At 40.8% G+C, this 144,179-nt stretch overlaps 1 protein-coding gene across 1 annotated transcript; it reads left to right on the forward strand.

Moving 5' to 3' along the window:
- Nucleotides 1-386: 386 nt before the first annotated feature.
- Nucleotides 387-82,640, forward strand: LOC132406036 (guanine nucleotide-binding protein subunit alpha-11-like). The gene is made up of 7 exons (XM_059991195.1): nt 387-923; nt 54,501-54,685; nt 69,564-69,718; nt 73,381-73,509; nt 74,357-74,486; nt 76,821-76,974; nt 78,040-82,640. The coding sequence occupies exons 1-7, from the start codon at nt 770-772 to the stop codon at nt 78,225-78,227; spliced, it is 1,095 nt and encodes a 364-aa protein (XP_059847178.1). The 5' UTR covers nt 387-769; the 3' UTR covers nt 78,228-82,640.
- Nucleotides 82,641-144,179: the final 61,539 nt, after the last annotated feature.

Consider the following 144,179-nt stretch of genomic DNA (forward strand, 5'->3'; position numbering starts at 1 on the left):
GCAAGTCCTTCTTTTCCATACCCCCCCCCCCACACCTGTATTTATTAGGACGCCTTCCCCCTTCCTTTCCAGTCCTGAGAAAGGACCTCAGCCCATAACATGGACTGTTTATTCATTTCCATAGATGCTGCCTGACCTGCTGAGTTCCTCCACCATTTTGTGTTTTGCCTTAGACCCCATCTCCCTTCTCCTTCCCCACCTCTCCCGTTGTTTCCCGACCCAATCCCTCTCCTTTGGGCTCTGTATTATCTCATCTTCGCTCCTCACTCTCCCCTCCCCCATCTCCTCAACAATTGTTGACTCCTCACCACCATTTTTGTGACCGATTCCACGTAAGCCCCGTATCTCGGGCACCCCCACCTCCACTGTTCGCCCATCTGTGAGGGAGTCTGCCATCGGCAGGAGTTTCCCCAGTCTGTCGCGAGGCCCTTCATGATGAATTTGAAGCTCCCAATTATTTGTAGATGCAGACAGCAATGAGCTCGCTGCCTTCTCATAGGCAACCACAGAATTTCATTGTGGGCGTGCCACAGATTCTTGGCACTCGAGCGCTCTGAAACTCCGGGTTCTTCCGATCCGCGAGTTTTAAAGCAGATTCTTTCTCTACCACTCAGTCACACTCAACTCGCGTCGGCAGGAGTCTGGTCCTCGTTGCCGGTAAACGTGACTCAGTGCTGAGCAAAGCGTCTCCCCTCCGTGTACTTGTTGCACTTGAGGGAAGTTTTACGATCTTTGAGCGGTTGAGCGACTGAGGGGGTTTCCACCGCACATGGCGACGTGCAGCCGATTTCTGCCTTGCTGCCGCTGTTCGTGCTGCCTTACGGAGGATGAGAGGGTGGCGTTCGATATCAACAAACAGATTAACCAGGCGCTGCAGCAGCAGAAGAGGAGGTGGAAGAGAGAACTGAAGCTGCTGCTCTTGGGTAAGGAACCGCTCCGGTTGAATTCATTAACCAATTGACCAGAAAATGGCAGGTGAAATGTCTGTTTAATGATACAGAGGAAGTCGTTTGCCAAAGTTTTAATGAATCTTTAAAAAGCAACTTCAAGAGTACTGTGTTCAAAGAAGGCCTGATATTGTTTTTTAAAATTGTTATTACAGTTTTATTGGGAGTTTTTGTTGTGATTGGCGCTCTGGCGATCCTTCGACACATGTATCCCCTAACAGCATGTAGAAACTCCATAGGTGAAATTATTAACGCCACCCCAATGAAGTTGATGCGGAATTCAAACTTTGGTTTATTCGAGCACGGTTCACCATCTGTCAACGTCCCAACGCATTCAGTTGCTATTGCAATGCAGGAATGCTACCCTACGATAATTTACACGGGGACTATATACAGGCTGCGTGGGAGGAGGTGGAAGCTGATACGATTGCACTGTTTAAAAGGCATTTAGACAGGCGTGTGAACAGGTATGAAGGGAGGCAACACAGACAAAAATGCTGGAGGAACTCAGCAGGCCGGGCAGCATCAATGGAATAAAGTACAGTCGACGTTTCGGCCCGTATTTTGTTTCTGTTCCTCCAGCACTCTGTGTGTGTGAGTGTGTCTTGGATTTATAGCATCGGGATATTTTCTCTTGTTTATGAAGGGGGAGATACTTACCATGAGCTGGCAGATGGGATTGGCTAGATTGGCATCATATTTGACAGGGACCATGCGGGCAAAGGGCCTGCTCCTGTGTTGTACTAGTCTTGTGGCAGATAATCTTCAGGATTGAGATTATCAACAGAAACAGTGATAAACTGATGCCACAAAGGTTGAAAGTGTTATGGATAGTGTAGAGTGCTGTCAGCTGTTACAGTGAGACATTGATAGGATGCAAAACTGGGCTGAGAAGTGGTAGATGGAGTTCAACCCAGATAAGTGTGAAGTGGTTCATTTTGGTAGGTCAAATATGATGGCAGAATATAGTATTAATGGTAAGACTCTTTACAGTGTGGAGGATCAGAGGGATCTTGGGGTCTGAGTCCATAGGACGCTCAAAGCATCTGTGCAGATTATCTCGCTGGTTAAGAAGGTGTACGGTGTATTGGCCTTCATCAATTGTGGAATTGAATTTCAGAGCCGAGAGGTAATGTTGCAGCTATATAGGACACTGGCCAGACCCCATTTGGAGTACTGTGCTCAGTTCTGGTTGCCTCACTACAGGAAGGATGTGCAAGCCATAGAAAGGGTGCAGAGGAGATTTACAAGGATGTTGCCTGGATTGGGGAACATGCCTTATGAAAATAGGTTGAGTGAACTCGGACTTTTCTCCTTGGAGCGACGGAGGATGAGAGATGTCCTGATAGAGGAGTACAAGATGATGAAAGGCATTGATCGTGTGGCTAGTCAGAGGCTTTTTCCCCAGGGCTGAAATGGTTGCCATAAGAGCACACAGATTCAAGGTGCTGGGGAGTAGGTACAGAGGAGATGTCAGGGGTAAATTTTTTTATGCGGAGAGTGGTGAGCACCTGGAATGGGCTGCCGGCAATGGTGGTGGCGATGGGTATGATAGGGTCTTTTAAGAGGCTTTTAGATAGGTACATGGAGCTTAGAAAAATAGATGGCTATAGGTAAGCCTAATAATTTCTAAGGTAGGGACATGTTTGGCACAAATTTGTGGGCCGAAGGGCCTGTATTGTGCTGTAGATTTTCTATGTTTCTATTATAGGTTTATTCATCTGCACTGTGATTGTTGTGGGGGGGGAGGGGAGAGAGAGAGAGAGAGAGAGAGAGAGAGAGCGCGCACGCAGATGGGTAGATGGGTCTTTGGTTTAACTTTAAGAAAGGCACCTCTGACAGTACCACACCAACCCTGCCCTGAATTCATCACTGTAGTCTTGATGAAGGGTCTTGGCTCTTTACTGCTCTGCACGGATGCTGACTGACCTTCTGAGTCCCTCCAGCACCGTGTGTGTTACTCTGGATCTCCAGCATCTGCAGAATCTCTTTTGTTCACTCTAGGCCAGATGTTCACAAAGTTTGCTTCATGAAGCACCCCTTCCAGATTTGTTAACTACCCACCTATTTCTATCACTATTAATCTCATAGTTTAACTCTTAAATAGCAATTTGTTATTCATACCCATCATATATCTGTTTCCTGCAGTTCTCAAAGTAAATTTATTGTCAAAGTAGATATATTCCACTATACCCTGAGATTTATTTTACAGTAGATACAAGGAAACACAATAGAATTAATGAAAAACTACACACAAAATAAGGGGTAGGCCATTTAGAATGGAGTTCAGGAAAAACTCTTTCACCCAGAGAGTTGTGGATCTATGGAATGCTCTGCCTCAGAAGGCAGTGGAGGCCAATTCTCTGGATGCTTTCAAGAAAGAGTTAGATAGAGCCCTTAAAGATAGAGGAGTCAAAGGATTTGGGGAGAAGGCAGGAATGGGGTACTGATTGTGGATGATTAGCCATAATTACATTGAATGGCGGTGCTGACTTGAAGGGCTGAATGGCCTGTTTCTGCACCTATTGTCTATTGTAAAACGGACAACCAACCAATGCGCAGAAGACAAGCTGTACAAATACCAAAAAACGTATTTATTTGTTGAGACACAGCGCGGGATAGGCTGTTTCGCCCAGCAACCCCTGATTTAACCCTAGCCTAATCATGGGACAATTTACAATGACCAATTAACCTAGCAATTGGTACTTTTTTGGACTATGGGAGGAAACCAGAGCACCCGGAGGATACCCACGTGGTCACAGGGAGAACATGCAAACTCCTTACAGACAGCATCAGGAATTGAACTTGGGTCACCTGTACAATAAAACTTGTTCTAACCACTATGCTCCCGTGCCGCACTGTAAATAAGTAATACCATGAATGTGATTTGCAGAGTTCCTGAATGTGAATCCATAGGTTGTGGAATTGGTTCTCTTCCTCCGTCCAGATACAGGGTTTAGATCTGAAATATGGGCAGCCTATTTTGCACCAAGGGTGATGCCACTGGGTTCCTCCAGCAATTCACCTTTGCTTCAGGTTTCAGCATCTGCAGTCTCTTTTGTCTCCGTCAGTTTTCTGCCTCGCAGCTGCTGTCCCTTAGCATAAATAACGAGCGCTTTACTTTACAAAACTATCATTGCATCTGATGCATCATTCCAGAGATACGTATAACACTGTGTGCGAAGTCTCGAACATTTTGTCTCCATGGCTTTGGACTGAACCCTGAAGCCACAGTTGTCTGAGTCAGAGGCAGGTATGCTCTTTGCTGAGCCACACCTCAATACTTAACCGTAAGGGTTTCTGGTAATGATCTGGAACACAAACTTACTAAAAGTCATTCCGTAAAAGGGTGCCTCATTCCAATCTGATTCAGTTGGCTACACCCTAACCTCAGCATATCAGGAAGTCACATTATAAAGGATTCATTGGTTAAACAGTGATAAACATTGCACGATCATTAATGTTTTATTCACTCATTATTCTTGTCCAATGACAAAAAGTGCGCCACTGAGGATAGGAAACTGATTGTATTTTGAGATGTTCTGTGTTCATTAGACTAAAGATCTTTTCCCTGCTTGATGAGTCTCTTTTACAAGACTCCTGGACAGCTACATGGAGATTAGAAAAATAGAGGGCTATGAGTAATCCTTGGTAATTTCTAAGGTAAGGACATGTTCGGCACAGCTTTCTGGGCCAAAGGGCCTGTATTGTGCTGTAGGTTCTTTATGTCTCTTACGAATATTCCCAGATGAAAGATGATGCTTCTTTGCCTCGTCACTACAATGGACCAGAATGGGGTTATGAGCTTCCTCTAGGATAAAATCTGACACCTCCCCTCGTGCACTGTAGATTAGTAGCGAAATGCTGCATTGGTGTGAGTAGAAATTGTTGGTGAGTTACCATATGGGCGCATGCAGAAGTGGGCAGAGAAGGAGATATCACGTGGGAGTAAAGATGGGGACTGAAGTATCAGACAGACATGTAAACATGGGCAGTGAAGATAGGTGTGTAAAAAAAGGGCACTGAGGTACCACAATATCCAGTGCCTACCTGTGTGGTATCTCCGTCCCCGTCTCTACAGTCACCTGTGTGATATTTCAGTGCCCATCTCTACACTCACCTACGTGGTATCTCAGTGCCCGTCTCTGCACTCACCTATGTGGTATCTCAGTGCCCGTCTCTGCACTCACCTATGTGGTATCTCAGTGCCCGTCTCTACACTCACCTACGTGGTATTTCAGTGCCCGTCTCTACACTCACCTACGTGGTATCTCAGTGCCCGTCTCTGCACTCACCTATGTGGTATCTCAGTGCCCGTCTCTACACTCACCTATGTGGTATCTCAGTGCCCGTCTCTACACTCACCTACGTGGTATCTTAGTGCCCGTCTCTACACTCACCTGTGTGATATCTCAGTGCCTGTCTCTACATCCACTTGTGTGGTATTTCAGTGCCTGGCTGTACAGTCACCTGTGTGATATCTCAGTGTCCATCTACACTCACCTTTGTGGTATTTCAGTGCCCGTCTCTACACTCACCTGTGTGATATCTCAGTGCCCGTCTCTACACTCACCTGTGTGATATCTCAGTGCCCGTTTCAAAATTATATAATTGGCAGAATATACTAGGAAATGCAGCAAAGTAAGTAATAATTTAAAAAATTTATAAGCACGTTCTGATTCTTTCTACCCTCTTCAATGGCTTTTAATTCAATTGCTTGGCTGAGGTAAAATGAAGATACACCCACCCTTCATGTGTTAGCTTGGGAAGTGGATCTTGGCAACGGCTCAGCTGTAGGGAGGGATTCATAATACGTAACTATGGTACACAGTGTCCCTCAGCAGGGTGGTACAACTGTGGATAACAATAAAAAATAAGGCCCAGTGTTTCTATCTCCCAATCTTAGCTCCAGCACCTTTGCATCCTCGAAGAACTGCACTGGTTAATATTAACTAACATATTACAAATACAAAGCAAGTTTTGCTGATATTTAATGACTTAATGGAGCAGAAGGCTGGATTCTTTGGGGTATTATGAAACAAAGGATTATTTTCCCGTATATGGCTGTGAGGAAGTAGATATCGCAGTGTTTCTAGATCAGAATTAGAAATAGTGCAATTATTAAAATACATTACTGGATTGTGCTTGCTTTTGGCTGACACTTCTATCGAGAACCACCAGAGCATGGGACGATATGGCAGATGAGTGCAAGACTGAGGAAATGGTGCAGGGGGCAGGGCTTCAGATTTCTGGATCATTGGTTTCTCTTCTGGAGAAGGTATGACTTGTACAAAAAGGATGGGTTACACCTGAACCCCAGTGGTACCAATATCCATGTGGGCAGGTTTGCTAGAACTGTTGGGGAGCGTTTAAACTAATATGGCAGAGGGCAGGGAACCAGAGTGATTTGGCTAAGGTTGGGGCAGTTGGTGTGTATTGAGACTGAGAGGAAGGATTGGCAGATGATAGGGCAACATTGCAGTAAAGTGGGATAAGTTAAAGTGCAGCAGGGGGGTGAGAATTGAAAAGTGATGAATACAGGACTGGAAGTGATTTATCTGAATGTATGCAATATATGGTATAAGGTAAATGATCTTGTAGAGATTGGCAGGTATGATGTTGTGGGCATCACTGAACCATGGCTGAAAGAAGATCATAGTTGGGAGCTTATTGTCTAAGGATACACATTGTATTAAAAGGATAAGCAGGTAGGCAGAGGGGCTGGGGTGGCTCTGTTGGTAAAAAATGAAATCAAAGCCTTAGGAAGAGGTGAAGTAGGATCGGAAGGTGTAGAATCCTTGTGGGGTAGAGTAAAGAAACTACAAAAGACCCTGATGGGAGTTTATACAGGCCTCCAAACAGTAGACAGGATGTGGGCCACAAATTACAACAGCATAGAGAAAAAACATGTAAAAAGGTCAACATTGAGATAGTCATGGAGGATTTCATTATGCAGGTAGATTGAGAAAATCGGATTGGTACTACGTTCATCCCAAAAGAGAGAATTTGTACAAGATGGCTTTTTAGAATAGCTTGTGGTTGAGCCCACTAAGGGAAAGGTGATTCTGGACTGGGTGTTGTGTATGACTCAGATTTGATTAGGGACCTTAAGGTAAAGAAACCCTTTGGAGACAATGATTATAATATCATATAATTCACTCTGCAGTTTGAGAAGGAAAAGCTGAAATTAGATGTATCAGTATTACAGTGGAGTAAAGAGAATATTAGAGAAAGGAGAGAGAAGCTGGTCAAAGTTGATTGGAAGGGGATACTAGCAGGTATGATGACACAGCAGCAATAGCTGGAGATTCTGGGAACAATTTAGATGACACAGGAAAGTTGCATCCCAAAGAAGAAGTATTTTAAAGGGAGGATGAGGTAACTGTGGCTGACTAGGGAAGTCAATCACAAGAAGCAAAAAGAGAGGGCATATAATACTGCGAACATTAGTGGGAAGATAGAGGATTGGGAACCTTTTAAAAACCAAAAGAAGGCAATTAAAAATGCCATAAAGAGAGAAAAGATGAAATAAGAAGGTAACTTGGTCAATAATATAAAACGGGAAACCAAAGGTTTTGTCAGACATATGAACAGTAAAAAAAGAGGCAAGAGTGGACATCGGACTGCAGGAGAATGTCACTGGAGAAGTAGTAATGGGTGACAAAGCAATGGTGGATGAACTTGCAACGAGTATTTTGCATCAGTCTTCACAGTGGAAGACACTAGCAGTAAGCCAGGAATGCGAGAGTGTCTGGGGGGGGGTGGTGGGGGCAGAAGATAATGTCATTGCTATTACCGGGGAGAAGGTGCTTGGGAAGCTGAAAAGTGATGGTAGATAAATCACCTGGTTCAGATGGACTGCACCCAGAGGTGGCTGAAGAGATTGTGGAGGCAATAGTAATGATCTTTCAAGGATCACTAGAGTCTGGAAGTTTCTGGAGGACTACAAAATGTCACTCCACTCTTTAAGAAGGGAGAGAGGCAGAAGAAAGGAAATTATAGGCCAGTTAGCCTGACTTCAGTGGTTGGAAAGATGTTAGAGTCTATTATTACAGAAAAGGTTTCCAGGTACTTGGAGGCACGTGACCAAATAGGCAAAAGTTGAATGGTTTTCTCGAGGGGAAAATCTAGCCTGACAAATCTGTTGGAATTCATTGAGGAAATAGCAAGCAGGATAGACAAAGGAGTCATTGAGCACTGATTATTTGGCTTCTCAGAAGGCCTTTGACAAGGTGCCACATATGAGACTACTAACAAGATAAGAGCCCATGGTATTACAGAAAAGATACTCGTATGGATAGAAGATTAGCTGACTGACACAAGGCAAAGATTGGGAATAAAGGGGGCCTTGTTCCACAAGGGCGGTGTTGATGGCTGCATCTTTTTATATGAATAATTTAGATGAAGGAATTGGTGCCTTTGTGGCCAAGTTTGCAGGTGAAAAAAAGATAGGGGCAGGGGCAGGTAGAGTTGAGGAAGCAGGATGCCTGCAGATGGACTTGGATATTTTGGGGGAATGTACAAAGAGCTGGCAGATGGAAAATAATGTAGGAAGGTGCATGGTCATGCACTTTGGTAGCAGGAATAAAGGCATGGACTATTTTCTAAATGGGGTGAGAATTCAAAAATCAGAGGTGCAAAGAGCCTTGGGAGTCCTTGTGCAGGATTTCCTAAAAGGTTAACATGCAGATTGAGTTGATGTAAAGCAAGGCAAATGCAATATCAGCATTTATTTTGAGAGGACTAGAATACAAAATCAAGGGTGTAATTATTAGTCATTGGCCAGATTGCACTTGGAGCATTGTTATCAGTTTGAGGCCCCTTGTCTAAGAAAAGCTGTGCTGGCATTTGACACCTCAGGGTCTGTACTCGCTGTAGTTTAGAAGAATGAGGGGCCATCTCATTAAAACCTATCAAATTTTGAAAAGCTGAGATTGAGTGGATGTGGAGGGGATGTTTCCTATAGTGGGGGAGTCTAGGACCAGAGGGTACAGCCTTAGAATAGAGGGACATCCATTTATACCAAAGATGAGATTAGCCAGAGGGTGGTGTATGTGTGGAATTCATTGTCACAGATGGCTGTGCAGGCCAAGTCATTGGGTGTATTTAAGGCAGAGGTTGATGTGTTCTTGATTAGTGAGTGCGTCAAAGGTTATTGGGAGAAGGCAGGTGAATGGAGTTGAGAGGGATATTAAATCAGCCATAATGGAGCAGGCTCGATGGGCCAAATAGCTTAATTCTGCTCCTTTGCCTTATGGTCTAACATAGCATGCTCTTAATTTTGGGATGAGCATTTCCATCTGCCCAGAAGCAAGCTGGAGTTTATATTTCAGTTGGGCATGGACTGATTGTCTGAGAGGCCTGTTTCTGTGCTGAAGTGCTCCATAACTCAAATCTCTGTTTACTTTGCCTGTCTTAACAGCAATCATTCTTAGAGTGGGTGTACTGGAAAAGTCCACACTTAATGCTCATTCTAATTGATAATGAACCTCCTTCTTCATCTACTGTAATCTCACTGTAGAAAACTCTCCGTCGGTGCACTTAGAGAGGGAGCTGCAGGATTGTTGCTAGAATTATTTTGCTAGTCAAGACAATAAATGACTTGGACAAGCTCTGCTGACTCTAACATGTATCTGCTGCCTTTATTCTTCTGGGTGGTAAAGATTGGAGCTTGGAAAGAACTGTCCTAGAAGATGATTTTCTTCAGTGAATAGCTTCCATGCATAGCACAGGTGATAAACTCTGTTATCACTTTGTAGCCATGATAGACATTGTGCTGGTCAAGTGTACTGCTTTGGTTTGGTTGATGTTGACCTTCATCAGTTAGTTCAGTTAGTCTCCTCCAAGCAAGGGCAGTTATGTGTAATCTATGACTGAGCCTTTTGTCTTTGGTCTGAGATCCCACTACAGAAATTGGAATCTATGCTGCCACTTTGGCGCATCAAGGCTGCTCTGTTGAAAATTCATCTTTAGCTGAGAAATTGGACCATGGTAGATTTTTATTTGAGGAAATTATGTCCTGGTATTCAGGCCATTGTTAATCAAATGTACTAAATTAACTTACCTACTGATGTTTTTTTATTACTCTTTCTGTGTGATTAACTCTTCTCCCACATTTCATTGCAGAGCTGACTGTGAAACTCTTTTGGATATCCTAAATCATAAAGTAAACTATAATAACCCAAGGTTGATTTTTATGGATAAGATAACATTATCAGTGTTGGCATGATTACCGTTGAGTGAAAGTCAGCAATCATAGTCCTACATGAACATTTGTGCCCATTACTTCCTTGTCCATAATGACATATTATGCAAGAAACTTCAAACACAAAGTGCTGGAGGAACTTAGCAGGCCAGGCAGCATCTGTAGAAAAGTCCTTCAGCAGGACTTGACGTGAAACGTGGGCTGTACTCTCTTCCATAGATGCTGCCTGGCCTGCTGAGTTCCTCCAGCATTTTGTGTGTGTGTGTGTGTGTGTATGTGTGTTGCTTGGATTTCCACCATCTGCAGATTTTCTCTTGTTTGAGATGAGAAACTTCATGTCAGTCTCAAAGACAAGTATGAAGTAAATTTATTATAAAAGTACATATATGTCACCCAATGCAACCCTGAGATTAATTTCCTTGCAGGCATTTAGAGCAAATATAAAGAAACCAAAAAGAAAGCAATATCGAGAGCATGAGATGAAGAATCCTAGAAAGTGAGTCCATAGAATCCTGCCAAAGGGTTTTGGCCCAAAACGTCGAATATACTCTCTTCCATAGATGCTGCCTGGCCTGATGAGTTCCTCCAGCATTTTGTGTGCGTGTGTTGCTTGGATTTCCAGCAGCTGCAGATTTTCTCTTGTTTGCCATTGGTTAAAGGAGCAGTTCAGTGTTGGGGTGAGTAAAGTTGAGTGATGTCATCCTCTCTGTTTCAAGAGTCTGATGGCTGATGGATAATAACTGTTCCTGAACATGATGGTGTGGGACCTGGGACTCCAGTACTTCCTTCTTGATGGCAGCAGTGAAAAGAGAGCATGTCCTGGGTGATGGGGGTCTCTGATGAGGGATGCCGTTTTTCCGTGCCCGTGCTCCACATGGACGTGCTCAGTGGTGAGGAGGACTTTACCGATAATGGACTGGGCTACCTCCACTACTTCTCAAGGGCATTGGTGTTTTCACATCGCAGAGTTCAGTGGCATGGAAGAAAGGGACCCCTACTGTACCAAAGGCTGTTCCTAAGTGAGGGGATATCTGTCAGGTATTGTGACACTGTGTTGAGTGACTTTGAATTGGGAGTTGGAAACTATTCCTGATAGTGAATGCTAGAGTGTAAACTGGCAGAGAAAGAATCATGTTCTAAAGCCAATAAGAAAAGACAAAGATGCATAATACAATTGTGGGGTGAAAAAAGATGGAAAGATTTTCATCTGGAGAGATAATGTTAATAAGAAATGGTGATTCTGAAAGCATTTAACAATTGGGAGGAATATTTATAGAAACAGCAGATCCACCAATGAATTGTTTTGGTCTTGCAAAGTGCATATAGCAGGTTAACTTGGTAGAGAAACAACTTGAGTTCTGGTCCATTGGTCCAAAGACATGGGTTCGAATCTCACCACGGCCATTTATAACTCAATAAATCTGAACTGAAAAAAAATAGAGCTGGGTTGATGATCACCATGAAATCAAGTTGACTTTATTGTCAGGTGTACAATGACAGTGAGGTACAGGTGTAATGAAAAAGTTGCTTGCTGCAGGATGACAGGCATATAGATTCAAACACCACTCAGAATATAAATGACATGTGTTATGCAAGACAGTGACGGCAAAAGATTGTGCAAACATGAAACTAATTCCAAACAAGACACAATCAGATACAAGTCCAGGGTATTGCATGAGCTTTGGATTAAGATTTTGCAGGTTGGTACAAGAAACTGACAATTGTACAAAAGAAGCTGTTCCTCAACTGGTGGTATGTAGATTCAGGTTACTATACCTCCTGATGAGGTGGAAATACGTCTCCTCCAAAGCAGGCGTAAAGGTGCTCCTTCCCTCTGTTAGCCTGCGGGTCACCCTTGGGCAAGGTGTAGCACCTGCTAGCTCCCTGATCAGGGTCACATGGGAGCAGGTGGTGGATGGCTGTACGAGCAGCTGGTGCACATCACAAGCCCGAGTTATGTGACACTGACGCCAGACAATCCCTGAAGACTATTGGTGATGGCTGGGGTCGCTCGTCTTGTAAAGACACTGCCCAGAAGACAATGGTAAACCACCTCTGCAGAAAATTTTACCAAGAACAATCATGGTCATTGAAAATAATTGCATATGTCATACGGCACGGCACATAGTGATGATTATGTACCTCCTGACCGACGGTAGCAGCGCAAAAAGGTAATGACACATATGGTGGGTATCCTTGGTGACAGGGGCTATCTTCTTGAGGCATTGTCTCTTGTGGATGCTTTCAAAGGTGGGGAGAGTTGTGAGTGTGATGGACTGGGTTGTGCCCAGTACATTCTGCAGCCTCATGTCATTCTATGCATTGGATTTTCTGTACCAGGACGTAATACCACCAGTCAGGATATTTTCCATAGCAGATCAGAGTATTTTGTGTTTTGCTAATTCTCCTTTGGCATCTAAGAAAGTTGAGACACTGGTGTACCTTCTTAGTAATTGCACATGATATCTAGGAAGTTAAAGCCGAGGAATTGAAGCTGCTAACTCTGTCCATCTTTAACTCACTAATAATAACTGGCATGTGTAAAACAGATCTGCTTCACTAATATCCTTTGAGGGAAGAACTCTGACATCTTTATCCAGTTTGACTTATTTGTGACTGCAGAACTACCAAGGTGGTTGAAACTCAAGTACTCAGTTCGGGGGTAATAATGATGGACAATATAACCCAACATTGTGAATGATGTTAGGATTCTGTGAAAGAATACATTAAAATGATTGGAGAACTTTTTCTGAGTATCAATGTCTTTACAGCCAAGCATGGCAGGATCTGGGCGAGGGAAGAGTTTGAATTCACTTGAAAAAGATACCTTGTATTTGCAGCAAACCTACTTAGACCAGGCCAGATTAGACATTAGCATATTTTAAGATTGCACTATGGTTCCTCTGTTGTTAGAAGTTCCTTTGTGTTTAGCCGGAGAAACTGAGGCAAGAGTGAGTCATTTGATGAGTTGCATTTACCATAGCACAGATGGACTTATTAGACAGGTTGATGATGTGACTACTATAAGCAGTGCTGAGATCCTGATTAGTAATTTTTGGTAGATGATAACAAGCTCAAAATTCTCATTCTGTAGAGAAGTGCATTTATTTCAAGTTGACAGACTAGAGCAATTTGAACATAATATCTTGTCAGTTTTCTTTTCACTGTTCATTGCTATGAGGTAAAATGTGTGTTATGCTGATGACCATTTCAACAACTAGTCTGTGAACAATCCTGGGAAAAGTGGCTTCCTTTGAATGGTTAGTTCACGTCCCTGACTGAGGCCCTGCCTCTGCCGCACCTGATAGCTTATTTTGGGGAATGACACGTTCTCCTTTCCTGACCACCATAACATTATGCCTTAGATTGTTCTTTTAAGGTAAAATTCCATTGCCACGGTCAATGGAAGTTGAATCTTTCCCCTTTGATTTAATACTGTGTATGTACTCACCCCCACCACACCACCCACCTTAGCTGTCATCTAGTCAGCTGTTTGATGTCGTTTACAATGTTCCAATATCACAATTTCTCAACTACATTTCAGATAAGTAAATACAGTTGTTATTAAGGGGAATATTTTAGGTGAATAAATAAATTATTTAAAATCTGCTTTCTGCTGGGCCACATGTACATAACAACTTCAGTATGTCAGTATTTCCAAAAGCTTTTTAGGACAAAACTCAGATGTGAGAAGTATCTTTCTCTACGGGGTGCTGAGACTAACTGGGCCGCTGTGCTTCAAGTCTGCGAGCTTTGCGGCCTTTTGTCCCGCAGATATGATGAACTGAGACCAAGGCTTTGGGCCTAATCTGGGCTGCCCTGGGGATTTGAATCTAAGGACTCAATTTGGTTGGGAATGCTGTTGCTCGCTTCCATTGTTAGCATGATTTTTGATTGTTTTTTTTTCTCCTTCTCTGCACATTGGGTGTTGGTCTCTATTTTCTTAATTGGGTTCTTTCAGGTTTCTTGCTTTGTGGCTACCTGTAAGCAGACAAACATCATGGTTGTGTAACTTGTACTTTCTTTGATAATAAGTTACTTTGAATGTTACAAAACTATTGCAGTGGCCAGCTTCTTGGAGATACAGATGCCCGTCCTCCTGTTGACTTGGCCAGTCTTGTCTCCCTACTATCAAATTGCTATACTGAGTGAGGCACAAAGCCTTCTGAAGCAATTCCCTCAAAGCATGATAAAAAGTATAATTTTTCAGCCAATTCCTAGAATATTTCACAAACTGTACAATGCTGACTGAATCTTCCAGCCCCAATAATGACAGCGCAGTCACCTGACTTCCCAGCAAGTGTTGCTACAAAGTCAACTTTGAAGACTGGTTTTTCTTTCAATGACCAAGTCAGACAGCATTATGTTCCAATGAACTTAAGGCTATGAATATTTGAGCCAATCTTATTTCTCTAAAAGATATATTTCACCTGAACCATATCAATTGTTACAGCTACATCAAAATATAGATACATGGAGCTTAGAAAAATAGAGGGCTATGGGTAACCCTAGGTAATTTCTAAAGTAAGTCACTGTTTGGCACAGCATTGTGGGCTGGAGGGCCTGTATTCTGAGGTTGTATAAGGCATTGGTGAGGCCGAATTTGGAGTATTGTGTGCAGTTTTGGTCACCGAATTACAGGAAGGATATTAATAAGGTTGAAAGATTGCAGAGAAGGTTTACAAGGATGTTGCTGGGACTTGAGAAACTGAGTTACAGAGAAAGGTTGAATAGATTAGGACTTTATTCCCTGGAGCGTAGAAGAACGAGGGGAGATTTGATAGAGGTATAGGAAATTATGATGGGTTTAGATAGAGTGAATACAAGCAGACTTTCTCCACTGAGGTTAGGGGAGTAAAAAAAAACCAGAGGACATGGGTTAAAGGTGAAGGGGGAAAAGTTTAAAGGGAACATTGGGAGGGGGGCTTCTTCACACAGAGAGTGGTGGGAGTGTGGAATGAGCTGCCAGATGAAGTGGTAAATGTAAGCTCACTTTTAACATTTAAGAAAAACTTGACAGGTACATGGATGAGAGGTGTATGGAGGGATATGGGCCAGGTGCAGGTTAGTTGGACTAGGCAGAAAAATGGTTCAGCACAGCCAAGAAGGGCCAAAAGGACTGTTTCTGTGCTGTAATGTTCTATGGTTCATAAAGGAAAATGCATCGTTAACATCAAATCAAATTAGTGAGGATTATACTAGGGGCAGCCCACAAGTGTCGCAGTTTAGCATGCCCACAACTTATTAACCCTAACCCCAACTATACATTTTTGAAATGTGGGTAGAAACAGAGCACCTGGGGAAACCCATGTGGTCAAGGTGAGAACATACAAACTCCTTACAGACAGTGACAGGAATTGAAGCACTATAAAGTGTGCTAATTGCTATGCTACTCTGCTGACCAGATGTAAAGATGTTAATACAAATACAATATACTGGATGAATGGGTTCCTAGTGGTTGTTATGTTCTAAAGGGAATGTGGACTGTAAATGATATAAAATATTGTTTATTTGCATGTCCCAACTGAAGAAGCAGACATCAGTTTAAAATCTCCCCACACACTATTCCCAAATTGCGAGCACACAGAGTATCTGAAAATTCTTCTATTTGGTAAAAATAATATTTCCTCTAGGATTTAAAAGGCTTAGCCTGTCATCACTTAACATTCAGAATCAGAATCAGAATCTTTATTTGTTTCTTAAAACACACAAAAAATTGCAGGAATGCATTTTGGCCTAACGTGTTTATATTCCTTGCTGAGATTACTTAATCTAAATAAACCATTTCTAAATTGGCAGTTAATGTTGAAGATAAATTTAAATAAATAGCTTTAACAACATTCTTTATGTTGATCTCTCGAACTGATACTTGTCATTGAAGTTTCAAAGAGCCATATGAATTGTGTGTATCGAATCTCTCAGAAATATCTCCAAAAATTTTATGCACTATTGATTACTTTTAAGTTCAGCAATGTACTTGGACACTCAAGCAGCAATGTTTAAAAACTGCTGATTGGTTTTGCGGGGTGTTAGTTGAGGGAGGAATGTTGAACTTGATATAATGAAACCTCTTCCTCAAAGCTTACCTTAGATTAAAAGTGTCACCTGAACCACGGGGGAGAAAAGGTGAGGCCTTGGCGTAAATATTTGCTTACGATAATGCAGAATTAAGGCAGTTGGCCCATGATATTTGGTGGCTCCCAGCAGTTCAGTGCTATTGGTCTCATTCTTCTCCTTATTTCTTTGTACCCCTGCAACTTGTTTTCTTTCACTTGAAAGAGTGAAGTTGTGGAAAGCTATTAACTTCTCTGCATTAGATTGGAGTACTGTTGGAATTTTATGTGTTCAAATGATGGTTACGGAAAGCTCGAATGATACAGTTTTTTTGACTTAAAGCCCAACTGTTCCAACCAGGCACCCACACAAGAAATCTGGGCTATGCAGTTGCATTGCTGCCTCAGCAATGATGCTCTGGATTCAACCTCTGTGAAGATTACAGATTCTCTTATGACCATTAATGTTTCTCCCATATCGTAAAGAGTTAATGGGAATGTGAAGTGAATAAGTGTAGTATAAATGGATGCTTGTTGGTTGACTTGGACTTGGTGGACAGGAAGGCCTGTTTTCTTGCATTACATTATGACTCTATACAAAACAGCAGTAGAAATAGAATATTTAGACCTTTCTACCTATTATGCCATTCACTAAAATCATGACAAACCCAACCTTGATCTCAGCATCACCTTCCAACTCCCTCTCTATTGTTCCCTCTGCAATTCCTTTTTCCATTCGCCAATCCACACCAATCTCCCACCCGGCACATATCCCTACAGGTGGCTTTACTGCTGCACCTGCCCATAAATCTCCTCACTCACCTCCATTCAGGGCCCCAAACATTCCTTCTGGAGAGGCAACACTTCACCTGCAAATCTGCTGGGGTTGCCTATTGTGTCCGGTGCTCCCAATGTGGTCTCCTCTACATTGGTGAAACCCGTTGTAAACCGGGGGACCACTTCGTCAACCACCTCCGCACCATATGCCACAAGCGGGACTTCCCAACTAAACATTTTTATTCCCAGTTCCATATCTATTCTGACATGTCAGTCCATGACCTCCTCTTGTGCTGAGATGAGGCCACCCTCAGGGTGGAGGAGCAGCACCTTATATTTTGTATGGGTACCCTCCAACCTGATGGTATGAATGTAGACTTCTCTTTCTGGTAAACAGACCTACCCCTGCCCCCCTGCATTACCCCATTCTGATCTTTTACCTCTTCTCTCCTGCCTATTCCTTCCCCCTAGGTCTCTTCCTCCTTCTCTTTCTCCCATCATCCACTCTCCTCCCTTATCAGATTCCTTCTTCTCCAGCTCTTCTCCTTTCCCACCCACCTGGCTTTACCTATCACCTTCCAGCAAGCCTTCTTCACCGACTTCAGGTGTTCAGGCACCTTTTCAGTCCTGAGGAAGGATCTCGGCCCGCAGCATTGACTATCTATTCATTTCCATAGCTGCTGCTTGACCTGCTGAGTTCCTCCAGCATTTTGTCTGTGGTCCTTCTACTGTTCTTGTCTCCTTTCCAGTTTCAATGTCTGTCATTCTCAGCTTTTGATGTAGGGTACAGAATGCCAAAGATTCACAGCCTTTTAAGAGAAGATATTTTTTGTCATCTCCATCTGAAATAGGGATGGGCCAAATACTCTGAATCCATGCCCCTGGTTCTGGCCCCCCTATCAGGAGAAGCATCCACTTAATTAGTCAATCTTTTTTATAATTTTATGTTCCAATAAGATCACTTCTTATTTTGTCAGGCTCTAATGGCCAGCTGCAAACTGTTCAACATTCCTGATACGTCAACCCCTTACTGCAGAAATCTGCACACTGCAGTGACCCCAGTGGAAATAGATCCTTTCCTAAATGTAGTATCCTGTAACTTACAACTAAACTTCCTTACTTTTCAACTTCCTGCCCATTATAATAAAGGACAACTTTCTGAAAATTTCCCTGTTATATGTATCTCTGAGTATTTGCTGTTTCATGTACTTAGTCTTCCCAATTCCTCTATCCTACATCTTTGTTGTCTCACTTTCCAAAGTTGCTAGCCACGTTTTACCTAGTGGTACCCAGTCTACCAAATAATTGAACAGTACTTACCCTATTCAGGGCAATACACACAAAACGCCGGAGGAACTCAGCAGGTCAGGCAGAATCTATGGACAGGAATAAAGAGTCAACATTTCAGGCTGAGAACAGTCATCAGGACCTATTGACGTATTCATATCACTTCGCAGTCCATTTATATTCTAACCCACCTCTCTTTGTATCATGAGCAAACTTGGCTACTGTACACTCAATCTCCACATGCACATTGTTGTTCTCTCCACGCCTTGAGGTGCATCGGGAGGAGCATTTTGTTTTTTTTAAAAAATGAGGCCAAGTTGCTAGTTTGAAATTCAACCCAGCATAGGTGGAAGCAACACAGTGAGCTGGCCGGATTCGAACCTGGGACCATTTGCTTCGAAGTCTGGTGCACTACAACATCGGCCGACAAGTCATATAATAGGTTATTAATAATCGTGGCTATAGTTCTGATCCCTGTGCCCCTGGCACTCCTTCTCTCAGCCCTCAAGTGTGCATTAAGCATTACTCAAAATAGATTTTGGAAGCCTCAGCTTTAGTTATCATTTAGATCCAACAGTTCAAGCTGAGTTCTATTTCTTTTGGTTTCATGAGGCAAAGTTAACTTGACCTGCAAGCTTCTGCAACTTCACCAACACGCTGCTCTGTCTATAAATTATGTAATGAAGGACCTTTATTGCTGCGCATTGAAGCTTTCTACAATGTGGACAGATTCCAGGAATCAAATGCAGAACTGATGGGGAACGGGTTTAATTCCAGAACAGGAACGATATTTAAAAAAAAAGATAATTCAATCCATGGCCTCTTCTTTTCCCAGGATGAGACTACCTGCAGGGTGGAGGAGGAACACCTTATATTTCGTCTGGGTACCCTCCAACCTGATGGCATGAATATCGAATTCCAGTGACAAAAAAGACCCCTTTCCCCTTCCCACAACCCCCCCCCCCCATTATTCACTCTGACCGTTTACTTCATCTCACCTACCTATTACTTCCACCTGGGTCCCCTAGCCCTTCCCTTTCTCCTATTGTTCACTCTCTCCTCTCCTATCAGATTCTTTCTTCTCCAGCCCTGGGCCTTTTCCACCCATCGGGCTTCACCTATCACCTTCCAGCCAGCCTCTTTCCCCTCCCCTCACCTTTTTAATTCAGGCATCTCGCCCCTTCCCTCTCAGTCCTGAAGAAGGGTCTTGGCCTGAAATGTAGACAGTTTACTCTTTTCCATAGATGTTGCTGAGTTCCGCCAGCATTTTGTGTGTGTATTGCATTGGATTTCCAGCATCTGCAGCTTATCTCTTGTTTAAGGTGACTTTTTTGCAGGTTCTGGAAGTAAAAAAATCTATACTTCTCATTAGTTAGGATGGGGGAGTTGTGGGCATGCTACGTTGGCACTGTGTACCTGGCAACACTTATAAGCAAAGATATTTTCTTTCAGCTTCTGAAAACAAAATCAATCTATAGTTCACAATTAAATTATTATATTTGTTTTACCGAGACACCTTTTTACATTCACTGTATTTTCATTTAAAATAAATTACAGAAGACAGCAACAACCACTGAAAAAATAATATTCACTTCAAGCATGTAGGAGTGAAAAGACTATGTTGTAATATTTTATCCTATTTGGTATGAGTTGTTCATTATGTTATTCCATGCCTTTATACTTGACTAAATACTCCAGGGTATAGTCACTGTAGTAAAATGTCGCAACCAATTTACATGCAATAAGTTCTGGTAAACAGCAACGTGCTAGTGGAAAGGTAATCTGTTGCCATAGGAATTGTGATTGAGGACTACCTCTTGGAGGTCATGACTCCTGGCTTTTCTCTGAAATAGTGATACAGGATCTTTGACGAGAGCAGACGGGCCTTCAGTTTAATGTCTCATTCGGAGGAAGGCAGCTTGACAAGTCAGCAGTCCCTGGCTACAACCTGCATTCTAGTCCATGAAGCTTGGGAATTTCCCCATAAGAGTGCCTGCTGGCAGGCAGTGAAATACATGAGAGGGGTATCAAGTCTAAAGTTATCATTGAGAAATCAAATTGATATACAATTTCTGATAGGATTCCACAACTCTGCAGCAGATGCTATGAAAATATGAACTAGAGGCAGACATTTGACCCCTGGAGTCTTGGCTGACTTGATTATAACCACCACTCTTGTGTTCCTGCCAACTTCAGGTAACCATTCAACCCTCTTGCTTATCAAGAATTTATTGATCTCTGCCTTAAGCTATTCAAGGGCACTGTCTTTGCTGCATTCCATGAAAGAGCGTTCCAAATCTATTCAACCCTCTGAGAAGGAAAGAAAAATCTGTCTTAAATAAGTAACCACTAGTTCTAGATTACCCCCACAAAGAAAAGATTTTCTCTGTATACACTTGGTCAAGATCCCTCAGCATCATGTATGTCTTAGTTAAGTCTGTTCTGACTCTTCTAAATGCCAGTGGATTTAACCTAGTCTGGCCAACTTTCCTTACAGAACAATAACCCTATTCCAGTTATCAATCTAAATAAACATTCTGTGACCTGCTTCCATCGTATTTGTCGCCGCTGTCTGTAAGCAGTTAGTATGTTCCCCATGTAACTGCATAGGTTTCCTTCAGGTGCTCCAGTTTGCTCCCAGAAACTGTTAGTTTTAGTGAGTCATGACCCACGTTGTGTTGGTGCTGGAAGTGTGGTAACACTTGGGAGCTGCGCAGCACAATGCTGATTTGATTTGGTGCAGACAATGCATTTCACTGTGTGTTTTGTTCTAAAAAATGCTGTCACTTGCTTATATTGTTCGCAAAATTTGTGTTTCTTTCACTTCATTTTCTCTCTCTCTGCACATTGGGCATTTGTTGGTCTTTTCTTAATGGGTTCTTTTGGGTTTCTCGTATTGTGACTGCCTGTAAGGAAGCAAGTCTCAAGCTTGTATAACAGACAATAGACAATAGACAATAGGTGCAGAAGTAGACCATTCGGCCCCTTGAGTCTGCACCACCATTCTGAGATCGTGGCTGATCATTCACTATCAATACCCAGTCCCTGCCTTGTCCCCATATCCCTTGATTCCCCTATCCATCAGATATCTATCTAGCTCCTTCTTGAAAGCATCCAGAGAATTGGCCTCCACCGTCTTCCGAGGCAGTGCATTCCACACCTCCACAACTCTCTGGGAGAAGAAGTTTTTCCTCAACTCTGTTTTAAATAACTGACCTCTTATTCTCAATCCATGCCCTCTGGTACTGGACTCTCCCAACGTCTGGAATATATTTCCTGCCTCAATCCTATCAAATCCTTTAATTATCTTAAACGTTTCAATTAGATCCCCTCTCAATCTCCTCAATTCCAGTGTGTACAAGCCCAATCTCTCCAATCTCTCTGCGTAAGACAGCCCTGCCATCCCAGGAATCAACCTAGTGAATCTATGCTGCACTTTCTCAATTGCCAGAATGTCCTTCCTTAAACCTGGAGACCAAAACTGTACACAATATTCCAGGTGTGGTCTCAACAGGGCCCTGTACAAATGCAAAAGGACATCCTTGCTCTTGTACTCAGTTCCCCTTGTAATAAAGGCCAACATTCCATTTGCCCTCTTCACTGCCTGTTGCACTTGCTCATTTACCTTCATTGACTGATGAACTAGGACTCCTAGGTCTCTTTGCATTTCTCCCTTACCTAACTCTACACCATTCAGACAATACTCTGCCCTCTTGTTCCTGCTTCCAAAGTGGATAACTTCACATTTATTCACATTGAATGACATCTGCCAAGTATCTGCCCACTCACCCAGCCTATCCAAGTCTCCCTGTATTCTCCTAACGTCCTCTTCGCATGTCACACTGCCACCCAGTTTAGTATCGTCAGCAAACTTGCTGATATAGTTTTCAATGCCCTCATCTAAATCGTTGACATAAATCGTAAAGAGCTGTGGTCCCAATACAGAGCCCTGTGGTACCCCACTAGTCACCTCCAGCCAGTCCGAGAAACACCCATTCACTGCTACCCTTTGCTTTCTATCTGCCAACCAGTTTTCTATCCATGTTGAAACCCTGCCCCCAATGCCATGAGCTCTGATTTTACTCACCAATCTCCTATGTGGCACCTTATCGAATGCCTTCTGAAAATCTAGGTACACTACATCCACTGGCTTACCCTCGTCTAACATCCTTGTTACACCCTCAAAAAACTCCAACAGATTAGTCAAGCATGATTTGCCTTTGGTAAATCCATGCTGGCTCGGCCTAATCCTATTACTGCCATCAAGATATGCTACTATTTCGTCCTTAATAATGGACTCAAGCATCTTCCCCACGACTGACGTTAGGCTAACAGGGCGATAGTTCTCCGTTTTCTCCTTCCCTCCCTTCTTGAAAAGTGGGATAATATTAGCCACTCTCCAATCTTCAGGAACTGGTCCTGAATCTAAGGAACATTGGAAAATGATTACCAATGCATCCGCAATTTCCTGAGCCACCTCTTTTAGAACCCTCGGATGCAAACCATCTGGACCCGGGGATTTATTAGCCTTCAGTCCTATCAGTCTACTCATCACAGTTTCTTTCCTAATGTCAATCTGTTTCAATTCCTCTGATATCTTATGACCCTGCCCCATCCATACATCTGGGCGATTGCTTGTGTCCTCCCTGGTGAAGACAGATCTAAAGTACGCATTAAATTCTGTTGCCATTTCCCTGTTTCCCATAACAATTTCTCCCAATTCATTCTTCAAGGGGCCAACATTGTTCTTAACTATCTTCTTTCTCTTCACATAGCTAAAAAAGCTTTTGCTATCCCCTTTTATATTCCTGGCTAGACTGAGCTCATACCTGATTTTTTCTCTCCGTATTGCTTTTTTAGTTAAGATCTGCTGTTCCTTAAAACTTTCCCAATCATCTGTATTCCCACTCATCTTAGCCCTGTCATACTTCTTTTTCTTTAATGCTATACAATCTCTGACTTCCTTTGTCGACCACTGTGGCCCCTTCCCCCTCTTTGAATCCTTCCTTCTCATTGGAATGAACTGCTTTTGCATCTTTTGTATTATGCCCAAGAATATCTGCCACTGCTGATCCACTGTCTTTCCTGCCAGGGCATCCGCCCATTTAACTTTGGCCAGCTCTTCCCTCATAGCTCCGTGGTCTCCTTTATTTAATTGCAACACTGACACCTCTGATCTGCCCCTATCCCTCTCAAATTGTAGATAAAAACTTATCATGTTATGATCACTACTTCCTAATGGCTCCTTTACTTCAAGATAACTTATCAATTCCTGTTCATTACACATCACCAAGTCCAAAATAGCCTCGTTCCTGGTTGGCTCAAGCACAAGCTGTTCCAAAAATACATCCTTAGACACTCCACAAACTCCCTATCCTGGGGTCCCGCACCTACCTGATTCTCCCAGTTCACCTGCATGTTGAAATCTCCCATAACGACTGCATTACCTTTAGCACATGCCAATGTTAACTCCCTAATCAACTTGTACCCAATATCCACGCTACTGTTTGGGGGCCTGTACACAACACCCATTAGGGTCTTTTTACCCTTACTGTTCCTCAGCTCAATCCACACAGACTCTACTTCCCCTGTTCCTAAGTCACCCCTTGCTAAGGACTGAATCTCATTCCTCACCAACAGGGCCACCCCACCCTCTCTTCCCATATTTCTGTCTCTACGATAGCACGTATACCCTAGTACACTCAATTCCCAGGCCTGATCCCCTTGCAGCCATGTCTCCGTTATCCCAACAATATCGTAGTTCCCCATTTTCATCTGAGCTTCAAGCTCATCTGTCTTATTTCTGACACTACGCGCATTAAAGTATAGAATTCTTAGCCCATTCCTCCTCTCTTTGCTTAAAACACTGTCTATTGTACCTAACCCAGCTCCTTGAACTTCCATCGGGCTAATTGCACCTTGAATTTTGATGACCTTCTCAAGATCACCCAAACCTTCTACACATTTAACCCCATGCTCCTTCTGACCAACCCTCTGTACATGTAACTTTTCCAACACATGTTCTGTCTCACCTTTCTCCTTTACACAATTAATATTTGGGAAACGTGTATTCCCCACCTGTCCCTTATCCTTCATCATATCATCTTCTCTCGTATTCTGGATCCCTGCCCCCTGCACATCTAGTTTAGACCCCCCCCAAGCAGGACTGGCAAACATTCCTGCAAGAATGTTAGTACCCCTCCAGTTCAGATGTAGACCGTCCCTTCGAAACAGATCCCAACGTCTCTGGAACAAAGACCAATTATCCAAAAACCTGAACCCTTCCTTCCTGCACCATGCTCTCAGCCTCGTATTAATGTGCATAATCATTCTATTCTTCACCTCACTCGCATACATGCATACATACATTTGAAAATAAATGTACTTTGACCATGTGACACATAAAGCTAATCTTTATATTTTTCTTCTTTAAATAAGAAGACAAAACTGCACACAGTACTCCAGATCTGCTCTCACAAATGCTTTATGGAACAGTGCCTCCTTACTTTTATATTTAATTCTCTAGCGGTATTCTGTTAATTTAATTAACCTACCTGGTGTGCTGGTTACATGTGAAACATGCACGGACACAGTTAGATCCTTGTTTATCCCAGAGTTCTGCAAACTCTTGCTATTTAAATAATTAGCATTTTTTATTTCTGCTGCCAACAAATACAAACTCAATCATTGCCAAAATTTGTCTGCTCACTTACCCAAGTGCATCCCTCTGCTGTCACCTTTCTGTTTTGTTCACAACTTATTTTCCAATTTCCTTTATTTGTCCCATCTCCAATTTTAGCAACCATTTCCTTGGAATTTTCTTCCAAGTTACTTATTTAAGTTATACAATTGAGTTGCTAGCAACAAACCTTATTGTATCTCGCTGACCAGAATAGACTCATTTACGCTTATTCTGGATTCCTGTTAACTAATCTGTCTTCTGTCCAGATCATTATGTTACCTCATATACCTTGAGATCTTCTAACCTTTAATGATGAACCTTATCAGATACCTTGTGGACATCCATAAGTATCTCCAGCCATTCTTCTTTAACTCGATACACGTTACTCCATGGTTTCTTCGTTTTGTGCTGAACCCAGGACAGATCCTCGGAAATGAAAACACCAAGGAATTTAAAGTTGCTTACCCTCTCTACTCCTGATCCTCCAATGAGGACTGGCTCATGGACCTTCAGTTTCCTCCTCCTGAAGTCAATAATCAGCTCGTTGGTCTTGCTGACATTGAGTGAGAGGTTGTTGTTGTGGCACCACTCAGCCAGAATTTCAATCTCACTCCTATATGTTGATCCATCACTACTTAGCCTCACAGTCATAATTATAAAGTGAGTAGAGCAGAGGACTAAACAGACTTGTGGTACACCTGTGCTGACGGAGCTTGTAGAAGAGTTGTTGCCAATCTGATCTGACTGGGGTCTGCAAGTGAGGAAAGCAAGGATCCAGGTGGACAAGGAGGTATTGAGAGAGGTTTAGAGTGGAAGACAGTAATGAACGCCTAGCTACAGTCAATGAAGAGCATCCTGATATATGCATCTTTGCTGTCCAGATGTTCCAGAGTTGAGAGAAGAGCCAATAAAATGGCATCTGCTGTGGATCTGTTGTGATGTTATGCAAAGCGGAGCGGATCCTAGTCACTTCTTAAGCAAGAGTTAATATGTTGCATCACCAACCCCTCAAAGAACTTCATCATAGTCATTAAAACAGGTTACTATGTTCTTCTTAGCACCAGTATAATTGAAGCCTATATGGAGCAGTTATTAAAGAAATCGATTTTCATTCCATCAGGGTGGAGGCTGCCCAGATGGAGTGTCTTTTGTAGCTTGGTGGTTTACCATCTTACCACTGTGTTAATATTTGAGAGTTTAAGTCCCACGAAACTGACTTGAACAAAATCTAATCTGGCATTCCAGCACAATGCCAAAAACTGCTATTACGTTGCCTCTTGCAGATGACTCCGAATCAGAATCAGGTTTATTATCATAGACATAAGTTGTGAAATTTTCTGTTTTGCGGTAACAGTACAGTACAATACATAAAATATCCCCACCCCACCATTGAGCACACATCTACAAGGAGCACTGCCACAGGAACGCAGCATCCACCATCAAGGACCCCCACCATCCAGGCTATGCTCTCTTCTCACTGCTGCCATCAGAAAGGAGGCACAGGAGCCTCAGAACACACAACACCAGGCTCCTGACCAGAGTGGATAGCTTCACTCACCAACACTGAACTGATTCCATGACCTATGGACTCACATTCAAGGACTCTACAATTCATGTTCTCAATATCCATTATCGAAGTATTATTAATATTTTGTATTTTTGTATTTGCATGATTTGGTTGCCTTTTGCACATTGATTGTTCGTTTTGTGTGATGTTTTTCACTGATTCCATCACAATTCCTTGTATTTACTGTGAACGCCCACAAGAAAATGAATCTCAGGGTGGTATATGGTGACATATATATACTTGGAACTTTGAACTTCCTTACGCAGGTATAAAGATTCTATAAAACTATTTGCTGAAGAAAAGAGGAGAAATCTACCCACGTTTTAAATCTCAAACAAGTCTGACGGTATATACAGGACCTTGAGATCATGTACCACCAGGCTCGAGGACAGCTTCTATCCCACTGATTTAGACTGTTGAACTGACCTCTGATACGATAAACTATAGATTTTTCAAGCTACCTCATCATGACCCTTGCACTTTACTTGTCTACCTGCACTGCACTTTCTCTGTGACTCTAACACTATAGTTTGCATTTGGTCTGGATGATATGCAAACAAAATATTTTCACTATATCTCAGTACTTGTGACAATAATAAGCCAATTACTAACAGATCTTGTCACTAACATGTCACAGTTTATGAGCACTTGCCATGCTCTAATTAGTTACTTCCTTTCCCCACATTACAGTGGTGACTAATCTATGAAAATATTTCAATGACTTTCAAGTGGTTTGGTATTTCTGACATGATAAATATCATCATAATCCCTCTTGGTGCATAACTTCCTTCCCCATTCAAAAGCAAAAGAAATTTGCCTAGGCAACTGATCACTCTCAAAATTATTCTAAATATTGGGCAGGTCAGATGCTAATTATTATCATCAGAATTGAACAGAATAATGGAATGAATACACCCTCAGAACAGTGAGAAATTGGACAGAACAAGTTCAGGCTAGCAGAACATCCTTTTTGCCACTTAAAGTTAATCCCATTAAGCCTATTTGCTAATGTTCATTATAATTCAGAGTAAATTCAGAATGTTTTGAAATCCTTTATAAAGGATCTTCTCTTTTTTAAATATACAACTACAATAAATACAACCTCAGACAAAATTAGGTTGTTAATAAGTAAGAAGCATTTATAAAGAGTTGTAATCAATCCATTTTAAAACATTATATTTAATAGGTGCCTCTCACAACCACATAGTTAAGTGATAATTAATAATAATTCTCCAAGAGGACCACGGTCTTTTTGTGGTTTGCTGGCTTGCATGCCTCAATGACTCAGAGAGCTATGTTGGCTGGAGTCTAGACTTTATGCTTTGGCACTCAGTACAGTCACCCATGCCAAAAGGTCAAAGGGTAGAGGCCAGACTAACAGTGGTCCACCAGTCCTCCAGGGTTGGGGGTTCAATCAGGTGTAATAATCCTGACTGGTCAAACAAAATTTTAATGGAAACAGCAATGAAAAATACTTCTACATCCAAGTGTGATAGCATTCCTGAATCTCCACCCAGGATGTGCATGACTGACAGTAAACCAAGGGGAAGCTAGTGACACGATGAAGGAAGCCATGAATGCCACCAGAGATAGAGAACTTTCATTGCTGCCCTAAATGCCAGTGGAAAAATCAGCAAAATAATGTATTATGTATATTTATACTTGGCTTGGTTTACATCCAAGGTCTTCGTGAAGTGGAAGTCACTCTCACAACAATCAAGACAATGCAACAAAAATTGTGACAAGTTAGAGATTATTTAAAGAAAACTTTGTTTTTGTGTTTACATCAGAAAGAGCAAGTTTTATTGGTGTTTTCATTTCCTTTTTTTTTAATTCCTTTTTCCCCTTTTACACTTTTTTATATCACTTTCTAACTCCGTGGTTAAGGGTTTGGCGGTTCAAGTCACTGTTCTGCATGAACACAGTTGATGTTTGTCACATTATACATCCCCAGCCTTTAACTTCCACATAGAGAATGTGACATTGAAACAGACTGGTACCGAATACTTCAGCAGCCAAAATAGATGGGAGAGTTGATGTTGCAAAGAGTGATCAGTCTGATGATATCTGAAGTCAGGTAATTGAGCCATTCGGGACGAGTGCAGAAACTTAAGACCTTGTCAGCTTTAATATGTGGTGATTTTGAGGAAGCTTTTCAGAGTATTAATAGAAAATGTAAGCGAAAGTAGAAGCATAGTACTGGTTCAATCTAATAAAGGCAAATTCATAAAAAAGAATTTTTCTTTGTGCATAACATTCAATTCAAAACTATAAAAGAGATGAATTTCTACAATGTTAATAGCATTAAAGTTCCTGGAAGTAATCTGAGGGTCCGTTGGCTGCCATGACGATGGAACTGATAGGGAAACCTGAATGACCTTAACAGAACCATAAAAAGTTACAATAAGGAAGAGGGCCATTTGGCCCATTGTGTTAATGCTATACGTGGCTGGATTCAGAAGACTGCAAATGAACACAGGAACCCTGAAGCAAGTGTCATAAGCTCCCTGAGACAGTAGGAAAGCCAGACGAAAAATTGTTAAGAAGGCATTTGAGATGTTTCTCTTTTTTGGTTTGAAATGTGGAATATAAGAGCAGGATAGTCATGGCTGAACTATATTTCCCAACTATTGGTCCATTACCTGGTCAGTTACAAATCTTCCAGTGCTCCTGCAGGTTCTTTTCAAATGTAGCGGAAGGTTCCGGTTTCCATCATTTTTGCAGGCAGCAATGCCAGGGCCCCATATACACTTAGTGGCCACTTGATTAAGCACGCACGGTACACCAGCTCGTTAATGCAGAGAGCTAACCAGCTGATCATGTGACAGCAACTCAATGCATAAAAGCATGCAGATGTAGTCAAGAGGTTCAATTGTTGTTCAGATCAAACATCATAATGGAGATGAAATGTGATCTAAGTGACTTTGACGGGGGAATGATTGTGGTGAGAGACGGGATAGTTTAGGTATTGCAGAAACCGCTGATCTCCTGGGATTTAACACACAACAGTCTCTAGAGTTTGTAGAGAATGGCATGGAAAACAAAAGATCATCCAATCAGTGGCAGTTCTGTCGGCTAAAATGCCTTGTTAATGAGAGAGCTCAAAGGAGAATGGCCAGACTGGTTCAAGCTGACAGGAAGGTGACAAATAACTCAAATAACTATGTGTTACAACAGTGATGTGCAGAAAAGCATCTCTGAATACACATGTCAAACCTTGAAGTGAATGGACTACAGCAGCAGAAAACCATGAACAGACACTCAGTCAATGATACTGACTGTAATTATTGAGTGAAAATAACTTTCCTTAGCTTCCCTCTAGAGCTTTTACTAATTAACTTCACAAATCCTGAATATTCTTCTCCTTGCTAAGTAATGTGTTTTCTTACTGTCAAGATCAATAGTAGTGTTCTATTCCTCAATTAAATATCCCCACAGTCTCCTTTGTTCCAGAAAAAAATTTCAGCCTAGCTAGTTTTAACATATAACCATAGTTTTGTTGCTATATCATTTATCACATAAACCAATGTCCCTTCAGTCCATGCACTGTAGAGAGCATTCTGACTGTTTGGTATGGAGGGGCACTGCACAGGATTGTAAAAAGCTGCAGAGAGTTGGAAACCCAGCTCCATCATGGGCACTAGCTTTCTCACCATCAAGGACATCTTCAAAAGGCGATGCCTCAAAAAGGCAAAGTCCATCATGAAAGATCCCACCACTCAGGACATTCTCTCTGCTTATTTCTACTGTCTGAAAGGAGATAGCAGAGCCCAACGACACAGACTCAATGTTTTAGGAACTGCCTCTTCCCCTCCTCCATCAGATTTCTGAGCAGACAATGAACCAACCCACCAACACTGCCTCACTATTTTTTCTCACTTTTTTCACTACTAATTTAAGTTTATGCACATATTTATCTCTTATTGGAATTTAAATTTTTTTATGTATTGCACTGTACTGCTGCCACCAAACAATAAACTTGACAATGTATGTCAGTGATATTAAACCTGATGCTGATTCTAAATTCTGTATTTGTTCTACCAATTTCTACTGCTATCATTTCCTCCTTATAGCAAACTATACACACAACTCTAACCGATGGCTAATTTATGTCTTATGTAGTTCTGGCAATACCATCCATTCTACATTTCAACCAAAGTCAAACTTCTCAAATGTCATCTAAAGCATTTTTTTATCTGAGTGTCCTACTATCGCAGGGATCTAGTGGCACACACTTCAAGGTCTGTCCATTCTTTTGCATCAAGCCATTTAATCATGTATTTTCTCTTCTTGTTTTCCCTGTGAAATATATTATCATTCTCATTTGAATTCTTCATGTGAAATCAGATTAATCCTGACAGGATCATACAAGAATGAGAGAAATCTGAACCATCCTTAACAATCTTTCTCTTCTGCCACAGATAAGGGAAGTGCCAATACTCTCAGATTTCTGAACAGTCCATAAACCACTACCTCATTATTCCACTTCATGCTCTCTTTACTTATTTTTGTCATTTATAGTCATTTTAAATCTTCGCATTATACAGCTGCCATGAAACAACAAATGTCATGTCATATAACTTGGTGATTTTGATTCTGTTAAATCTGCATTTAGTTGTTTTTGAAAGGAAGTCATTAGGAATAAAAGCTGACACTGTACAGAAAATTATACCGCAAGAGCATCCAAAACTTCCCACTATGTACTGTTCATTTCCTAATGTGGTGATACATGCAAAGCTGATAGTGCTGTAAGGCTCCTGAACCAGCATGGGCAACTTCACTAACCTCAAGGCTGAATTGATGCACAACCTATAGACTCAATTTCAAGGACTCATGTTCTCATTACTATTTTTTTTATTTTTAATTGGCATGATTGTCCCCTTTTGCACATTGGATGTTAGTCAATTTTTGTTATGTATAGTTTTTCCACAAACTTTATTGTATTACTTGAATTTCCTGTAAATGCCCGCAAGAAAATGAATCTCAAGGTAGTAGACTTTGAACTTTGAGCATTGGCCGAAGGAGAAAATAGATCATTGGTTGAGACGATTTGAATATTCTCAATTCTTATTCAATTACTTTAGGATATTGGGGTAGTTTAGAACATAGGGATGGAGTAGCAGAACTTTTCAGCGTTGCAGTGCGATTGACTCTGTGAGGAGATAAATTGCAAAAACTGGAAAAGTAGGCTGAGTCAATCAAATGGACATTTTAAATATATCTGTTACATTAATTAAAAACAGAATATGCAAGAAATCATACAGTGTCAGTGTATAGAAAAAAATGAGTTAATGTTTGATGTTGATGACATTTCATTAAAACCAGGAGTTTAAGATGGAGAGAAAGATCATTGAGATTTACAATAGATTTTCAGGGCAGGAGAGATGAAATGACAAGTTACAAACACTTACAAGGAGCTCTGGCACAAGAAAGCAGCATCTATGATCAGACACCCCCACCACCCAGGCCATGCTCTCTACTCACTGCCGTCATTGGGAAGGAGGTACAAGAACCTTAGGTCCCAAAACACTAGATTCTGGAACAGCTATTACCCTTCAACCATCAGACTCCTGAACTAGTGTGGAGAACTTCTCTCACCTGAACACTGAACTGATTCCACAATCTACAGTCTCAACTTCAAGGACTTGATAACTCATGTTCGCAGTATTAATTATTTATTTTAACTTTCATAATTTGTCTTCTTTACACTAAGTTGTGTGCTTAATCCCTTGTCCTACTGGCTTTACATTTATGACTGTGAGGCAAAGCACAGCTCCAAAGCCTATTCAAGTTTGCTGATGACACCACTGTTGCAGGTTGAATCACAGGTGGTAATGATTCAGCATATAGAAAGGAGACTGAAAATCTGGCTGAGTGGTATCATGACAACAACGTCTTGCGCAATTTCAGGAAGACCAAGGAACTGATTATGGACTTCATGAGAAGGGACAAGAGGTCCATGAGCAATCCTCATTGGAGGATCAGAATCGGGTTTATTATCACTGGCATGTGTCGTGGAATTTGTTAACTTCGCAGCAGCAGTTCAATGCAATGCATAACATAGAAGAAAAAGATAAATAAGTAAATTAATTACAATATATGTACATTGAATAGATTAAAAATCATGCAAAAACAGAAATAATATATATTTTCAAAAGTGAGGTAGTGTTTATGGGTTCAATGTCCATTTAAGAATCGGACGACAGAGGGGAAGAAGCTGTTCCTGAATCACTGAGTGTGTGCCTTCAGGCTTCTGTACCTCCTACCTGATGGTAACAGTGAGAAAGGAGCATGCCCTGGGTGCTGGAGGTTCTTAATAATGGATGCTGTCATTCTGAGACACTGCTCCTTGAAGATATCCTGGGTACTTTTGTAGGCTAGTCCCCAACATGGAGCAGACTAAATTTACAACCCTCTGCAGCTTCTTTCAGTCCTGTGCAGTAGCCCCACCCCCTGCCCCCAACATACCAGACAGTGATGCAGTTGTCAGAATGCTCTCCATGGTACATCTACAGAAGTTTTTGAGTGTATTTGTTGACATACCAAAGCTCTTCAAACTCCTAATGAAATATAGTCTTCCCTTCTTTGTAGCTGCATCAATATGTTGGGACCAGGTTAGGTCCTCTGAGATTTTGACACCCAGGAACTTGACACTGCTCACTCTCTCCACTTCTGATCCCTTTATGAGGATTGGCGTGTGTTCTTTTGTCTTAGCCTTCCTGAAATCCACAATCAGCTCTTTAGTCTTACTGATGTTGAGCGCCAGGTTGTTGCTGTGACACCATTCCACTAGCTGGTATATCTCGCTCCTGTACACCCTCTCATCTCCATCCGAGATTCTACTAATAATGTTCGTATCATCAGTAAATTTATATTTGGTATTTGAGCTATGTCTAGCCACACAATCATTGGTATAACGAGAGAAGAGCAGTGGGCTAAGCACACAGCCCTGAAGTGCACCAGTGTTGATCATCGGTGAAGAACAGATATTATTACCCATCTGCATAGATTGTGGTCTTCTGGTTAGGAAGTTGAGGACCCAATTGCAGAGGTGGAGAGGGTTAGCAACTTTAAATTCCTGGGTAATATTATTTCGGAAGACCTGTCCTGGGCCAAGCACACAAGCGCAATTACAAAGAAAGCATCATTATTTCCTCAGGAGTTTGCAGATGTTCAGCATGACATGTATAAGCTTGCCAAACTTCTATAGATATGTAATGGAGAGTGTATTGACTGGATGCATCACCTCCTGGTATGGAGTCACCAATGCCCTTTACTAGAAAAGCACACAAAAAGTAGTGCTTACTAGTCCATCACGGGTAAAGCCCTCTCAACCACTGAGGACATCTACATGAGAAGCTGTCCCAAGAAAGCAGTATCCATCATCAGGGACCCCTATCACCCAGGTCATGCTCTCTTTTCTCTGCTGCCAACGTGAAGAAAGTACTAGAGCTTCAAGACTCACACCACCAGGTTCAGAATCAGTTATTACCCTCAACCATCAGGTTCTTGTTTCACAGGGGATAACTTCACTCAACTTCACTTGCCCCATCACTGAGTTGTTCCCACAGCCAATGGACTGACTTTCATCTCATGCTCTCGATATTTATTTCTTATTTATTTATTTATTATTGTTTCCTTTTTTTTGCATTTGCACAGTTCGCTGTCTTTTGCACAATGCTTGATACCCAAGTTGGTGCAGTCTTTCATTGATTCTGATATTGCTATTACTCTATAGATTTGTTGAGGATGCCCACAAGAAAATTAATCTCAGCATTATATATGGAGACATATATGTACTTTGAAAATAAAGTTTATTTTGAACTGTGAACATTGGTTATTTTCCGTCTTCGTTTATCTATAGTCTTTCTATTATATTTCTTTATTTCCAGCAAATGCCTGCAAGTAAATGAATCTTAACGAGACATATACGTACTTTGATAATAAATTTACTTAGAACTTTGACCTTGTCCAGGGTGCAAGAAGTAAGTTAAAGCTTTAGCGAATAAGAAAAGGGAGGTCTGGTTAAGATGTAAATAGGTCAAGCATAATTGTTTGATATTATCAATAATAGAGAGAATAAAAGCAGGGTGGATATCTAAAAAATGTGAGAATCATAAACTAAAATTATCAGAAACTCCTGAACTCAACTCTGAATCCAGAAGCTAGAAGAAACGTTATTATTCCTCAAGCTTATATCAGGCTCCAAGGAAATAGAGCACGAGGCTGAAGACAGAGAGGTGTAAGTGAGAGCAGTTAAAGAGAATTAAAGTTACAGCTAAATTGAAGCATAAATTATATTTGAAGACTGAATGGATATGTTTTGCAAAATGGTCCAGTATGTATTTCCTTATTTTCCCACTAAGGACCAACATTGAGCCAAATTTGCTAATGAACAAAGAAGTTTATCTTTGATATTTCCCTCTCTCTCTCTCTTTCTCACTCTTACTCTGAGTCTCCTTTTTTCTCTCTCACTCTCTCAAACACATGCACAGAGATAGTGCTTGACTTACTATTTCCTGCACTTTCTTTTTAATTATTATTATTATTTTCCTGTATTTTCAGTATTTAGCTTTCCGAATACCATCTGTGTGACCACTGAGATTTCCTGCTGACAGTTCCATTGATTGTGTTTAATGGGACACAAGAGCATTTCAAATTCAGTTTGCTAACGTAGTAAAGTGGATTATAACACGTTCACACAATACTGAAGTCAAAGAATCCAACAAGGAAATAGATGCAGGAATTTACACAAATTAGTTTCAGTTGTTGGGAAGTCATGCTGCTGCTAGAAGCAATTGTGCAATAGCCGGAAGATTGAATTTTTAATCAAGAGTATGACATTGGGATAACCAGTTTAAATCCATTGTGTTCTCAATAGTCAACAGGAAGTTCAGAAATGACACCAAGGAATTTATGTCATGCAATTAATTTTTGCGGAAATTATAGAGACAAGATATTACTCTTAAGAATACTAGGCTCTCCCTCATTGTCTGAATGCAGTTAATTGTTTTAATGTCTTTCGAACATGAAAGAAATTTAGCTTCGGGGAAAGGGAGGATTGAATTACTGAACAGATGCTTTCTTAGCAATTTGTACCATAGATTTATGTCAGGATCCAGAAAATTATAAAAACACAGGTGCTAGAATTTTGAAAACTCAAGAGAAAATGCTAGAAATGCTCAGCAGGGAAGAAAATTTCTGTGGCAAGGCAAACAGAGGTAACAGCTTAGGCCAAAGACCCTTCATCATTCCATCTTGCCCCAGCTAATACCATAGAATGCAATTCTGAACAAAAGCTTTATTTCTCAAATGGCCATCAAAATATATAGTGAAATATGGTGATTGTGTCAACGGACAACCCAGTCCAAGGACAAACCTGCAAATACCACCTTACTTCCAGCGGCAACATTGCATGCCTGCAAATTACTAACCTTAACCTGTTCTGTGGGAGGAAACCAGAGCACCCGAAGGAAACCCATGCAGTCAAGGCGAGGATGTACAAACTCTTTACAGGCAGGGCGGTAATTGAACCCTGATCACTGATGCTTTAAAAGCAGTTTGCTAACCACCACTCTACTGTGCCGATCTTCAAAATATTCAAAAATAAATCCAGAAACATTGCAATTGGACTCCATGGTGAGCTTGTGAAGGGGGGGGGGGGCATGGGGCTAGCATCCCCATCCTGTAGAAACCCAGAGCTGCAGAAACACTATCAGAAGCTCCAAAGACCTTATCCCTGGGAGCCAGGACAGAGTCTGTCGGTGGCCAGTGGCCCAGTAGGGGTGATGGGCTTATCTAAAGTATTGCAGTTGGGTGGTTTGTCTGATTCAGGGAATTTGCACAAATACGAATTGGCATGTGTAAACCTACTGCTTATACAGACACAAGGACATTGTTCAATTAATCCAGGGTCTCTGCAGATAGGTTCCAAAATATATAATAGATTTTTCCAAAGTTCTTAGGCTACAGCCAAATTGCAAAAGAAATGATTTATTTAAAAATTATCAGAAACATTGAAAAGTTATAAACTGTGAATAAGACCGTATGTGTACATTATACTCCAAGACCAAGGACTGGACCACACACAGGCACTTTTCCTTCCAACTGTCCTCAGTGCAAGATTAGTTGTACATCATGGTATGGCACTTATATTCCTTTAAAGCATAAACTTCAAAAGATAAATGCTCGGCAAGAACATAACTATTTATTTTATAAATGGTCCTTCGGCAGTATTAGGACAAAGCTGTCAAGAAAACAAGCAAAGAAATGAAAAATATTCTGAAACTGGCATCCTATTGGTTCACAACTGTGAGGATTTCACCATTATGCTTTTATATGGGAACTTCACTCAAAGGGGTAACTGGTCCAGGATGGAGCCACAGCATTCGAACAGATTTTCTCATGGAGAACCCTTGGAAAGCTGAGACAAAATTAATTATAATTGGCTTATTATTGTCACAAAGTAGAGTGAAAGGATTTCCTTTGTATAGCTTTAGACAGATCTTTCCAAACATACAACAGATGTAATGAAATCAAATGTAATGAATAGATCTGCTGAGAGTAGATTGCAATGAGTCACGATGCTTTGGCTCCATCTTGTAGCCAATGGGAGTAGAAAATATAAATATAATGAGGGAAATACTTGCTCATGCACCTGACCGGGACACACCTAGAAACAAGGTCATTTGTGTCAGAATGTTGCTTCTGGATTTCAGTTCTGATACAGTGAGGCAAAGTGAGAGACTTGATGTTGTAGAACTTAGTATTGAGACTGGATGGCCAGATGAAAGTTTAGGGGTTTGTCAAAAACTTTGGTAAACTTATGTAGATGTGTAGTGGAGAGTATATTGACTGGCTGCATCACAGCCTGGATTGAAAACACTAAAGCCCTTGGATGGAAAATCCAACAAAAAGTAGTGGATACAGCCCAAGAGTAAAGCCCTCCCCACCACTGAGCACAGCTACATGAACTGTCATCACAGGAAAGCAGCATCCAACACCAGGGACACCCATCACCCAGTTTATGCCCTCTTCTCAATGCTGCCAACAAGAAGGTGGTTCAGGAGCCTCAAGTCTCATACCACCAGGTTCAGGAACAATTATTACCCCTCAACAATCAGGCTCTTGAACCAAGGGGATAAATTCACTCAATTTCACTTGCCTATCACTGAAATGTTCCTACAACCTATGGATTCTCTTTCAAGGACTCAATATTTATTCATCTCAGATTCTCAATATTTATTGTTTATTTATTTTTATTTATTATTAGTATTTCTTTTTTTTTGTATTTGCACAGGTTGTTGTCTTTCACGTTCTGGTTGAATGCCCAAGTTAGTGTGTTCTTTCATTGATTCTATTATGTCTATTATTCAGTTTTGGATTTATTGGGAATGCCTGAAAGAAAATGAATTTCAGGTTGTAAATGGTGATATAAATGTACTTTGATAAGAAATTTACTTTGAACTTTCAAACTTTAAAAGATGAAATTGTTAATTAACCTTGTTATAATAGCCCATAGATAGATTGGTCAGATTGGGAGGAGATGGGCTATTGCAATGAGGGAAACCAGAAACTCAGGTTTGCTTCTATGTATTGAATGCAGGTACACTGAGCACCAGTAATTGGTTTCTCTACTGGAGAGATCACATTGTGATCAATGAGTGTAGCAAGGAAAAAGTGCAAGGAATCAGAAACAGGTTTAATATCACTGGCATATGTTGTAAAATTTGATGTTCTGCTGCAGCAGCAGTACATCACAGTACATAATAATAAAGAAAACTATAAATTATAATAAGAAATATATTTTAAAAAATTGATTAAGTAATTAGTACAAAAAGAGAGCAAAATATTGAGGTGGTGTATATGGGTTCATCCATTCAGAAATCTGATAGCGGAGGGAAAGAAGCTGTTCATAAAGCATTGAGTATGTTTCTTCAGGCTCCTGGATCTCCTCCTTGATGAAAACAACGAGAAGAGGGCATGCCCTGGATAATGAGGGTCTTTAATGATAGATACCAATTTTTTGATTCTGATTCTGAAATGCTGAGAAGAGTGGAGGGGAAAGTGGTGGAGATGTTCATTACCACAGCCTGACTGTCCGAGCATGCACTGCAACTCCATATTTTGTAAGCTTTACATTCTTTTGTTTTAATTCTTACTCTCGGACTGTTCCCAATCACCCATCAACCAGGTGACCTTCTTTATAGTTTATCTTCAGGACAACATGGGCTTCTGATATATTTTCTGTGTCCTACTCATCTCTTCCTCACATTCCCTGCAAGCAAATGCTAAAACTTCAGGAACTCAAAAACAAGTTCAAGTTATCAATTCAAAAACAGCAAACATCTATAAAAACCTGCTATCTTAGCTCTCGATTAAACCCAAAGTGCAAACTCATTTTGTAAGACAATATTCTACGACATAATTTGTTTTCTTTCAGTGATGTCACTAAAGACCATAAGACAGAGGAGCAGAGTCTGTTCCAACATTTGATCATAGCTGTTTTATCTTTCCTAACAACCCTATTCTTCTGATTTCTTCCCATAACCTCTGACATCACTAATCAAGAAACTAACAACCTCTGTTCTAAATGTACTCACTTTAAATGACTCGCCCTCCACAGCCATCAGTGGCAATGAATTCCACAGATTCACATCACTCTGCCTAAAGAAATTATTCCTCATCTCTGTTCGAAAGGGACATCCTACTATTCTGAAGCTGTGCCCTCTGGTTCTAGACTCTCCCACTCTTGAAAACACTCTCACCATGTACACTCTAACCTGATCTTCCAAAATTCAATAGGTTTCAATGAGATTCCCCCCACCCCATATCCTTTTAAAATCCAGCGAGCACAGGCCAAGAGCCCTAAAAGCTCCTCATACCTTTTAATTCCCATGATAGTTCTCATAAAGCTCTATTGGAGCCTCTCCAATGACTGTATATTGCATATGAGATCCAAACTGCCATTTCTTTGTTCCCAATTACTACCTCTCCAGCATCATTTTCCAGCAGACCGATGTCTACTCTTGCCTCTCTTTTTATATATTTGAAAATATGTCCTCTTTTATATTACTAGATAACTTACTTCTGTATTTCATCTTCTTGGTTTTTTTTTTGCCTTCTGTTGCTTTTAGAAAGCTTCCCACTACAAAGCTTTCCTCTATTTTTGCTATATTGGATGCCTTCTCTTTTGCTTTTGTGCTATCTTTGACTTCCCTTGCCAGGCATGGTTGCATCATCCTCCCTTCAGAATGCTTCTACTTTGCAATGAACTGATCGTATGTTTTCCAAATTATCTCAAGAAACTCCAACCATTGCTGCTCTACTGTCATCCCTGATAATGTCTCCTTCATATCAACTTTGTCCAGATTCTCACACATGCCTCTGTAGTTAAGTTTACACAACTGTGATACTAACTGTGATTTTAGCTTCTCCATCTCAAACTGAATGGTGAATTCTATCAATACTTGATCATTTTCTCCTAAGGGTCCCTTTACCTTAAGCTCCTAAATGGCCAAAAGATCCATTGTGTTTTGGGATTAGCAGGGATAAAAAAACTGAAAAAGAATGAAATACTCTGTTACCTCCCTCTACTCTGTAGGATGTTAGGAGAAGAGAAAAAACTGAGAGAGTTTCTGGGGAAGAAAATGAACTGAAACATGTCTATATGTGATCACAATGCAAGAGAAATCTTCAAATAATAAACAAATGTGTTGGATGTGTTACGTATTCCGGCAACAATAAATATATGAGTTCGGCAAGGGTTTATATAACAAATAACACTTTTATTAAACACTGAAAACAAACCCCCCAAAAGTAAACAAACACTAACGTAACCAGAACCAGCTGCTGTGCGGCAGCTTAAACAGTTCTTAAAGCGATGCAGCTCAAACAGTTCTTTAAAGTAGTATTGCCAAAAGTTCAAACATGCTCACAGTTCATTTAAGGGAGTGATTTTTTAAGACAATTTAAATTTTCTTTCACGTCGCTTTGCTTCAGTCCCCGACGTCGAACTTTTCCCACGAAGAATTTTACGAAACGGAACGGCTTAAAGGCACTGACCTTTCCTTCCACACTATCCTCAATCCTTTCTGGTATTCCCAGGGATTAACATGAGAATAGTCAATGAAATCCTTCCAAATAAGGATCAAACAAAGGTCGAACCCGTTTCACCGTAGAAATCGATTCTAACTCCCGAACTCCAATCTTCATTCTCCACTGCTTCTGAACTAGCAGTATTGTAAAGAAACTGCTGGCAATGACCTTTTAAACTTTAGGCATTAGATAAAACTTCATCTTTCAACTAAACTGCGTCATCACATTAAATCACGCAGTGGCATGAAGTCAACATGGCAAACCCAGCCACGAACTGCCCCTCCTCACAGGGTGGGGTCTTCCTTTTATAACCTGTAAAAAAAACCTGTCACATGATCTCTACTGGCGGGAAAATGACATCACTCCACCATCACAAGACCATTACCTCAAGTCCAGTACAGCTTCAACCCCAGTCACATGACAAGGGTCCCACTGTCATGTGGCACGAGTACGTAACAGATGGTATACTTGACATTTGGACAGAAAAAAGGAACAATGATACAAATAGTGATTATAGTTTCTTCATAAAATCACACATCAAAGTAGGCAGCAACTGGAGCTTCAATACTTATATTAACTCATCAGTTAATAATGCTTCAGGGTGATTGATAAGTTTGTGACCTAAGGTAGAAGGAGATGAGTTATTAAACTCAAGTTTTCTGCATAATCACTCAAAGAATTGAACTGCATGTGCATGTAATGAGAGCTGTACAACTCATCTTCTACCTTAGGCCACAAACTTATCAATCACCCCTGCTGTGGACACTTTCTGGAGGTCCAAGATCCGTACGCTCCACGACCACTGGACTAAGTGTGTAAATGTAAGAGGGGACTATGTTGAAAAATAAATGTGCTAGGTCTTCTAATATCGAGTCCTTCTACCTTAGGCCATGAACTTATCAATCATGCCTCATATGTCCATTATCATTTTCAAATCTGCTATTGAAATTTTTTTCATCAAATCTCCAGGCTTTGTCTTCCAGGTTGTTAATACAATAAAGCAATGAAGAATATGCTGAGGGGCTTCAGGCTTAGAAGCATCAAACACAGAAAATCAGAAACAAGTTAAACAAAATAATTTGTACTTTATCAATGGTTCACACATACATCAAATAATTTCTTCTACTTCCAAGAAAATCTTTCAGGCTGAAGCATGTTTGGGTACACAATGTGATCAAATCAGACACACAGTATTTACTGAGAAAAATATTTTCCAAATAAAATAAACCTGAGTGATTTAAAAAAATAGTAAAGCAAATTTACACTCTGTGGCCACTTTATTAGGTACCTCCTGTATCTAATATAATGGCCACTGAGTGTACGATTGAGGACTCCTGCTGCTGTGGCCCATCCACTTCAAGGTTCGATGTATTAAACATTCATAGACTGTCCTCTGCACATCACTGTTGTAACGTGTGGTTACCGTCACTTTCTTGTCAGCCTGAACCAGTCTGCCATTCTCCTTTGACCTCTCTCATTAACAAGGTGCTTTTGCTCACTCGGTGTTTTTTCTGTTTTTCACCATTCTCTGTAAACTCCAGAGACTGATGCACAGAGACCCCCCTCCAGTTTGTGAGATACTCAAACCATTCCATCTGGACCAAAAATCATTTAACGGTCAAAGTCACTGAGATTGCATTTCCTCCCCATTCTAATGGGGAACAACAACTGAACTTCTTGACCATGCCTGCATGCTTTACTGCATTGAGTTTCTGCCATATGATTGACTGTTTAGATATTTGCATTAACAAGCAGGTATATCTCATAAAGAAAACACTGCAGATGCTGTTGTCAAATCAAGACGTACAAAAAAGCTGGATGAACTCAGCAGGTCGGGCAGCATCCATTGAAATGAGCAGACAACATTTCGGGTTGAGACCCTTCATCAGGACTTGTCAATGTTTCGGGTCGGGACCTTTCATCAGGATGACGAAGGGTCTCGACCCAAAACATTGACTGCTCATTTCAACGGATGCTGCCCGACCTGCTGAGTTCATCCAGCTTTTTTGTACATCTGGATACCTCATAAAGTGGCCACTGGGTGTATTGTCTAGCTTTCTCCCACAAATTCAGTATGAACTTGGTATGCATCACAGTTTTCGGGATTGTTCTTTGCTGAGAGATTTTGATCCTACAACATTCTTAACAGAGATTTACTGGGTTACCATTACTAGCAGTAATCCTGGTATAACACATTTTGTTTTCTCTGTTTTAAAATTGTAAAAAGTCAACTAAACTTGTAGAGAAAAAGAAGTTCTAATTAAATGTGTACAAGGCAATAAGAGGCATAGATAGAGTAGAAAGCCAGAGACCTTTCCCAGGGTGGTAACTGCAAATGCAAAGGGAGGGGAGAGGGGTTCAGAGGGAAGTGTAAGGGTTTAGTCAGAGCTAGGGTTTTCTTTACACCGAGAGTGGTAGGTGCGTGGAACACACTGCTGGGGCGGTGGTAGAGGCAGATATACTAAGGACATTTAAGGGACTCTTAGATAGGCACATGGATGAAAGAAAAATGGAGTGCTATATGGGAGGGAATCGATAGATTGGTCTTGGAAGAGGGTAGAGTGTCAGCACAACATTTGTGGGCTGAAGGGTGTGTACTGTGCTGTACTGTTCCACGTTCTGAGTAGTAACTCTGTTTCTCTGCTGGCATTTTCTCACTGACCTGCTGAGTATTCCTGTCTTATTGTATCTTACTTCAGATTTCCAGTGACTGTAGCATTTTACTTTGGCATGATGGGAAACTCTAATGGAAAATATGTACCTTTGCACTAAGATGGAGTCATTTCGAAATCAATGTTTTGATCCCCCGTAATAGAACCTTCACAATCATTTTCTTCTCATAGGCAGCTGCATTGATTTTTTAATCACACTCTAAAAGCCCAAAGTCAATAATGCATTAATTTCAAAAAGACTTATTGACAAGATTTACACCTCAAGCAGCCATTTCCACAAATTGTGTTTAACAAGTGGATTTCCAGGGGATATAGTCAGGGTGTGAATCAAAGGAAGGAAAACATTTCAGGCTGCCACTGCAATGGTTTGGTTTTTTTTTAAGTTCACATGGATAGTTTTGGGGACAGAGATGGGAGTTTGGAGACAAGTTGGGATTTAGGGGCAGGGATGGGGGAGGTAGAGGTCAGATTTGGGTTTAGGGCAGGGGTGGGCAAACTTTTTGACGAGGGCCACAAAGGGTTCTAAAATTTGACAGGGGGGGCCGGACCAGGAGCAGATGGACGGAGTGTTTTGGTAATACACCTCATAAGAGAAAATAAAATATCATGGGATATGTAGAAAACATGTGCTTTAATTTCAATTGAAAATGAACAAATGCATTACAACAAAATATCTGTCTTTGAAGTCCATGGTATTTAGCTATTTATTGAAATGACTTTTAAAACACTGAAAATTAAATGAATAAAATACAGCTTTTTTAATAGTAACAGTTATTATTTTAAAGCACTGAAAATTCTGTTATCCTTCAAGATATTATCATCATCACTCTCTTCCTGACTATCTTTATTTCAAAAACGGTAGGAGATGCAGGTCTACTTGTCCTGCTCCTTATTCAATTGTCCCCTGTGCCAAAACTCAACAACGACCAGCACAAAGACAGAACAATGACAGCGCGCCAGTATGCGGAGCGCGTTATTTGATCTGGAGCGCATTTTTTATTTTGAGAACGTACGTGCACCTGCGCACTACTCATGTCCATCACTTAACAGAAATGGCATGTAACATGTAAGGCTTATTGAAAAAAATATTTTCAAATGCATTTTTTACATAACACAACGAAGAAACTTATTTTAAATTTCAGTGGTAACAGTGTTGTTGGTCTCCCTTTTTAGCCAGCGCATCAAAGTCTGGATTTAGTTTTGTTGTGGCGATTCTCAGGATGGATCTGAGGTGTTGGTCAGTTAACTTGGATCTGTGGCTGGCTTTGTTGATGTTCATGACGCTGAACGCCTGTTCACACAAATAGGTTGAGCCGAACAAAGAGTAAAGCGCAAATGTGGAGTAATACGCTGCACCTCAACAAAGGTCAATGTACATAGAGGGCGTCATCTATTGGGAAAATGCCAGAATTGCGGGGAAAAAACATTAACAAGGTTTATTAATATAATTTCATCAAGTTCTGCGGGCTGGATTAAAAAGCTTAGCGGGCCACATATGGCCCGCAGGCCGTAGTTTGCCCGTGCCTGGTTTAGGGACAGGGATGTGTAGGAGTTCATGACAGTAAGCATGACAATAATTGAGGCCTGCCCCCCCCCACCCACCACGCATCCTTGGGTTGCTTTGGTTAAGCAAATGACACATTTCACTGTGCGTTTTGATGTACATGTGATGAATAAATAAATCTGAATCACTGATAAAATCTTTGGTGTAAATGACTTGTTTGAGTAGATTAGTGCAATTAGAACCTGCTGTTGTGATTGTGAATTACACATTAAACCAAAGATCTCTAACAGATGAATGACTACACACATGTATACTGTCAAATGAGACAATGTTTCCCCAGACCAGGGTGTAAAGCACAGTAGAACACATACAGTAACACACACATAACACAAAATAACTTAGGAAAGTAAGAATAAATTCTACAAATAAATTATGCATAGATAAGCAAAGTAAAGTGCATAAAATAAATACTGTGGGGTACAGAACCCATTAACCGGTGGCACGTTGAATGGAATGTGGCAAAGAGTTCAGAAGGCTGAAGGAAGAAGCTGCTTCCCATCCTGACTGTTCTTCTTTTTATGCATCAGGTTCTCCTGCCTGAAGACAGAAAGTCAAAGCGGATGCTGGAATAATGGGTGGGATCCTTGATAATGTGATGGGAAGACCCCTATGATCCTCTCAGCCATTCTCATAGTCCTTTGTAGGGAATTCCAATCTGATGCTTTGCAGTTCTCATACCAGATGAAGATGCAGCTGTCTGGACACTCATAATTGTCAAGAACTTTGCAATTATGAAATAGTTGATAAAGGTTGATAGTAAACAAGATTATTAGTTCATCTCAAGGTTGGATGAGATGACTAATAAAATTCCTTAAACATTTTACATTATAAAAACTATGGTTTTGCAGTGTATGTTGATTCAATGCTACTGATACTGATTCAAAATTAAATTTGGATTGGAGTTAGCTTTATACTAGTTGGCAACCTGTTAAAGCAAGGCTGGGTTACTAACACCTTTGAGCTATTTCCTCTAGTGCATACATCAAATACTGTTTTGGAAATTAATTGACACAGTACTAAAGTATTGACTAGCACACTGTACTAGTCGTTATACCTTTACACATACTGTAAGCTGTATGGGTCCTAATGCCCTTCCCTTGGACAACATCGGTGGCATGGAGAGGGGAGACTTGCAGCATGGGTAACTGCCGGTCTTCCATACAACCTTCCCCAGGCTCGCGCCCTGGAAACTTTAAAGACGTACATCCATGGTCTCATGAGACTAACGGAGGCCTACACACACACACACACACACACACACACACACACACACACACACACACACACACACACACATACTGTATAATTTCTTGTTAAATTGGTCAGAGGTTATTCAAGTAATTACTGCACTGGAGAGGTAACATGCTGTGACACAAGGAATAGTGCCAGGTATTTCCTGTTTAATCGAGTTGAAAAGATTTCCAAAGTAGTGAGCAAAAAGGAAGGTGACAGAGCATGCTGATTTGTAATCTCCCAGCTGCAAGTTAAACCACTACAAAATAGATTGTGAGTACTTGTTACCCAGTCTTGGAAGATATGAGTGAATATGAATGATGTGGTCACCTATGTTACTGAGATAGTACGGAACAAATTAATTAGTATGCTCTCATAAGATGAAAGTAAGAAATCTGGGTTCCTTGCTTTTGGAATTGAAGATATGCGATAAATCAATTGATGATTATTCTCCTTTAAGGCCTTGTCTCATCGGAAACAAGACTAACATTTAATGGCTATTGAAATTGAATCACTGAGGGGCTTTCTCCAATTGCTGCAGTCAGGGTAATCCCACAGTGATGTTGAAGAGATTTCTAAGATCTTCCACCAGTGATGATGAAGGAACAGCAAAATGTTCCTAAATCAGAATTGTGTGTAATTAGTGGGAACAAGCAGAGAACATTAGTCTCACAGTCTTCCAATAATTTCTTCCCCTTCCTCCTCCTCTTTATCCATTCTTCTTTCACTCATCCTTTTTTTCCTCACCTTTCTCTGGTGTCCCTCCTCCTTCCCTTTCTCCCATGGTCCACTGTCCTCTCCCATCAGATTCCTCCTCCTTCAGCCCATTACTTCTTCCAGCTTCTCACTTCATGCCACCTTCCCCCACCTTACCCACTTTCATGTTCATCTATCACCTGCCAGATTGTACTCTTTCCCCTCTGCCACCTTCCTAGTCCGGCTTCTTCTCCCTTCCTTTCCAGTCCTAATGAAGGATCTCGGCCTGATATGTTGTTTAATTCCATAGATGCTGCCTGTTTTCCTCCGGCACTCTGTGTGTGTTGCTCAAGATCTCCAGCATCTGCAAAATGTTTTTGTGTGAAGATTGTATGTACTGCAGGCACTGTCTGCCAGTGGGGCAGGGGATGAAGATGCCAAGCAGTAAACTGGTTGCTGGTCTTACAAGGCTTTGCCGTAGATCAAAAGTTCCCAACGTTTTTTATGCCATGAACCAATACCATTAAAGAAGACCCCAGGTTCAGAGCCCCTGCCTTAGATTAATTTACTGAAACTGCATTAATTCACAAGATTAAAGAGATTCCCATCATAATTCTGTCATCTAGAATGGTTGTGAAGGCAAAAAGTGAAATACTTGCTGTGAGATAACCAGCCACTAACTTTCTCTTATAGTCAGAGAATTCATGTCGCTGACTCAGTTATTGAAGATTCTGAAGAGTTACTCCCCAGAATAGCGGTTTTTGGAGAGACACGAAAGACATTCAATGTGAAGGGAGATGGTTAGAAACACTCTTGTTAAAAGGCAAATTTCGGAGAGGAAGGGACATCTTGGGAGAATAAACGCTACTTGCTACTTACTACTGAGGAAGAAAATGAATCTCGGGGTCGTACAGGTTGACAGATATGTTACTTGGCACTAAATTTATTTTCAACTTTGAACTGCTATATATGTCTTGTTGCATGCTGGCTTCATTATCTGAGGAGTTTCAATTATAACTGACAACTGTTCAATTATTAGACAATTCCCTGCTTCCAGATTTATGATGAATAGAAGGTTATTAGTGAAGAAACTGAAGGTGATTGGCCTTAGGTCACTGCTTTGAGGAACTCCTGCAAAAATATCTTCGGTCAGGAATGAATGGCTATCACCTGCTGCAAAAGGAAGTTCTCTACACATTTTCCAGCAACTTTATGTGGCTGTGGTTAGAGCAAAGGTAACTGGAAATAATCTGACTTTATATGTTGCTCAGATTTAGCCACACATTGAGGTAAGCTGTTCCTCATGGTATTTTCATGCCATGTCTGGTGACACGTTGCTTTGAAATGAAGAGTTATGACTCTCAGCTGTTTACCCATGCTCAAGTCAAGTGATCCTGGTAAACCACAGTGAGCATCAGTGACTGATTATTGGTGGATAATTACTGCTTGATAACATTGTCAAGGACACCTTTACTAGGAATTGACTGAATACTTATGTCACGTTATTTCGGACTTGATGGTATGACCTGCCAACTTGCCACCCCTAGCTCAGGTGCAAATGTTGCATCATGGAATTCTAAGACTACTTTTTTTTTTACTTATTCTTTATTTTACTGAGATACAGTACAGAACAGGCCCTTCAACAGCCAATTAACCTACCAACCAGTACGTAACTAATATGTCTTTGGACTGTGGGAAGAAACCCATGTGGTCACGGGGAGAACATACAAGCACCTTAAAGGCAGGAATTGAACCTAGGTCGCCTGTATTATAAAGCATCCTGCTAACCACTACGCTACCGTGCTGCCATCGACTCTGCTGATGCTTTGGTGGTGGTGGACCTACACTGTCGAGATACAGGGCATACCCAGGTCTATTATTCAGACAAGTTTTGCGGTGTTGACTTACTGCCCACAGTTGGAGGAAGAGGTTCACAGGGCACTTTATTTATTTATTTAGCAATACAGTGAGGAATGGGCCCTTCCGGCCCTTCGAACCATGCCTCCCCAGCAATCTCAGACAAACCTGATTAACTCTAACCAAACCATGGAACAATTTACAATGACCAATTAACCTGCCTGGTAGGTACTCAGACTGTGGGAGTTCTCCAGAGCAGCCAGAGAAAACCCACACATTCCACCGGGAGGATGTACAGAAGTTCCTTACACAACGGCGCCAGAATTGAAGTCTGAACTCTGGCCACCCCAAATTGTAATAGCGTCACGCGGACCGCTACACTCCTGTTTATTCCCCTCCATTGATGTTGCCTGATCTGCTGAGTTCCTCCAGCATTTTGTGCGTGTGTGGCTCTGGATAAAACTACCTTGGTCCTGATTTAACTTCACAATCGGATAAAGGAACATTAACCTTGAGTGAGATTGAACCTTCAGCCTTAAAATCTTGAAGAAGAATCGCAGGGAACTCATCTGGATTGGTATCACTGAAACTTTAATCTAATCTATAAATCCGTCTAGATGGAAACATTTTAAGAAATTGGGCAAATGCCACAGGTTGACAGCAAAAAGATGGCCAACAGATGAAGAACCATCACCTTGTGCTACTAAATGAGGGTAGTCAAGTTTACATTAAATGCTACATGTGTAACATTAAATAGACATGAGACAGACTAATGATATTATCTCTGCCTTTACTGGTAGTTGGTGCCTTCATCTTGACATCCAAAGTTTATGAGGATATGAAATCAAAGTCCATATTGGACCTCAATCAAAGGCCGCAATCTTATAACCTGATATTTTCCCATATTCTTCTAATCTATAGGATAATTTACATAACGAGTGCAATGGGTTTGTTAAATAAAGCAGAACATCATCAGCAAATAAATTAATCTTGTATTCTTCCTGATTAACTCTGAAACTCTTAATATCTGGGTCCATTCTAATTAATTCAGCTAATGGTTCTATCGCCAACACAAATAAAGCAGGTGATAATGGACAACCTTGTCGAGTTGACCTTGTTAACTGAAATGGTGTTGAAATTTGACCATTTGTCACTACTTTAGCTTTGGGATTAGTATTTAAGGTTTTAATCCATTTTATTAAAGATACTCCTAATCCATATGTTTCCAATACCTTAAATAAAAAATCCCATTCCAATCAAATGCTTTTTCTGCATCTAAAGCAACTGCCACACTCATTTCCTCCCTCTTTTGCGCCAAATGAATTAAACGAAATAACCGAGTTACATTATTTGCCAATTGTCTATTTTTAATAAATCCTGTTTGATCCATATGTATTAATTTTGGTAAGTATTTAGATAAACTGTTAGATAAGATTTTTGCTATTATTTTATAATCAGATTTATAATAAGATTTTTGCTATTATTTTATAATATAAAATAAATTGGGATAAAAGTGAAATTTTACCTCATACTAAAGGAGATTATAGTCAATGTCGATTAATAACTCAATTTAGATGGCCGGCAAATGGTATAAAATATTTGGGTATAAGAGTTGATAATGATATAAAGAACTTATATAAACTAAATTACTTACCATTATTGAAAAAAATTCAAGAAGATCTTGATAAATGGATGGTATTACCAATAACATTAGTAGGTAGAGTAAATACCATAAAAATGAATATATTCCCTAGACTACAATACTTATTTCAATCACTACCAATACAACTACCCCAGAAGTTTTTTCAAGAGTTAAATAAATATGTGAGGAGGTTTCTTTGGAAAGTTAAGATGTCAAGAATATCGTTGGAAAAATTGACATGGAAATTTGATCGAGGAGGGTTACAACTTCCAAATTTTAAGAATTATTATAAAGCAAATCAACTTAGATTTATTGCATCTTTTTTTGAGAAAGATAGACCGGCATGGATTAGAATAGAACTAGATAAAATAGGAGAAAATACACCAGAAGATTTTATATATAAATGGGAATCTAAATGGATATGGGAAAAGAAAGAATCTCCTATATTAAAACATTTGATTGACTTATGGAACAAGATAAATGTTGATGATGAGACAAAGAAATCTTTATTAGCAAAGAGATCTTTAATTCAAAATAGACTTATTCCTTTTACAATGGATAATCAACTTATATATAATTGGATCCAAAAAGGGATTAGATATGTAGGAGATTATTTTGAAGGAGGTATATTAATGTCATTTGATCAATTAAAGAATAAATATAAAGAATCAAACAACACTCTTTTTTGTTACTTCCAATTAACGGCTTATTTAAGAGAAAAATTAGGTCAAACAATGTTATTGCCGAAATCTAATGAAACAGGAACTTTAATTCAAAAAGGAAAAACTAAAAGATTTATTTCTTGTATGTATAGCTTGATTCAAAAACAGGCAATTAAACAAGGAGTCCATAAGTCAAGACAAAAATGGGAAAGTGACTTGAATATTAAAATTGAAGAAACAAATTGGTCAAGACTATGTCTTGACAGTATGACAAATACAATAAATGTCCGGTTAAGATTAGTGCAATATAATTTTTACATCAATTATATATTACACCACAAAAAATAAATTAATTAAATCCAAGTTTATCCGATCAGTGTTTCCAATGTAACCAAGAAATCGGTACTTTTTTACATTCTACTTGGTCTTGTTCTAAAATTCAACCCTTTTGGACAAATTTAAGAGTTTTATTGGAACACAACTTCCACATAATCCAATATTACTTTTATTAGGTGATATTTAAGGGATAAAATCGAAACCCATATTGAATAAATATCAGAAAGAATTTATAAAAATTGCACTGGCAGTAGCCAAAAAGACTATTGCAGTTACTTGGAAATCGGATTCATACTTAAGTATAGATCATTGGAAGAATGAAATTTCCGGCTGTATTCCACTTGAAAAAATTACTTATAATTTAAGAGATAAATATGAAATATTTCTGAAAATTTGGCACCCTTATTTACAAAAGACAGGATTAAATATATAGGTGCTCCAAAGATAAAATAATTGGTTATTTGGGGAAAGAAAGAAATATATATACTAAAGTTATTATGAACTCCATGGAGCATGTGGGGATCTTCCGATAACCAGGCACTCTTTCTTTTTTTTCTCTTTCTTTTTTTTCTGTAGGGATGTTAGGGGGAGGGGGGAAAGGGTATATTTTTTTTACATATTTTCTTTTTCTTTCTGTAATTATTTGAAAACTCAAAAAAAGTTTTTTTTAAAAAGGCAGCAATCTTGTGAAAGAGAAATCATTTATTGGGGTTCTTTGATGGCAGCACCTCTTTCTTAGAAGTTTGAGAAAATTCGGCTTGCCATTTAAGACTTTGACAGATTCCTAAAGCTGTCCAGTGAAATGTTTATTGACCAGTTTCCTCATGGCCTGGTATGGCGACAGAAATGCTCTTGAATGGAAACTCCTACATAAAGCAGTGGATACAGCCTAGTCTATCATGGGTGAAGCTCTCCACACCATTGGCTACATGGAGCACTGTCACAGGAAAGCAGCTTTCATCATCAAGGACCCCCACCATTCAGGCCATGCGCTCTTCTCTCTGCTGCCATCAGGAAGAAGGTACAGGAACTTCAGGATCCACACCACTAGATTCAGGAGCAGTCATTACCCCTGAACCAACAGGCTCTTGAAACAGAGGGGATAACTTCACTCGCCTTATCACTGAATTTTTTCCACAACTCAAGGACTCACTTTCAAAGAATCGTTACCTCATTTTCTTAATATTTATTGCTTATTTATTATTATTATTATTATTTATTTTTCTCTTTTTGTATTTGCACAATTCACTGTCATTTGTACATTGGTTTTTTTTGTCCGCCCTGTTGGTTTCATTGATTTTGTCATGCATCTTGTATTTACTGTGAATGCCCGCAAAAAATGAATCTCAGGGTTGTATATGTGACATACATGCACTTTGATAATAAATTTACTTTGAACCTCAAACTTTAAACTTATTGGTGTTTCCCCCCCCCCTCTCTCTTTTTCCGAGTCTGCCAGAAAAAGCGGGATCTCCCAGTTGCCGCACATTTTAATTCCTCTTCTCATTCGCATTCTGACATGTCAGTGAATGGCCTCTACTGTTGCAATGAGGCCACTCTCAGACTGGAGGAGCAACACCTTGTATTCTGTCTGGGTAGTCTCCAACCTGATGGTATGAACTTCGATTTCTCAAAATTCTGGCAATCCCCTCCCTTCACCATTCCCCATTCCAATTTCCCTCTCTCACCTTATCTCCTCACCTGTCCATCACCTCTCTCTGGTGCTCTCTCCTTTCTTCAAAGGCCTTTTGTCCTTCTCTCCGATCAGGTTTCCCCCTTCTCCAGCCCTGTATCTCTTTCACCAATCTATCAATTTCTCAGCTGTTTACTTCACTCCACCCCCTCTCCTGGTTTCACCTATCACCTTGTGCTTCTTCCTCCCCTCCCCCCACCTTCTTATTCTGACTGCTAATCTTTTTTTCTCCAGTCCTGGTGAAGGGTCTTGGCCCGAAACATTAATAGTACTCTTTTCCAAGATGCTGCCTGGCCTGCTGAGTTCCTCCAGCATTTTGTGTATGTTGCTTGGATTTCCAGCATCTGCAGATATTCTCTTGTTTGCGTTTGGACCACAAATAATGGAATAATTTTCAAGGACTCTTAACCTCATGTTCTCAATATTTATTGTTTATTTATTATTATTGCTTCTTTTTGCATTTGCATGGATTGTTGCCTTCTGCACTCCAGTTGAATGTCCTAGTTGAGCAGTCTTTGTTTGATTTTGTTACAGTTAATATCTTCTAGGTTTGTTGATTATGATCACAAGAAAATGAATCTCAGGGCTGTATATATTATATATATGTACTTCAATAACAAACTCTACTTTCAACTTTGAACATACTCTGATAATGGCACAGAATTTAAATTTTAGTTTATCTTAGCCATGATGGAACATGAACATTTGAATTTAATTGTACCATTATCAGTTCGCTAAAATATGTTGAAACAAGTATGCCTGAGGTTCCATTCTGATCCGGTTAGTCTGGTGTTCAGACAGCAACGTCTCTATCAGTCACAACCTGTCTCTTCCTGTTTACTTAGTGTGTTTTATCTCGGTATCTTCTTGCAGTGATGCCACAAAACATACTTTAATAATTAAGACAAAATGTTGGAGTCATGTGCTAGAGTGTCTGGGACTCCTCATACTTTACTTTCCTTGATAAGGCAACGGTGATTCACTAAACATCAAATTTGAGTATAAAAGCCAAGGTGATGGAGCCTTTGTTACCAGCTGCCATACTGTGCATACTACAGCCTTGTTTAGCAAGTGGAGGCAGCTTGGAGAAGAACTGGGTACCTACAGGGTTGCTTTGTTCTGGAGTGTGCCAAGTTTCTTGAGTTTTGTCGGAACTACATTCTTCCTGGCAAGTTCACCACATTCCTGACAAATAGCATGTAGATGGTAGGAAGACTTTGTTGTATTGGGAGGAGTTTTACTCATTGCTCCTTACGTGGCTGGTCCAGTTGACATTTTTATCGGCGATATCTCCAGGGTGTTGATAAGGGGATCTTGATAATGGAAATGCAGTTGCATATCACAAATAGACCAGGAGACATTCATTTGTTGGAAATGGTTATTACCTAGTACACATATGCTGCAAGTGTTACCTCTCAGTTGTTCAAGCTTGTCTGAATGTTGCCTGGATCTTGCTGCACACAGATTAGAGCTGCTTCCCGTTACGAGGCGTTGCAATTCTAATGTGCATCTTGGTATGTTGTATTCCAGGCACTGGAGAAAGTGGTAAAAGCACGTTCATCAAACAAATGAGAATTATCCATGGATCTGGATATTCTGAGGAAGACCGAAAAGCCTTTGCAAAGTTGGTCTACCAGAACATAATTACTTCAATGCAGTCCATTACAAGAGCAATGGACACCTTGAATATACAATATCAATTTCTGGAAAATAAGGTAAGAATACAATGTTTAACTTTTAAAAATCATTACCATTCCATTTCTTTGTTCATGCAACTGCTTTGCCTGACTCAGAATGATGGTCCTGTCTGTCCTTAAAAGACAGTTGTTATTAAAACTTCAGTCTGAGCAAATGAAGAAATGGGTGAGGTGTAACTTTCAGTATCCACTGGCTGGGAATGCTTCTGGAGTACATTCTGGAGGAAATGAAAAGAGAAAGAATAATGCCAGATATCATAATTAACAGAAATCATTGGTCGCACCATTTTCTCTGTATCTGCATAGCCAGCAGTGTGAGTTTAGAACTTGCATGCTGTGGCCACTTTATTGGGTACATCTGTGCACCTGCTCATTAATACCAATATTTAATCAGCCCAACATATGGCAGCAAGTCAGTGCATAAGAGCTTGCAGAGTTTCAGTTGTTCATACCAAACATCAGAATGGAGGAGAAATGTGATCTAAGTGACTTCGACCTTGGAGTGTTTGTTGGTGCCAGACGGGGTGGTTTGAGTATCTCAGAAGCTGCTGATCTCCCGGGATTTTCATGCACAACTATCCTAGAGTTTACAGAGAATGGAGTGAAAAGCAAAAAAAATAAATCTGGAGAGCGGCAAATCTGTGGGTGAAACGCCTTGTTAATGAGAGAAGTCAGAGGAGAGTGGCCGGACTGATTCAAGTTGACAGAAAGATGACAGTAACTAAAATAAATGTAAAATACACTGTTACAACAGTGGTATGCAGAAGAGCATTTCTCAGTGCATAACAGGTGGAACCTTAAAGTGGGTGGGATACAGGAGAGAAAGACCAACCATGGTCTAATCTTGTACCTAATATATTGGCTGCTGAATGTATTTTTCTTGGGAGGTAAATGTCTTGGACCAGCATTTATTCTGCATCCCTAACTGCAATTAAGTAATTTGCTGGGTTAGTTCAAACTCAGCAAACAAAAAGCTGCTCAAAGAACACAGCGGGTCAGGCAGCATCTGTAGAGGAAAATGGACAGCTGACATTTCAAGTCAAGTCCCGTCATCTGGATAAAAGTTGCAACTCAAATTCAATTGCTTTTCTCTTGATCTGCAGTCACACATTGACCTGGTAGGATAAACATGACAGATTTCCCTGAAGGACATCGGAGAACATAATGAGTTTTTGAAACAAAGCCTTCATCTTATGATTGCCTTCCATGGTCATATAATTCAATTTAAGTACCCCATTGCTGTAGTGGGATTTGGTCATATTGCTCAGAAGTTCGCTTTGAACTGGTTGTGCTAAATGCAATTTATTACAGTGGCTACGATCTGATTCTGGAATTCAATTCCATTGAAACTAAATGTCGAAAGTTACGAAGAACTTCAGGCAATTTTATGTAACATCAGTGTTACATATCAGGACTGAAATTCCTGGGCAGCTTCTCCATGTCATTAATGCACGATTGTAGAACAACCCATCAGCAACATAACTGCATGATACTAGTGCAATCATTTGAGTTGGGTATGATCTCCTAAGGGGTTGTGTACTGGTGTGTCTTCAGGTGGCTGTCGAGACTGATCTGGGTTCCATATCTTCGGAGGGGCTTCCGGACTTTACAATCCTGATGCTTCTCTGCTTGCTGATCGCAATGAAACTTATTTGGGATGTTAGGGTGGATTCCTTTAACGGATAATGGCTTTGTTTAACGCGGGGAGTCTAATGCACAGGCTGTCCTTGACAGACTAGGGTCAGGGGTCCAGCGATATGGAATGCAAGTTGACTGGTGATCTGATGCAGCCTTCCTCCACTTCAACTTCATCATCATCATCATCATCATCCACCTTTTAGGATCTCGGGTGGATTGCTCTTCGTACTGTTACGCCTGTGCCCAACTCTGAGGGGCCGAAGGGTCCAAAGTAGCCCCCTCCTTTTTGAGAATTGCAAGATCGCTATTAATTCAGGTCAGGAGACCCAGGAAATGAGAGAGAGACATTTGGAATGTCCTGGCCCTCAGCGATACAAAGCCACGGAAAACGGCCATTGTCTCTTGGAGATGGAATTGTGTATTGAGTACTGTACTTCATGGAAGCCCTCAGGGGATGACCAGAGTGGGCTGGTTGAGGGACTGCATCATCCCGACCTGATTGACATCTGAGACCCCGTGGGTAAGGATAAAAGAGGTTTTGGGGAACAGCCCCTTCAGACGCACCAGAAGAAACGCTAGAAATCCTGTAACAGTGTAATAGCGACAGCCGGTGGAAAGCCCACGTGCGTCCTTTTCCATTTGCCTCAGAATTAGTGGGCCTTACCATGGAAGAACGGCTTTAGCTAAAACAAAGGAGAAATCAGCCCCAACGACTCTCGAAGGATTGACATCATAAAAGGAATGGGCAAGTTCTAAACTCTCTCTCTTGACTCCAACCAAAGGCTGCAGCCTGCGTGAACTTGAGTGACTTTTATATGTCCATCGGACAATACATTATCCCCTAGACAACGACAGAGCTATTTCTTAGTGATTATTATTATACCCGTGCTTTTAGACTTAGTAGTGATGACGTATATTATCTGTATGTTTGCATTGATACTCTTTTTGTGTATTTTTATCAATAAATACTGTTAAAAATAGACCATCAGACTTCAACGGACCTCTCTATCTTTGCTGGTAAGTGACCCAGTTACGGGGGTACGTAACAGTACGGAACCTCCGTCCTGAGCTGACTGCCGTGGGTCACCCTTCCAGGAGCTAACTGGAATATGGCCAAACACCAGATAGCAGTGCTCTCGGGATCTCAGGAACTGACAAGCCTCTCCGCCACGATAAGGTGACAATCCTTGGAGATGACATAATATCGCATTGGATTCAATGTTCCGTCTTTTGAAATTGCAAGGGAAAATTATTGTAAAGCAAAATAAAAGCAATTCATGCAATCTGCACTCAGTGGCCACTTTATTAGGTATAGGAGGTACACTGTTCTGTGTTCAGAGATGCTCTTCTGCACACGACTGTTGTAACGTGGTTATTCTATTTACAGCTACCTTTCTGTCAGCTTGAACCAGTCTGGCCATTCTCCTCTGACCTCTCTGATTAAGAAGGAGCTTTTGCCCACAGTACTGCCTCTCACTGGATGACCTTTGTTTTTCACACCATTCTTTAAACTGTAGAGCCTATCGCCTGTGTCAAGATCCCAGGAGATCAGCAGTTTCTTGTAGTTGTGTTTAATACAAAATATTGGCCAGACACCAGCAAAACTCCCTGCTATTTTTCAAATAATATGAGACTTAATAGTCCCCTGATCAGGCGAAAACAGATAAAGCTGAGCTTATCGAATAATTCCAAAGGACAGAACTGCCCTATCATAGTATCAGATGCTAAGAATCTGAAATAAAACCGGTAACTGCTGGAAAATTTCAAGGAGGTCAAGAAGGGAGTGGAAGGAGAAATAGGTCTTCCACCTGAAACATTAATTCCTCTTGCCTTTTCTTATCTATCACCATTTTAATTTCAGTATTAAGATATATTAAGTAACACACAAAATGCTGGAGGAATTCAGCAGGTCAGGCAGTATCTATAGAAAGGAGTAAACAGTCGACATTTCGGGCTGAGACTTCAGGACTTTGTGTGTGTTGCTTTGGATTTCCAGCATCTGCAGTTTTTTTTCATGTTAAGAAATATTACCTGCTTGGCAGGATGCCTTTGGGCGGTCTGAGTTACTTCGCTGTCAAAATTTCTCATGTGGCTGATATCCTCTCGTGAAGTGTTTCTGTAGTTTGCCAGTAAAATCAACTCGTTAAGGCAGCTAGCATTTATTGGCAGTGACAAGGAACAAGGATGGGGAGATGGAAAGGGAAATATTTCATATGGAGCTTACTACTCATTATATATCTTAAAAATAAACAAAAATCTTGCATAAATATAATAAACATCTTGTAAGATTAACAGATCTGTCTTGTTCTCTCTTTAATTCTAGACAGTACTGTACTATCTCATCCCTCATGCTAGGAATTTGCTAGCTTGTATCAAACATCATAAAGCTGCTTTATGCTGAATGCTGCAACAAAAATAAATTCAAGAGATTCTACAGATGCTGGTAATCCAGAGCAACACACACAGAATGCTGAGGAATCCAACAGGTCAGACAGTATCCATGGAAATGAATTGATGGGCGACGTTTTGGACCATTTTAGACAGTCAGGACTGGAAAGGAAGGGAGACAGATGCCAGAATAAGAAGGTGGTGGAAGGGGATGTAGTACAAGCTGGAAGGAGATCGGTGAAGCCAGATGGAATGGGGACAGGAGTGATGAAGTAAGAAGCAGAGAGATGATAGGAGGAAAAGATAAACGACTGGAGAAGAAGGAGTCTGATTGGAGAGGAGAGTGGATCATGGGAGGAAGGGAAGGAAGAGGGGCACCGGGGGAGGGGATAGGCAGGTGAGGAGAAGAGGAGATACAAGAGGGGAGCCAGAGTGGGGATTGGAGGAAGTGGGGAGGGGAAAAATTCCTGGAAGTTAGAGAAATTGATGTTCATGACGGCAGATGGAATGTGAGGTGTTGCTCCTCCAACCTGAGAGAGGCTTCACTGTGGCAGTAGAGGAGGGCATGGATCAACATGTCAGAATGGGAAAGGAATTGGAATTGAAATGTTTGGCCACCATAAAATCTTGCCTTTTGTCGATGATGCACAGGAGCTCGACTAAACAATCCCCCTATTTATGTCCGGTGTCAACAATGAAGAGGAAGCTACATTGGAAGCACCGGATATAGTAGATGAACCTATCAGGTTCACAGGAGAAGTGTTGCCTCTCCTGGAAGGACTGTTTGCAGCCCTGACTGGAGGTAAGGGAGGAGGTGAATGGGCAGGTGTAGCACTTCTGCTTGCAGTTTCAAGTGCCAAGAGGGAGTTTAGTGGAGTGGGACAAATGGACAAGGGAATCATGGAGGGGGTGACCCCTGCAGAAAGCAGAGAGTGGGGAGGTAGGTAATGATGTGTTTGGTGGTAGGATCCATTGTGAGAATGATGTGCTCGAACTGGAGGCTCATGGATTGGTTGGTGAGAGCAAAGAAGCACCATCCCTGTTAAAGCAGCGGGAAGATGGCATGAGGGCAGATATCTGGGAAATGGTGGAGATGCAGGTGAGGGCAGCATCAATAGTAGAGGAAGAGAAACCCTACTCCTCGAGGAAGGAGGACATCTCTGATATAATATGATACGACAACAATAAATTTCTTGGATCTTGTCCAGTGGTTTCCCTATCGTTCACACTTTTTAAGAGGAATGAAAGGTGATTTAGGGTAATATGAAGCACCTCCAAGCTGAGAACGGTAGGGTACAGTCAAAGACGGAACAAGCTTGCTCTAGATTCAAAATACATTTATTATCAGAGCATGTCTGCCATATACAGCCCTGAGGTTTCGCCTTGCACAGACAGCCAGAAACAAAGAGAAACCATGGAATCCATTTAAAGAAAAACATCAAACCCCCAACTTGCAAAAAAGAAGAACAAATCGCACAAATAGCACATAAGAGCAAAACACACGGAATATAAAAAGAAAAAAAACAAAGTAATTGTAAAGTCTAGGAATGTATAGTTTAGTTCAGTTCAATTTAGTGCGGTGTCGTTCGTTGTCTGCACCTTTACCAATCAAAATCGCACAAAATAGCAATTTAAAAAAAAGAGTAACTTAGAAACCAGAAACATACCCTAACATGAACTAGAGTCCAATCCGCAGAACGCATTGATTATACCTTGCCAAGACCCAAGACTCCAGTCAAACACAGGCTCCTTCCTCTGGGAGCTGAGAGTGAAAGCGAGATTCATCACGTGCAGCTATCTTCCTTTGAAAACCTTGAGCAAGAGGAAGAGAGAGACCAGTCAAACACTGGCAGGCAGTACTGAACACCCGCTCGCATTCCACTCTTGTCCTCATTGATTTCAATCTTCCTCAACTAGATTGGTGAGAAATGGAGTCGACCATGGGGTTGTGTCTCGCCTCCAGGCTTCTTGGCCTCCAGTCTGCACACTTCACTTGAAACCTCACTGAACTCCCTTAGAGTCAGCAAGGTGCCAGATCTCTCGATCGGCCTGAAAACACACTATCCTCCCCCAAAAATAAAGGAATATAGTTTTACGTTCAAAAATGCTTTTTGGCTCATGGCATACGTTTGAAGAATAGTCAGTGACATAATTTAGAAGCAGGTTCCCGTAAACGGTAACATGATAATGGCAAAGGAAAGACTTCTAGGATTCCTTGAGCAACTATAGCCCATCATTCACAGTTTATACCAGAGCTCTCCATCGCTGCTTTTTCTCCAGACATCCTGTGTGCATTCCTGTCTCATCTCTTCTTTGATTCAGATTGCTGGCTTAGTGAGTGATTACCTTTTGACCTAAATAAGGCCAATACACTGCCATTTGATCATGGCTGATTTATATTCCCTCATAGCCCGATTTTTCTGTCTTCTCCTTGTAGCCTTTAATACTCTTACTAATCCAGAACCTTTCAGTCACTACTTTAAATATACCCAATGCCTGGGCCTTCACATCCATCTGAATTCCACAGATTCCCCACCCTCTGGCTTCTGAAATTCTTCCTCCTTTCTGTTCTCTGTCCTCATGTCCTTCTACTCTGAGGTTGTCCCCTATACTCACCCTGTATTGGAAAAATCCTCTCTACGTCTATTCTATCTAGGCCTTCCAATATTTTGTATGTTTCCGTGAGATCCCCCTCATTCTTCTAAGCTCCAGCGAGTACAGGCCCAGAATCATTCAAACACACCTCATGAGTTAACCATTTCACATCTGGGTTCATTCTTGTAGCCTCCTCTGTTCAATCTCCAATGGTAGCTCATAGCCTTAGATATGAGACCCAAAACTGTTCACAATACTCCAAGTACTTCTGACCAATGCCTTATAAAGCCCCAATATTGCATCCCTTTTATTTTTGTATTTTAGGCCTCTCCAAATAAACGTTAAATTTCAATGCACAATCTGAATTTGAAGGTACCTTCTAGAGCCTTTCGCTGTCTTTTCAACACCAGAATCTAAAATAATATGATGTCTCAGCTCTTGAATTTCTCTCACCACAGGATTACATGCTACTCTGTTTTGCAACAGGGGTCTAGGCTATTCAATTACTTCCTGTCATCTAGGCTGATGTGAGCACTTCTCCCAGATTTATTTTCCTGAACTTCTGTCTGCACTGGATTGCATAACTGTCCAGACTGTGCTCTGATACTCAATTAATACAGAATTAAAGTAATTCTGCTCATTGAAAAGCTCTTATGCCTACATCTGGTCTCTGTATTTATCAACTCCATGGACTGCTTAATTCCTGGCTAGAGTTTCATTCTTGTTGCCTAATAATTAATTTTTTCTAGCATTCTTGACCTAAGGTCACAGTCAGTATCAGTTTACGATCCAACCACTAATCTCTCACAATTCCAGGAAAGTATCTCCATCTGTCCACAATAGAATATCCTCAAAGAAATCTACCTTTAGATTGTCTTCTGGACATCAATCAGCGATCAAATCTGTCTTCCCACATAAAGAAGGTCACACACCAACTTCACTCTCCCCAGGTTGACCTCACCCTACTGGACATTTGGACTTAACCTCGGACTTCCTCATATTTTCTCCACTTTCCTAGTCATCATCATCATCATTATGTTCTGTGTCGAATGATGTGGGTGATTATGTTTTCATGACCATGATTATTCTTGGCAACTTTTTCTACAGAAGTGGTTTGTCATTGCTTTCTTCTGGATAGTGTGTTTACAGGATGGGTGACCATTATCAATACTCTTCAGAGATTGTCTGCCTGGCATCAATAGTCACAGTACCAGAAGCCGTGACATGCACCGGCTGCTCACACGACCATGCACCTGCTCCCTTGGCTTCATGTGACCCTGTTTTGGGGGTGTTAAGCAGGTGCTACACCTTACCTGGGGTGACCTGCAGGCTAACGAAAGGAAGGAGCACCTCATGCATCATTTGGTAGAGACATTTCTACCTCACCACTCAACACTCTTAGTATGTATCTCAATGACTCTTGTTTGATGTTTTCTGTATGGATTTTAGCTGTCAATTTGCTCCCAACCCACCTTTTCTGTGTGTGCCCTTTCCTCCTTCCATTTACTTAACTAGATTCATGCTTTCTCCTTTCATTTCTCTCCTCTTCGGCACTCTGCCTATCCCCATCCATTCAGCAAACTTCAGTCTTCTATCTTTCCTGCCAGCACCCCAGATTTGACTCCAGTTTAGTTGAACCTACAGCTTCCATCTGTCTGTAAGAGATGAGTCCTTAGCCATGAGGAACTCAGCACAACTTCCCAGCCCTTTCTGAAATCCACATCAGGAGTGCACTGTAATTCACTCCACTTGTCAGAATGAATGAAACTCCATTTATGGCCCAGCAGCCTGGCTGGTTATTGTCCCAACACTCCTTTCCCCGAATCCAATTTTTTGGCCACTCTTGCACTGGAAAGCAGGTTGCATCATCAACAAAATACACTGGACCAACACGGCAAGACCTTTTCAACAGCATCTCTCTAAACTTCGGATCTCTGTTATCTGGAAGGACAAGACAAGATGGCACCAGCGGCCAACACAAAATCCTGCGGACAGTTCACAAAATGTCTCAGTCTTCTAAATATACTTCTACTATTAACCTGTGTGTGACTGGAGTCTCTAATTTACATATTGCTAATGTGTTTTTGAGCTGAATTGCACTGTCTCAGAGGGAATTTGGCGTGGTTGAGAGTGAGGTTGAGAATGGAGTGTGTGGCCTAATGGCGTTGCGCAGATCCACGATCAGCTCCAGTTCTTGACCAATTCACCACTTAAAGCACCGAGAAAGATTGAAATCTTTGAGGACAAGTGCAAAAACGTGAGTGGATGTTCAGCGCCATCTGCTTGCATTTGATCCATCTCCCTCTCCCCCTTGCACGTTGCTGCTGGAGGAAGGTGCACGAGTCTTGGGTCTTGGTTAAGGTTTGATTGACACTGTTTTTAGAGGACTCTGCAGCTCATGTTATACCTGTTTCTGGTTTTTTGCTATTCCTTTAATGTTCTTTTGTGTGATTTTAATCGGGGCAGACTGGCTCCGCGGCCTACAGACGATGAACTGCACTTTCCTAAATTGAACTGATGTGAGAGGAAACACGAGTGAATCTGCAAATGCTGGAAATAAATAAAAAAACATGAAATGCTGGCAGAACTCAGCAGGCCGGACAGCATCTATGGGAGGAGGTAGTGACAACGTTTCAGACCGAAACCCTTCATCAGGAGTGAAGTATCATGGGATGATTGAGGGGGAATAAGAAGTGGGGGGAGGAATAAAGTAGAGAGCAGGGAAGTGATAGGCTGGAGGGAAATGGGCTAGGGGGAAGGTGGAGAATTATGGGAAATAAAAGAGAAAGAAAGGTAGGGCTGGGGGGAGAGATTATAGTGAGGGGGGAAAAAGAGAGAGAAAGAGAACCAGACTAAAATAATAGATAGGGATGGGGGTAAGGGTGGGGGGCAAGGGTATCAACGGAGTTCAGTGAGTTGGATGTTCATGCCGGCAGGAAGGAGGCTACCTAGGTGGGAGATAAGGTATTGCTCCATCAACCTGCGTGTGGACTCATCTTGATGGTAGAGGAGGCCATGGACAGACATGTCGGAGTGGGAGTGGTCTGTGGGACATGACGGAGTGGGAGTGGTCTGCGCATTCTTAGACGGTTTCGAGAACTCTGATGTTTAATAATCTGTGTGTTATTCTCGCATTGTTTTCCGGTTGTGTATTTTGTTTTGCGCATTGGGATTTTGATGTTTTCTTTATACAGGCTCCATGGTGTTTCTTTGTTTTGTTTCTTTGTTCTGCGGGAAGACGAATCTCAGGTACACATACCTTGATACCAAACGTATTTTGAATCCTTTGAATGTTTAAATCTTTGAAAAGGGACAATCACACAATTTCCCAGATTACAAGGTTTTCTGACTTGGAAATAATTTCACCGATCCTTCGTCATTGCTGGTTCTAATTGAAGCAATTCCTACCATGGGAGGATACCAGAAGAACCATTGAGTTTGAACAAGTCAGCTCACCCCCACTTTCATGCAATGTAATTATGGATTTGCTATTGCTGGCTTGCCTTGCCTGTGGCCATTACCTTTCTATATATTAAACTTCATAGCTTAATGCGTTTTGGCATGTTACCTTTTGATTTAACATTTCTTGAGAAATTTTATTTTAGAGAAAACATTCCCTGATCTGATTTGAGTCTTGGGATTTTTTATTTTACTTTGAAAATGCAAGTAAATACAAGTTGTGACATAACTTATTGGAGGCAAGATTCCTGTGGGATGGGGGAAAGAATGGGATTTCTGGTCCTGATTCATATTTATGTCATTCCCCAGGTGTAAGCAGTCACAACAACCTCCTATTCCAAGTGCATTCTGATTAACTATTCATTACTAGATGTTTAGCAAACACTTAGATAAGGAGACTTTGATAAGCATTTTCTGTCTAAATCCACTGCTAATTAAGTTGGCATTGTGTGATAATTTGCATAAGAAATCTCAGCATGCCAAAAACACACACAGATTAGATGCATAATCAAATTATTTTAGTAATTGGGCTGAAGCGTTCTGTAATACAGCATTAATCACATGCATCGAACTCCGTCAATTTAATTTATTTCCGCCTATCAGGAGAATTAACATGACCACCTAAGTTGTGTGTTTTTGAGTGAAAACTTTCCAAAACTTTTTGAAACAGCAATGATCAGATCATTGTTGTTGAGGCACAGTGTTAGATGTTTGTTCTTAATCACAAGAGATTCTGCAGACACTGGAAATCCAGAGTAACACACACAAAAATACTGGAGGAGCAGTGCAGGTCAGGCAGCATCTATGGAGAGGGGAAATAAGAGCCAGTGGTTTGGGTCATGATGTTTGATCTCCTGGTCAAGAGTGCCAACAGAATTAGTGATGTGTGAATACCATAGCAGGGCTTGAGGTTAATTGGCAATACATGCAGATGGGCCATTTTATGTGGAGATCTGTCGATAAATGTGTTAGTTTCTGTTGTGATAGTCTCTGTAGCCAGATCTCCTTTGTAAGATCAGATAAAGCATAAGGCTGTCCGAAATAAAGCATGGAAAGCATGTACAGTCAGCCCTCCTTATCCGTGGATTCCGCAAGCGCGGATTCAGCCAACTGCGGATCGGGAAAACCCGGAAGTTCTCTCTCCGGCACTCGTTGTTTGAGCGTGTACAGACTATTTTTCCTTGTCATTATTCCCTAAACAATACACTATTTACATTGTATTAGGTATTATAAGTAATCTAGAAATGACTTAAGAGTACAGGCAGTCGCCGGGTTATAAATGAGTTCCATTCCTGAGTCCATCTTTCAGTCGGATTTGAAGTCGGAACAGGTACATCTGGTATTATTTAGCGTCAGTTAGTCAAACATTTTTCTTAGTGTATAGTACGTATTTTACATTTCTATGTATATAAAACACCTAAGAAACATATGTATTTCAATAATTAAACCACTACGTTGCTTAGTAATAATTGTAGCTTTCATCGGGGCAGGGCCTTTCTCATGCTCCATTAAAATTGTTCCAATCGTTGACCGACTGTAGCCTAATGCTTTTCCAGTGACCGATGGCATTTCACCTCTTGGCGATCGCTTTATTACTTCTACCTTATTTTCAATTGTGATCGTGATTATTTTCATGAACAGGAACACTGCAGATTCAGAGCTGCACCGCCAGGTCCTAATGTCCACTGCACTGAGACAGGTTAAATAAAGTCCGGGGTTCCGCTGGGTCCTAAAGACCACTGCACTGAGCCAGGTTAAATAAGGGAATTGAGCATCCGCGTTTTTTGGTATCCACGGGGGTCTTGGAACCAATCCCCCGCGAATAAGGAGGGCCGACTGTATTCCATTGAGGGATCCTGTCATCTTTTAATCCTATCCTTAGACAAGATAGGAAAAAAGATAGATTCCCACACTTGACTCCTTCCTCATCATATTGCCCTGTCATTTCTGCACATCCTCTGTCATGCACTCAGAGAGATCAGTCAGATTTCCACTATTCTATATGAATAACAAAAGATAATGATTAGCTTTATTTGAAGTAACACACTCAAAATCCTTGAGGAACTCTGCAGGTCAGGCAGCATTTATAGATAGGAAAAGAAGTCGAAGTTTAGGGCAAAGACCCTTCATCGAAGTTCAAAGTGAACTTATCATCAAAGTGCATAAATGTCACTATACACAGCCATGAGATTTATTTTCTGCGAGCATACTCAATAAATTTGTAAAAGAATAATGATCATAACATTATCAATGAAAGACTACACCAACTTGGACATTCAACAAGTGTGCAAAAGAAATAAACTCTGCAAGTACAAAGAGAAGAAAAAATAATAAATAAATAAACAATAAATATTGAGAACATGAGATGAAGAGTCCTTGACAGTGAGTCCATAGTTTGTGGGAACATTTCAATGATAGAGCATACAACATTGAGTGAAGTTATCCTTTTTTGTTGAAGAGCCTGATGGTTGAGGGATAATAATCATTCCTGAACCTGGTGGTGTGGGTCCTAAGGCTCTTGTTTCTTCTTCCTGATGACAGCAGTGAGAGGAGGGCATGGCCTGGATGGTGAGGGTCCCTGATGATGGATGCTGTTTTCCTGTGACAGTGGTTCATGTAGATGTGCTCAATGTGGGGTAGGTTATCTGTGATGGACTGGGCCCTATTCACTACTTTTTGTAGGATTTTTTACTCAAGGGCATTGGTGATTCCTTACCAGGCTATGATGTAGCCGGTCAATATACTGTCCACTACACATCTATAGAAGTTTATCAAAGTTTTAAGTGTCATGCCAAACCATCACAAACTCATAAGGATGTAAAGGAGCTGCCATGATTACTTCATAATTGCACTTACGTGCCAGGCTCAGGGCAGGTCCTCTGAAATAACATTTAAAGTTGCTAACTGTATCATCCTCTGATCCTCCAATGAGGCCAGGCTCATGGACCTCTGGTTTCCCTCTCCTAAGGTCAATAAGCAGCTCATTAGTCTTGCAGAAATTGAGTAAGAGATTGTTGTTATAGCACCACTCAGCTAGGCTTTCAATTTTCCTCCTCTATGCTGTTTCATCACCACCTTTGATTTGGCTCATGACAGTGTTGTTGTCAACGCACTTGAATATGACATTAAAGCTGTGCTTAGCCATAGTGTCATAAGTATAAAGCGAGTCGAGCAGGGGGCTAAACACACAGCCCTGTGGTGCACCTGTGCTGATAGAGATTGTCTGGGGTCTGCATGTGAGGAAATTAAGGATCCAATTGCACAAGGAGGTATTGAGGCCAAGTTCTTGGAACTTATTAATTAGTTTTGTGGGGAGGATGGTATTGATTACTGAGCTGAAGTCGATAAAGGGCTTATGCATCTTTGCTGTCCAGATGTTCCAGGGTTGAGTGAAGAGCCAATGAGATGGCATCTGCTGTGGACCTGTTGCTCCGGTAGGTAAATTGGAGTGGATCTAAGTTGCTTCTCAGGCAGGAGTTGAAATGTTTAATCATTAACCTCTCAAAACACTTCATCATTGTGGACATAAGGGCTGGACGATAGCCATTGGGGCAGGTTTTGACATTTTTGAAAGGAAGAAGGAAGAAGCCAGAATAAGACTGTGGGGAAGGGAGAGGAAGGAACACAAGCTAGCAGGAGAGGAGAGTGGCCCATAGGAGAAAGGGAAGGGAACCAGAGGGAGGTGATAGGCAGACGAGGAGAAGAGAATGAGAAGAGAGTAGCTCTATTTGTCACATGTACTTTGAAACATACAGTGAAATGCGTTACTTGAGTTGAAACAAATCAGCAAGGATTGTGGCAGGGCAGCTCGTAAGTGTCACCACTTTTCTAGTGCCGACATAGCATACCTATAACTTAGTATCCCTAATCGTATGTCTTTGGGGAGGAAACCCATGTGGTCACGGGAAGAACATACAACCTCCTTACAGACAGTTGCAGGAATCAAGCTCCAGTCAGGTACCACTGGTGCTGTAAAGATATCACACTAACCATTTACTGGGCCATCCAACCTGGGTGAATGATGAAGTATGGGTATGGAAATGAATGAGAATTTGTTTTAGTAAAATGGAGGATGGAAGATTTAATTAAATCTGGATTATAGTACTGGACATTCTTTTTCAACATTAATAGGTTAAGAATGTGATTGACTACCCATCTTGCCACTTGAAGTTTGGTATTCATGGAAGTCAAAGATTAAAAGTAACCTTGTTGATTCTCAAGTGAACAGAGGGAGGTATGAAGGTTTCTGTTGGTGACCTAAAAAGGGAAGCACAAACATTTAGTGAGTAGTGTTGAAAGAGGATGTTTAAGTATTCAGTAGTTTAGGGAGTTAGGATCATTTATTGGCAAACAAAATTTTTCTGGCAAAGTAATTATTTTTGTTTTGTCATTGTTTGACTGAGAGCAATGTATAAAATTATTCTGATGAATGTGTATTCAAAATCCCAATCTAAACAGGAAATTAAGTATATTTGCAAGAACTTTAATTTATCAGCAGTTGATGACCTTTGACATTTTATTCAAGGCTCCATAAGGAAGTATTGCCTTTGAATAATTATAATTAGGGACCAGGAATAATGGAACATTATTCTGGCAATAATTCAGTCCTAATGTTAACATTTTGCATTGCATTCATGTTTCTTGTATCACTAGTTTAAACTTCTGTATGGACTCTTGAAGAGTTATTGCTTTTGGAAAATTCTCTTACCCCATCCACTCAACAGAACTTTCTGTTTTGCAGAAGACTCAGAAGTGGAACTTGGGCAACCAAATACATGCCACACATTTTGCTTATGCTCTGATTTTCATCCAACAGGAGAAGTCTCATGTAATAAAGGAATTGGAAGCTTACAAAATCACTGTCCTAGAAAGACATCATGCAGATGTAATTAAAAGTTTATGGAATGACTCAGGAGTGAGGATCTGCTATGAACGGCGTCGAGAGTACCAGTTGCTTGACTCCACAAATTAGTAAGTGCTTATTCATTTAACTTGCAGAATTAGAGAGTACACTTGGAAGCCATCTGACCAGACCTTCGGCAAAATTTCCTTTTCCCAAAGCCCTGTGTCTATCTTTTCTTCATCTATCTACTTGTCCTGACCAAATGAGCCTATTAAGTAGTATTCAGATTCCTCCAGATAAACATACATTATACATGATTTTTACTCAAAAATCAAGTCAATTTTGGTGCAATGTGATCATAGTGTGGCGAAGCTGTAGTGACAAGATTGTGCTGGTTGGTTCAAGAACCAAATTGTTGAAGGGAAGTAGCTGCTTTTTACCATGGCGGTGTTGGACTTCAGACCATTAAAAGCTGACTGGGCGACCTCATTCAGTAATGTTATCTAAGGCTCCACAAATTGCAATCAAGTATCACTAGAAGTGATCTTTGTGTGATTCTGTTTGTGATATTTCAAGATGTCCACAAGATTAAATCCTTAGCACATTATGAGATAATGAGAGGCATTGATCTTGTGGATAGTCAGAGGCTTTTTCCCAGGGCTGAAATGGCTAACATGAAAGGACACAGTTTTAAGGTGCTTGGAAGTAGGCATGGAGGAGATGTCAGGGGTAAGTTTTTTATGCAGAGACTGGTGAGTGCATCGCTGTCAGTGACAGTGGTGGAGGCGGATACAATAGGGTCTCTTAAGAGGTTCCTGGATAGGTACATGCAGCTTAGAAAATAGAGGGCTATGGGTAACTTGAGGTAATTTCTAAGGTAAGTACATGTTTGGCACAGCATTGTGGGCTGAAGGGCCTGTATTGTGCTGTAGTTTTTCTATGTTCACTTTACTCTTTTCATGTTTCTAATCATTCTTTGGATCTTTTAATCCTCCATGAGAGTGGTTCTGTGCTTTTTCTGATTGTTAATATGCTTCTAAACAGAATAGTGCACCATTCAGAGCTCTAGCAACCAAGTTTCAATCATTATCTAGCATCCTGCCTACGCAGAGTTTCTAACTCTTCTTCTGATTGCAAGGGATCCACCAGATTCTTTGGTTTCCACCCACAATCCAAAGACATGCTGGTTGGTAGCTTAATTTGTCTACAATAACTTATCCCTTGTTTCGTGAGGTGCAGAAGTTATTAAGCATGTGTGAGTTGACATGGTGAGGATTCAAGGATCAAGGGAGATTCGAAGGAGAGATCAGGAGTCAAAGGGTTGAAGATTGGGAACTTTGTGGTTGGGGAGTTCCAGGGTTGCAATCCAATGGAGACCCTGGGACAGGTTACCAGGAAACAAGTGGGAGAATGGCATTGATGGAATTACTTTGGTGGCATTCACTTGATAGGCTGTGGCCTGTTTCATTTCATGGGGAAGTATAAGAATACATTTGGCATAAGGTGCTCTACCTTTGAAAGGCCTGGCCGTGAAAATGATCAGGCTTCATCAGTTACCAAGGAAGTGAAGCAGTACCTTTTAATAACTGCAAATATAATGGTGACCTGGGTAACACCAGAAAATGCTAGAGGAACACAGCAGGTCAGGCAGCATCTATGAGGAGGAATAAACAACTGATATTTCCAGGATAAGATCCTTTATCACGACTGGAAAGGAAGGGGGAAGAAGGTGACATGGAATCGCCTCAGCAGCTGGGAAATGCATGTTTATAGATACATGGAGGTCTTGTGGAAATTAATTTCAGGACCTAATTTAAATCCTTCATTTCCACATTTTCTTACAACACGGAAGGGAGCCTTTCAGTCCACTGAGTCCATGTTGGCTCTCTGAGCGATCTTATCCATTCTGTCCCCTTGCTTTGTCCTCTATAACCTATGCTCTCTCCCATGCTCAGATCCCCTGCAAACCACCTACATTAGGGTCAATTTGCAAAGGGAGGCAACGGGGACACTGGGAGCAACCTACCCACAGGGCAAATGTGAAAGATCCACACAAGCAGTATCTACAAACTTGTCTCAATGCAAGTCACAGGAACTGTGTGGTAGCAGCACTGAGTTGCCCAACCAGCACATCTTTTGTAGTAGAAAATTCACAGCCCTCAGTGAGATGAAGCTCATTTTCTTCTTCTTCTTCTATTTCTGGCAGTTTAGACGCATCTAGGCGCATTACTGCCCTCCACAGGATGTACAATTAATTACAGAATTTCAAGAAACTCAAATTCTCAAATATAAACTAGTCATACATAGAAACAGAATAATAAACTTTTCAATCAGATGGTGGTTCTCTTGGTAGCCAAACAAAGAATTAATAGAAAAACAAAAGACATTTAAGTCAAACAGCCTCCTGAACAATATTCCTCTTTCAATTTTATATCGATTACAACTCAGCAAAACATGCTGAACTATCCCTGGACTACCACAGTCACATAATCCAGTTGGATGTTTTCGTATTAAATAGTTTAACCCACAATGCCCCAACCTAAGTCTTGTTAATTTCACCATATCTCTATGATTTAAAGAGTAACAGTTTGAGACCTTTTTATCTCGAGGGTGACTAGAAAAAAATGACTTCCCCTTTAATTCATTTTTCCAATCCTCTTGCCATTTCTTCTCTATGCCTTTTTTTATCCTACTTCTCAATTCTGCTCTGCCCAGGGGTATTCTAATTCCTACTTGCCCACTCTGTGAGGAAGATTTTGCAATGCCAACCACAATTTCATTTTCCTCCACCCCAGCATGCCCAGGTATCCATGAAAATCTAACTTCACAACCCATTTTCCCTACTCTTAAAAAAAAAAGTTAAGAGAATCTCAATAACTAGGTCAGGACAAGCTTTTGATTTATTCCCTTTTACAGCCTCTAAGGCAGCAGCAGAATCCGAACAGATGATAACCCTGCATGGTTGAGAGTCTTCTATCCACCATAAGGCCCAGAGGATTGCTAATAATTCTGTTGCAAAGACAGAAGCACCATCTGAAACCCGGTGACTAATCCCAACTCCAAGTTGAGACATGTACATCCCAAATCCTGCCTTACTGCTGTCTAAGTCCATGAAGTTCTTCTTTACCTTAGCCTTGAATTATACACCATCATCAGCACTTACAACTCTGTTGACTGTTGGTTGCATGCAGCATATCAGATTAGATCCAGGTGCAAGCCGTTCTGACTTTAGTGGAGCTGAATGTGCAAGATCAGGTGCACTGAGAACCACGATTCCTGCACAAGTTTATCATAGGGTAGTAGATCAAAATTCCTGTCCTGAGCCAATAGACACAATGTGGAGCTTTTGAAGGTCCATCAGTCATGTGATCTTTCATTGAACCAAGTGAGAGGAGGGAAATCTCAATGAAGCCTGCTGGATATTGACAGTCCTGGATCGAATGGACATGGAAAGGATGTTTCCATTAATAAGATCCGAGGGCACAGCCTCTGAAAAAAGAAATGTCTTTTTTAGAAACAGAGATAAGGAGGAATTTCTTCAGACAGAGGGTGGTGAATCGGTAGAATTCATTGCCACAGAGAGTTGTGGGGACAAAGTCATTGGGTGTAGGGGATTTTTAAAAAATCAGCCATGATTGAATGGTAGAACAGACTTGATGGCCTAATTCTGCTCCTGACCACTTTGTTCATATGGTACACCTTCAATTATGTTCATCTCCAATGTTACTACTTCAACCTTCAAACCCTGCTGTTGTCCAAACTCACACTAAACTGTCTATTTCTTTTGCAGTTACCTGAATGACATTGATCGCATTGCAGCCAGTGATTACACACCAACAGATCAAGACGTGTTAAGGGTCCGAGTGCCAACAACAGGCATCAATGAATATTCATTTAACATGCATAAAGTATGCTTGAGGTATTAAGAAATCCTTTTACGGAGGCAGGAGCTAAAGCTAGTCGTAGTAACTGTATAAAATCTGTAGATGCTGGAAATCCAAAGTAGGAACAGACATTACAGCATCTGTGAAGAGAAGAACAGAGTCAATGTGTTAGAACAGCATGGAAAGACATTTCCTTTAGAACAGAGATGAGGAATTTCTTTAGCCAGAGGGTGATGAATCTGTGGAATTCTTTGCCACAGATGGCTGTGGAGGCCAAGTTATTGGAGTTATTGGGTATATTAAAAGCAGAGATTGATAAATTCTTGATTAGTAAGGTTGGCAAAGTTTACAGGGAGAAGGCAGGAGAATGAGGTTGAGAGCGACAATAAATCAGCCATGATGGAAGACATGATGGGCTGAATGGCCTAATGCTGCTTCTATGTCTTATGGGGTTATGGTCTTATGCTCCCATTCTTTTCATAAAACCTCCAGAGCACATTTTGAAAGATGCTAATATGATTGCAATAGTAATGAACAGAGGCAAGAGTGCTCTCCCGCACTCTCTAATTTCATTGAGCGGAGTTTCTTGGTCCTTTCTGGGCAATCTGTAATCTGCATTATATGAGCTATCTGGAATTAATTTGTATGATCTTTGAGCTTTATCTGATCAAATTAAATTGCCGTGAAAATATATTGTAATTAAACAAAATACTGACATTTAATAATCATCTATGCATTCCAAAGATTTACTTTTAATCCTGTTACTCCTGTTAATCCTGTTTATTTCTACTAATGCAAAATATCGAATTATTATTTTATGTCCTTTTATTATATGTGGGATCAGTGAACTTCAAGGTTTCTAAGTCCTTGTCTAATTCTTAGAATAGTCGATGTTGGAGGACAGAAGTCTGAACGAAGGAAATGGATTCACTGCTTTGAGAACGTCTTGACAGTTATATTCTTGGCTTCACTCAGTGAATACGACCAGGTGCTGGAAGAGAGTGAGAATGAGGTGAGTCTGTCACAATTCCTTTGGTACTGGAAGTCTGTTTCCTATTGTCAGAATTGAATGTTGATAATGCCTGGGCATTTTATAAATACATTTTGTTGGTGTGAATCTCGAGCTAGGCACTGTGTATTAGATAATTGGACTCATGCAATTTACTGTATAATTAACTGGTACTGAGATTTAACGGTAATGCTAAATATACTTCAAATTCTACCATTGCTAAGTCTCCTGCAAATTACTCTGGACTTCTGTGTCTTGATGAAGTGTCTCGTCCCGAAATGTTGACTGCTTATTCTTATCCATAGATGCTGCCTTACCTGCTGAGCTCCTCCAACACATTGTGTGTATTGGTCTAGATTTCCAGCATCTTCAGTACCTCTTGTGACTCTAAACATCTCTTTTTTAACAACCAAACCCTCAAGTAATGGGGTCAAGAGTGGGGGAGGTGGGGGATTAATAGTGCTCAGGGTTGGAAAATGGCTTAAGTCGACCACACAGGGGTTTACAATGACATTCCACTCTTAAGGTAATAATTTCAGATATCAGCCACACTTGGAAATATGTCACAAGTGCTCTGTTAGAAGAGTGCTTGCAATATGTGGATTGAAGAAGTTCAAACAGGAAATTCTTCAGCCTCGAGTACTTGGACTCCAGAGCCAAGGTCACTTCAACCTCAGCAGACAAGCTGCAGTTTGCAGGCAGCAGCACCTGATATGCAGAGTTTAAAAGTCAGGTTCCAAATCATTGTGATTTCATTCGCTGACACATATAAAAGCTTAGGTCTTGCACTAAATGTCTGCAAACAGGGACACAAGGTGCTGGAATCTTGAGCAAAAACAAACCAGAAGAGGAATTCAGCGGGCCAGGCGGCATCTGTGGGGGAATTGGACTTGTTGACATTTTGGATCAAGGCCTTCCATGAATCTTGATGCAGCTTTGTGATGCAGACCAAAAATTATGATCACGGGAAGGGATATCAGGACAAAAGCCTAAAAGTTTGTTGAAAGAAATAGTTTTATATCAAGGGACTTTTTGCAAATGCATAAGGTAAAGATGTGGGACGAAATTGGCTTGGTAGGTTTTAATGCCATATACCCATGACACGTGACAGCCTATAAAGACTGTTTAGGCCTGATTTGAATTCAATTCAATTCAAGTTTAATTGTCATTTAACCATACACGAATATAGCCAAACGAGACAATGTTACTTCGAGGCCAAGGAGCAAAACACAGTATCAAAAATCACACAGCACAAAGCACACATATCATGTACCAGATAGCAAGCACATAAAGGTATCAGCAAGATACAGCCATGCAATAAAAAAGCCCAGACCCAAGCCATGAATGCTGCAGATATCTGCAGTTGACCACTTTACAGCTTATCTTCTCCAAGCGAACACTGGGGGGTGCGGGCAGCACTGATTCCAGCATTGGATGCCACACCACACTGCCCCTGCACCTCTCTCCTGAAGAAAGGTAAAATCAGTGAAGACTTAAAATCAATAGAACAATGAGAGAGGTCAGAGGATTTCAGCAAGACAAGTTTACATGGCCACTTCAAATGTGAATATGAATTCATAATATACTAGGATAAATTCAAAGCTCTTGTGAAGGTACATTTTAATATATTGCAGATGATAGAGGTGCGCAATCTGAGAACGCTGCTGTGTTATGAACATAGGTGTCATTTTTTAAAATCATTTTAAAATATAATGGAAATATACACTCAGTCACCACTCCATTAAGTATGCCACTGCAACTGTTTGTTAAGGCAAGTATCTAACCAGCCAAATATATGACAGCAATTCAATAGATAAAACCATGCAGACATAGTTGACAGGCTCAGTTGCAGTTCAGACCAAACATCAGGCTGGGGAAGAAATGTGATCTAAGTGACTTTGACTGTGGACTGATTTTTGGTGCCAGACAGGGTGGTTTGAGTATCTCTGAAACTGCTGACCTCTTGGATTTTTCATGGACAACAGACTCTATAGTTTAAAGGAAATGATGTGAGAAACAAAAACTCATCTGGTAAGTGGCAGTTCTGTGGGCAAAAATGCCTCAGTAATGAGAGAGGTCAGAGGAGAATGGCCAGAGTGTTCAAGCTGACAGGAAGGCGATGGTAACTCAAGTAACCATGCATCACAACAGTGGCATGCAGATCATCTCTGAATGCACAGCACATCAAACCTTGTAGATGGGCTTCAGCAGCAGAAGACCACACTGGGTTCCACTTCTGTACCTAATAAAGTGGCCACTGAGTGCAGGTTTATTTCCTTGATAACTAATAGCACAGAATTTAAAAGCTTTGGATCTGAAAGAGTTTTTGTTTTGCAGAATCGTATGAGGGAGAGCCTCGCTCTGTTTCATTTTATTTTGAAGTCCCAGTATTTTCCAACTTCATCAATAATTCTTTTCTTGAATAAAACGGACATTTTGAAGGAGAAGATTCTTAACTCACATTTAGCAGACTATTTTCATGAGTTTAAAGGTAAGTGGAAAACATATCACTTCCTTCCCTTGCATTGGCTCCTATCCACTTTTATTTTTACTTCTCCTTTACTGAAATAAGTCTAAATTTGTTCAAATTTACGTGAATTGCTGTCATGGGTATCCGTACGCTGAATACAAATGAGCTTTTTACAGCAAGCCACACATTGCAAACTAGACAAACATAATTTAACATAAAGTTATGCTTATGTGGGACACTACGATAGAATAGTGGTTAGCGTGAGGCTGTTAGAGCTTGGATCATTTCAGAGTTCAGAGTTCAATCCTGGTGCCATTCCGTAAGGAGTATCTGTACGCCCTCCCTATAGAACTCGTGGGTTTTCTCTGGGTGCTCGGGTTTCCTCCCACAGACCAAAGACGTACCGGGTAGTATTTAATTGGTCATTGTAAATTGTCCCTTGATTAGGTTAGTGTTAATTGGGTTTGTCAGGGGTTGCTGGAGCAGCAGTGAGCTGTTCAATATTTACTGTTTATCTGCTACAATCTACATGCATTTTGAATTATATTTAAATGACATATTTGGAGTAATATTTTGGTTCATTTTATTGTATAAATGTACGGTCAGATGACAATAAACTTGAACTTGAATTAGAACAAAATTTCGACTGGCTGCAAGTTAGCAAGCAGCAAATACAAACATAATTCTTTTAAGTAAAATACCAGTGAGTTATTTTGATCTGATTGCACTATCTAATGTAGAGATAATATCAGTAGTTATTCTCAAAGGAAAGCTTAACTTCTTGAAGTGGACAAATTCCATGGGGATTATGGGACTACACAGTTAAAACAACATATACTTCCACAACAAGACAAATTTCTTCCTTTGTGCTGTATGTTCTATGAATTCACACTAGACAGAATGGCTTGGCAACACACACAAAATGCTGGAGGAACTTAGCAGGCCATGCAATATCTATGGCAAAGAATAACCAGTCGACTTTTTGGGCCGAAACCCTTCTTCAGGACTCTTTGGCTTTCATGTCTCTATGACCGCGTGTTTTGAGTCAGTTTTGAAACCCCGTTCAATGAATTTCTTTGCTTTCAGGGTCAAAAAGAAATGCAGAAGTCGCCAAGGAATTCATCCTACAAATGTATCTGAAACAGGATGAAAAAAAGAGACAAATCTACTATCACTTCACCTGTGCCACAGACACAGAAAACATCCGGAAAGTGTTTGACGATGTGAAGCACACAATTTTGGTGAAGAGCCTGAATGAGTTGGACCTAATGTAAAAGGGCTCTCTAATCCATAGAACAAAATGCTCTGGGTGTGTTGTAGCTCTGGTTCAACCTCCCCTGCACAGAATGGATATAAAAAGGTGAAATTCCACTACAACTGGAACGTGGAATTCTTCAATGCGTCAGCGGTTGAACCAGACTTTGAAAAGCACAGTTCCATATTGATAAACCAAGGAGCAAACTAAAGAGATCTTTCCTGGATGACATTTATGTGCCTCTGCACACAGCTCCCTGGAAAAATGGGAGAAGCAGAACATTAACTAAAAATAAGCAAAAGAGTGATGGTCAAATAATGAAGAAACTGTCATTTAAACTCAGTTGAGGTGTTCAGTGATATCAATCTTCTGAAATTTTCTTTTAAATCAGGTTTGCTTCATTAATATTCCAATTAATGATCTCCATTGATAGTGTTCCAGAATTAGCTGATCTAAGAGGAAGTGGAGTCAGACGCAGGGGAGATCATGATTCTAGTGCGTTAGAATGGAAGGCAGCATCAGTGGTGAGGAGCAACAAATGATATTCACAAAAGCAGACAGATGGTCAACAATTTCAATTATGCATACACTGATTTTGTGTCTTCATTTAGTTCCAGTCCTAACCTTCAGTGTGATCCTGATTACCTACTATTGTCATGAAGGCAAAGTGATGAAGTAGCAATGTGTGGACTAATGCTCCTGGGGATGCCAACTCTGTCAAATGTATATAAAACATTGAATAGGACAGGCCATTCAGCCCACTGATCTTAATGCTATTTTATACTAGATGTCCTCCTCCTGTTTATCATCCATATACCTCCATTTCCTTTCCTTTCTTGTCTATGAAAGCTCCAACACACTGCCAGCTTCCACTACCACCCTTGGTAACCCAATCCCGGCACCTACAGCACTGTGCAAAAGTCTTAGGCACACATATATACAGTTAGGGTGCCAAAGACTTTTGCACTGTCCTGTAATTATCAATGTGGAGCAGAGAGCGAATTCATAAATCTGACGGGAGAAAGGAATGTTGGGGAATGGTGAGGGTGGAGTGCCGCGGGTGGTGTATGGGACAGGTGGCAGAGAAGGTGTGCCTGGATGGTGAGTGATGCAGGTGGCGATACCTCCACGCCCCTGAGTCACCAGGCAAGGTAATATGATTCCAGTTATTTGGTTTATTGTTTATTACAGAATGTCTCTCCGGTGCTTCCTGCTCCCTCCTCTTCCTTTTTCCCCAACCATAATTCCCCTCTCCCTGCCCCATCCTACTCTCACTCCATGATAGAGACAGATATCGGAAATAGGCTTATCATCACTCACATATGTTATGAAATTTGTTTTTTTTTGCAGCTGTACAGCCCAATATATAAAATTACTACAGTACTGTGCCAAAATCCTAAGCTCCCTAGCTATATACATGTACTTAAGACTTTTGCACAGTAATCTATATATTTAATTAAAGATTTATGTTATCCTTAATATAATATTAAAGATAAATATCATTAAAATATATATTTAATGAGATATATATTTTTAATTTATCTCATTAAGGATTCTTTTTTTAAGAAATATGTTTATTCTTGAAGGCTGAAACTGTGTCAGAGTGTGCATATTATAAAATTAGGCAGGGATTAATTTTGATACCTTGAAGAAAGCAATCAATGTGGCTGTACAAGTTTTCCACAATCTCATGAGATTATTAATGTCTGGCCTATGGCCAAAGACGGCACATGTTCACCACTTCCTCTCTGGAACTTGTTGGCAAAATTTCCTGGGAACCAATGTCAGTACAGGGTTTTGGTTTTATAACCTGGCCCATTCTTACCTGGGACATTGATAACTTTATTTTTTTGGCATGGATTTGTGGAGAAGATTCCCAGTCCATTTCAATGCCAGGGGGCAAGGAGATTAAAACCTGAGAAGAAATTTAATTGAAGTGTGCAAAAGCTTTGGAATCAGAAGGACAAGACTAACTCTTTGGCAGAGAGGACAGTATAAGTAGGGAATAGGGGCAGAGTGACTGATATTTTACAGTGGTGGACGTCTGGAAATCACTGAGTGAAAGAATAGTAATGACAGAAACACTCTTACATATGAGAAGAATCAGAATGAGCCCTTGAACGGCTGCACACTGTGGAGGCACCAGCCAAAAACTGGGAAGTGAAATTAGTTGAGAATATATTTTTGGTAGGTATGAATATGATATTTTTTTGAACAGTGAAAAGTTCTAGAATTCCATACAGAACCACCTGAATGTGGATCTCCATACAGTATATGTAAATATAAGACAATAGGACACAGGATCAGAAGTAGCTCCTCTGAACCCCATTCTCCCACCTTCTCCCATAACCTTTGATGCCCTGATTAATCAAGAACATATCAACTTCCACTTTAAACATACCCACTTGCTTGGCATCTGCAGCTCTCCATGGCAATATGGGTCCCAGCTCTGTTTTCAAGAGACTACAGTTTAATAAATTTAGTTGGTTACATTTAACTTTGCATTTGCTTCACTTTATTACCTTTTTCCCACCTCCCTTGCTTGTACTTCAGGCTGTTGACTCCTTCCCAAGGTTTGGTTCCAGGGCTGCCAGTTGCCTTTGAGGTATCTCATGCAGATTGTTTTGTCTTAATGATCAGCCTTTGAAGATATTTGACAGTAGCACCATCACATCCCCTGCCAAATCTTTACATTCACTCCAGAGATACACCAACGAATGCTGATCAAGAGCAGCCAAAAATGTCTCTTTCAGACCTTAAGACCATAAAATAAAGAAGTAGAATAAGGCCATTTGGCCCATTGAGTCTGCCTGCCTTCTCCCTGTATCCCTTCATGCCCTGACCAATCAGGAATCTATCGACCTCTGCCTTAGATATACATAAAGACTTGGCCTCCACAGATGCCTGTGGCAATGAAATCCACAGATTCACTACTCTCTGGCTAAAGATATTCTTCCTCATCACCATTCGAAAAGGATGTGCCTCTATTCTGAGATTATGTCCTCTGGTCTTAGACTCACCCATCATAGGAAACATTCTCTCTACATGCACTCTATCAAGGCCTTTCACCATTCGATAGTTTTCAATTAGTTAATCCCTCGTTCTTCTGAATTCTAGTGAATACAGGTCCAGAGCCATAAAATGCTCTTCATATGATGAGCCATTCAATCCTGGAATTATATTTATGAACCTCCTTTGAACCCTTTCCAGTGTCAGCACATCCTTTCTAAGATAAGGGGCCCAAAACTGCTCTCAATACTCCAAGTGAGGCCTCACCAGTGCTTTATAAAGCCTCAACCTTACATCCTGGCTTCTATAAATAAGTGTACGCTTTTACAATGCTCCTTATCAATGCTGATGTCGATCTTCAATACTGGTTTTATGAATGAACGTCAAGATGAAAACCTACCCAGTTTCTAAAGGGTTGTGATGGTTATATTTAAATGCAGTATGCTCTGGAGTCCTTTCAAAATGAAAAACAAAGCTAACATTATTACACTGGACAACAATAATTTTGCTTCCTGAATACTTTTGGATGTATCTTATGGATTTTGGTCTGCTGGTCATGTGCACAATTTTTTTTTGAAATTGCCTTTATTTGTTACTTCAATTCATAATTCAAGTCAGAATAACTGATGCCAAGGTTAAGGAGTTTAAGGAAAAGTATCAGGGCAACTGGAATCCATCAATGCTGCCTGATTATTTTTGGACACTTAAGTGAGAAACCTCAGACACTGAGTACAAATGAAAATCATCAATGCATTTCTAGTTTAGTAGAACTATTGCAAAGCGTCAGCATTGTTATGCAATTAACATATTATATTCAATGAAAGTTAATTTCTTGTTTGTCCAAATTCCTGTGTGATACAAGTAGTCTGAAATTATACTTGTGTTCAGCTTCAAGTGATCTATCCTGAACAAAAAAATATTCTGAGGAAGCCACACTTACCAAAAAAAACCCAATTGTTAACTTTACCTTATTGCAGTCTATTTATGTAACTCATCAGATATAAGCTGTCATACACAATCTGGAGAAATTTATCATTGCAATTGCGAACTAAATCCTGATGTCAGGATCTGGGTGTTCATCTTGAATTACCTAGAAAAACAAATCACTATTATTATGCAAAAATGTACCTCATGACTGCACTTTTTTTTGTAAGTTTTCAATCTTTCATAACCAAATGTAAAACTTTTAGTCTAGTAGATAAAGAACTTATTATGCTGTTACTTGGTTCTGAACTGCCAGGGCTCTAAACTGGTCTGTACCACATCCAATGTTGGGACAATTTACTTAGAATCTTACCTTCTACAGCATAACATTAAACAGTCCATAAAATGTAAAGGAAGTGCACTGTTCTATATCCTTAAGCTACTGTTAATATCATAACTGTAAGCAGTGTGTGCATAATGCTAGTATGTTGTTTTGTGAAGTCAGATATGTACTGTATATATTTTCACTGGAATAATGGATTATTCCTCTGTAAAGAATTAATAACTGGTTATTTGAAAAATAATGTAGGCAAATCATATTTTTAGATCACATGGTGAGACATCTATTGCACTCTCAGCTTTGAATCAGGTTGACGGTTCAAAAGACTTCAGCATATACACTCAATGGCCACTTTATTAGGTACACCTGCTCATTAATGCAAGTATCTAATCAGCCAATCGTGTGGCAGCAACTCAGCATGCAGACACGGTCGAGAGGCTCAGTTGCTGTTATGACCAGACATCAGAATGGTGAGGAAATTAGCGCTCAGTGACTTTGACTGTGGAACAGATAGTTGGATGGAGGCAAAGAGTAAAGGGAGCCTTTACCGATTGGCTGCATTCATGTTCCACGGGGGTCGCTGTTGGGGCCACTTCATTTTACGCTATATGTCAATGATTTGGATGATGGAATTAATGGTTTTGTGGCCAAGTTTGTGGATGATATGAAGGTAGCTGGAGGGGCAGGTAGTGCTGAGGAAGCGGGGAGGCTGCAGAAGGACTTGGGAGAATCTATTCTGTCTAAATCCTTCTGGCAGATTGAGAAAAAGTGGCAAATGGAATACAGTGTTGGGAAGTGTATGATCATGTACGTTGGCAGAAGGAATAAAAGCACAGACTATTTTCAAAATGGGGAGAAAATGCAAAAATCTGAGGTGTGAAGGGACCTTGAAGTCCTCATGTAGGATACCCTAAAAGTTAATTTACAGGCTGAGTCAATTGTGAGAAAGGCAAATGCAATTTTAGCATTCATTTTGAGAGGATTACAATATAAAAACAAGGTGCCTCACTTGGCGTATTGTGAGCAGTTTTGGGCGCCTTTAGTTAAGAACAGATGTGCTGACATTGGACAGTATTTAGAGGAGGTTTACGAGAATGATTTCAGGAATGAAAGGCTTATTGCATGAGAAGCAGTTGATGGCTCTGGGACTTTACTTCCAGGAATTTAAATGAATGAGGGGTAACCTGATTGAATCCTATCGAATGTTGAAAGGCCTAGATTGAGTGTATATGGAGAAGATGTTGTCTAGGACCAGAGGGCACAGCCTCAGAATAGAGGGATGTCCATTTAGAATGGGGATGAAAAGGAACTTCTTTAGCCAGAGGGTGGTGTATCTGTGGAATTGGTTAGCACAAGTGGCAATGGAGTTCTGGTCATTGGGGGTATTTAAGGAGGAGTATGATAGGTTCTTTATTAGTCAGGGTGTCAAAGGTTACAGGAAGAGGCAGGAGACTGAGATTGAGAGGGAAATGGATCAGCCACAATGAAATGGCAGAGCAGATTCGATGGTCCAAGTGACCTAATTCTGCTCTAAAAACTTTTGGTCTTATGGTACCGGACAGGGTGGTTGAGTATTTAATCTGCTGATCTCCTGGGATTTTCACTCACAATAATCTAAAGTTTACAGAGAATGGTTAAAAAAAAACAAAAGGGCAGTTCTGTAAGTGAAAATGTCTTGTCAATGAAAGAGGCCAGACTGGTTCAAGCTGTCCGGAAGGTGGCAGTAGCTTATGTAATCAAGCATATCAACAGAGGTGCGCAGAAAAGCATCTTTGAATGCTCATGTCAAACCTTGAAGTGGATGGGCTAATGCATCAAAAGACCACACCACGTTCCATTCCTATAGCTAATAAAGTGAGCTTGTGCTCTGGTTCATTGCCAAGGGACTGTTACCTCAGTGCTGCAGGTGCAGTCACTCAGGTGAGCTATTCAACAGAGGCATCATCTACTTCAATATGGACACAATAATCTCATAGTCCTGTCCTGGAGAAGGGCAGGGGATTTATCACTGGGCATATGTTTATCTCTTCGTCAACCCTTTGCCTATCATCACATTGTTGCTTGTGGGAGTTTGTGTACACAAACTGGCAGTCAAATATCCTAAATTGTGGAAGTATGCAATAAGCTGCCAGAGGAAGTAGTTGAGGCACGTACAATAAGAACATTTTGAAAACACTGTACATATACTGTACATGAGGGGCATCATGTCAAAGATCAACAAATGGGACTAGCTTGTATGGGCATCTTGCTCAGCATGGGTGAGTTGGGCCAAAGGGACTATTTCTGTGTGGTTTGATTCAATGACTTTATTTCATTGGCTGTTTGAGATTCTGGAACTTATTCAGTCCATTGAAAAGTGTTTTATAATTGCAGGTCTTACTAAAGAATGTTGAATATGAATACACACACATTTACAAAAAGTTTTAAGCTGTGTCAGTTTATAAATTGTATTATTGCATAGTCAAAATTGGAAATACCTTCCTTCTTCTAACCAGCTTTCCTACTAAAATGGCAAGTTTGAAATGATTTACATCATTTCTTTTGTTCCAAAATGAACTGACAGTATGAACTGTTCAGATCTCAGCAGGACCTGGACTTCTGTGACTACAAGGTAAAACATAGAACATAGAAGGGTACAGTACAAAACAGGCAGTTAAGCCCAAAATGTTGTGCCAAACTTTTAACCTGCTCTAAGGTCAAGCTAACCCTTCCCTCCTACATAGCCTTCCATTTCTTTCATCCGTATGTTTATCTAAGAGTCTCTTAAATCTCCCTAATTAATCCACCTCTAACATAACTCCTTGTACTTACCTTTCATTGTATAAAAAACCCTTCTCTGACAGCCCCCCACCCTATGCTTTATTCCAATCACCTTAAAATTACACCCTCTTATATAGGTCCTGGGAAAAAGGCACTGGCTGTCCACTCTGTCTATGCCTCTTATTTTATACACATCTAGCATGTCATCTCTCATTCTCTTTCATTCCAAAGAGAAAAACTTGAAATTTCACTTTACCAGCTTACATTCCCGAATGAACTGTACCCTTAATTCTTGTACACTTGCCCCACGTTTGCTTTCAGTTCTCCATTGCTTGACGTTTGGGCTCCTTATCTAAGAAAGGATGTACTGGCATTGCAGAGGGTCCATGAGAATAATTCTGAGAAAGTAAAGGTTAACATATGAAGAGTGCTTAATGGCTCAGGGTCTGTGCTGTTTTTGAGTTTAGAATGATGTTGGTGGTGGGGGGGAATGGATCTCATTGAAACCTATCAATTGTTGAAAGGCCTAAATCATCGAGTGGACATGGAGAGGATGATTTCTAAAGATGGGAAGTCTGGAACCAGAAGGAACGGATTCAGAATACTAGGATGCCCCTTTAGAACAGAGATGAGGAGGAATTTCTTCAGTCAGAGGGTGGTGAATCTGTGGAACTCATTGCCACAGATGCTGTGGAGGCCAAATCATTGGGTATATTTAAAGCAGATTTGATAGGTTCTTGATTAGTACGGGTGTCAAAGGTTATGGGGAGAAGGTAGGAGAATGGGTCTGAGAGGGATAATAAATCAGCCATGATGGAATAGGGAAGCAGACTTGATGTGGTGAATGGCCTAATTTTGCTCCTATGTCTCTAGTGGTCATATACAAACCAGATCTGTAAAATATACCTGATAATTTACTGTAGGTGAACCTATACAACAAAATTACAAGGTAGTTATGGATTTTTCTTATATGTGCAGATTAATAGAAAATTTACGTCTGTAGATCACTAGCTCACAACCATGTTATGTTCTTGTACCATCCTTGTGGTTTATATTAATCATGACATATTGATTAGTGAATTATGAATTTTGATTGAGTAAAATGTTTCTTCAGAAGCAGCTATACCCTGGCAAGCTGGTGAAGATTAAAAAAAAGATTAGCTTTATTTGTCATATTTACAGTACATTGAAACATAGAGAGAAATGTGTCATTTGTATCAGCGACCAACAGTCCGAGGATTTGCTGGTGTCATTCCACAAGTGTCGTTGAGCTTCCCGCGCCAACGTGGCACGCCCACAACTTTCTGTTTATGTTCCTTGAGCTAGTCTCAATAATAAACGCAGACCACAGAACACAGCTGCACAGTACTGGCCATTTGGCCCACAATGTTGGGCCATCCTTTCAACCTACTCCAAGGTCAACCTAACTCTTCCCTCCAGCATTACTCTCCATTTTTCTTTCATTCAGGTGCTTATCTAAGAGTCCCCTAAATCTCCCAAAAATATGTTATATGTCTCTACCAGAACCCTTGGCAGAGCATTCTACATATCCACCACTCATTACAAATACTAACCTCTGACATATATATTCCTCTAATCACCTTTGAATTATGTCTTCTTGTATTAGGCATTTCCACCCCTGGGAAAGGGCACTGGTTGTTCTCTCGATCTATGCCTCTAATCATTTTACATGCCTCTATCAAGTCACTTCTCATCCTCTTTTGCTACAAAGAAATAAAGCCTTAGCTCACTTAACCTTTCACACAGTGGATAATTCTTACCTTTCAAACTATAGTAAATTCTTGTAAACTTACAAGAGATAAGCAGTATTTTCTAGATGTTATTTTGATTTGTCCTATTTTTGTTTTACCCCCAGGTCTTTCTTTACAATCTGCGCTCACAGCTCTTTTAATTGCTTGTGTTGTTTCTTAAAGGGTTCAACTGAGTTTAGATATTCCTCTATCACTTCACCCCTTCCTTCCTCCAGGAACTGCAGGGTCACAGCATTATTTTGTCTTGCATTGAACGATCACAAATGGATACAGGTTTCCCGTCTGGTGAGAAGGTAGGTTTTTCAACTTATGCTTTTGTATTTACAGATTTGCAGTGATATGAAAACAACAACAAAAAATGCCAGGAAATCTCAGCAGATCCAGCAGCACCCGTGGAAAATGAAACAGATAGTTTTCAGGTCAAAAACTCTTTATCAGAATTGAAATAGAAAGTAGCAGAGAAGGTGAGGGGGAGGACTGGAAACAAAGGGAATATTTACAAAAGGTGAAGTGGCATTGCTGAGTTTTTCCAGCAGTGTGTAGTTTTTTCTATTTGCAATTATATCGACGGTTTCATACTCTCAGGTTGTTCTGAAGCATTTCACAACTAAGCGATTATAATTGTCATAAACTGGTAGAACATCACAAACCCTGATTAGCACCGCAATCTTATTGTCTTGAGCAATGACGGTAAAGATCTATTCTAGTGCACAGCATCGTCCTACAACAGTATTGAGGAAACTGGCATTTGAAGCCATTTCTCTAACTTCCAATAACCACTTTGTTTTCTCTCATTCTACCAGCCTCAATACCCCTTCTCTTTCCCCTTTCCCACCCTCTCAATCTACCCATTACCTAAACATTCCTCTTCTGACTTCTCCTACTCATTCCCTTCCCTTCAGTCCATGGGCCACTGTCCTCTCCTATCAGGTTTATTTTCTTCTGCCCTTCATCACGTCCACCTATTACCTCCCAGCTTTTTATTTCATTCCAACTCCCACCTCCTCCGCTTGCCCGCTTGCATGTTTTTTTGCTTTTTACCTGGATTCATCTCTCATCTGCCAGCTTTACTCCACCCACACCATCCACCTTAGAGGGGCTGTCTTCCCTCTTTCTTTCTTTCCAGTCCTGAAGAAGGGTCTCAACACAATGAGTTCCTCCAGCATTTTGTGTGTCCAACAGATTTCCACCATCTGCAGTTTTTCCTGTGTCTCCAACTCACATTTAATCTCTTGTTGCCTTGCATTGGGAAGAATTAAATGTCCATTACACTGTTATTCCAACATAAAATTCACCAAGTCAGTTACTTAGATCATAGTTCAATATATCATTCTGGATGGTATAACTCTGGTGCACAAGAGTGGAATATCAATCAAAATGAGATTTCTTTAAGACAGACAGCTAGTTAGAAGCTGAGAATTTGTATAAAGTTCACATCAAAAGCTTTCTGGCTGAAATAGATCAAGTGAAGGAGATGGCTTGAGTATAAAATACTGCTCACAGTTGCCATGCCTTAGTTGGTCATATTCTGACTTTTAAGGAAAAAGTTTTTTCCCATACCAATTCACAGATATTGTAGTCAGTTATCCAGTGCAGGATTGTGGGATTGTTGCATTCTTGAAGCTGCCATCTTTTGCAATAAGGTGTGGAATGGGATCCCTTGACGGATCTTTCAATTTGTTAAGAAAGATTATTTTGAAGAATAAAATTAGTATTACTCTGATGTGGTTGCTAATTTTATTTCTCAATGTTATAAAAAAAACACAACGGACTATCCAGCGTAATATATAACTATTATTACGTTGTTAAAACATTGTTACATTGTTATTATTATGTGTTAAAACACAACAGACTATCCAACGTAATATATAATTATTATTACATTGGCGTTCTTTTTCTTTCAGAGCTTTTTTTTTTAAATTTAAAGATACAGGACAGTAACATACCCTTCCTGCCTAACAAGTCTGTGGTGTCTGTTGTGAACCATTCTAACACTTTGTTTCTTCAACTGCAACAGTGACTCTACTCTTGTCTCCTTGTAATGGAAAGACATCCTGAATGAAGATGAGAAAGGTGTCATTCAAATGCACGTCTTTGTTAACACACCTTTTAAATCTCCAAATGAACATGGCAATAACTGCATGTGAAGCATAATAGTTTGAAAACTCCATCAATGCTTTTACTTCCAGTTTAGGAACTGATACACACAGGCCATTAAGCCAATGCATTTTTCATCTGTGCTCAAATGAAAGAAGAGGGAATTCTGGAGATGGGTAAAATTCCTAATATTGGCTTCAGGAATCTGAAATAAAGTGCCACACACATTGAAGGGACTCTAGTCCAATCTGTAGTGAAATGACATAGCTGATTTCAGCCAGGACAGTAAACTGTCATAGATTAAAGGAGAATTCGAGGAGATTATTTGACCCTCTGTGTTTGTACCATAGCTAGCTGTTATGTTCATGCTTTAGTAATAACAAATTGCTTTGACTTCTAGTCTCACAGTAATATTTCCATCAAATAATAAGAAATACAAGAAAACTGTTATTGCTACAAGTTGTTTACTCAAAACAGATGACACCATGTATTAAGTTAATAGTATCATACATAAATAATAATACAATATTGCTCTGGACATTATGAATCAGGAAGAATGCCAAGGAAAGAGAGATACCTTATCCATTTTTGGGGTATGCTAAGACTGGTAGAGCCAGTACTTAGTGCTTTTTGCTATTTACCCTCAAAAGGTGATGGTGCACACCAACTAGAACCACAGCATTCTTTCTGGTGAGGACATTCTGACAATACAATTAGGTAGAGCATTCCAGTGTTGGGATCCAGCAATGATAAAACTCCAGCAATATATTTTAAATGTCAGGATGGTGGGCAAGGAGAAGGGAAACTTGCAGCTCTCAAGTGCTAGTTGACTTTGTCCACCTGGAGGTGGAGGTTGGAAGTACGGAAGATGTTGTTGAAGCAGCCTTGGCAAGCAACTGCAGTACATTTCATGGGTTGCACAACTATGTGCCGGTAACGGAAGGAGGGAAGGATGTGAGAGATGACAAATTGGATGCTTTGTCCTAGATAGAGCTGAGCTTTTCGAGTGCTTTTGGAGCCCCAGTACCCCATTATGCTCATGACTTGTTCCTTGTCAATGATAGAAAGACTTCAGGGCATTGGAAGATGAATTATTTGCTGCAGGATACCAACCATTTGATTTATTTGTTTGTTTATTTATCTATCTATCTATCTATCTATCTATCTATCTATCTATCTATCTATCTATCTATCTATCTATCTATCTATCTATCTATCTATCTATCTATCTATCTATCTATCTATCTATCTATCTATCTATCTATCTATCTATTTCAAGATACAGCATAGTAACAGGCCCTTCCAGCCTAATGGCACCCATCTGACCAAGTAAGAAAAGAAATGTGTTATTTGCGTCAATGACCAATACAGTCCAAGGATGTGCTGGGGGTAGCACACAAGTGTCACCATGCTTCTGGTGACAACCTAGCATGTTCATAGCTTACTAGCCCTAACCTGAAGGTGTTTGGAATGTGGGAATTGATGGGAGCACCCAGAGGAAACCCAGACGGTCACAGGGCAAATGTACAAACTCCTTACAAACAGTGGTGAAATTCAACCCATGTTGCTGGTGCTGTAATAATGTTATGCTAATTGCTACTGCACCTAGAATATCAATGGTCAGGGGAATATTGAGAGTATTTTCATTGAATGGCAAGGTTAGGTAGATAGACCTCTCTTATTGGAGAGGATGATTGCCTAACATAATTGGTAGTACTCCAGTAGTAACCCTCAGTATCAAACTAGGGAAACTCTGTGGACGCTGGAATCAAAGCAATACACACAAAATGCTGGAGGAACTCAGCAGGCCAGGCAGCATTGTTGAAGGCCCAAAATGACTGTTTACTCTTTTCCATAGATGCTGCCTGGCCTTCTGAGTTCCTCAAGCAATTATAATGTTCATCAGGGAGCAGTTAAGTATTTGAGGTGAAAAGAATTCCACAAGAAAGGAAAGGAGAAAAGGACTGAGTTGATAGTTCCATCAAATAACTGGCACATTTCTGCCGGGCTGAGTGGCCTTCTAAGCTGTACAGTTCCATGATTCTTCCATGTCTCAATTAGTCTACCAATTTATTCATAGGTTATTCACAGAACGATAAATATATTTTATAGTTCAAATTTGTACATATTTTTAATACCAATGAATAACTCGATAACTTTCCTGACTTCTGGACATAACTCATAGCTGAGGTTAAATGTATGTGTTCTGCACAAATGTTAACCTAATTTCATTACATTTTTTTTCTCTGTCAGCTTTGCATAATTCCTTTTAAATAAAATGCCAGAATTATGTTTTTTTGTTGGTGCTAATTAGACTATCAGGCTCAAAAACATGAGTCAGGAATTCTGCTGGTTACATTATGATGGTTTACAGCACTGGCCTTGATGAACTCTAGGATCATGGGCAATTACAATGTAGCAATTAGATATTGTAGTGAGTAAGACTGCCACAAGGGGGATTATTCTGAGTGGAACAGTCCCTGGTGTAGTGCAACACAAGGAGAGTTTTCTCATAGTGAATGCCATTTCTGTGAGAGTCAGTGCCTAACTAGAAAGATGGATCCTGTTTGACAAAATCTACTTCACTGCCTCCTGACCTCAGTGTGCCCTGTAACTCCAATAGCTGAGTTTAAAGTTCGAAGTAGAATTATTATCAAAGTACAGTACATATATGTCACCATTTGCAACCCCGAGCATCATATTCTTTTGGGCATTCTCAGTAAATCCATAGAATAATAACCATAACAGAATCCATGAAAGACCACACCAACTTGGGCATTCAACTAGTTTGCAAAAGACAACAAACTGTGCCAATATAAAAAGAAATAATAATAATAAAAAATAAATAAGCAATAAATATCGAGAACATGAGATGAAGAGTTCTTGAAAGTGAGTCCATGGGTTGTGGTAACAGTTCAACATTGGAACAGGTGCGAATGAGTGAAGTTATCCTTTTCAGTTCAAGAACCTGATGGCTGAGGGGTAGTAACTTGATGGTGTGAGTTCTGAGGCTCCTTTTGTTTCTTTCTGATGGCCACAAAGGGAGGAGAGCATGTCTTGGGTGATGTGGGTCCCTGATGATTGATGCTGCTTTCCTGTATCAATGTTTTGAGCAGATGTGCATAATGGTGTGGAGGGCTTTACTCACGATGGACTGAGCTGTATTCATTACTTCTTGCAGGATTTTCCGTTCAAGGGCATTGGTGTTTCCGTATCAGGCTGTGATGCAGCCAGTCAATATGCTCTTCAGTACACATCCATAGAAGTTCATCAAAGTCTTGGATGTCATGCCAAATTTTTGCAAGTTCATAAGGAGGTCGAGGTGATGCCTTGCTTTCTTCAAAGTTGCACTTATATACTGGGCCCAGGAAAGATCCTCCGAAACAATAATACCAAGGAATTTGAAGTTGCTGGTCCTCTTCATCTCTGATCTTCTGATGAGGACTGGCTCATGGACCTCTGGATTTCTTCTCCTGAAGTCAATAATCAGCTCCTTGGTTTTCACGACATTGAGTAGGAGGTTGTTGTTACGATGCCACTCAGTCAGATTTTCAATTTCCCTCCTATATGCTGATTTGTCACCATCATTGATTCGCCCTATGACAGTGGTGTCGTCCGCAAACTTGAAAATGGCATTGGAGCTTGTTTAGCCACACAGTCATGAGTGTAAAGTGACTTAGCAGGAGGCTAAGCACAAAGCCTTGTGGTACACCTGTGCTGATGAAGATGCCAATCCAAACTGACGGGGGTCTGCAAGCAAGGAAATTGAGGATTCTATATGACAAGAGTTAGGAAGGGACTGTATGGCCTACCGGACAGAGTGCCTGACTTTTGTGTTTGGTGAAATATCATTAGAAGATTGTGATTTCCACAGTCACAGTTGTCTCTGGGGCGGCACAGTAGCATAGTACTGTTACAACAGCCTGGGTTCCATTACAGCTCTATCTGTAAGGAGTTTGTACATTCCTCTCATGACCTCATGGGTTTCCTCCAGGTGCTCAATTTTTCTCCCACATCCCAAAGACATATGGGTTAGTAGGTTAATTAGTCACATGGCTGTAATTGGGCGGCGTGGGTCATTGCACCAGAAGGGTCTGTTACTATGCTGTTTCTTTATATTAAAAGAAATAAATAAGTCCAATAAACTAGAAGTGGAAATCATTATTGATCTTCTCAAGCTGGGGTTCCAGTACCTGCATCTGTCTGGAGGAAATCAGGGGCCATCTGCTACTTCCTGCTCAGTTTTGACAATAAAAATCAATGGCCACCACCTGAAGAGGTAAACGGCCAAGGACCTGAGGATTCTGAGGTGGATTCTAAAGAGTAGCAGGAGCAAGAGGAGCAGAAGGAAGAAGATGCTGCCAAGGAGATGCCCTTCTCAGCTTCTGTAGACTCACCTCCCATCTGAGCAAATAAACAAGCATTGGCTTAATAATGAGAAGATATTATGAAGGGGTCTTTCAGATAATAATTTCAAACTTAAGATTCCTAATCTTTTTTTATGTACAATGCTGTACATTACACCAATGATCAGCAGGAAAACCCAGATGATAAATAAAATCTCCTCACATCTTACTGAGTAGGTTAACCTGAGGTGAACTTGATACATTAGCAAATTAGACTTGTTTCAATTACTTTAGGACAGATGAGCTTTATTTGACCTGTGTACATTGAAACATCAAAACAGTCAGTGAAACATATCATTTTGTGTCAATGACCAATACAGTCTCAGGATGTGCTGGGGTTCATCCAACAAGTGCTGTCACACTTCCAGTACTAACGCAGCATTTGTAAGTACTTATTGCTTGCATCTTTTTGGGAATATGGGAGGAAACCAGAGCACCTGGAGGAAACCCAGGTGAATGTACAAGCTCCTTATAGACAGTGGCCGGAACTGAACCCCGAATGATGAAAGGTGGCACTGTAAAGCGTTCTGCTAACCGCTACACTCTGAGCCATCTTTTGTTTGTAGCAATGTCTACAGACAACCTATGAATTTCCTGTGAGACCAGTAAACACTGGTGATTCTCACACCTAGAAGAGATTATTGTCTCCCCATACAGACTCTTCCTATAGTTGGCTGATGAGTGTCTGGAACCATTTGATCCATAACTCCTACCTTCTTAGATGAATGTTATCCACCGAAGCTTGACGTTGCTTTGAATGATTTGGGGGTTGTCCTCCACTTTCTTGCAGCCTCTGTCTTTTCCCTCCCAAACAGAATGTGTGTTGCTGCTGGGTGGTTGGCGTATGGGTGGGCCTTTAAGGGCAGTAGCCATTCTTTCACTTCAGCGAAACAGATTTTATTTGCATTAGATCGGTAAAAATAGGCAAATACCATTGGGAATCTTGCGTGCTCAGTTTTAGTGTTTGTTTTTTAGTGTAATCATCATTTAAAAAAAAACCTTGGCCTATCTTCCAATTTTTATTTGCAGAAGAGCCAATTAAGTTTTTGTGCTAAACACCAACAAAATCTAGTGCACCTACAATAGAAAAATAGAGGTGAACCAGTTTTTAACTATGTGATACCCTGAATTACATTATTTTTTAAACAATATTTTTTATTGAATTTTGCATATACAAATAAACAATAATAATAATTAAACTAAATAGTGAAACATGTCCTCAGTATTAATGGGAAAGTAAAACCCCCATAGAAAGTGAATGGTATATGTGAGATAGCTAATGTCGTGAATATCATGATTTTTATACTTAAGGAGCACAGAAAGAAGCAGCGAGCCATTCAACTCATTGAGTCCTTTCCATGATTCTGTAGATTATAACTAACCCAGGTCATAACTTTGTCTACCTGCCATTGATTCACTGAGATAGACAACATGTCATCATTGATTGACAAGTTGAACTGAAGGGTTAGTCTCCATATTGTATAACTCTATGGGGGTGTATGGGTTTTCCAGGGAGGATTAGCACCTCTGCTGAAGTTGTGTCCATTCTGGGGCAGCTTATTCAGTTTTGGTCCCCACCGGACACAGCTCTCACCTCCAGTTTAGCATGCAACAGTGGCCACATCCCAGTACACCAGCTAAACCAAGTGAAGTAAACCAAATGAATTGGCCTCATACTCTGGTGAGAAACGGACCATGCACGTAAAGTCAGCTCCAAAAGACTGGGCAGGTGAGACGAATAGTGAGATCCATTGGGCAGAGAGGTAGTTTTGCAATGCTTCATGGAGGGCAAAGTGCATGACAAGGAATAGAAATCATGATCATCCACAAAGGGAGACCCCAGTTTGTGATGTTTGTTTGTACCACTGGACCCAGACTTCTGAGATTGAGGGTGTGGGACTGCCCCAGTGTAATGGCTTTTCCAGTGTAAAAACTCTCCTGCGTAGGTCTCCTGTCATTGTTAGATATGACGAACATCCACCATAACTCTATGACTTTATAACATTTAATATTCTTGCCTCATAAATAACTGTCAATCTCAGTTTTGGAAATATATATTAATATACAATTTCACTTTAGGGAGAGGATTCCATTTTGTTTTATCACTAGTCTTATTGAGGAAATGATAAGATCATGAACCAACACATACTTAGAACTGAAGAGCAGAGATTGGAAGTTGTTGTTTGCAATATAATATAAGGCATTGGTCCACTTTGCATTGATTTGAAGACAGCCTCTGCTGACGCTTTGGACAAAAAATGAACTTGGGCAACATCAACTCCTGAGTAAGACTTGTTTTGCATGAAGTTGGAATAAGGTCAGACTGGGAAGATAAGTACGTACTGAGGAGCAGTTGTTTAGATGATGATTGTAACTTATTTAGCTGAAGAAGTTGAAGTAAAAAAGCCAAATAGCAGAGAACAAAATGGCCAAAACTGTCAGTCAGATTAAACATCACTGTCTATCTTGTGAAATTTACAGTGCAAAACAAAATAAAAACTATAATTTCTAATCAATTAATCAACACAAATGCAAAAGAACAATAGCAAGGCAGCATTCATGGACCATTTAGAAAACGTCCATACCAGGCTGTGAAGAAACTGCTCAGCTGTCCACTGTACATTTATAGAAATATGCTAAAGTTAGAGGTGATATATGAAATTTCCTCAAACTCCTAATAAGACTATAAGTCATAGGAACAGAATTAGACCATTTGGCCCATCAAGTTTGTTCTGTTATTTGATCTTGCCTGATTTATTTTCCTTCTCAACTCCTTTCTCCTTTGGCACCCTTACTAATAAATTAGAGCCGTTGGCAATACATACTCTCTGACAGAAGCACTTCATGTATTTTCAACTGGGCAAACAGCAAAATTTAGATAAAGCCCCACTGCAACGCTAACTTAAAGCACCATTTTGGACCAACTTGAATGCTTAGGCCATGGGCCCATCAAAGCACTGACAGGATACTGTATGTAGTGGTCCAATATTATCAGAAGTAGGAAATCATTTCAGTGATTATGTCTCCTCTTCATCAAACCTAATAATAGAAGGCACACAAAGTAACACATCAATATCAGAATACAGGGTTAATGGCAGGATTCTTAACTCTTCCTTGTGGAGCAGCAGATGGATCTTGGGGTCTATGTCTATAGACCCCTCAAAATAGCAGCAGCAATAGATAGGGTGGTTAAGAAGGCACATGGTGTGTTGGCCTTCATTAGTTGGGGGAACGAATTCAAGAGCCATGAGGCAATGTTGCAGCTCTAGAAAACTCTGGTTAGAACATACTTGGAGTATTGTGTTCAGTTCTGGTTGCCTCATTTAGGATGGATGTCGAAGCTTTAGAAAAGGCGCAAAGGAGATTTACCAAAATGCTGCCTTAACTAGAGGGTATGTCTTTTGAGGATAGGTTGAGCAAGCTAAGGCTTTTCTCTTTGTAATTAAGGAGGATGAGCGATGATGTGATAGAGGTGTACAAGATGATAAGAGGCTCAGTTAGAATGAAGAGCCAGAGACTTTATCTCAAGACGGAAATGGCTAATGAGAGAGGCTGTAACTTTAAGGGTTATTGGAGGAAAGTATCGGGGAGATGTCAGATGTTTTTATTTTACACAGAGGGTGGTAGGTTCATGGAATATGCAACCAGGGGTGGTGGTAGAGTCAGATACATTAAGGACATTTAAGAAACTCAAGAAAAGTTTAAGACATTTAAGATAGGCACATGGATGAAAGAATAATGGAGGGCTATTGTAGGCCGAAGGGCCTGTACTGTTATATGTTTTTGTTCTATGAGAGCAGTAATTCATGTTCCAATTAGCAGGTATTGACTTGGCAGGAGACAGAAAAGGAGCCTGTACTACATAAGGCTTGCAGATTAGAGTCGGGAATGGAAATAAGAAAAGCTAGAACTGAATTTCCCTCATTCTTTCCTAACCACAAAGATTTGCTGGAACAAATTTCTGTCCACGATGTGAGCTCCCAGCTGTGGCTGTGCTTATTTCAAAAGGTTTCATTAAGTGGCCCGCTGCTGCCACACTCCGGCTTTGCTGCATCTCTTGGCAGCATGACAGATTGGAAAGCAAAATGCATTTTGCCCCTTCTCCAATATTTTACAACTGACAAAAAAGATCTTCACAGAAAATGAGAAAAACACTGACAAAGAAATTCTGTTATCTGATGTGATGATTTACGGGCGAAAAAATTGAATTTTTATACATAAGCTATGAGGTACTGTACTTTGTATGCTGGAAACATACTTCTTGATTATCAATCTATATAAAATAGGAGAAAGTTTTCTTCTGGTGAAGTAATACAGAAAAATATGCTTTTATATGTAAGATACAATCCATTAGGAAAAGAACTTTCTTTTTGCAAATGGTATAATTTTTCAAAAGGGATCAACTCATTCAAATACACTTACATACATTGGAGATCTGTGTTTTAGGCCTGGTATGTACAAAAATATACCAAGGTAGATGGAGTTAAGATACACAGCAATGCAAGGTCTGAATAAAAATTATCCACAAAATATTGGGCTTTTGGACAGATGCACCATACTGCAGATGCCAAAATCAAAAATAAAAGCAGAAAATACTGCAGGTTGCTGGATGGATAGGAGCTTCTGTGACCCTGACCAATGATTTTCATCAATTGCACTTATTTGATGGAAGATGGTAACAAAAACCATAGAACCATAGAACACTACGGCACAGTACAGGCCCTTCAGCCCTCCATGTTGTGCCAACCTATATAATCCTTAAAAAAAAGTACTAAGCCCACACTACCCCATAACCCTCCACTTTTCTTTCATCCATGTGCCTGTCAAAGAGGCTCTTAAGTACCCCTAATATTTTAGCCTCCACCACCATCCCTGCAAATCATTCCAAGCACTCACACCCCTCTGTGTAAAAAACGTACCCGTGATGTCTCCCCTAAACTTCCCTCCCTTAATTTTGTACATAAATCTCAGGAGATCAGCAGTTTCTGAGATACTCAAACCACCCCATGTGGCACCAACAATCATTCCATGGTAAAAGTCACTTTGATCATATTTCTTCCCCATTCTGATGTTTGGTCTGAACAACTGAACCTCCTGAGCATGTTTACATGATTTTATGTGTTGAGTTTCTGCTGTATGATTGGCTGATTAGATATTTGCATTAACAAGCAGGTATAAAGGTGTTCCCTAACAAAGTAGCCACTGTGCCACTTTGGAGAAGATGGCCTATTGTCAACCATCTGCATGGCTTGTTAGGTCAAATCGCTATCACTGTTTTTGATGGTTCTATGGTCTAAATATTTGAATTGTCTAAAATTTGTGCTTTGAGTTAGTATTGCAGTGGGGCTTGAGCTAAAGTTTGTGTGCGCTGGTAGAAAGTGTATAGAGCACTTCTGTATCAGCATATGTACTATATACTGCCTGTGACTTCTGTAACAGAGTATACTGCCTGGGACTTAGTCTAGGTCTGAAAGTTTAGGCCTGTCTGGATACAGATGAACAGCTGGATGTTGAGAACTGGTGCCTTGGGGTCAAAACACTGAGGAATGTACACAGTGGCCACTTTATTAGGAACATCTTTACACCTGCTTGTTAATGCAAATACCTAATCAGCCAATCATACAGCAGAACCTCAACACATAGAATCATGTAGACAGGGTCAGGAGATTCGGTTGTTCAGACCAAACATCAGAATGGGGAAGAAATATGACCAAAGTGACTTTTACCCTGGAATGATTGTTGGTGCCAGATGGGGTGGTTTGAGTATCTCAGAAACTGCTGATCTCCTGAGATTTTCACACAAAATAGTGCCTATAATTTACAGAGAATGCTGCGTTAAAAAAAAACTGTGAGCGACAGTTCTTTGGGCAAAAATGCCTTGTTAATGAGGGAAGTCAGAGGATATTGGCCAGATTGGTTTAAGATGACAGGAAGATGACAGTAACTCAAATAACCATGCATCACAACAGTGGGTTGCAGAACAGAATTTATGAATGCATAAAGCATTGACCCTTGAAGTGGATGGGCTACAGCAGCAGAAGATCATGAACATACATTCAGTACTCATGCTGTTAGGTACAGGATGTATCTTATAAACTGGCCACAGAGTGTAAGTAGCTAGATGAGGATCTTTAAGGAGAATTGGGGAATAGAAAAGACCTTCCAATATAATTGGAACTGAGGGGTGATAATCAAGTCTTTGTTGGAATTTAGGACCTTTATTGTACCTCAAATTTCCTTACAGTACAACGCATAGCCATTCAACCTACTCAATTCATTGGCTCTTAGGTCAATGCCATGTATTAGATTCCCCCATTTGGTTTTTTGTAAATTCTCTTCTTCCACATTGCCCACTTCTGTCCTCTCGATTCTTTAACTGAGAATCTATATAGATAAGGGTAATTTAACCTAATAAAATTCACGGTGGGAGGACAGTGGACAGAAAACTTTAGGCAAATAGCACTAGAAATCAGAATCGAGCCCAGTTTGCTGGAGAAGTAAGACATACACTTGCATCACAATTGTGATACCCACCCACCATCATGTGCTGCTTATGATGAGATTTAGATCGAGAGGCTGGGGGTATCTGGATAGTCGAAGGGAAGAATAGTCAGTGGAAGGTTGGAGCTGTGAAAGAATTTGGTAAACAAACACCTAGGATTTCAGAAAGTCAAGGGGTTTCGGGGAATGGGAAATGGAAAAAGAGAATAGGGAGAGTAGAAAACGAGGATTTGGGTCAAGAAATGAGAAGGATGAGGAGAAAGGGAGGGGATGGGGTTTTAAATGGATGGTAATTGGTGAATAGGAAAGGAAAAGGGAGCCTGGGAAGTAAGAAACTTGGGAATCGGGTCAGAGAGAGGGGAAATGGAGAATGGAATGACAGAACAAGATCATCAGGATGCAGATGAAAGATAACTGAGTCAAGAAGAGCAAACACGAGGAAATCTGCAGATGCTGGAAATTCAAGCAACACACACAAAATGCTGGTAGAACACAGCAGGCCAGGCAGCATCTATAAGGAGAAGCGCTGTCGACGACTCTTCTCCTTATAGATGCTCCCTGGCCTGCTGTGTTCTACCAGCATTTTGTGTGTGTTGTTTGAGTCAAAAAGAACTAGTTTTTTGGAAGTACCTGGAGATTCAACAGCAATACTAATGTAGTGAGTGGGAAAAGTTCAGTGAGAGCAGTGGTCAGAAAAGAGGTGAGTGAAACTTCATAACCTTTGGGCCGAGCACGATAAGTTCTGGCCACAATTGGGTGAGAGAGCAGCAGTAATACTTGCAGCTATCATGTCGTCAGGCACCACGTGGTCAGGTTCTACGTGGTCTGAAAATCAGGCGTTCAAATTTCTATGAGGGCCTCCAGCTAGAACTTGCAACTCCGTGTATGCAATAAGCTTACATCCCTTACAAACTGTCATAAAGTTTTCTTCTTTATCTACACTAGTGCAACCAAAAGATGGCAGTATCAGCATTTGACACATGAAAGTGACGCATCATTTCAGCTGCTAAGTTTTCTGCTAAATATTTAACCTTTAATAAGGCAATAAAATACAGGAGCACAAAATAGGTCACCTGGTCCATTGAATCTGCTCTGTCATTCGATTAATACTGATTTATTATCTTTCTCAACCCCATTCTCCTGTCTTATCCTCATAACCTTGGATCTCTTACTAGTTAAGAACCTGTCAACCTCCACTTTAAATATACCCAATAAGTTTGTCTCCACAGCAGTCTGTGGCAATGAATTCCACAGATCCACCACCCTCTAACTAAAGAAACGTCCTCATTGATGTTCTAAAGGGGCGCCCTTCTATTCTGAGGCTGTGCTCTCTGGTCCTAGACTCTCCCTCTATTAGAAGCATCCTCTGCACCTCTACTCTATCCAGGCCTTTCAATATTTGCTAGGTTTCAATGAGCTTCAGTCTCATTCTCTAAACTCCAATGTGTACAGGCCCAGAGTCATCAAACGCTGCTCATGCATTAAACCCTTCATTCCTGGGAGCATTCCCCTAAACCTCCTCTGGATCCTTTCTTAGATTTGAGGCCCAAAACTGTAAACAATACTCCAAATGTGGTCTGACCAATGCCTAATGAAGCTTCAGCATTAAATCGTTGTTTTTATATTCCAGTCCCTTGAAATAAATGCTAACATCGAATTTGCTGCCTTTGGTACTTTACTAGATGGTTGGGGTTTCTGAATGCTGAGAATAACCTTTCTGCTCGGTACTGACTTTCTGCTTCAGTTGCTGGATAACTATGTGTATTGCCATTATGCTTTTAACCCAACCACTCTTGACGCTCATGCCTTAAAGAATCCCATTCTGTTCAGTGGCTTGGATTCTGCAATCCACATTAGTATTATAAATTAATTCCTAAACTCTAATCATTGAATTCAGCATTATTTGAACTAGGTGGCAGCTGTGGGTGGTTTGCTTGTTTCAAAGCCACAGACAGGAACTGAACTGAGGTCCGCCCATGCCTGTTAACAATTATCAAAGAGATGGCTGCTAATATTCTAAATAGGAGACAAGCACTGGGTTTAGAAATTAAGGCACTACTTCAAACCAGTGCAGATATAGCAACTTAAAATGTTATGTTCTTCCAACAGCTGCAATTAAAATAAAATGTGACACTTCGCAATCTCAGGATCTTCCTTTGTGTCTTTAGAGCCAGCTAACGTGTTTCTATTTTGTGTGGAAAATAGTTTTCCCACCGCAAGTTCCTGTGAACATTTTCTTTTGTGCTGGTCCCTCAAGGTGCAGAATGACTTGATTCCTTCCAGTTCTCTTAGTTCTGAGGTGGTTGGGAGTTCAAGGTGTGATTAGCAAACTTAGGGGTAGATAGTTCTTGATGGAGCAGATGGATAGGAAATTTGGGATGTTGAGGACTTGTTCTACTGTCCATACCTATCCTCACAAACTCACTGCCTTGAAGCTTGCTGCTTCAGTGTCCTTCCAAATCCTCTTCCATTATGAGCACTCCCAAGGTTTTGCTAGCACAGGTCAAGCAATGTATGAGAAGGAAGTCCATTAAGTGTCCTGATCAGCTGTGTCACCATCGGGTATAGGAATTGCAGAGCATCTGACAATCCTCCAGTGGATTCTCAAGACTGCTGAGAGAATCACTGGGGTCTCTCTTCCACCATCCCCATTCAGGGCATACACCAGAACCACTGCATTCACAGAGGCCTCAGTATTGTCAAGAACCTCTCCCATCCATCCCACTATCTCTTCGATGCTCAGGTAGAAGGTACACAGTATAACAACAAGGACTGTCACACTGGCTAATAGTTTCTTCCCCAAGGTTGTGACCATTCTGAACACCCTGCTCCCATCAAGTGGACTTTATTTATGATAACACCAGTAACAGTAATACTGTTGTATATGTAAGTATATGTTGCATAATCTCTTTAAGTCAACTTGTACATCTATAGAACATTTTTGTTTATCTGTTACCATTATTGTACTAATATTATTTTCTGTGCTGTGTGTGATATACTGTATTTTGTATCTTGACGAATGTTGCTTTGTTTTGCTGTATATACATGTACAGTTGAATGAGCTTGAACTTAAAATGTTTCCCACAACTTCCTATGCACCTCTTTACATGACAGATTTGGAGAAGAGATTTTGAGAATCTGGTTTGGGGCATACCAAAAATGTGGCCCCTCTGTTGAAGTTGGTTGAACATAAACAGACACTCAGTGTCTGAGTGTTGGCTTGGGAGATGATGCTGCCACTAGCTCACCTGTGATGCCAATTACTTTGGAGGATTTGTCAGTGACGTTATTGTGTAATTTCCCAACACTCAAAGATACCAACTTATCTATGATTCTATGGTTCCCAAGATATGAATCATTATTGCCTAGTAGACCAGGAGCTTTGCACTAGGTGAGATATTATTCATCAAATGCACTTTTGCTCATCTACGAAGGACAGTGATAGCTCAATGATATCTTTTGTCATCAACGTCTACCTTTGGTGAGACATGGTTCCTCAGATATGGAAACATATCTTTGATTTTCTCAAGTTTTCATTGTAGATCTTGATTTACAGAAGAGAACAGATTGTTGGAGACCCTTTCTCTTACAGACAATTAGTATTTAGATATTTGAGCCTAGGTTGCAGAGGAGGAGTCAACAATGAGGTCACAATTATATGACCATAAGATATAGGAGCAGAATTAGGCCATTCAAATCATCAAATCTGTTCTGTCATTCAGTCATACCTGATTCATTTTCCATCTCAACCCCATTCTCCTGCCTTATCCTGGTAACTTTAACGCCCTTACTAATCAAGAACTTATCAACCTGCTTTAAATGTACCTAAGCTCTTGGCCTCCACTGCTCTCTGTGGAAGTGAATTCCACAGATTCCCCACCCTCTGGCTAAATAAATTTCCCCTCATCTCTGTTCTCAAGGAACATCATTCTATTCTGAGGTTGTGTCCTCTGGTTCTAGACTACCCCACTGTAGAACAAGGTTGGAATGGATTCAGTTAAGGAACAGGGATGATAAAGGTTGAACCATTTCATGCTTCTTTTATAGTTCAACTCCACTCCTGGTAGAAGTTTGTTGGAGGTGAGTTTTGGATTGGAATGAGACATTTGAGACGAGGGTTGGTGTGATGACGCAATGTTGCTTGCTGCTAGTCAATGGGGGATCTGTTTGTTAGACTCATGGCTTGCTTGTTATTGTGTAGCTGATGTAGAATGTCAATGAATTTCTAAGAACTTCCAACTGTGAGGATTGACAAAGAATTTGAGGTCATAAAAGAAAACAAGACAATAGTACCAGGAATAGGTCATGAGGCTTTTCATTCACGCCCCACCATTTAGTATAATCATGGCTGACATATGCTGGCCTCAGACTCTCTTCTGTGCCATTTTTTCATATGCTTCTATTACATTTTCCTTTGCTTTATTATGTAGTAAAAATCATATTGAATTTAACTCCTGTTTGGTGGAATCTGTGAGGAGCCCTCATTCTCCTGGGAGTTGGCAACTGAAGAGAACCACAGTAATTGCCCGTGATGGATCACATGGAGATGCATCTCCTGCTTTCACAGTTAGGCGCATCTCCTTGCTTGAGCATGGGCACAGTTATATGACCAGAAGAGATAGAAGCAGAATTAGGCCACTTGGACCATCAAGTCTGCTCTACCATTCAATCATACCTGATTTATTTTCCATCTCAGCCTCAGTCTCCTACCTTTTTCCTGTATCCCCTCATGCCCTGATCAATCAAGAACCTATCAACATTAGTTTTAAATATACCCACTGACTGGGCCTCCACGGCTGCCTGTGGCAAGGAATTCCACAGATTACCACTCTCTGGCTAAAGAAATTCCTCCTCATCTCCATTCTAAAAGGACACTGCTCTATGACCTCTGATCCTAGACTTCCTCATTATCTCCACATCCACTCTATTGAGGCCTTTTGACATTTGATAGGTTTCAGTGAGGTCACCCCTATCATGAACCTATTAACTTCTGCTTTAAATATGCCCAATAGCTTGGCCTCTTCTGCTATCTATGGCAATGAATTCCATAGATTCACCACCCTCTGGCTAAATAAAATCCTCTTCATCTCTGTTCTCAAGGGATTGTCATTCTATTCTAAGGATGTGCACTCTGGATCTAGGCTCTCCCGCTGTTGGAAGCATCTATTACGACATCTCTAAAGTCCCCTGACATGCTTTCCTTTACCCAGCTGAGAGAAAGGAGATTATTACTTTACACCCCAGAACTACTACTCTTCCATATTTCTGTACATCATCAGGCCCAGAGTCTTGTTTAGCAACTACTGGGTAATCTTTTTAATCTCCCCTAGGCCGGAGTAAACTCAAGAAACAGTGTCAAATGTGCTGTAGGATGGAATCAAGCACATTCATGGCAGATCTTGACTGAGAGAATTCCTTCACAATGATTTTAGTTATGAGAGATAAATCTTGGCCAAAATTGTAAGAAACCGTCTTTGAATAAGACCATGGGATCTTTGTGTTCAGTAATTGTTCAATAAGTAGAAATTTAACTGATCACGTTAGCTAAAGCTGTAGTATAAAAGTGTGTTGTACTCTCCTTCCATGGGTCTTAAATGAATTGACGCATAAGCAATGGGCATTGCCCAGTTACCAGAATATCATGTGTTTAACACAAGTAAAGAAGGACAGATAAACACTGTTTCTCTTCAGCAAGCTAGTACTCTTTTAACACCACACTGGACGTAGGAGTTATAGACTCTGCAGTGCATTGCAAATCCATCATCTAGTGACTCGGGTGACTGTGCTGGTCAATAAGCCAAGGCTGACAATGAGAGCATTTAATATAAACATCAGTTTGCAATCTTAAAAGAGAGAATGCATTTCTAGCTATGACAGCATCTTGTGCTCAGAGCCTCTTGGTAACCAGCAATCTAGTATCCGTCTAAATTACCCAAAAATGTCAAACCAGACAAGTTAGCCAACCTTTGCCTCACACAATAAAACATACATAGCAATTATCATTTGAGCAATAGACAGCACAAGAGAAATTGTAGTCAAAACCTGCATGATTGAAATAGGGTTAAGTGGCGTTGAATATTCTTTTTGACAGAATTGAAAGCTAATTAATACAGTGTCTGATTGGAGGGTTAATTAACTATTCATTAGAGATTAGGCAGTCATCTCCAGCCTAGCTGACTTAATTTGCAAAGTTTAAAGTATACTCAAGGAAGTTTGGCAGGAAGACAGAAACATTAATCTTCATTTTCATTTGAAATAGAAGGGCAAGTTGACATACCTTTGTTTTTAAAGGAAATACCAAAGTAGAAAATTGAAGGCAAATTGTTTTAGGCTGATTGCATTTAACCTTCTTAGTTTTGCATAATGGATGTTAAGATGACAAACCAGGAGTACACACAGGGTACAGATCCTAACAGTTTCTCAGAGATACTTAATCACGTCAAACAGGAAGTCAGAATGGTGAAACTCCATTCAACAATCTACAACTAATGATTGATTTTAAACCTGAAAATGATTAATAGATTAACACACACACACACAAAATGCTGAAGGAATTCAGCAGGTCAGGTAGCATCTATGGAAATGAATAATTCATCAGGACTCAGTCCAAATTCATTTCCATAGATGCTGTCTGACCTGCTGAATTCCTTTAGCATTTTATGTGTGTTACTCTGAATTTCCAGCATCTGCAAAATCCTTTATATTTATGATTAATCGATTGTTGCTGATCAAGGGTATTAAGTGACATGTCGAAAAACAAGGTACATTGTGATAAGCCGCATATTAGCATTGATATATCAAAGGGCTAAATGTTCTCTTCATTTTCTAAACAATTACTAAAAGAATGGTTGCCAATATAGTTCAAAATTTTCATTAATGATATATTTAAAGTAGTATTTGAGAAATTAACAGAAAGCCATTAATTTCCAAGAGCTAATCTCTTGCTGCCAAGGTTTTGAAAGATTCAGAGAGTGGCAAAGTGGTGGTTAGCATAACGCTTTACAGAACCATTGGTCAGCATTCAATTTCCACTGCTGTCTGTAGATTTCCTCCGGCTGCTCTGGTGTCCTCTTACATCCCAAAGACATACGGGTTAGTACGTTGTACACCTGCTATTTTGGTGCCAGAAGCATTGCGACACTTGAGGGCGGCCCCCAGCACATCCTCGGACTGTGTTGGTCATCGATGCAAATGATGCACTTTACTGTATGACACATGTAACAAATAAAGATAATCAGTAACCTTTTTACATGATCCCATAGGTAGGCTGGCTGAGAAGGCTGCGGCACAAGGCAACTGAGGCATGTTGAAAAACTGGATCCAAAATTGGATACGTGATGGGAGGGAGTGGGTAGATGTGGAAGGATGTTTCTCGGACTGGAAATCTGTAACAAGAGATATATGCAGGGCTTAATGTTAATTGTTAGTATTCTGTTTAAAACACACACACACACCATGCATAGGACAGCATTTGTAACATAGTGTATATTTGTCATTCACCATATTGTCTCACTGACGATATATAGGACCCTGGGGAGGTCACATACAGAGCACTGTGCATAGGAATATTTTTCTTTCCTAAGGAGAGATCTACTTGAGATAGAGTAAACTGAAGTAGAGTTTGCCTGATGGATTCTAAGATGGTGTTATTATCGTTTGAGGAACAGTGAAACAAGTAGGGTCAATACTTTCACAAAATGCTGGAGGAATTCAGCAGGCTAGGCAGCATCTATTGAAAAAAGTACGGTCGATGTTTTGGGCCAAAACACTTTGGCAGGACTAAAGAAAAAAAAGCTGAGGAGTAGATTTGAAAGGTGATGGGAGGGCGGAGAGAAACATCAGGCTACAGGTAAAAGTTGGAGGGGGAGGGATGAAGTAAAGAGCTAGGAAGTTGATTGGCGAACGAGACAGAAGGCAATGGAAGAAAGTAAAAGGGGGGGGGGGGGTTAGGGGAAGGAGAACCAGAGGGTGGTGATGACATGAGAGGGGAAATGCTGAGGGGGGGGGGGAGGCATTACTGGAAGTTTGAGAAATCAATGTTCATGCCATCAGGTTGGAGGCTACCCAAGCAGAACTTAAGATATTGTTCCTCCGACCTAAGTGTGGCCTCATCCTGACAGTGGAGGAGGCCATGGGTGGACATATCAGAATGGGAGTGGGAAGTGGAATTAAAATGAATGGCTACTGGGAGATCCCACTCGTTCTAGTGGACAGAGCATGGATGCTTAATGCAGCAGTCTCCCAATCTATGTCAAGACTCACCAATACACAGGAGGCTACACCAGGAGCTTATGACTCAGGTGAAGTGCCGCCTCACCTGGAAAGACTGTTTGGAGCCTTGAACAGTAATGAGGGAGGATGTGTAGGGGCAGGTGTAGCTCTTGTTCCACTTGCAAGGATAAGTGCCAGGAGGGGGATCAGTGGGGAAGGTCAAATGGACAAGGGAGTCACATAGAGACCAATCCCTGCTGAAAGCAGAAGGTGGGGGAGATGGAGGGAAAGATGTGTTTGGCGGTGGGATCCAGTTTGAGGTGGCGGAAGTTTTGGAGAATTATATGCTGAAGACCGAGGCTGGTGAGGTGGTAGGTGAGGACAAGAGGAACCCTATCCCTGGTAGGGTGGCGGGAGGATGGGTAATAGCAGACGTGTGTGAAGTGGAAGAGATGCGGTTGAGGGCATTGATAATGGCAGCCCTCCCATATATCAGTGAGACCCAAGATAGATTAGGAATTTTCCCAGTGTCCACTAACTTTCATTCCACTTCCCATTCCCATTCCAATATGTCCATCCATGGCCTCCTCCACTGTCGTGATAAGGCTACACTTAGGTTGGAGGAACAATACTTTATATTCTGTTTGGGTGGCCTGATGACATGAACGTCGGTTTCTCAAACTTCCAGTAATGCATCCCCCTGCTTTCACCATTTCAACCTGATGACATGAACATCGGTTTCTCAAGCTTCCAGTAATGCATCCCCCCACTTTCACCATTTCCCCTTTCCCCTCTCATGTCATCACCTCCCTCTGGTGTTCCTTCCCCTCTCTCCTCTTTTTCCTTTCTTCAATGGCCTTCTGTCACTTTCACCAATCAACTTCCTAGCTCTTTACTCCATCCCTCCCCCTCCAAGATTCACCTATGGCCTGGTGTTACTTTCTCCTCTCCCCCTACCTTTCAAATCTATTCCTCAGCTTTTTCTCTCCAGTTCTGCCGAAGGGTTTTGGCCCGAAACATTGCCTGTACTTTTTTCCATTGATGCTGCCTGGCCTGCTGAGTGCCTTCAGCATTTGGTGTGTGCGGCTTGGATTTCCAGCATCTGCAGATTTTCTCTGGTTTGGGGTCAATACTTCCCAGGTTCTAGAAGAATAAAGAATAATGACTAGGATATTTATGATCTTAAGGGCTTGACAGGGTAAATGTGGAGTGACTGCTTCCATTAACTGTGCTGTCTAGAACAAGGGAGTGCAGTCTCAAAATAGGATGTTGGCCATTCAGGAGTGAGTTGAGGAGAAATTACTTCATACTGAGGGCAGTGTCTCTTTGGAATTTTGTAACCAAGATGGCCATGGAAGCTCAGTTGCTAAGTGTGTTCAAGTTCAAGGTCATCAGGTACTTCTTGTTTGGGGATTCAAGGCATATGGGATTAGTGCAGTGAAGTAATAGCGAACCTTCAGGTCAGTCACGAATGTTAGGGAGTTATGGAATGTAGCAAATATTAATTTCAAGAGCAACCAATCTTCAGATCTGAGTGTCAATTGTAGATTGAATTTAGAACAACAGTCTTCTTGGAGCTCCATATTAGGATTGATTGCAAACCAGGAAACACTCCATTGAAGTGAATTGTCTGCACATGCATGAATGCAGTTTAGGGAGAGTGGAGATCAACATTCATTTTGGGTGTCTGGAGTGTTGGTGTGAAGATCCAGATGATTGAAAATCCAAAGGATGCTTTGTGGATACATTGTAACTATGGAATTGTCCTGCTGTAACCTTTGATCTTTAGCATATAAAACTATCATGTAATGTTGGGTCACTGAGCCTCCCTCCAGAGTGACTGCAAATGCAGTCAGCTTGTGTGTGCTGAATGAAGAATTTTGTACAATCGGCTGCATGTCTCTCTGGTGGCTTTCACTGACAGTTGCAACAATAAATTTACCAACTGAGTAAGAATGAGGGGCTGTTTATGTTCTCCTGTACATTTCCAGCTCGGTGTAGAGCCTCACCATACAAGTCAGACCTGACTTTCTGGAGGAAGAACCTTGCTGGCAGATTTGCTTTAGAACAAAGTGACTTTAAAAACAGAAAATGTCGTGAACACGGAGTAGGACAGGCAGCATCAATGGAAACAGAAGCACAGTTAATATTTCAGGTTAAAGGGCCTTTGTCAGAAGAGTCTGATGAAGATTCTTTGACCTGAATTGTTAACTTCTTTTTTGTTCCACAGATCCTGCCTGACCTGATGAGAGTTTCAGGGCCAAAATGAGTTAGAAAACAACTCTAAAGAGCTTTCAGCCTAACATCCTCTATGAAGCCGGAAGTACAGAGTGAAATTTTCATACACTGTAAATTGGTGGTAGAATTTAACTGTAAGAGTGTTAAATTTGTCAAAGATGTTAGTGTTTCCATGTTTGGAGTGCTGCACATGGTTTAAGGCACTCTCTTTACGAGGGTACACTACAGATATACTGGAATGACTGGCTTAAAGTGGTTGATTTTACATCAGATTAGAGATGGTTTTTTGTGGAATTTAACAAAATATTACTAAAGTTATGAGTACTTCTGAGTGTATATATGAAACATTCGAATGGTTATAATGGATATAATTTTAAAAGACAGCTGCGAAAGTATATAATGCCCTGGTTGAATATTTTCATGGCTTCTGGGATTGCTCTGAATGTTTTTACTGAAGCGTTACATTTTGTAGCTATTAAATTTTAATACCCCATTCCATACATAACTCTTAGTCACTATTCCCTTTGCCTCCTCAGGGTTGCCTTCAGCTGCTGTTTAATCTGCAACAAGCAAGGGGTCCCTCTGCGTCTCTCCTGATTTCATACCCCTCAGACACACCTCCTGCTCTGTTTCACGAAAGCTACAGAATCGTTCAAAATCTTATAAAGCTCCTGTGCCCTAATGTATTGGTGCCACAGATGAAACCCAAAAATAATGAGCATTTTGTCCCTTCTGTGCTATGTCATTTGCAGAAAGTAAATATGGGGTCGGTCCCAGATGTAGATTCACGTTGTGTTTAATGTAACTTCCAGTACACCAGTGTAAAAGAGAGCAAAATAATTGTTAAAAAAACACAAAAAACACAATAAGATGAAGAGCACACTAAAAAACAGAATAAATATAAGTACATAAGAGAGCTTATATACAAAGATTGATTGTATGCTCTTAAAGACATACTAGGCATAGAGTGGTTGTACATAAGTGACTCTGACAGGAAATGATAAAATAGTGGCATTGAGGGTGTGGGCGGAGGTGCTGATCAGCCTTACCATAATACCATAAAACACTACAGCACAGTACAGGCCCTTCAGCCCTCCATGTTGTGCCGACCCATATAATCCTTAAAAAAAAGTACTAAACCCACACTACCCCATAACCTTCCATTTTTCCCTTCATTCATGTGCCTGTCCAAGAGGCTCTTAAATACCCCTAATGTTTTAGCCTCCACCACCATCCCTGGTAATTCATTCCAGGCAATCACAACCTGTGTAAAAAACTTACCGCTGATGTCTCCCCTAAACTTCCCTCCCTTAATTTTGTACCTATGCCCTCTGGTGTTTGCTATTGGTGCCCTGGGAAACAGGCACTGACTATCCACCCTATCTATGCCTCTCATAATCTTGTAGACCTCTATCAAGTCCCAGCTCATTCTTCTACGCTCCAAAGAGAAAAGTCCCAGCTCTGCTGACCTTGCTTCATATGACTTGTTCTCCAATCCAGGCAACATCTCCTCTGCACCCTCTCCATAGCTTCCACATCCTTCCTATAATGAGGTAACCAAAATTGAACACAATACTCTAAGTGCGGTCTCACCAGAGATTTGTTGAGTTGCAACATGACCTGTCTACTCTTGAACTCAATCCCCCTGTTAATGAAGCCTAGCATCCCATAGGCCTTCTTAACTACCCTTTCAACCTGTGCAGCGACCTTAAGGGACGTATGGATTTGAACCCGAAGGTCCCTTTGTTCATCCACACTCTTAAGTAATCCTGTACTCAGTCTTCTGGTTTGTCCTTCCAAAATGCATCACCGTTGGAGAAAATAACTGTAGCTTGACCTGAAACATCGACTGTCTGTTTCCCTCCTCAGATGCTGCCTGACTGCTGAGTTCCCTCAAGAACTCTTTTTTTTGCTGTGAGACTAGTACTTAGAGAGTCTCAAATGAGGAAACAAGGATATGGCTGAGCTTAAATGTCACCTGTCATTCCAATGATTGAATTCAAATCCTATTTATGAATTCTCAGAGTGGTATCTCGGCGGAGCAGTGAGAGAGGGCTGGAGAAGTTATACCTTGGACACATTGTTAAAGCATAAAAATGAAATGCACCTTTTATAAAGGGAACCAGGATGATGCTCCAAGCTTCAGTGAATATGAATGCAATTATCAGATTGTTATTACCTTGCCATCAATGGAAGTTTGCCATGTGAAAATTACAGAATTGACAGCACATGAAAGTACTTCATTGGCTGTATGAATCCTTTGATATGTCTGTGAAAGGCCTTTCTTTCATTCACAATGGTGATTACCTTACATCATTCTTAGGCTGGCATCCAGCCAGTCTCAATCTGATTTTCTTTCTGTGTGTCTGTGACCATCTATGCTGTGTACCTGGCTTGTATTCTTTCCTGTTACAGGAACATTACAGTAATCATCTTTTGTGGCTTAAAATCTAACACCGTTCACATGTTTTATAAGATGGTACAGTTTGCTGGACTGAATTAAAGCCTTTGAGCTCCGTTCTTTAGAATCAAGGAGGGTGAGAGGAAATTTGAGCAAGGTACAATAAATGAGAGATGTAGACAGAAGAAGCATGAAAGACGAATTTCCCCAAACCTAGAGGTCATTAACTAAAGACTTCAATAGAAGATGAGAAGGGGAATTTAAGGTAAAGACTATTTTTATGTATGCCCAATCTCCATTACATTTAGAAGGTCCTCAGTGCCCTGAACAATAAGGCTATTGAGGAGAACTGGGTAACTTCCCTTGGGAATCAAGATGACCAGCAGTCATAGAGAGATACATGAAGAAAACTTTGGCCCACTGAGTTTCCACCACCATTAAGCACCAATTTTCTAAGTTCAAGATTCAAGGTAAATTATATTATCAAAGTACATATATGTCACCAAGTACAACCCTGAGATTCATTTTCTAGTAGTCATACTCAATAAGTATACAGAATAATAGCCATAACAGAATCAATGAGAAACCACCCAACTAGGGCGTTCAACCTCACACTGGGGCTATACGGCATTGAGGCGCGTCCCCTGGGTGGTGGATGGGGGATCCCTCATGTGAGGGGTGCACCGGATAATATGGAAGAAGGTGCCACGAACCAACATTGCCTAGGAGAAGGAACTCCGATTCCAAACCCGGGTAGATAGGACTCGTTAGCCTTGGATGGCAGCCTATCTAGGAGAGGGTAAACTCTGATTTCAAACCCGGGCAGGTGGAGCTCGTGATCCCGACAGAAAACCCCTGGTCTTCCAGGTTGGGGGTTGTGCAATGGGCTAACAACCCGTTCACGTAAAACAAACAATTGTTACAGGAACCGTCAACAGATTGTCAACCATGAACCCAGATCTCGGGAAAAGCAGGGCCCCATTCAGGAGGCTGATGACGCGCTGCAATCAAACCCGTCAGGAAGCTGCAGGGCTGACAACCCTCCTTCACCCGAGGAAAACCATAATGGAGGTTCCAAAGCTGATCTCACAGAAGAAATCTATCCTAATCGGAACACAGAATGTGAGATCGCTTTGGGAGACAGGTAGGTGTGCACAGGCAGTGAGGGAAATGAATTGATACCACCTCACACTCCTGGGCATGTGCGAAGTAAGGTGGAATACTTTTGGTGAGACCAAACTGCAGACGGGAGAAACTCTGCTCTACTCCAGCAAAGAAAAAGAGGAAGACCCGCATAAGGCTGGTGTGGCCCTGATGTCCAAAGAAGCAGCCAGAAGTTTGATAGAATGGGAACCATTGTCCGACCATATCATCACAGCCAGGTTCGAGTCCAGATTCCAAAAGGTATCCATTATCCTGTGCTACACCCCAACTAACAACGCAGAGGAAGAAGAAAAAGATCTCTTCTACACCCAGCTTCAAGCAGTGGTTGGAAAGATATGTTGATCGTCATGGGAGATCTGAATGCCAAAGTAGGCAGCGATAACACTGGCAGGGAGAGAGAGATGGGCCAGAATAGTTTGGGGAATATGAATGAAAATGGAGAACTCCTTACCGACTTCTGTGCCTTCAACGAACTGACCATTGGAGGTACCCTCTTTCCCCACTGACACTGCCACAAGATAACCTGGGTCTCGCCTGACCATCAAACAGAGAACCAGATTGATCACGTCATAGTCCACCAGCGCTGGAGAAGTTCATTGCAAGATGTGAGAGCCAGAAGAGGAGCAGATATTGGATCTGACCACCATTTGCTTGTTGCAAAGCTGAAGATGAAGCTGACAGCCAAGAAGCAACAGAACACGCGAATAAAGTTTGATGTTAGAAAACTACAGACGGAAGAGAACAAGAAAGATTTCCACATGACCTTGCAAAACCGCTTTGGGGCTCTTCAAATAGAGGAACAAGATGAGAGAACAGCGGAACACGCCTGGATTACCTTCAATTTGGTAGCCTGTGAAGAAGTACTGGGAAGACCACCAGTCAACAGTAAACCTTGGATCAGGGACGAGACATGGCAAAAGGTGGAGGAGAGGAAAAAGCTCAAACAGGAGTTGAATCAGGCCAGAACCCAGCAACAGAAACAAATCACTACCAACAGGTACAGCGTGATGGCGAAGGAGGTGAAGAAACAGCTCAGAAAGGACAAGAGGTCATACTTCAATGAAATAGCAGAGCAAGCAGAAACAGCGGCCAGTAAAGGGGACCTCAAGGCACTCTACACGACAACTAAACTTTTGAGAGGGAAGAAAAGCAATTTCAACAGACCTGTTAGAGACAAGACAGGCCATCTGCTCACTTCGGTTGAAGATCAGCTGGCGAGATGGAAAGAACACTACTAGGAAGTATTGAATAGACCACCACCACAGAACCCACCTGACCTGGAGCCTGGAGACCCACTCAACATCAATATAGGTGAAATCACCAAGCAAGAAATACAAAAAGCCCTGAAAAGCCTGAAGAACGGCAAGGCTGCTGGAGAAGACAACAAAGAGGGTGGAGAGGTTATGGTGGAGCATTTGCATATACTGCTGAATTTAATATGGAGAACAGGAGAGATCCCATCAGATTGGAAGAAGAGCCTCCTTGTGAAGCTGCCAAAATCTGGAGATCTTTCATTGTGTGGCAAGTGGAGGGGAATCACCTTGTTGTCCATTCCTAGCAAAGTTCTCACCAAGGTCATCTTGGAGCAGATGAAAGATGCCATTGACCAGAGACTTAGAGATGAGCAGGCAGGGTTCAGGAAAGAGAGATCATGCATTGACCAGATAGCTACACTTAGAGTCATTGTGGAGCAGACAATAGAACGTCAAACTCCATTATATGTGTGTTTTATTGATTTTGAGAAGGCATTTGACAGCCTGGACAGAAAGTCAATGTGGAGCATCTTACGACACTATGGTGTACCGGAAGAGATGGTGAATATCATCAAGCAGTTTTATGATGGCTTCTCATGCAGGGTCATCCATGATGGGAGACTGTCCGAAGAGTTCCTGGTCACTACTGGAGACAGACAGGGATGCCTGCTGTTGCCTCTACTTTTTCTTGTGGTATTCAACTGGGCTACAAGAACAGCCTATGCTGGCTCAGAGAGAGGCATCCAGTGGATGTTAACAGGGAAATTGGAAGACCTGGCATTTGCAGATGATCTCGCTCTTCTCTCACATCAGCTTCAAGATATGCAGAAGAAAGTAGATTCCTTGGGAGAGACCTCACAGCGAGTAGGCCTTAAGATCAGTCAGGAGAAGACCAAAGTTCTACGCATTAACAACAAACAAGAGGAGCCATTACAGATTGAAGGACAAATAGTTGAAGATGTAGACAAATTCACCTACCTCGGAAGCAAAATCAGTAAATCAGGAGGTACAGATGAGAACATCAGAGCAAGGATTGGAAAAGCCCAACATGCCTTCACAACCCTGCGACCTGTTTGGAGATCTATGGCCATCTCTGTCAAAACTAAGCTCCGTATATTCAGCTCCAAAGTGAAAGCCATCCTGCTATATGAATCACTAACACCAGCTGCAACAAGATCCAGACCTTTCTCAACAAATGCCTCCGGCAGATCCTCCACCTCAAGTGGTACGACAGAGTGTCAAACCTAGACCTATGGAAGAGAGCAAACCAAGAGCCCATTGTATTCCAGATAAGGAGGAGGAAGTGGAGATGGGTCGGCCATGCCTTGAGGAAGAGCCAGTCAAATGTCACTCGACAATCACTTGAATGGAATCCACAAGGGAAGAGAAGAAGAGGTCGCCCAAAGCAAACCTGGAGGCGTAGGCTTTTGGATGAACTGAAAGCTGCCGGCCAAACTTGGGAGACTGCAAAAACATCTGCTAGAGATCGCAGGAAGTGTAAGACTTTTGTTGAGGCACTATGTTCCATAAGGAGTGAAAAGGATTAAAGAAGAGGGCATTCAACCAGAGTTCAGAAGACAACAATGTGCAAATGTAAAAAGAAGAAATATTAATAATATATAAATAAGCAATAATATTGAGAACATGAGATGAAGAGTCCTTGAAAGTGAGTCCATTGGTTGTGGGAACTTTTGAGTGATGGAGAGAAGTTATTCTGTTTGGTTCAAGAGCCTGATTTTAATAGTAGCCCTACCTTATCACAATCTCATTGGCTCTCCACTCCGCTTTGGAGCACCTGGATAACAGCAAACATGCATCAGGCTACTGTTTATTGATTATAATTCAGTGTTCAAAGTAAATATGTCACCAGATACTACTCTAATATTCATTCCTTGCAGGCATTCACAGAGTAGAATATCTAGTAGCTTAGTAAGCTTCCCCCAAAGTGTTGCTGTGCCAATTCCCTCAGTATTAATCACCAAGCTTCTAAAGCAGGACCTCTGCACCTCCCTCTCCAACTAGATCCTCAGCTTCTTCATCGCCTTCCTCATTCTGATTCTGGTTTATCTCCCTACTTTCTCTCTCAACTCTCTCTTTCCTCCATTCAGAACATGCACTAGTGCCTCTTCAATTATCCTGCCTCCTCATTTTTAAGATGTAGGAGGAAACTGGAGCACCCAGAGGATACACACATGGTCACAAGGAGACGGTACAAACTCCACATTGACAGCTCTGCAGGACAGTATTGAGTTCAGGTCACTGGAGATCTGAAACAGCAGAGCTATTAGCTGTGTTGCTGTGGCACCCTATGACCGGTGAGGTAGGACCCAGAGCTGAAAATGTTGTATCAGCTCAGAATACACTTCAATCCTCTGACCATTTTTATTTCTTCTTTTAAAACTGCAAATAAATGGTCCTTTCAAGAGACATTGATGAATTCAATAAAATTTAATGACCTGTACATTACTGTAGTTCAATCTGTAGTAAATTGGATTTGTGAGTGGGATGTGTGAGCAATAATATCATCTCCACATATTTTACAGGGTTGCATTAATAGTAATAGATGACGTGAGGGTGATTTAATACGACAGAGAAACATTACTTCCTTTCCCAATTAAAACTCGAATGGTTCTCTTTCTCGAAGACAGTTCTGTAATTTTTGGGATGTTGTGTGTTTCTTTGCATAAGGTTAACATAGAAAGGAATCTCGTCTGCTGTCAAGTGTTGAGATTGAAGTGCGGAGGAGAAAGGATGGATAAAAGCTGAATTAGAGATCTGAACAGTCTGTAACTGAGTGTGTGATGGAAGAAAGGGAAAAACAAAGCGCCACAGGTATTTAATAGTGCATCTTTTTAACAAGTGCTCGTTCTCTCTGTGGTAAACCGCACAGTATATTCAAGTTGGATAACTGCTGCTCCCTTGGCTGTATGGAAATTTCAGAGTGATTTAATAAATTCAATTTCTTTCACGTGCTTGGGTTGATGTTAAAATAATAGAAGCACAGGGAACAGAGTACGCATTGATAATACTGGTTGTTGATTTGTATGCTTGGTTCATTTAAGGGCAAGGCAGTAAATGAAACTGCACAAGACAGGCTGTTAAGTACAGACAAAAAAGTCTGCAGCTGCTGGAATCCAAAGCAACACGCACACAAAATGCTGGAGGAACTCAGCAGGTGAGGCAGCATCTATGGAAATGAACAAACAGTCGACGTTTTGGTCTGAGACCCTTCTTCAGGACTGGGACGGAAGGGAGAAGATGCCAGAATAAAATGGGGGGGGGGGAGAAGAGAAAGAGGCTGGCTGGAAGGTGATAGATGAAGCTAGGTGAATGGGAAAGGTTAAGGGCTGGAGAAGAAAGGAAGGAGAGAGGAGTGGACAATAGGAGAAAGGGAATGAGGAGGGGACCCCAGAGGGAGGTAATCGGCAGGTAAGAAGTAGTAGAAGTTCAGAGTAGGGAATAGAGGAAGGGGGTGGAGCAATTTAAATGCTGAGCAGATGCCCGAGGAACTGATAGGAAGTGGGTGGAGCTCTCAATTTTCTCTTGAGTCCCATTGGTGACAATTCATTTCCGTATAATGGGTCAGCTTCTGAAGTGTAGTAGTGCAAAAGTGCTTTTTTTGTGGATTCAAGGAAATATGAACAGACAATCAGAATACTCCTCACTTATCCTGACTCCAGGAGTTTATTTGAAGCCATGTCATGGGGCCACAAAATGTCCAAAGTAAAATAATGAGAGTTAAAGCAAGCAAATTAATAGCTAGTGGAAGGGTAGGTCCACTAAGAACAAAGAAGGGGATTTATGCACAGAGTTAGAGCAAGTGAGTGAGGTCCTTAATGGCTACTTTGCATAAATATTTGCCACAGTGAAAGATGTGGATAATGCTGATATTGATATATTGATATTATAGGGCATTTTGATATTAATAAGATGTTCAGCATCTTGAAAAATACTAAATTTCAAAGCAAATTTATTAACAAAGTGCATAAATGTCCTGAGATCTTGAGAGGCAGGGTTTATGAGCATTTGGAGAGACAGAATCTGATTAACGACAGTCAGCAAGGCTTTGTCAAGGGTAGGCCATGCCTCACGAACCTTATTGAATTCTTTGAGGATGTAACAAAACACATTGATGAAGGTAGAGCAGTGGATGTAGTGTGTATAGATTTCAGTAAGGTTTTTGATAAGATTCCCTATGCAAGGCTCATTCAGAAAGTAATGAGGCATGAGATCCAAGGTGACCTTGCTTTGTGGATCCAGAATTGGCTTGACCACAAAAGACAAAGGATGGTTGTGGATGGTTCATTTTCTGCATGGAGGATGGGACCAATGGTGTTCCACAGGGATCTGTTCTGGGACCCCTCCTCTTTGGGATTTTTAAATGACCTGGATGAGGAGGTAGAAGGGTAGGTTAGTAAGTTTTCTGATGATACAAAAGTTGGGGGTGTTGTGGATAGTCTGGAAGCTTATCAGAGGTTACAGCGGGACATCAATAGGATGCAGAACTTGGCTGAGAAGTGGCAGATGGAGTTCAACTTAGATTAGTGTGATGTGGTTCATTTTGGTAAGTCAAATTTGAACACAGAATATAATATTTACGGTAAGACTCTTGGCTGTGTGGAGGATCAGCGGGATCTTGGGGCCCACGTCCATACAACACTTAAAGATGCTGCGCAGGTTGACATTGTTATTAAGAAGGCATATATATGGTGTGTTGGTATTCATCAACTGTGGGATTGAGTTTAAGAGCCATGAGGTATATAAGACAGTTGGACCCCTCTTTTGAGGGGTTCAGTTCTGGTCACCTCACTACAGGAAGGATATGGATACTATAGAGATCTATAAGGAGATTTACAAGGATATTGTCTGGACTGGAGAGCATGCCTTATAAAAATAGGTTGAGTGCACTTGGCCCTTTTCTCCTTGGAGTGACAGAAGATGAGAGGAAATAGAGGTATATAAGATGATGAGAGGCATTGATCGTGTGGATAGCCAGGGGCTTTCCCCAGTGCTGAAATGGTTAACATAAGGCGGCATAATTTTAAGGTGCTTGAAAGTAGGTACCAAGGGGATGTCAGGGGTAAGATTTTCACACAGAGAGTGGTGGGTGCGTGGAAAGCACTGCCAACGAAAGTGGTGGAAGCGGATACAACGGGGACTTTTAAGAGACATTTAGATAGGTACGTAAAGCTTAGAAAAACATAGGGCTGTGCGGTAGGGGAATGCTAGGTAGCTTCTTGAGTAGGTTACACGGTTGGCTAAACGTTGTGGGCCGATGGGCTTGTTACATGCTGTAGGTTTTCTATGTTTCTATGTCACCATAGACTAACCAGAGATTCATTTTTTGTGGGCATTCACAGTAAATACAAAGAAACACAATAGAACCAATGAACAACCACACACAGTAAGACAGACAAGTCCCCATGGTTAAATCCATGGGGCCTAATGAGGTTTATCCCAGGATATTGAGAGAAGCAAGGGAAAATATTGCTGGGATCTTGACAGAAATCTTTGCATCCATTTTAGCCACAGGGGAGGTGCGAGAAGACTGGAAAATAGCATTGTTGCCTTTTTGTTTTTGAGAATGGCATTTGGGTCAAATCAGGAAATTATAGGATGGTGAGCCTACATCAGTAGTAGGGAAATCAATGGAGTAGATTCTTAGTGGAGATTCTTTCATATTTAGAAAAGTATGGACTCAGTAGGTACAGTCAGCAAGGCCATGCCTAGGCAAAGTCCTATCACACAAATTTATTTGCATTTTTTAAGGAAATAATGAAGATGATTGATGAGAATAGGGAAGTAGGTAGTGACTTAAGCATTAGTAAGACATTTGACAATGTCCCTCATGGTAGGCTAGTTCAGAAGATTAAGTCACATGAGATCCATGGTGCACTGGATCCAAAACTGGCTTCATCAAAGAAAACATAGGGTTGTGGTAGAGCAGTGTTTCCTGATTGGTGGTCCATGATCACAGGTGTTCTGCAAGGATCATTAAGTATGCCGATAACATGAAAATTGGTAGAGATGTTGACAGTGAGGAAAGTTTTCAAAGGGTGTAGCAGGATATCAATCAGTTGGAAATTTTGGCAGAGAAGTTGCAGGTAGAGCTTAATTCAGACAAGTGTGAGATGATGCAGAAGGTCAAGTGCAGGAATAAAGTAAACAGGACATGACTGGGCATGCTATGTTGGCATTAGAATGTGTGGCGACACTTGCAGGCTGCCTCCTGCATGTCCTTGGGCGTGTTGGTTGTAAATGTAAATGACGCATTTCACTGCATGGTTTGATTTCCAGTACTGTGCAAAAGTCTTAGGGACCTTAGATTTTTTAATATGCTTTCAGATGGTAAGGCCGCCACAGAGGCCTGATCTCAACATTACTGCAGCTGTCTGGGATTACCTGGAAAGACAGAAGCAAGTGAGACAGCCTATGTCTGGAGGAGAACTGTGGCATGTTCTCCAAGATGTTTGGAATAACCTACCTGCCAATTTTCCTGTAAAACTGCACAACAGTGTACCTAAGAGAACTAACGCAGTTTTAAAGTTTAGTGCTCACACCAAATATCGATTTGATTTAATTTTTACTGTTTACTGCTCTTTATAGTAATTTTTTGATAATTCGAAACTTTTCATTTCATTATTTTTGAAAGCAATTTTGCTTTACAGAATTTTATTTTACATGTGCCTAAGACTTTTCCACAGTACTGTACACACAATGAATAATGGTGAATCTTGAACCCTTAGGAACATTGATGAAGAGAGGGTTCACCAGCTGCAAGCTTATAGTTCTCTAAAAGTGGAGAGAATGTTAAGGCATATAACAAGCCTATCTTAACATAATGGTTTTGAATTTTGCTGTTGATCACCCTCGCTGAAGCAATCATTGATGTTGTTTAGAACCATTCTGTTGCTTGTCTTTATGGTCATTCAACAAATTGTTGGTCAAACCTTGAGAGAGAGGCAGGATGGGGGTCTATGATCTTGCTCTCTGCATATAAGAACCAATCTGGAACCCATATCCATTTTGGGTAAATTGGACAGTGGAATGTATCTATGGGTCTTTCCTTCAGCATGAGCTTGGAACATGGGGAGAAGAACCTGAAAAACTGAGTGTGGCATAGCTCAATGTCTAAATAGCTATTGCTGTTTGAAATATTGCCTAGTAATACAGTATATTTGACAGGTTTTTAAACATGAGCATTCATGTTAGTCTCCATGCAGGTTTAAACAAGTCAACAAGCAGAAAAGGCACATCATATTCATGTACAACTGGCCAAAATTACTAATTTAAATTTATATCCTGTGCTTAAGCAGTCATTACAAATTTGGTTCCAGTTTCGTAATTTTTTTAATCTTAAAAAATTTAAACTTTTTAAGTTTAATTTATTGAAATTATTTATTTAAACCTTCATTAAGTGATCCTACTTTACTTCTTTGGAGGAATAAAGGGGTTTATTCCTTTATGGATTTGTTACAAGATGGCCAACTGATGATTTTTGAGAAATTAGTAACTAAATACTCTCTCTTATATTCACATTTCCTGCAATATCTTCAGGTCAGACACTTCTTACAAAAATACTTAAGTAATTTTCCATATATACAAGATTCTGACCTGTTAGATATTATTTTAAAAATGAATCCTTTAGTGAAGGGGTTTATTGGGAAAATTTATAATATATTGTTACAACTGCACAATTATCCTTCACTTAAGGTTTAGCAAGATTGGGAGAGAAAGCTTAACATGACCCTGATAACAGAAAATTGGTTGCGGATTTTGAAGTTGGTCAATTCTTCTTCAATTTGTGCCAATCACTCTTTAATTCAATTTAAAACTGTACATTGTTACTATTTGACAAAGGAGAGACTGTCTAAAATGTTTCCTAATGTTGATAGTCAGTGTGACAGATGTAAAACTGAGACAGCCACATTGACACATATGTTTTAGTCGTGTTCTGTACTGAAACATTTGTGGAAGTCTATTTCCTCTACAATTTCTAAAGCCTTAAAAATTAATTTACAACCTAATAAATTGACAGCTTTATTTGGTGTAATCCCTCAATATGTTCATGGTATTTCTCCATCAGACCAACATGTAATTGCATTTGTTACATTATTGGTCAGTGGGCTATTTTGTTGGAATGGAAAGGTGCTTCTGCTCCTACTTTGATACGATGGTTCTCTCAGGTGATGCTATGGAGAAAATCAGAAGTCGAACTTTGGATCCTCGATTCGATTTTGAGAAAAGGTGGTTTTCATTCGCCCGTTACTATCATCTGATTTGAGTTCATTAATATGGTTTCCTTCCGATTGTTCTTTAAGTGGATTTGAGTTGGCGGATTGATTTTTTTTTTTGGAAGCTTGTATAATGTATAGCTCCAGGGTTGTGCTCCCAATGTTTGTTTTTTTTTTGTTTTTTTTTCCCAGTTAGGGGTTTTTCTTTAGTTAGCAGGGGTTCTTTTTTTTCCTTCTTTTTCTTTCAAAAAAAAATATTCTTAACACTTTATTTTTTCTTCTTATTATTGATATATTGCTTAGCTTTGTTAATTAGTTATATGCTAATTTAATTCTTTATTGTACATAATGACATATTGACTTAATGTATCTTTTTTTGTTAATCTTCAATAATAATTAATAAAAAAGATTTAAATATACATATTCATGTAGCTAGGATGTCCAGTATGGTGCAGGAATCCCCTGGAGACCAACAAAATGCAGTTTCATTTGGGCATATGCAGTGATCGGGCAGACATAGTAGCAACACCTAGTATTAATTTGGCACCTGTGATGTTTAAACAAGAAAATCAAGGCATATTAGAATGTAAAAACAGTGATGTCCCAAAGCTTAATCAAGTACCTATGACTGTTGGCAAAGTTTAGAGACGACTGGAGTAATAGCAGGCATCCAACAGTTGAAGAGCATTGTGAGTTAGGGATGCATTAGAAGATTACAGCTGCCTCAGGGCATTATAAGATTTGAGTAAGTTTTAGGGATGGGGCAAGTCTGCAGATGGAGTTACAAACAAGGGTGGAGATTTAAAGTTGAGATGTTGCTCAACTAAGAGTCAGTGCAGATTAGAAAGAGCAAAGATGAGTGAGACTAGGCAAGACTTAAGCACAGGCAGTAGATTCTGGAGGAGCAAGTTTAGAACAAGCCATACCTTTGAGTTCAGCCTTAATATTCTGCATTGTATCTCAATAAATAAATAACAAATAACAAAATTACTAAATCAATTTGGTCGGACTTTATGAGTCTTGACAGGAACTTTCTCATGTAGTCAACAGATGAGAATTTGCCCTTTTCTCATATTATACTGACTATAATACAGGCAAATGTTTACATTGGTAAAACCATAAAACAATACTAATCAATGACTAGGCAATATCTGGTCAATACCTGGAAAGTGCTTAATCAATATATGATCCTGTAATCCACCATATCTTTTACAGTACTTGATATCATTTGACTGGAATTGATATAATACATATGTCCACTTTTGATATGATTTTAATCTGTAATGGAAATAAAGGGAGCCTTTTCTGGTTGGCTGCTGGTAACTAGTGGAGTTCCTCGAGGGTCAGTGTTCGGACAGGCTCTTTTTACATTTTACATCAATGATTTGGATAATGCAATTGATGGCCTTGTTGCAAAGTGCAGGTGATATGAAGATGGGAGGAGGGGCAGGTAGTTTTGTAGAAGTAGAGAGGCTACAGAAAGACTTAGACAGATTAGGATAATGGGCAAAGAAATGGCAGATGGTAAACAATGTAGGCAAGTCTATGGTCATACACTCTGGTAGAAGAAATGAAAGGGTGACTATTTTCTAAGTGGAGTAAAAATACAAAAAACTGAGGCGCAAAGGCACTTTGAAGTGCTTGTGCAGGAGTCCCTAAAGATTAATTTGCAGGCCAAGTCTGTGGTGAGGAAGGCAAATGCGATATTCACATTCATTTCAAGAGTACTAGGATATAAGAGCACGGATGTAATATTGAGACTTTATAAAGTACTGGTAAGGCCTCACTTGGAATATTGTGAACAGTTTTGGGCCCCTCATCTTAGAAAGGATGTACTGAAACTGGAGAGGGTTCAAAGGAGGTTCACAAAAATGATTCCAGGATTGAATGGCTTGTCATGTGATGAGTGTTTGATGGCTCTGGGTCTGTATTTGGTAGAATTCAGAAGAATGAGGGGTGACCTTATTGAAACCTATAGAATGGTGAAAGGCCTTGATAGAGTAAATGTGGGGAGGATGTTTCCTTTGGTGGGAGAGTCTAGGACCAGAGGACACAGCCTCAGAATAGAGGATCTTCCTTTTACAACGGAGATGAGGAGGAATTTCTTTAGCTAGAGAGTGATGAATCTGAGGAATTCTTTGCCACAAATAGTTCTGAAGGCCAAGTCTTTTGACATATTTAAAGCAGAGGATGACAGATTCTCGATTGGTCTGGACATGAAGGGATATGGGGGTGGAGGGGGGGTAGCAAGAGATTGTAGGAACATGGGATCAGCCATGATGAAATGACAGAGTAGATTCAATGGTCCAAATAGCCTAATTCTGCTCTTTTATTTTATGGTCTTATGTAGTTCCTATATATCTGATAAATTAGTATGTTTATGTATATATTAATATGTAGCATTGCATGCTTTGAGCTGGCTTTTCCACCATAAAATTATGTAAGTTTTTACCGTGACTCAAACTCTGCATTCCCATTCACCTATGGGAACCTGTTTGTCGCGTTCCAGCAGCTGTTTCCACCTTCACCTTCACCTCCCCTTCCTGGCTCCATCTTCCATTTTTCTTTTGTCTGTTTCCATCTGTCATCCACCCACTTCCATTTCCCAAGTGCACCCATTCTTTTCCCTTAGCTGGCTCCATCATCCCAACATTCTTTGGCCAGTCACCTACTGGAGCTCATCTCTCCACTCCTATTTGTAGTAGATACTCCCCCCCCCTTCACCTTCATCTTGATGCAGGTTTTCAACCCGAAACCTCAACAATTCCTTCCCTTCAGTTCCCAGCACAGATGACCCTGGTGCCATTGAATTACTCCAGCAGATTGTTTGTTGCTCTGGGTTCCAGCATTTACAGTCTGTTGTGATTTTTTTACTAATTGCTTATCAGGTCTCCATCTCTGTCTCAAAAATATTCAAAGACTCTGCTTTGAGGAAGAGATCTCCAAGGACCTACATCTTTCTGGGGATTATCTTTAAACAGTGACTCCCATTTTCAGGTTCTTCCACGAAAGGAATTGTTTCTCCACATAATTCCTGCCAAGAGTTCTCATGATCTTATTTGTTTCAAACTTATGCCCAATTTGAATATAATGTTTTCATTGCAAGAGGAGGGAATCACTGGCAATGCTAGCATTTATTGGCCATCTCTAACTCAACTTGCAAAGAGAGTGGTGAGTTACTGTCTTGCATTACCATGTAGCCTGGTGAAGTTACTCCAACAGTAATATTGCAGGATGTTCCATTCATGACACTGGAATAACAATGTATTTCAAAGTTTGGATTCTGTGTGGTTAGGAAGGTTTGGTTCAGTCAAAACCATTCCACGGACCACAAGCACCTCCTCTCCATCTGCAAAAAGCGGAACTACCTGGTGGCCACAGTTTAATTCCAATTTCCATTCCTGTTCCGATATATTGATCCATGGCCTCCTCTTGTGCCACGATGAGTAGAGGAGAAACACCTTATATTTTGTCTTGGTAGCCTCCAACATGATGGCATGAATATTGATTTCTCCTTCTGGTAAAAAAAAAATCCCTCATCCTCCCATCTTCTTCTCTTCCCCACTCATCTCTTCTCACCTACCTATCACCTCCCTTAAATGCCATCCTCCTGTCTCCTTTCCAATCTGGTTCCTTTCTTTCCAGCCCTTTACCTTTCCCACTCACCTGGCTTCACGTATCATGTTCTAGCTATCCTCCTTCACTTCCCCCCTCAATCATTTTATTCTGGTGAGTTCCTCTTTCCTTTTCAGTCCTGAGGAGGGATCTTGTGCCTTCTATGGAAATATTCCCCTCCATAGATGCTGCCTGGCCTGCCAAGTTCCCCCAGCGTTTTCTGTGTGTTGCTTTGGATTTCCAGCATCTGCACAATCTCTCATGTTTGTGGCCAGCTGGTCTTGCCTCTTTCGTGTGGGAGGCCACAATTTGTGAATGAATTGTTAAAAGCTATCTTCTTTTAGCCAAGTCCCTTTGCTTGCCAAAAGGTTAAGTTGTCCATAATCCAGAAACCAAATGTTTCTCCAATTACATATGAAAATAAACTCTGAACAGTTCATCTTTATAGGTTTGCAATGAAATGGGTTCTGACTTACAGAACCAGTAATAAGAATGTTGAATGATTAACTGAAGCACCATAATTGCTGTCTCTGTATATTAACCAATTGCAAAACTGTTTGCTTAGGTTAGTGTATCTTAAACGGACTTCATAGAATTGTTTGCTTTGTTGCAATTATTTGCCTGGAGCTTCTGTTAACTTTACTGGCTTTAACAAACAGTTGAGGATAAGATCATATTTCACAAATTTCCCTGTGTTATAAAAAATCGAGAAGAGAAAAAAATGTGTATCAGCTACACTTCCTGTATATTTAGCTTGGGAGATACTCATTGAGATATTCTGACCCTAAATTATTATACGTGGTGCCAATAGAGACGGTTTAATAAAAATGGCAAAGTCAATTAAAAGTACCAACCATAAACATGCAGGAAAAGAAATTGGTTCAGAAGGACATCCAGGAGTCTGAAGACCCAAACCTCAAATTTGAACATCAGCTTCTCCACCATTGCCATTGGACTCTTGCACGCTAAAAAATCTTAACCCTCTCTTCGAACACATGACGTGCTAGAAGGACTCAGCAAATCAAGAACCATCAGTTGAGAGGAATAAACAGACGACATTTGGGGCAGAGGCAGAGGCAGACCCTGCATGTATATTCCTCTCCATAGATGCTGCCTGACTTGCTGAGATCCTCCTGCACTTTGTGGGCGTTTCTCAACATTTTCAGCATCTGCAGAATTTCTTGTATTTAGCCCTTCTTCAGCCTACATTTTATTTCTGTCCTTCTCAAACTTACACTTCTGTCATTATGTTTATTTTGTTTTTTAATTTACATACACGTAAGCTATGGTAATTTATGCTAATTTATGTTAATTCTACATCTCGCGCTGCTGTGGCAAAAAGTTATCTTCCATGACGTTTATACACTGAAAACAATATGCCTATAAGAAGTATTTTGGATGCTGCTTAAACTTTCAGAGTTCTGACAAAGAAGGGATAGATTCACACTGCTTCTACCAGTCAGTCCTATCTATGGTGGGTCTTCAGCATCTATTGTGCAGGCATCTCAACTCGAAGAGTCAACTTTTGTTCCCGTCCATAGATGCTGCCTCACTTGCTGAGTTTCTCCAGCAGGGAGCAAAATGCTGGGAACTCAGTAAGAGTGGGTTGCTCACTATTTTGCCCGGCTTTTTTTTTGCACCAGTTATTTATTTGCAATTTGTAACATATTTTTAAAGTAACATTTAGTGATTTTTTTAATGTTTTGCACTGCTCTGCCGCTAAACAACAGATTTCACAACATATCTCAGTGATAATAAACCTGATTCTGATTCTGGGGTGCCTGGCACCTGCTGAATGATACTTCACAGATTAGGGAATGGCTTTGGAAGAACAATGGATGTAAACAAATGTGCAAGAGAAAGAGCTTGAAAATACGATACAGGTGTATGAAAATCACCACACCCATGTCCTTTTTAAAGATATCTAACAAGGAGGTACTGGAATTATATTTATCTGTTTCTGTTTCATATTTAGCCAAGGAGTGGAGTAAACAGACTGGGCTTCAAGCTGCACTTTCATGGCAAGTTAATTTTATGCAGAGAGTGGTCATTGTTCCCTCCATTCGTGTCAAGTCCCATCAATCTGTTTCAATTCACCCTGTTAGCCACTGACTTCTCCTCTTCATTTCTTTCAAAGGTTGTCTATTGAGAGAGATTTCTAACAGCACTGTTATTTTTATGCCCAAGTGGTTTGTGTAAAATTAAATACCAATCCAACGTCTGATTAAAAGATTGAAAAAATAGCTGTGTTCTACTATCCTCCCCTATCAGATTCCTTCCTCTCCAGCCCTTTATCTTTTGAATCCACGTGGCTTCACCTATCATCTTTTATCTATCCCTCTCCTTCACTTGCCTTTGTATTCTGACATTTTTCCCCTTCCTTTTCAGTCCTGAGGAAAGGCCTTGGCCTGAAACGTTGCTTGTTTATTCATTTTCATAGATGCTGCCTGACATGTTGACTTCCTCCAGCATTTAGTGCGTGTTGCTTTGTAATTCTGGAGAAGCAGACAGAGGACATGGAGGAGTGAGGTGCTTATCTCCTTTGAACCCTCTGTCACTGTGCAGTGTCCGCGGTTGATGTACATGAGGAAATAAAGCTGTAGGTGTGTGAAACTTAATGGTTTTTGAGTTTTATTTTAAACAACTTTTGGGGAAATACTAATGTTTGGTTCCTTATGCTCTGGAATCTCCCCAATTTGCCTGGCCAACATTTGAGTTCCCACAATAGATAATTGGCTCTAAAGAGTACTGTCAGGACAGTGAGAAGAGGCTGAAAAAGAATGCCACAAAGGCTGGGTATAATCTTTCTTCACTAATATAGGAAGGTTGCCTTTCAAGGCATTGATTATTTTCGTTGGGATGATGGAACTCAGCAGAACTATCCAAAATACAATTGTCCACTTGTAATTATTCATCACAACGCAAAGCCAACAATTCAGACTACAGAATTCTGAAGAATGCAGTTTAGCAGATTGACAGTGCTCGACAAAGTAAACTTCAAATTATTCTGGACCTCAATTGGCACCTTCATAATTAAGTAATTGTGTTTCTCCTTAAACCCTTTAGATAAAAAATATCATATTATGTAGCGAGTACTCCTGAATAATTGGACCATTCAATTTGATGCTTAAAATAGTTAAAAATCCATTTTAAAGTACAGTCGAGAACAATGATTGATTTATGGGGTTATAATAACACAGAAATGATTTTCAGCAAACAGTACTCACTCAGGCTTGACAGATATTTAAAGAACTTGATGGATAAAGCAGAAAGAATTTGATACCATGGTTTCTGCTCATTTTGCTAATCACAGACGGAGCCGTGGTGAGCTAGTATAATTGGGCTGTACACTATCTAGGTTAAGGACAAGAAATGATCCCAGAAAAATCTGACAAGGTAGAAGTTAGATGTTTCCTTCGTACTCCAGGCTGTCAAAAAGCTTATGTATTTGCTCAGCGAACATTATTAGGTGCTTCCCGTACCTATTAAATTGACCACTGAGTATTTCTCGTGGTCTTCTGCTGCTGTAGTCCATCCATTTCAAGGTTCAACCTGTTGTGCATGCAGAGATGCTCTTCTGCACACCACTGTTGTAACACATAATTATATGAGTTACTGTCAGCTTGAAACAGTCTGGTCATTCTCCTCCAACCTCTGTTATTAAAAAGACATTTTAACCCACAGAACTGCCGCTCACTGGATTTTTTTTTCTGTTTTTCGCACCTTTCTCTATAAACTTTAGATACAGTTGTGTGTGAAAATCCCAGGAGGTCAGCAGTTTCTAAGATACGCAAGCCACCCCACATGGCACCAACAATCATTCCATGGTCAAAGTCACCTACCGCAGATCACAATTCTTCCCCATTCTGAAGTTTGGTCTGAACAAGAACTTAACCTTTTGACTATGTCTGCTTGCATTGAGTTGCTGCCACATGACTGGCTGATTAAATATTTCATTATGAGCAGGTGTACAGGTGTACCTAATAAAGTGGCCACAGAGCATATATTAAACGATATTTAGTTTTGTAAGGTGAGGGTACGAAAGGAATCTAATGCTAAATCAGGTAAAAGAGCCTGGTCACATGTCAAGAGACAGGAGACTGTAGATGCTGAAACCTGGAGCTCTACAAATTCACTGGTGGAACTCAGCACCAATGGATGGAAGTGGACGGTCAGTGTTTCTGGTTGACACCGTTCATCTTGACTGGAAAGAAAGGGGGATGGGTCTTGACCTGTAACGTCGACTGCTCATTTTTATTTTCCTCCACAGATGCTGCTTGACCTACTGAATTCCTGCAGCACTTTTTGTTGCTTTGGTTGTGTGTCATTCAAGGTCTTGCCGATTAGTAGTCTGGGCACAGGGGATTAAAAAACCACTCCTTGTCCACCAGAAGAACCTGTGGTATATCTCAGGATAACTTTCTGCCAATGGATAGTGTGGAAACATTACAGTATAAAAACCTATCAGTGAATGTGAATGGAGGATCTCTTTGGAAGGGATAATCTCCAGACACTTGTGGCTCATTTTGTTTAAATAATTGTCAATAGATGTTTAATTGAGGTAGTTTGATAAACGGAATACTTAATAGCAATTAAACTCAGTTGACCCCCATCTCTCCCGCAGTAGATATTTTTAAAAAAGATTATTTTTACACTGAATAAAAGCATCAAGGCAGCTTCCTCACTTGGTAATAATAATAGAAATTCTGTTTTTAGTCCTCTATCAAAAGCTTTTCATTCCCTTTAATCCTCTCCCCCATGGTAATGATGCTTGTATCATCACACCAGAAAGCTACTCCACCTCCTATGGACACAAAATGGAGAAAGATCTCTGAAGCTGTGGGTGACTGGAAAACCTAAAGCACAAAGTATTTCCAGCCACTCACTGTTTGCTTCGGGATGCACCACTTAACTAGAGTTCTGATGCGCCCAACGGGAAGGATGCTTTTATTTGCCATGACTCAATCTCTAATGGCACAGAAATATTGAGAGAACTGGGCCTAAGGCACAGCATCCTGGCCACTCTATCCTGCTACTATCTTCTTTTAAGTAAAAGTTGGGGCTAAGGTTAACAAGGAGATAAAGGAAACAACCCAAGCAGGAAGATTTATTTCTGAGGAATAGAACTAACAAGTAGCTAGGCTATGCTAACCTTGTCAGATTTTGGTTAGATCATGGGGATACAAGATACTCCCGATATGGAGCAATAAAGAAACTGCTGGGAGAGCCAGATTCACACTAAACCCCGTGATTTATTGCCCTTGAGCTGGAATTCTTCATATGCTATTTCCGTAGGACTGTAAGACAGAGGAGCAGAATTAAGCCATTTCTGACCATCAAATCTGCCCTACCATTCCATAATGGCTGATTTATTAACCCCCTCAACCTCATTCTCCTGCCTTCTCCCCATAACCTTTGCTGCTCTAGCTAACCAAGAACCTATTAACCCTGCTTTAAATTTATTCAATGACTTAACCTACTGCAGTCTGTGGCAATGAATTCCACAGATTCACCAACATCTGGCTGAAGAAATTCCTCCTCATCTCTGTTCTAGATGTATGCCCCTCTATTCTGAAGTTGTACCCACTTGTCCTAGGCTCCCCCCACTATAGGCAACATCCTGTCCACATCCACCCTATCTAGTCCTTTCAATATTTCATAGGTTTCGATGAGATCCTCCAGCAAGTACAAAGCTCAAAGTCCATTTATTATCAAAGTATATGTACTGTATAGAACCTTAAGATTTGTCTTCTTGCAGACAGCCACAAAACAAAGCAGTGCAGTAGAACCCTTTAAAAAAAACACACAACAAAGACTGCCAAACATCCAACGTGTGAAAAAATAACAAATCGTGCAAACAATAAAAGATAAACAAACATCACACAGATCTTTAACCGTAGGGAGCGAGTCCACAGCCCTGGAGACAGTTCAGTGCTGAGGCGAGTGTCTATGGTTGCAGGCCACAGTTACAGACTCAGTTCAGCACTGAGACGTGTAAACCTTGTGGCGGAGTGAGCTGAATACTGGTTTGTCTGGTTTGTCCTTTGATGCCTTGATCAAATCGTTCAAATAGTTAAAAAAAAGTAAACATGGAACGCAGGGAACAGAGTCCCCGAAAGAAGCTGAAGTGAGTGAAGCCCATTGAGGAGCCCAATGGCTGCAGGTCAACAACTGTTCCCGAACCTGGCGATGTGGGACCCAGGACTCTTCTATCTCTCACCTGACAATAATAGTGAGAAGAGAGGGAGAAATGCAGGCAGACAACACTGAAAACCTGTTTGTCTTCTGCTCTCATCCTCAATGATTTAAATCTTACTCGACGCTCTAATCTGCGCAGTGTGATGGTGCTGGCCACAGATTCATCTTCTGCCATCAGGTCTCAAAATAGCATCCAACCCCAGCAATGGCCACCCTGGCTGTATCTGCACTCTCAAGAATCTAGTTCGCTGAATCCCTCAGAAGATCACAGAAGCACCGGATCATTTAGTCAGTTCAAAAGATCATCCTTAAAAGGGAAATTACAGGTTTTAGTCTGCAGCAATTGCAGCTCGAAAGAACTATATCTACTGGAATATCTAGTAGTTTAGTGAGCTGTCTACAAAACATCATCATTAGTTGTCGGTGCCATCTTGTCAGGCCCGGAACCATCAACCACTCCTAGGGACATCTCTATATTCTGAAGCTGTGACCTTGGATCCTAGACTCTCCTACTAATGGAAACACACTCTCCAAGTCACTCTATCCTAGCCTTCCTGTATCAGGTTGGTTTAGTGATATTCCTGCAATGTTATGATCCCCATCAACGATTCCAAATATTCCGGATTATTTTGTTAACTGATTTAAACAGATGATTTTCTAAAGGGGAGAAAATTAAGAAATCAGAGACGCAAAGGGACTTCAATCCTAGTTCAGGATTCCCTTAAGGTTAGCTTGTAAGTTGAGTTGGTAGTAAAGAAGGCAAGTGCAATGTTAGCATTTATTTAAAGAGGACTAGAATATAAAAGTAAAGGTGTACTCCTGAGGCTGATACGACATTGGTCAGACTGCATCTGGAATATTGTGAGCAATTTTGGGCCCCCTATCTAAGGAAGAATATCAAGTCAAGTCACTTTTTATTGTCATTTCAACCATAACTGCTGGTACAGTACACAATAAAAACGAGACGTTTTTCAGGACCATGGTGCTACATGAAACAGTACAAAAACTACACTGAACTATGTAAAAACAACACTAGTCTACAGACCTACCCAGAACTGCCTAAGGTGCACAAAACAGTGCAGGCATTACAAGAAATAATGAACAAGACAATAAGCATAGTAGAGGGCAGTAAGTTGGTGTCAGTCCAGGCTCTGGGTATTGAGGAGTCTGATAGCTTGGGGGAAGAAACTATTACATGGTCTGGCCGTGAGAGCCCAAATGCTTCGGTGCCTTTTCCCAGACGGCAGGAGGGAGAAGAGATTGTATGAGGGGTGCGTGGGGTCCTTCACAATGCTGTTTGCTTTGTGGATGCAGTGTGTAGTGTAAATGTCTGTAATGGTGGGAAGAGAGACCCCGATGATCTTCTCAGTTGACCTCACTGTCCGCTGCAGGGTCTTGCGATCCAAGATGGTGCAATTTCTGAATCAGGTAATGATGCAGCTGTTCAGGACGCTCTCAATACAACCCCTGTAGAATGTGATGAGGATGGGGGGTGGGAGATGGACTTTCCTCAGCCTTCACAGAAAGTAGAGATGCTGCTGGGCTTTCTTTGCTATGGAGCTGGTGTTGAGGGACCAGGTGAGATTCCCCGCCAGGTGAACACCAAGAAATTTGATGCTCTTTATGATCTCTACTGAGGAGCCATTGATGTTCAGCGGAGAGTGGTCGCTCCGTGCCCTCCTGAAGTCAACAACCATCTTTTTTGTTTTGTTCACATTCAGGTTGTTGTCTCTACACCAGTCTAATAGCTGCTGCGCCTCCTCTCTGTAAGCTGTCTCATTGTTCTTGCTGATGAGACCCACCATGGTTGTGTTATCGGCGAACTTGATGATGTGGTTCGAGCTGTGTGTTGCAGCACAGTCATGGGTCAGCAGAGTGAACAGCAGTGGACTGAGCACACAGCCCTGGGGGGGCGGGGGGAGCCCTTGCTCAGTGTGATGGTGTTGGAGATGCTTCCTCTGATCCAGACTGACTGAGGTCTCCCAGTCAGGAAGTCTAGGATCCAGTTGCAGAGGGAGGTGTCAGGCCCAGTAGGCTCAGCTTTCCAATCAGTTTCTGAGGGATGATTGTGTTGAATGCTGAACTAAAGTCTATGAACAGCATTTGAATGTATGTGTCTTTTTTGTCCAGGTAGGTTAAGGCCAGGTGGAGGGTGATGGCAATGGCATTGTCTGTTGAATGGTTGGCACGATACGTGAACTGCAGGGGGTCCAGTGAGTGGGGGGCAACAGGATCTTGATGTGCCTCATGACAAGCCTCTCGAAACATTGGAGGGGGTACAAAGGAAGTTTACAAGAATAATCCAAGGAATGAAAGGCTCAATATAAGACATTTGATGCCTCTGGACCTGTACAAGGTGGAGTTCAAAAGGAGGAGGGTACATCTCCCTCCTTGCAATCTAAAACCATTGAGGACAAAAAGGTGACATCAATCATTAAGGACCCCCATCACCCAGGACATACTCTCTTCTTATTGCTACCACCAGAAAGGATGAACAAGAGCCTGAGTACACACACTCAAAGGTTCAGGAACAGCTTCTTCCCCTCTGCTATCAGATTTCTGAATGAACATTGAATCCACGAACACTACCTTACTATGTTTGCCCTGTTTTGCACAAATATTTTATACAGGTAGATAGATAAAGTACTTTGCAAAAGCTTTAGGCACATATATATAGCTAGGGTGTCAAAGATTTTTGCACAGTACTGTAGTAATTTTATGTATTTCACTGTCCTGCTGCCACACACAAAAAAAGCAAGTTTCACAACACATTAGTGATATTAATCCTGATTTTTATTCAAAGAATGCAAGGGCATTGTTCTCTGTTGGTTGGGGCACAGTTGAATAGGATTGGAGTAGAACAAGCTCCAGCTCCCAAAGGCTGAAATTTACAGTGACGTTGAATTGGTAAATGGTTGATTTGACATGTGTACCTACCTGTCGAACCTGAGTAAATGTGTAAACAAGCTGCCCTCTCCCTGACTTCACAGGCTCTGTTGGAAGGATCATTCACTTCTGGACTTGCAAATGTTTTTTTTTTCCCCTTGAGCTTGGAAGACTCTCCCTGGTGCGGTCAAATTAAGTGACTGTGTTTGACTCCCTGCGTCATTGCAATCACAGAAGCACCGGGAAGCAAAAAGGGAATGGGGTTTGCGACTTATTAAAAAACAATTACATAGAGCTTTATTGCGAAGGCAGCTAATGCAACAAATCAGGTGACAAATGAACATTTCCAGAAGGAGGCAGCAGAGTGGTTAGCTCATTTTTTACAGCGCCGGCAACCTGGGCTCAATTTCCATCGCTGTCTGTAAGGAGTTTTTACGTTCCCCAGAGATCGCGGGCTTCCTCTGGGTGTTTGGGCTTCCTGCCACGTTCTGAAGATGTATGGGTTAGTAGGTTAATTGGTCACTTGGGTGCAATTGGGTGGTGCAGGCTCATTGGACCCGAAGGGCCTGTTACTGTGTCGTATCTCTAAATTAAATTTTTAAAAAATTATCCCTTCAGTATACATCTTCTCCTTTAGTAATTTCACCATCACTGTGAATGATGCTCTTGTGAATTGCAGCATAATTGTTCAAAGTCAACAAAGATACATCTTTAATGCAAATGATGACAGGACCGGGTCCCAATGCAATTCCAGTCTATTTCTTTGCCTTCACTTGTCACAAGTACTTCATTCAGGGCTTTTGTTTCAACCTGTCAGATTGTCTGATCTCATTCCCAGTTTTTTGAAAGGATTTTGTCAGATATAGCTGGCTTGCGAGGCTACCACATATGAATATCCTTTTGAGAATATCACAGCAGTAGGGTACTTGAAACCTCTGACAGTGGCTCAGAGCAGAGAATATAAATTAAAGCAAGCTAGAAAAATGCAGTCTATAATCCAGCAATTATCAGATGCTGTGCAAGGTACAAATCTATTCTTAAGTCACAAATGCCACATTGCCAGTTGATTATATCATCTGAATTCCTTAATTAGATTGCTGCAGTGCAACTCCAGCCCAAGTATTGATCATTTGATATTTGCTCTGCTTCCTGATGTTATCATCTGGTCAGTAAAATTGAACAGTGATTCAATGAAGGTTTTGAGTCCAGCTTCCGTTTGGTTTGAGGCATGATAAAACTTCAGAAACTTTATTTTGTAGCTTTTGAATATTCATTGTAGGATTTTGTCTCCGTGTCTTACGAAAGGGTTAGTAGACAGAGGAATCAGAATGAGATTTAATATCACTAGCATATGTCCTGAAATTTGGTGTTAAGCGGCAGCAGTACATTGCAATACATAATGATAAAGCTGTAAATTGCAATAAGTATATTTATTTAATAATACGTACACAACAGTGGAAGATCTCAGCAGGTCAGGCAGCATCCGTGAGAAAAGAGTAGCCAATGTTTCGGGCTGAGACCCTTCATCAGGAATTTATTTATTCACTTTTAAAGGTCAATATTACCCCTCTGGTGGTAAACAAGGTTGAAAGAGTACAGAGAAAATTTACAAGGATGTTGCCGGGTCTGAAGTTATAAGGAAAGATTGAATTGGTTTGAACTGTATTCCTTTGAATGTAGAAGATTGAGAGGAGATTTGAACAGGTAGACAAAATTATGAGGGGTATTGATAGGATAAATGCAAGCAGGCTTTTTCCACTGAGCTCATGGGTTAAGGGTGAAACACAATAATTTTAAGGAAAAACATAAGAGGGAACTCCTTCACTCAGAGGATCCTGAGAGCGTGGAATGAGCTGCCAGCACAAGTGGTGCATGCGAGCTTGATCTCAACATTTAAGAGAAGGTGGATAGGTATATGGTTAGTAGGGGTATGGCGGGCTATGGTTCTAGTGCAGGTTGATGGGAGTAGGCAGTTTAAGTGATTTCTACATGACCTAGATGGGCCAAAAGGCCTGTTTCAATGCTGTACTTCTCTATGACTCTACGATTCTAATTAAATAGGTAGTCCAAAAAGAAAAAAAAATGGTAGGGTACTGTTCATGGGTTGAATGTCCATTCAGAAATCTGATGGCAGAGGGGAAGAAGTTGTTCCTGAATTGTTGAATGTGTGCCTTCAGGCTTCTGTACCTCCTCCCTGATGGCAGCAGTGAGAAGAGGGCATGTAACACACACAAAATGCTGGCGGAACACAGCAGGCTAGGCAGCATCTATAAGGAGAAGCACTGTCGACGTTTCGGGCAAGACTCTTCGTCAGGACTGACAAAGAGGGTATGTCCTGGGTAATGATGGATGCCACCCTTCTAAGGGATTGCTCCTTGGATGCTGAGGATGCTAGTGCCCATGATGGAGCTGAGTGAGTTTACAACTTAGCCTAGTTTTGATCCTATGTAGTCCCCAACCCAGCCCTCCCCCATACCAGATGGTGATGCAGCCAGTTAGAATGCTCTCTACAGTACATCTGCAGAGATTTGCGAGTGTCTTTGGTGACATACTAAATTGCCTCAAACAACTTGTTTTAAAAATAAACACAAGAAAAACTGCAGATCCAAAGCAGCACTCACAAAATGCTGGAGAAAGTCAGCAGGTCAGGCAGCATCTATGGAAGTGAATAAACCATCAACATTTCACACCAAGATGCTTCTTCAGGACTGTTCTAAATATATCTGGTCCTGTTGCCTTTGTGTCATTAAAAGGGATAACTATGTCATTAATTAAGTAGAATATAGTTCAGCAAAAGCTGTTCCAAGGTGACTAGAGAGGTCAAAAATTTCCCCCATTTTAAATGAAATGGCACTGGCTGCCTGCCTGACAAATGGCAGGATATCAGGTTCTGCTGCCAGAGGAAGTGGTTGAGACAGGCAGAATAACAACTTTTAAAGACAATTGGACAGGTACATGCATTGGAAAGCTCAGGGGGTTAGGACCAAACATTGGCAAATGGGATGCTTGGATGGGGCATTTTCATTGGAATGGATCATTTGGGCCGAAGGGCCTGTTTTGGTGCTGTCTAACTCTGTATAAAATGGGTGACTTTCTGTGAAATGAAGATGGAGTCAATATCTCATAGTATATAAAATGCTAGTTTTCAAATTTGAGAAAGAAGAAATGGAAAATACATTGAATGTTATGGATGGCAACCGCAATGTTGCTGTTAGCTGGAATGAAAGTTCTAATCAAGTCAAATTGTTGGTACAATAGGTAAACTGGGAACAGTGATATATTGGACATCTTTAATTCATTTATGGAAAGTAGGTGAGATTCACAAAGCCAGCATTTTTTTTCCCATTTATGATTTTTGTGCTCCAGTCAGACACTTGGGGTGGTAAGAAAAATGCAGAGTGCAGAATAGGGTGTTCCAGAATCAGGTTTATTATCATCGGCATGTGACATGAAATCTGTTAACCTAGCAGCAGCAGTACAATGCAATACATAACATAGAAGGAAAAAAACAAAATAATAACAATAAATAAATCAATCAATTACAGTATATGTATATTGAATAGATTAAAAATTGTGCAAAAACAATTAATATATATTAAAAAAGTGAGGTAGTAACCAAGAGTTCAATGTCCGTTTATGAATCGGATAGCAGACGGGAAGAAGCTGTTCCTGAATCGCTGAGTGTGTGCCTTCAGGCTTCTGTATCTCTTATCTGATGGTAACAGTGAGAAAAGGATCATGGGCGCTGAAGGTCCTTAATAATGGACCCTGCCTTTCTGAGACACCGCTCCTTGAAGATGTCCTGGGTACTTTGTAGTCTAGTACCCAGGATGGAGCTGACTAGATTTACAAGATTAGATTTCTTTCTGTCCTGTGCAGTAGCCCCTCCAAACCAGACAATGATGCAGCCTGTACAGAGAAAGTGCACTGTAGGCGGAAAATAAAGAGCATGTGTTGATTGTGAGTTTGCGTTTCAGTGCATGAGAGGCTTGGTCAAATGTCTGAGAACACTGGGATAGAAACTGCCTTTGAGTCTGGAGATACATCCTCTCAAGCCTTTTGTATCTTCTTCCTGATAGGAAAGTAGAGGACAGAGGCTGACAGGAATGGAGGGGTCCTTGATTATGCTGGTTGCTTTCCTGAGCCAGTTGGAAGTGCAGATGGAGACAATGGAAGGGAAATTGTTTTGAGTGGTGAACTGATTACCCTTGAGAAGGCACTGAGGAGTTGCCTCGAGCACTTGGTTGTCTGTGTAGCAAAGGTGCTGCACAGTGCTAACAGATATCTTTGACTAAGTGAAGATGAAGGTCAGGGTGATATGTTTCTAAATTGAGTTGGTGAAGTCATGGAGAGAATCTGTGGGTAATGGTGTTTCATGCAGCTAATGCCCTTCTGCATCCAGGCAATAGATGATATGGTTTGAAAAAGCATTATTAAAGAATTGAGTTGGTGCAGAGAGTTTTGTAAATGACACGGATTTCAGGCATTACTTACATTCTTATTACATTGTCAACACATTGTATTTGGTGGGTAAAAAAAAATGTTTCTTTTTTTAGAGAAACATAACTAGATCAATCATCTTCAGGAAATTAAGTAAATTGCTTTCACTCCTTATATTACAACATCACATTTTTTACTTCGATAAAATTCAATGGATTCTCCAAGGATTATAATTTTTTTAGCCAAGCTAACTCCTTGCATGATATTAATGCTAATGTCAACATTGTGCTGAACCTCGTTGAGAATTTTCTCACTTATAGATGATGTAATGTGAGAAAATATGGAGAACTCCCTGCTATTTCTTAAAATTTCTGTCATTCATGATTGGAAATACACTGTTCTCTCTGCTCTTTTCAGTCAAAAAAAATCATTAGATCAAAATGTCTTAATAATTTATACTTTGATCAAAGGTCAAAGGCCAAGACTCAAATGCATTACAAACGAAGGCTGAGCCAAATCTATTAAAGAAAATAGTTATTTAATATGCAGTATTAATAGAAAGTTTCGTTATGCATTAGTGATGTACGAAAAGGGAAATTAGGTCTGAATGGGAGCATGCCCTTGCCCCTGAGGAAATGGAAAGCAACAGGGTGTCCCATGAAAAGATCTATTATTGAGTGCTTATAAATTGAAAATTCTTGGGCAGAGATATCCTTAGCTTCATAACTGCAAAACTTAACACCTTTTTATTAATTCCAACAGCATTCACCTATCCAGCTGGTTGCAACATATGTGATCCACCGTTGTGACACTTAGCACAGTGAGGGGTCTCTTCTGTGGCTGAGTAACACTGGGAGAGCTGCCCACTGAACTCCATTTGCATTATTACCGGAATGTGAAGTGCCAATCCCGTACTTATTTCAACTTTGAAAGCATCCTAGTTTTCTATTAAGGAGGTGGCAACATGAAGAGCAGGGAGGACATCAGAATGGCTGTATAAAGTAAAACCTAGGCTATCTGTTCATAGGGTGGACCTTCCAACTTGCACAGATTATACACAATCCTTAATGCACTTTTGTACAGGTGCACAGCCATAACACATAGGAGCAGAATTAGGTCATTCAGCCCATTGAATAATAAAGTCATAGAAAAGTATAGCACAGAACCAGGCCCTTTGGGCCATCTAGTCTGTGCTAAACCATTTAAACTGCCTTCTTCCATTGACTTGCACCGGGACCATAGCCCCCCATACCCCTCCCATCCATCTGCTGAATTATATTCCCACTCTACCCTATTTACTTGTCTTATCAATATACTATTGATTGTGAATACAGTAATACGATTAGAATTTAATGCACTCTTGCCACACATAGATGCTGCTAATGCTGGGATTCCCAATCTGAGGTCCCTGAACCCCACAGTTAATGGTAAGGCTCCTTGGCATAAAAAAGGTTGGGATCACCCATTATGGATGCTTTATGTTTTTTTTTGCTTCTGATCACTTTATGTTGGTTCCTCCACAGTTTTTCTCTTTCTAATTCAGTTGTTTTTCTCATCATAGGACCTGAAATTTGTTAGCTATATTAATACAATCCCAGGACTGTTGAAATCAACTAAAAAATCAAGAAGATGAATGAGAGTAGGAGATGGTGGAATGAGTATTAACTTCAATCAAATGACAAGTTTGGCGATTTACTTTTGGAAGTCTAGGTGAGTACGGATCATTCTAAGCAATACAGCAATGATAATTGTGACATATAATGAAAGGGGGAATGCCATCATTAAATTAGCATTAGGCTAGTAGACAGCAAATGATTCTTTTTAGACTCTGAGAGAAGAGCCAGCAGGAAATCCCCAATAAGGGAAGGGCAGTAAGTCTCATATGGAATCTGTTTTCTGTACATCTGTTCCATTAACGACTGTCTCCCTCCTGGAGGTCACATTGAAAAATACTTTCTTAACTTTCCAGTTCATGTTCACTTCTATTAATTGACATATTATCTTAAATAATGCTATTAATAATGAACTAATCCAATGGCTTGATCCATTTAATTAATGATGCGGTTAGTTGTCATTTGGGAACATGACTTTATCTAAAGCTATTTTGATAGAAATGATGAAGGGTCTCACTCCGAAACATTAACTCTTTATTCCCCTCTGTAGGTGCTGTCTGACCTGCTGAGTACCCCCAGCATTTTGCAGGTGTTACTCTGGAATTCAAGCATCTGTAGAATCTCAAACAGGAGGAAATCTGCAGATGCTGGAAATTCAAGCAACACACATAAAATGCTGATGGAAAGCAGCATCTATAGGGAGAAGCGCTGTCTACGTTTCGGGCTGAGACCCTTCGTCAGGACTTTGTCTGTAGAATCTCTTGTGTTTTTGAGAGTGCCTTTTATTTTGGAAGGAAAACATCTTTTGAATTCTATTGAAAGTTTGTCTTTCTTTAGGTTTGACCTGGAATAAATATGTTCTGCTAGCTCACGACTTCTAGAAAGGAGGTGTGACAGCCAGTGAAGTGTTTTCATCAATGGGTGATGCTGGGGCAGGTCTCTATTTCCCTAAGGTTTAAAACTTAAATTCCTCAAATCTTATAGGGAGAAAACAATTCTGTTGGAGATCACAAGGTGAAGCATGACTAGGTAAACACTGGACTTTTTGAAATCCCCATCACAGTGGATATACATCTGAATCTATCGCTATGTTTAAGATGACACACATAATAAATGCCTCCTGAGCTGGTGAGTGAGTGCAGGAAAGGGAGGGCAGCCTGGCTCCTGAGCAACTGGCCACCTTAGGGATAGAGAAGGTGTGGGGTCTTCAGCCACCAGGATTTACGTGAGGAAATCAGGTGCTCACAGCCGGGGACAGAAGGTAGGTACGAGGTGCAAGGTCATACAGAGGGGAAAAGCTAGGGTCAGAGATGGGTTTCAATAGCAGGGGAACAGAAGGCATTGGAAGTACTATCTTTCAGGGATGATGCCGTATTGAGGCACTGTCTGACCTCTGAGGTGGCCATTACAAGTTCCACCGGCGTACTTGGAAAAAGAGCAAGTGAGTTTTCCTACTATCCTGGCTAAATATTTTCTTTCATATTCAATGGCCCCAAATCCTTATCGCATTTTTGTTTGTGTGAGCTCGCTGTGACAAACTGGCTGATATACTTCTTTCTTTGCAATGGTGGTTTCACGTCAGAAAATATTGCCTTGAATGATACCCTGAGGTTGTCAAACACAAGATTTCCTTCTTTTAAATACCCTGATCCTGTCCCATGATTATTCGCTTGTGGATTTGGCATGACATCTATAAATTTTGACAAACTTCTATGGACGTGTAGCGGACAACATGTTGACTGGCTGCATCACAGCCTGGTATGGAAACACCAAAGTCTTTGAGTGGAAAATCCTTCAAAAAGTGGTGGTTACAGCCCAGTCTGTCACAGATAGAGCCCGCCCAACTATTGAGCACATCTACATGAGATGGCTCAGGACTTGCACCAGCAAGAACAGGTTCTGGAACAGT

Source organism: Hypanus sabinus, chromosome 16 (assembly GCF_030144855.1).
Source record: "Hypanus sabinus isolate sHypSab1 chromosome 16, sHypSab1.hap1, whole genome shotgun sequence".
NCBI classification, from domain to species: domain Eukaryota; kingdom Metazoa; phylum Chordata; class Chondrichthyes; order Myliobatiformes; family Dasyatidae; genus Hypanus; species Hypanus sabinus.

Excerpts from the sequence above, each read along its gene's own strand:
- LOC132406036 (XM_059991195.1), top strand. The coding sequence starts at position 770 with ATGGCGACGTGCAGCCGATTTCTGCCTTGCTGCCGCTGTTCGTGCTGC. Across the intron at positions 54,686-69,563 it reads ATCAATTTCTGGAAAATAAG|GAGAAGTCTCATGTAATAAA; the intron begins GTAAGAATACAA and ends TTCATCCAACAG. Across the intron at positions 74,487-76,820 it reads TGGAAGAGAGTGAGAATGAG|AATCGTATGAGGGAGAGCCT; the intron begins GTGAGTCTGTCA and ends TTTGTTTTGCAG.